The 144,179-nt window shown below is 42.2% G+C and overlaps 2 protein-coding genes across 2 annotated transcripts; one reads left to right on the top strand and one right to left on the bottom strand.

Moving 5' to 3' along the window:
* Positions 1 to 48,274: 48,274 nt before the first annotated feature.
* Positions 48,275 to 50,323, top strand: LOC111747783 (zinc finger protein 37 homolog). Its single transcript, XM_064290934.1, has 2 exons — positions 48,275 to 49,716; positions 49,801 to 50,323. The coding sequence occupies exons 1-2, from the start codon at positions 49,334 to 49,336 to the stop codon at positions 50,321 to 50,323; spliced, it is 906 nt and encodes a 301-aa protein (XP_064147004.1). The 5' UTR covers positions 48,275 to 49,333.
* Positions 50,324 to 62,172: 11,849 nt separating this feature from the next.
* Positions 62,173 to 139,044, bottom strand: LOC104846919 (zinc finger protein 699-like). Its single transcript, XM_064290933.1, has 6 exons — positions 138,976 to 139,044; positions 136,816 to 136,977; positions 104,786 to 104,986; positions 71,274 to 71,400; positions 70,100 to 70,247; positions 62,173 to 68,388 (listed from the first exon to the last, which is right to left on the bottom strand). Exons 1-6 carry the CDS (start codon positions 139,042 to 139,044, stop codon positions 67,968 to 67,970), a joined length of 1,128 nt encoding a protein of 375 aa, XP_064147003.1. The 3' UTR covers positions 62,173 to 67,967.
* Positions 139,045 to 144,179: the final 5,135 nt, after the last annotated feature.

The following is a 144,179-nucleotide window of genomic DNA, read 5'->3' as shown; positions in this document are numbered from 1 at the left end:
GGAGGAACTCCAGAAGATATGGCCCCTGGACTCTCTGTTAACCCAGAACTGAAACCATTCTAGAAGCCAACTCTTCAGACAAAGAATGGACTATAAGATATAAAATGATACTCGTGGAGAGTGTGCTTCTTAGTTCAGGTAGATACAGGAGACTAAATGGGCAGCTCCTGTCTGGAGGCCACATGAGAAGGCAGAAAGGCATAGAAGCTGGTTGAATGGACATGGGAAGTCTGGGGTGGAAATGAGGAATGTGCAGTTACGTTATAGTGATAGCAACTAGGGTCACATAACAATGTATAAATTTTCATATGAGAAACTAACTTGAGCTGTAAACTTTGATCTAAAGCACAATAAAAATATAAATATGTGTAATTATCACTCTACATATAATGAACACTAATTTTTTAATGTAATCTAACACACAAATAGAATGTGCTCCCGTTTGTATGTTATCTTTGTTAGCTGCTTTTCAGTTGCCCTGACTCGTGGTTACCCAATGCACTGTGGAATGAAACAAACCATTGTCTTTCATAGGATTTTCATTGGCTGATTTTCAGAAGTAGATCCGCAGGCCTTTCTTCCTTGTCTGTCTTTGTCTGAAAGCTCTGCTGAAACCAGTGTCATATGTGCATGCCTCCACTGACTGGCATAATGAGGTGCGTAGGCTGGAAATCAAAGCCAGGTCTCCCAGATGGAATGTGAGAATCCTACCACTGAACTTCGAATGCCACCAAACTTTTTGAGTAATCTCCAGAACGTTTTCCACAGAGGCAGCACCATTTTAAGTTGCTGACGTAAATAATAGCCACCACAGTGGTAGTGAAGTCGTCTCTCATTTTTCTTGTGATTTTCTTTTCCCTAAACACTAATGATTTTGAACATCGTCTCATGTGCTTATTGGCATTTTTGTATCTTCTTTGAAGAAATGTCTATTCAGGTTCTTTGCCCATTTTTTATTGGGTAGTTTATCTTTTTGTTGTTGAGTTGTAGGAATTATATATCCCAGATATTAAACCCTGTTATATGATTCTTAAATATTTTCTGCAGTCTGTAGGTTGTGTCTTCACTTTCTTGGTAAAGTCTTTGATACACAAAAGTTTTTAATTTTGATGCAGTCCAATTTATCTATTTTATCTTTTTTTGTTGCTCATGATTTTGCTGTCACGTCTAAGTATCTGTTGTCAAAAACTAATTCCTGAAGCACTATCCGTATGTCTTTTACTGTAAAAGTTTTATAGTTTTGGTTTATATGTGGTTGTTAATCCATTTTGCATTAATATTCATATATGGTGTGATGTAGGGGTCCAACTTCATTCTTTTCCAGTTGGAGACCCAGGGTTCCCAGCCCCATTTGTTGAGGAGACTTTTTTTTTTTTTTTTACCTTGAATGGCTTTTTCATCTTTGTGGAAAATCGTTTTATCATAAATGATTTATTCTGAGCTCTCAACTTTATTCCATTCATCTGTAAGTGTATCCTTGTACCAGAACCAGACTATTTGCATCATTATAGCTTTATAAAAAAAAGTACATTTAATATGGATGTGTGAGTTGTCCTAATTTATTCCTCTTTTTAAGATTGCTGAATTGATTTGTGTTTTGTTGCAATTTCATATGAATTTCCGAATTTGCTTTTCCATTTCTCTAAAAATGGCTGTTAGAATTTTGATAGGGATTGTAATGAATCAATAAGTCACTTTGGTTACTGTTGACACCTTAACAATATTAAGTCTTGTAATCCGTTGTTATGGATTGAATTATGTCCCCCCAAAAATATGTGCATCAACTTGGTTAGGCCATGATTCCCAGTATTGTATTGTTGTCCTCCATTTTGTGATTGTAATTTTATGTTGTGAGGATTAGGGTGGGATTGTAATATCACCCCCACTCAGGTCACCTCCCTGATCCAAGGTAAAGGCAGTTTCCCAGGGGTGTGGCCTACATCACCTTTTATCCCTCAAGAGATGAAAGGGAAACAAGCAGAGAACTGAGGAACTCATACCACCAAGAAAGCAGCACCAGGAGCAGAGCGCGTCCAAAGGACCCGGGGTCCCTGCCCCTGAGAAGTTACTCAACAAGGAGAAGATTCAGGACAAAGACCTTCCTCCAGAGCCAACACAGAGAGAAAGCCTTTCCCCTGGAGCCGTCGCCCTGAATTTGGACTTGTAACCCACTAGAGTGTGAGAAACCCTGGTGGCATAGTAGTTAAGAGCTATGGCTGCTAATCAAAAGGTCGGCAGTTCAAATCCACCAGGCGCCCCTTGGAAACCCTATGGGGCAGTTCTGCTCTGTCCTGTAGGGTTGCTATGAGTTAGAATTGACTCAACAGCAATGGGCAGTGGAGTAGAGTGTGAGAAAATAAATTTCTTTTTGTGAAGCCATCCACTTGTGGTATTTCTGTTATGGCAGCACTAGATGATTAAGATATCCGTGAACACAGAATGTTTTCCCATTTATTTAAACTAAAAAAGCCAGTTTCCTTTGAGGCGATTCCAACCCATGGCGACACCATGTGTTTCACAGAAGAACTGTACTTTACAGGGCTTTCAATAGCTGGGACCTTTTGGAAGTAGATCTCCAGGCCTTTCTTCCAAGGTGTCTTCCATTTATTTAGGTCTTTTTAATTTGTTTCCATAATGTTTTGTAGTTTTCCACGTATGGGTCTTTCACCTCTCTGGTTAAATTTATTCCTAGGTGCTTTTTTCTTCTAGACACTGTTGTAAATAGAAGAGCTTTCTTAAGTTCCTGTTGAAATTGTTCATTGCTGCTTTATAGAACTGCAAGTGTTTTTTGTGTGTTGAACTGTATCCTAAAACATTGCTGGATTCATTTATTAGCTCTAGTAATTGTGGATTCTTTGGAATCTTCTACACAGGATCATATCATTTATGAACACAGATAGTTTTACTTCTTTCTTTCCTGTTTGGATAGCATTTATTTCCATTTCTTACCGAAATGCTCTGGCTGAAACTTCAAGTACAATATTGAATAACAGTGGTGAAAGTGGACATACTGGTCTGTCCTGTTCTTTACCCAACCTAGTACCATTGAGTCAATTCCAACTCATAGTGACCCTATAGGACAGAGTAGAACTGCCCCATAGAGTTTCCAAGAAGCGCCTGGCGGATTTGAACCGCCAACCCCTTGGTTAGCAGCCGTAGCACTTAACCACTATGCCGCCAGAGTTTCCTTCCTGTTCTTTATGGGAAATGAGTCAGTCTTTCTCCATGGAGTATGACCTTAGCTGTGGGTTTTTCATGAATGTGTTTTAGCACATGGAGGAATTTCCCTTCTTTCTGTAGTTTATTGAGTGTTTTTCATCATGGAAGGGTCCTGGATTTTGTCACATGCCTTTTCTGTGTTGATTTAGATAATGATATGTTTCTCTCTGTTTCATCAGTGTGGTGTATTACATCATTAATTCTCTTACTTTGAATGATACCTGGAATAAATCCCACATCCTCATGGTGTATAATACTTTTAATACGCTATTGGACTCAGTTTTCTAGTATTTTGTTGAGGAGTTTTTCATCTAGGGATATTGGTCTGCAGTCTTCTTTTCTTGTGGTATCTTTACCTGGCTTTGTTTATCAGGGTACTGCTGGCCTTATAAAAAGAGTTAGTAAGTGTTCCCTCACAATCATTGCTATGTTTGAGCCCATAGGCTTGAAGTTAAAATGATAACAACAATAAAAAAATGCATTTATTTCTACCACCTGGCTTCTCTGGCATCCAGCTTTCTGAATCTTCAGCTGTAGGTATACTTATAGTTTGGCTGGAAGTGCCCCATGGAGTCTAACCGTTGGTTCCATTGGTTTTAGCCTCCCTAGCAGCCTGGAGGAAACCCTGGTGGTGTAGTGGTTAAGTGCTACGGCTGCTAACCGAAGGGTCGGCGGTTCGAATCCGCCAGGTACTCCTTGGAAACTCTATGGGGCAGTACTACTCTGTCCTATAGGGTCGCTATGAGTCGGAATCGACACGATGGCACTGGGTTTGGTTTTTTGGTTTAGCAGCCTGGAATCCACGCAGCTCCTTAGCCCTCGCCGCCCCCCCCCCCCAGGCTGGATCATGGAGACTGGAGGGCTGTCCCCTTCAGATTAGAGCCCTGCCTGTCTGCTGTCCCCCTGCCTGACAGAGGGTCTCTCACCCCCACACTGAGACACTGGCCTCAGACTAGGGCACAACATTAGCAGAGGGTCTGCCAGATGGGATGCTGGGGGAGCTTGCACAGTTTCCTCTACCTCTACCTCCCCTCCAAGAGAGCTGTGGAAGTTCATGAGGAGTTGGGATCCTTGTGTGCTGTTGAAGTCTTCTGGTTTGTTCCAAGTTTACAAACAATGGGAAGTCACTCATTCTTTTTAAAAACTGTGTTTAAGTTCCAGCATATTTCAGTTAAGGGGTTTGCCATTTGATTCACTTGGGAATCATTTCTGTAAATACCATTGTCTTGGGTAATAAGACGTGGCTTCCATGGCTACTACCAACTGTTTGTTGCTCTGGAATTTTCCTTAGGACTGCACTTTTCTGGAAGGAGTTAAAAATGAATCAGTTTTCAGAGAAAGAGCCGACCGAAGCTGGGCCTGGAGGTCGAGCTCCCTCTGCACCCTGCCTGCCTCAGAGCCCTGGGACTGAAGCCTGGCCTTGGGGGTAGGGGGGCGGTGAGCTTCACAAGGTGAACATGCATGACAGCGATGCAAGGGAAGGGGTCTAAAAGACGTCGTGCACTTCTCTAGTAGCCTGGCCTTTAGAGATTAGTTTATGATGGGCCCTCGCCGCCCCCCAGTCCTGTCACTGACACCTCAGGTTTCCCAGCCTTCCCTATGTCCCTGAGGGGAGAGAAGGGCAGCAGAGCAGAACTTCAGCAAGCCCTACCTGCCCTGTGACCCTTTCCTGTCCTCCAGCACAGTCTTTCACCACACAGCCTTTGTCCACGCCCTCTCTCCAGGCTCCTGGTAGGGCATGATGATCCAGTCTCTAGCCTGGGCATGAGAGCTGGGCACTGGTCTCCTCCCCTCCCCCTAGGAGAAGGAGACCATCACAGAGACACTCCGAAGCCCTGGTCAATCACCTCGCCTTCCCCAGCTTGAGCCATCTGCCACCTGTCAGCCTCTCTTCACAGACTTTAATCCCTGGCTCTGGCCATGGTGGGGGAGCGGCTGATTCGGCCTCTCTTTCCTGGATCATTTCCAGACACCTCATGGCCATTGCCCTTGCCTTGGCCTTTGGCATCCCCTCTCCACATAGCTGTGGCCATCCCTGGGTTGCTGGGGGCAGCTCCCCATCTTTCCAGGGCAGCCAAGATACTGGAAACCCTCAGACTCACAGCTGAGAGGGTAGGGAGAAGGCTGTCCTTAGAGCCTGTGTCCCAGTTATGGGATGGTTCTATTCTGGCCCAGGCTTCTCCAGGGATCTTCACTCTCTTTCTCCTGGTGGTCTGGGTGTCAACCTCTATGACAGGTTTCACTGGTAGCCCGCACTCTACTTCAGAGATGGCTGTGGGTGTGTGCCTGGGCTTCCCCCCAGGCCTTTTTCTGCACACTTCAGCCAGCATGGTCTTACCCAGGTAGTAGGGGATCATTGCAGTGGTATCTGGCTTTGGTGATAAACCCAGCACAGCCTGGAGGCTGGAAGAGGTGAGCAGGGCCTGACTGGACCACTGAAGGCAGCCAAGGCATGGGGAGTGTGTACTGGGCTGGTGGGGGGGCTAAGAAAGGGCACCCATGATAGAATGCTCCTTCCTTCAGTTACAGGCTCTAAACCAGGGAGTGCTTAGATGTGGATACCCCAGGGGCCTTGTGAAAATGCAGATTTTTATCTAGGGTTGGGCTTGAGATTTTCTATATCAAACAAGCTCCCAGTTTATGCTGAAAATAACTATTATAGAAGTAGGATGTGAATTAAAAGTAGAAAGTGCTATTAGAGGAATTAATAAAAAGGATAATGCTTAAAACGGAGATCATGAGAGAGAGAGAGAGAGAGAGGGGAAAAAACATTTACACTGAGACCAAGAAATAAAAGGTAGGAGTCAGCTAGATGGGGTAGAAGGGAGGAAAGAATCAGGAACAGATGGGGGAGATTGCTCCTTAATGAAAATTTAATAATTTCTAATTTATTTGGTTGATTGGTTATTATAAAGTTGAAAGACAATGTGTTCAGGAAATGTCCCAGATTTCTGGGAAACTTGGGGACTTGGTGGTGTCATGGCCCCAGAGTGAAGGGAAAAAAAAAAAAAAACTGATGGGGAAGAAAGGTTAGTTGCAAAATCAACAGGAAGAATACTGATCACATATTACCATGCTAAAAATGAAAATGTTTTAGAAAACAAACCACAACAGAAGACTTTCAGCTTCACATAATTAAAAATCAGTGACATGTGATGAAGTCATTGATTTGAACTTGAAAAATATCTTCTGTCAGAATATTCACCCATGTTGATATTAAAGTGTGTGTGTTTTTCTACGAAGGTGAACCCTTAACCTCATAGGTGAACCTTCAACCTAAACCTTGGACCTCTGATGCCATGGAGGAAGCCAGGTTCACGTTTTCCAGCCCGGGCAGGCCTGGATGCCTTTCATGCTCTGGGATGAGGAAGCCCCTCCTGTGACAGCGTGGCCTGAGGAAGAGGCCTGTGGAGCTGCGTGAAGAATGCAAGTGTGTGCTCTGGACGGCTGGAGCGGAATCTGCAGATGCCCTCAGAGTGGAGCATGGCCTTGAGCCTGGGAGGAAGCCCTGTCTAGGGAAAGAGCTGAAGGCCAAGAACCTTTCACTTCTTCCTTACTGAACACTGTCTCCTTCCATTTCAGGTCCCAGGTGTGGTGCAGGGAGAGCTAGTCCAGCGTAGGCAGCTGGGGACTGAGGGCAACCTTCTTGCACATCCATGCAATCAAAAGTAAGAATTTTAACTGCTCTGCATGGCTGTGTGGATGAGACGTCACTGATCTGGCTCCAAACTTCCACTGCCATCCCTCTTCCTGAAGTGACTTCTTGGGCTTAGAGAGCACATTCACTTAGACTTTCTGAAGCTGGAGCCAGGAGATGGTGAGTACTACAGAGAACTGGGGTATTGTTACCGTAAGGGGTGAGGCTAGGTATGAATTGTTAGAGTACCATATGCTCTAGGCCCTGAAGTTCCTCAGTGAGGTAAAAAGGTGGGAGATGAGGCTGTAGGACTGAGGTATACGAGGCATCCTGAGGCCTTGCTTCTGTGTCACTGGGCCCTTCCTGTACACATATGTGAATTTTCAAGCCTTGGATACCTGGGGTCACCTTCCTATATTAGCCTTAGGGCTGGAATCATGGGGCATTGACATCCTGTCCTGGGCCTTGGTTCTCTGTGTCGAATGACAGAGTCTCCTGACCAGAGTCTGAAGATGGAGCAACATTGGACTCTGAGGAGACCAAGCCCCAGGTTCTCCAGAGCCATCCTTGTCCCATCCCTGCACACACTTTTCTTGGCCTCCCTCAGGTACTGGAGCATTTTTGCACAGTTTTAACTGCAGCTGTACCTCTCATACTGTGTGATTTGGTCGAAAACGGGGAAGAGTTAGTAGCGGATAGCACTGACTGTTAATGGGGCCCTAGCTGAGGCTTGGTCCTCTCATGGATTCACCATTGGAATGAGGAAGGGGACAGTGAGTCTATTTGGATGATGTGTGAGATATCAAGACCCATCCTTTTTGGAGGTAAGGTTTTTCTTTGAGGTTTTGAGGTGTGCAAAAAGCATATATCAGCAGTGTAAGTCTTTGTTTTTCCACCCTTCTCTGCCTGTTCTTGTTTGGTGCTATTACATTGGTTCCAACCCACAGTAACCATGTGTACAACATGACAAAAAACTGCCCCATCCTATGCCACCCTCAGCCTTGAGACCTTTGTAGCCACTGTATCAATCCATCTCCTTGAGTGTCTTCCTCTTTTGTCTGACCCCAACCCTCACTCTCACCCTAACCAGCATGATGTTCTTCTCCAGGTACCGGTCCCTCCTGATAACTTGTCCAAAGGACGTGAGACGTAGTGTCACCATTCTTGCTTCTCAGGTCCATTCTGGACGTACTTCTTCCAGTACAAATTTGTTTGTTCTTCTGGCAGCCCACGGTATATTCAGTATTCTTCCCCAACGCCATAATTCAAAGATGTCAATTCTTCTTTGGTCTTCCTTATTCGTTGTCCAGGTTTTGCATGCATGTATGGCAACTGAAAACACCATGCCTTGGTTAAGGCGCACATTAGTCCTCAAAGTGATGTCTTTGCTTTTTTTTAACACTTTGAAGAGATCTTTTATAGAAGATTTGTCCAATGCAATATGTCATTTGATTTCTTGATTGCTGCTTCCATGGACGTTCATTGTGAATCCAGGTAAAATGAAATCCTTGACAACTGCAATCTTTTCTCCATTTTTCATGATGTAGCTTATTGGTCCAGTTGTGAGGATTTTTGTTTCTTTTATGTTGAGGTATGATCCATACTGAAGGCTGTAGTCTTTGACCTTCATCAGTAAGTGCTTTAAGTCCTCTTCACTTTCATCAAGCAAGGTTGTATTATCAGCATGCCACAGGTTGTTAATGAGACTTCCTCCAAACCTGAAGCCATATTCTTCTTCCTTTAGTCCACCTTCTCAGATTATTTGCTCAGGGTTCAGACTGAATAGTTATGGTGAAAGGATACAATCTTGACACACGTGTTTCCTGATTTTAAAGCAGGCAGTATCCCCTTGTTCTGTTTGAATGAGTGCCTCTTCGTCGTTATACTGTTCCTGGGTGAACACTATTAAGTGTTCTGGAATTCCCATTCTTCATAATGTTATCCATAGTTTGTTATGATCCACTCAGTTGAATGCCTTTGCATAGTGAATAAAACACAGGTAACCATCTTTCTGTATTCTCTGCTTTCAACTACGATCTGACATCAGCAATGATACTCCTCAATCCATATCTTCTCCTAAATTTTGCTTGAATTTCTGATGGTTTCCTATTGATGTACTTTTTTGAATTATCTTCAGCAAAACTTTACCTGTGTGTGATATTGGGGATATTGTTCCATAATGTCTGCATTCTTTTGTCTAGCTTTTCTTGGGAATTGGCATATATGTGAGTATCTTCCAGTCTTTTGACCAGGTAGCTATCTTCCAAATATCTTGGCATAGACGAGTGTGTTCTTCCAGCGTTACATTTGTTTGTTCTAATGTTTTAATTGGTATTCTGTCAATTCTTGGTGCCTTTTTTTCCAGCAATGCCTTTAGTGCACTTTGGACCTCTTCTTTCAATACTATCACTTCTTGACCATGTGCTACCTTCTGAAATGGTTGAATGTCAACCAGTCTGGTACAGTGACTCTGTATTCCTTCCATAGTCTTTTCACGCTTCCTGCATTGTTCAATATTTTGCTTACAGCAACCTTCATTACTGCAACTTGCTGCTTGAATTTTTTCTTCTGTTCTTTCAGATTGATAAATGCTGAGTGTTTTCTTCCCTTTTGGGTTTCTAACTCCAAGTCTTTGCAGATTTCATTATATTTTTGTCTTCTTGAGCCACCCTTTGAAACTTTCCATTTAGCTCCTTTACTTTATCATTTCTTCCATTCACTTTAGATTCTCTACGTTCAAGAGCAAGTTTCAGAGTCTCTTCTGACATTCATTTTAGTCTTTTCTTTCTTGTCTTTTTAAGGACCTTTTTCTTTCTGCACGTATGATATCCTTGATATCATTGCACAACTCAGTGTGATCATTGATCATCAGCATTTAATGTATGAAATATTTTCTTGAGATGATTTGTGAATTCTGGTGGAATATACTTGTGATGGTGAAGGATGTTTCAACTTGGCTGGGCCATGATTCTCAGTGGTTTGGCAGTTATGATGTAGTTTGGTAGCTATGTAATGATGTAATAACGTCCATAATGAGATCTGATATGACGTAATTACATCCATGTTGAGATATATTTTGAGCAGCCAGTCAGTTGAAAGGAGTTTCCTTGAGGGGTACAGCCTGCATCCAATATAGGTGGACTTTCTGGCAAAGCTCTCTGGTTTTGCTTGTTCTGGATCCTGCATCTGGTTCCTGTTAATCTGGCCTCTGGTTCTTGGGACTTGAGATAGCAGCTTACCCACCAATCTTGGGATTCGTCAGCTTCCATAACCTGTGATCCAGTGGCCTGCCGTCTTGCCTGCTGATCTTGATATTCATTGGCCTCCCGAGCCTGTGAGTCAGAGGCCTGCTGTCTGATATGCCAGTCTTGAGTTCACTGTCTCCTGCAGCTACATGAGTCCAAGCTCACCCATGAACTTGGGAATTTTCAGCCTCTACAATCCTGTGAGCCATTTCCTTGATATAAATCTCTTTACATTTATACACGTCACTGTTTTTTCTTCTCTAGAGAACCCAGCGTAAGACATTTGGTACCAAGAGTGGTTTTAGAGAAACAAAATTATAAGAGTGAGTTTTCACAATTGGTGGTCAAGTCTGGTTAGTCTTAAAGATGTTGATAGTTCTACTTCCAGTAGTAAGAAGAGCACTGCTAATACATCGTGAGAGGTGGCAATAGAGATATGCCGAATATCACCACAAATACATCAGGTATTGGTAAGAGGCAAAGCTCTGGGTGATGGCATGTTCGATATGTTCGTACAAGTTTGTCAGAATGAGAGGTATAAAAAGCTGGTTGGTTTGGTCTCCTTTCACTAGAAAAAGTGGTAAAAGAAAGAGATGAGCTCAGGGCTTCACAGTTACAGTTCAAGGGTCACATAAATGACCTGAAAGTTTCCATGTGAGCCTTGAAAGAAAGGCTTATTTCTTGTAGTAATACAGCTGATATTGCTGAATATGAAGCCCAGAGTCTTACAGTAAGAGTGCCTGAATTACAATGCCAGTTGAATTCCCAACCTTGAATGGTATCTGAAGTTAAAGTGAGGGCATTGATTGAGAAGAAATGGGATTCTGAAACTTTGGATGGAGACATATGGGCAGATAATTGGGAAGCTGGGAACACTAAGCCCCTAAATTCTGTTAAATCAGTCTTGCCAACAGAACCAGCCCTTTCACACCCATCTGAAGAGAGTACTCCATCTTTTTGTGCTAAGCCGCCCTCCCCACTTAAACATTAGCCCCTTCATCTCCATCTAATGAGATTAACCCAGCTGTGGCTGAAGAGCCTTTATCTCAGTCATCCCTTGGAGAGGCATTTGAGTCATTGCCCCATCACTTGATGCAGATGCCTTACAAGGCATTTCCGAATGTTCTCAGAATAAATCCCCACCACCAATTTTGACTTCTAGACGTATAACTAGTTTTAAGGGCCAGTGAGCCCCAAAAGGTGAAGTACAAAGTGTGACACAGGAGGAAGGATGCCACACTCCAAAAGAACTGCTTGAATTTTCTAATATATACAAACATAGACCTGAAGAATATGTGTGAGAATGGCTATTAAGGGATATGGTGCAAGGAATGTAAAGTTGGATCAATATGAATTTATGGATGTGGGCCCACTAAGCACAGATCCTTCATTCTGTGCTTCAGTTCAGTAGGTTAGGAAAGAATCTAATAGTTTATTTGGTTGGTTCATTGAAGCAAGGATTATGCAGTAGCCCATGGTAAATCAAATTGAATTGGCAGACCTGCCTTAGTATATTGTAGAAGAACATACTAATTGGTGTGTTAGAGTGGATTTATCAGGTTAGACCCAGAGACCCACACAAGTAGTCCCCAGAAGACACAGCTTTTACCACAACAGTGATGAACAGATTTGTGAAGGAAGCCCCAAAATCCTTGAAGACTGCCGTGATTGCTATTTTACATAAGTCAAATTTGACATTGGAACAGCCGTAATTGAATTAAGACACCTATCTACATTGAGGCTGGTTGGACACCGTGGTGGAAGGGGCCAAGTGGCAACAAAGACAAGTTGGTGTGATTTCAATAATGGACAGCAGAGTCAAAGCATTAATCAGAATGGTCTGACTTATGTGGATTTATGGTGTTGACTACTTAGTTACGGTATCCCTTAGGAGTGAAACAAATCAGAAATATTTCAGACCTGTACAAGCCCGAGTTCTAGTTCAAGTGAACTGGCAGTCCTACTTGAAACTCTAGACTAGAGAATCACAGTCACTCAGTCAAATCCCAGATTCGAGCCAGTTTACAGACCCAGAAGCCATTGAATGAAGGGGTAGACAGGTTCCCTTGAGGAAGGACCCTAATGCACTGATCAAAATTTGTATTGTCTTTCTCCCAGCCTCTCACGATAGTGACTGTTCACTGGGAAAAAAATTAATCAGACTTTTCAGGGATTACTGGATATTGCCTCTCAACTGGCACTAATTCCAGAAAACCAAAAATGTCACTGTGGCCCACCAGTCAGAGTCGGGGTGTATGGAGATAAGGCTATTAAGGAAGTGTTAGTTAGCTCAGATTTTGCTCCCAGTGGGTCTAGGGGGCCTCAAACGGATCTTGTAGAGATTTCCCCAGATCCAGAATGCACAGTTGGGATAGATATATTCCACAACTGGCAGAACCTCCAGATTAGATTCCTGACAGGGGGAGTAAGGGCTATTATGATAGGAAAAGTCAAGTGGAGGCCATTAGATTAGAAGTGCCTCTCCCTAGGAAAATAGAAAAGGAAAAACAATACTGCATTCCTGGAGGGACTGCGGAGATTAATGCCACCATCAAGGACTTGAAGGATGCAGGGGTGGTGAACCAACTGCTGACTCTGATTGTAGCTGGTGTTCCAGATGTGATTTCATTGCTTGAGCAAATTACTAGATCTCCTGGTACCTGGTATGCAGATATTAATCTGGCTAATGCTTTTCTCCATACCTGTTTGAAGGACCACCAGAAGCAGTTTGCCTTCAGCTTGCAAGGCCAGCAGTGCACCGTCACCGTCCTACCTCAGCGGTATATTACCTCTCCAGCCGTATGTTCTAATGTAGTCTGCATGGACCTTGTTAACTTTTCCCTTACATAAGACATTCTACTGGTCTATTACATTGATGTCAATATGCTGATTTGACCCAGTAAGGAAGAAATGTCAATGACTGTGGACTTATTGATAAAACATTTGCATGCTAAAGGGTGGAAAATTCCACCAAAATTCTGGCTCCTTCCACCTCAGTGAAATTTCTAAGGGTCCAGTGGTGTGGGGCATGTTGAGATATTTCTTCTAAAGTGAAGGATAAATTATTTCTTCTGAACCCAGCCACAATTAAAATGGAGATACAGTGTCTGGTGGGTCTCTGGAATTTCTAGGCAACATATCCTTCATTTGGGCGTGGTAATCTGGCCTGTTTATCAAGTGCCTAGAAAACCTTCTAGTTTTGGGTTGGGCCCAGGCTAAGAGAAGGTTCTGCAAGAGTTTCAGGCTGCTGTGCAAGTCACTCTGCCACTTGGGACATATGAGCTGGCGGATCTACTGGTGCTTGAAGTGTCAATGGCAGATGGAGATGGTGTTTGGAGTCTTTGGCGGGCCTCTATTGATGAATAAAAGCAAGAACCTAAGAATTCTGGAGCAAAGCTCTGCTATCCTCTGTAGATAACTACTCTCCTTTTCAGAAACAGCTTTTGGCTTGTTACTGGGCCACGGTAGAGACTGAACACTTAATCATGGGCCACCAAGTCACCATGTGGTCTGAGTTGCTTTTCATGATCTGGATGTTATCTGACCCATGGAATCATAAGGTCAGATGTGCATTACAGCTCTCCGTCATCAAGTGGAAGTGGTATATATAAGATCGGGTCCTAGCAGAACCAGAAGGCCAAGTAAGCTGCATAAGGAAGTAGTCCAAATGCCCATGGTCTCAACTCTTGTCACATTTTCTGCCCTCTCCCAGTGTACACCTGTGTCCTCATGGGGGGGTTCTTTCTGTAGGCACTGCCCAAAAGTGGACCTCAGCAGCACTACATCCCTTTTTTTGAAACCCTGGTAGCATAGTGGGTAAGAGCTATGGCAGCTAATCAAAAGAGCAGCAGATTGAATCCATCAGGCACACCTTGGAAACTATGGGGCAGTTCTACTCTGACATATAGGGTCGCTATGATTTGTAATAGACTCGACGGCAACCCATTATCACCAGGAAAGAAGACTCGTGCTCCCTGTGCTGAGAACCTCCTACACCAGGAGAAGATTGATGACAAGGTCCTTCCCTCATAGAAGACAGAAGGAGAAAGCCTTTCGCTGGAGCTGGCACCCTGAATTTAGACTTCTAGCCTCCTAAATTGTGGGAGAATAAAGCCATCCACTTGTGGTATTTCTGTTATAGCTGCACTGGATAACAATTCTTAACATTGTACTTTTGCTCTCGTGGAATTGTTTTAGTATTCTTCAGCTTCAAGTTGAACCTACATATGAACAATTGATGATCTGTTCCAATTGGCCCCTGCCCTTGTTCTGATGGATGATATTGAGCTTCTTATGTAGTTGATTTGATTCCCGTATATTCCATTTGGCAATGTCCACGTGTATTGTCTTCATTTACGTTGTTGAAAAAGAGATCTTTGTAATGAATAAGTCGTCGTTGTTGTGAGGTGCCGTTGAGTCGGTTCCGACTCATAGTGACCCTGTGCACAACAGAATGAAACACTGCCTGGTCCTGCGCCATCCTTACACTCGTTAATGCTTGAGCTCATTGTTGCAGCCACTGTGTCAGTCCACCTCGTTGAGGGTCTTCCTCTTTTCCGCTGACCCTGTATTTTGCAAAGTATGATGTCCTTCGCCAGGGACTCATCCCTTCTGACATGTCCAGAGTATGTAAGACGCAGTCCCACAATCCTTGCTTCTAAGGAGCATTCTGGTTGCACTTCTCCCAAGACAGATTTGTCCCCTCTTTTGGCAGTCTATGGTATATTCAATATTCTTGACCAACACCACAATTCAAAGACATCAATTCTTCTTCGGTCTTCCTTATTCATTCTCCAGCTTTCAGATGCATACGATGTGATTGAAAATGCCATGACTTGGGTCAGGTGCACCTTAGTCTTCAAGGAGACATCTTTGCTTTTTAACACTTCAAAGAGGTCCTTTCCAACAGATTTACCCAATGTGATGCATCCTTTGATTTCTTGATTGCTTCTTCCATGGTTGTTGACTGTGAATCCAAGTAAAATGAAATCCTTGACAACTTCAATCTTTTCTCCGTTTATCATGATGTTGCTTATTGGTCCAGTTGTGAGGATCTTTGTTTTCTTTATGTTGAGGTGCAATCCCTACTGAAGGCTGTGGTTTTTGATCTTCATTAGTAAGTGCTTCAAGACCTCTTCACTTTCAGCGAGCAAGGTTGTGTCATCTGCATAACGCAGGTTGTTAATGAGTCTTCCTCAAGTCCTAATGACCTATTCTTCTTCATATAGTCCAGCTTCTTGGTTCATTTGCTCAGCATACAGATTGAATAGGTATGGTGAAAGGATACAACCCTGACACACACCTTTCCTGACTTTAAACCAATGAGTATTCCCTTGTTCTATCTGAACAACTGCCTCTTGATCTGTGTAAGGGTTCCTCATGAGCACAATTAAGTGTTCTGGAATTCCCATTCTTCGCAGTGTTATCCATAATTTGTTATGATCCACAAGGTCGAATGCCTTTGCATACTCAATAAAACACAGGAAAACATCCTTCTGGTATTCTCTGCTTTCAGCCAGGATCCATCTGACATCAGCAATATCTTTGGTTCCACATTCTCTTCTGACACCAGCTTGAATTTCTGGCAGTTCCCTGTTGATATACTGCTGCAGCCGTTTTTGAAGGATCTTCAGCAAAATTTTGCTTGCGTGTGATATTAATGCTATTGTTGTATAATTTCTTCATTTAGTTGGATCATCTTGAGAATAGGCATAAATATGGATCTCTTCCAGTCAGTTGGCCAGGAATCTGTCTTCCATATTTCCTGACATAGATGAGTGAGCACTTTCAGAGCTGCATCCGTTTGTTGTAACATCTCAATTGATATTCCATCAATTCCTGGAGCTTTTTTTTCGCCAATGCCTTCAGAGCAGCTTGGACTTCTTTTTTTCGTACCATCGGTTCCTGATCATATGCTTCCTCTTGAAATGGTTGAACATCGACTAATTCTTTTTGGTATAATGACTGTGTGTATTCCTTCCATCTTCTTTTGATGCTTCCTGCGTCGTTTAATATTTTCCCCATAGAATCTTTCACTTTTGCAACTTGAGGCTTCAATTTTTTCCTCAGTTCCTTCAATTTTAGAAATGCCGAGCATGTTCTTCCCTTTTGGTTTTCTATCTCCAGCTCTTTGCACATGTCATTATAATACTTTACTTTGTCTTATCGAGCCACCCTTTGAAATCTTGTGTTCAGTTCTTTTACATCATCATTTCTTCCTTTTGCTTTAGCTGCTCAACATTCGTGAGCAAGTTTCAGGGTCTCCTCTGACATCCATCTTGGCCTTTTCTTTCACTCCTGTCTTTTCAATGACCTCTTTCTTCATATATGATGTCCTTGATGTCATTCTACAACTCATCTGGTCATGAGTCACTAGTGGTGTTCAGTGCGTCAAATCTATTCTTGAAATGGTCTCTAAATTCAGGTGGGATATACTCAAGGTCATATTTTGGCTCTTGTGGACTCGCTCTGATTTTCTTCAGTTTCAGCTTGAACGTGCATATGAGTAATTGATGGTCTGTCCCACAGTTGGCCCCTGGCCTTGTTCTGACTGATGATATTGGGCTTTTCTATCATCTCTTTCTGCGGATGTTGTCAGTTTGACTCCTGTGTGTTCCATCTGGTGAGGTCCATGTGTATAGTTGCCATTTACGTTGGTGAAAAAAGGTAATTATAATGAAGAATTTGTTGGTCTTGTGAAATTCTATCATTTGATCTCTGGCATTGTTTTTGTCACCAAGGCCATGCTTTCCAACTACCGATCCTTCTTCATTTCCAACTTTTGCATTCCAATCACCAGGAATTATCAATGCCTCCTGATTGCACATTCAACCAATTTCAGACTGCAGCAGCTGATAAAAATCTTCTATTTCTTCATCTTTGGCCCTAATGGTGGTGCGTAAATTTGAATAATAGTCCTATTAACTGGTCTTCCTTGTAGGCGTGTGTATATTTTCCTATCAGTGGCAGTGTTGTACTGCAGGATAGATCTTGAAATGTTCTTTTTGATGATGAATGCAACACCATTCCTCTTCAAGTTGTCATTCCCAGCATAGTAGACTATATGATTGTCCAGTTCAAAGTGGCCAGTTCAACTCCATTTCAGCTCACTAATGCCTAGGATATCGATGTTTATGCATTCCATTACAATTTTTTAAAAATAATTTTTATTGTGCTTTAAGTGAAAGTTTACAAATCGAGTCAGTCTCTCACACAAAAACCCATATACACCTTGCTACACACGCCCAATTACTCTCCCCCTAATGAGACAGCCCGCTCTCTCCCTCCATTGTCTCTTTTTGTGTCCTTTGCGCCAGCTTCTAACCCCCTCCACCCTCTGAGGTCCCCTCCAGGCAGGAGATGCCCACATAGTCTCAAGTGTCCACCTGATCTAAGAAGCTCACGCCTGACCAGCACCCCTCTCCAACCCATTGTCCAGTCCAATCCATGTCTGAAGAGTTGGCTTCGGGAATGGTTCCTGTCCTGGGCCAACATAAGGTCGGGGCCATGACCACTGGGGTCCTTACAGTCTCAGTCAGACCATTAAGTCTGGTCTTATGAGAATTTGGGGTCTGCATCCCACTGCTCTCCTGCTCCCTCAGGGGTTCTCTGTTGTGTTCCCTGTCAGGGCAGTCATTGGTTGTAGTCGGGCACCATCTAGTTCTTCTGGTCTCAGGACGATGTAGTCTCTGGTTCATGTGGCCCATTCTGTCCCTTGGGCTCATAATCACCTTGTGTCCTTGGTGTTCTTCATTCTCCTTTGATCCAGGTGGGTTGAGACCAATTGATGCATCTTAGATGGCTGCTTGCTAGCGTTTAAGACCCCAGACGCCATTCTTCAAAGTGGGATGCAGAATGTTTACTTAAGAGATTTCATTATACCAATTGACTTAGATGTCCCCTGAAACCATGGTCCCCAGACCCCTGCTACTGCTATGCTGGCCTTCAAAGCATTCAGTTTATTCAGGAAACTTCTTTGCATTTGGTTTAGTCCAATTGTGCTGCCCTCCTCTGTATTGTGTGCTTTCTTTCCCTTCACCTAAAGTAGCTCTTATCTACTGTCTAATTAGTGAATGCCCCTCTCCCACCCTCCCTCGCTCCCCCCTCTTGTAACCACAAAAGAATGTTTTCTTCTCAGTTTAAACTATTTCTCAGGTTCTTATAATAGTGGTCTTATACAATATTTGTCCTTTTGCAACTAATTTCACTCAGCATAATGCCTTCCAGGTTCCTCCATGTTATGAAATGTTTCATAGATTCCTCACTGTTTTTATCGATGTGTAGTATTCCATTGTGTGAACATACCATAATTTATACATTCATCCGTTGATGGGCACCTTGGTTGCTTCCATGTTTTTGCTATTTTAAACAGTGCTGCAAAAACATGGGTGTGCGTATATATGTTCGTGTAAAGGCTCTTATTTCTCTAGGATATATTCCAAGGAGTGGGATTGCTGGATCATATGGAAGGTGTATGATTACATTTCTTAGTCCCTCTTTATTATTTTAATGTTGTCTTCTTGTATATAATAACATCACCATTACCCTGTGTTGGGCTTTTTTTTTTTTTTTATTTCCCTGTCTGAGTTGACTTCTGGTTCCTCTGCCCAGTGTTCTAGTCTTGGACTGATACCTGATATTGATTTTCTAACCAAAGAACTCCCTTTAGTATTTCTTGTAGTTTTAGTTTGGTTTTTTCGAATTCCCTCAACTTATGTTTATCTGGAAATGTCTTAATTTCAGCTTCACAGAGACAGTTTTGATGGATATATGATTCTTGGCAGGCAATTTTTTTCCTTCAGTTTTTAAAACATGTCATCCCATTGCCTTCTTGCCTGCATGGTTTCTGCCGAGTAGTCCGAGCTTATTCTTATTGGCTGTCCCTCGTAGGTGACTTTTCTTTTATCCCTCGCTGCTCTTATAATTGTCTCTTTATCTTTGGTTTTAGCAAGCTTGATTATAATATGTCTTGGTGACTTTCTTTTAAGATCTACCTTATGTGGAGTTTGATGAGCATCTTGGATAGATACCTTCTCATCTTTCACAATATCAGGGAAGTTTTCTGCCGGCAATCCTCAACAATTCTCTCTGTATTTTCTGTTATCCCTCCCTGTTCTGGTACTCCAATCACTCGTAGGTTATTTCTCTTAATAGAGTCCCACATGATTCTTAAGGTTTCATTTTTTTCAATTGTTTTATCTGATTTTTCTTCAAACATATTAGTGCCAAGTGATTTATCTTCAAGTTCAGAAATTCTAGCTTCTACTTGCTCAATTCTGCTCCTCTTTCTCTTGAGTTATCTAATTCTGTAATTTTATTGTTAATCTTCTGAATTTCTGATTGCTGTCTGTCTATGGATTTTTCCAGCTTATTAAACTTTTCATTATGTTCCTGAATAATCTTTCTGATTTCTTCAGTTGCTTTATCTGTGTGTTCCTTGGCTTTTCTGTGTATTGCCTCATTTCCTTCCTGATGTCTCAAAGGGTTCTGTATATTAAACTTTTGTAATCTGCATCTGGTAATTCCAGGAATGCCCTTTCATCTAAAAGATCCCTGGATTCTTTGTTTTCAGAGCCTGTTGAGGTGATCATGGTTTATTTCTTTACGTGTCTTGATATTGACTGTTGTCTTCGAGCCATCTATAAGTTATTGTATTAGTTTATGCTTGCTTACTGTGTCATAGCTGCTTGCTTTGTTTTGTTTTGGTATACCCCTATGGGTTTCTTGAGTGAGCTAGCTTGATTATTTTCGCCTTTGGAGCTCTTGTGTCCTGTCCCCAGCTGGCTAGAGCTGTTATCAGGTATATCAGTCTAGGAGTCCATTCAGTTTTCTTGTACGAATTCGCACAGGTTTCCAGGTAGCTGATATCAAGTGTGTGGTACAGGCTCTGTCCTACAGCCTTAGAGGGGCAGGGCTGATTGGCTTATATACCTGTATCTGATTGCAGCAGGGGGTCACGCTCTGAACAAGGCAGGAGGCTGAGAACTGACCCCCAAGTGTCTCTGAGGAAAACGCATCTCTGTTCCCTAGAGCGTGCTGGTGGGTGGACTCTGCAGAGGGACTGTGGTCACCCAAAGTTTTTGTTGTAAGGAATGGGAGGTACCAGTTACCCCTGTACCCCTCTTGCAGGTGGTTGGGCGACCCAAGTGGAGCCACCAGTCCTTAGGTCCCTGTTGTGGGTAGGTGAGGACCTTGTTTAACAGGCAAAGTAATGTCAAATGTCAAACACCCACCTCTCCACCGCACCACTGCAGTGGTTGGAGTTTGCCAACAAGGGCCTATTCTCCTGAAATAGGCCCACACAAGTCCATGCAGAAGGGAAAGGTGCTCATGGTCCACGGACGGTTTATGCCTGGACAGGAGCCACTTCTGTCCTGAGCTCTCCCAGTTAATGGAGCTAGCAAATTATCTTTTCCCCCCAGTTGCAAATGTTTTCCTTCCCCAAGGCCGGGAGGATGGCTCCAGGTGCTCACTAGGGACTATCTCAGGCCTAGGGATTCAGCCGCTGAAGCTGGCTTGGGTGAGGGGGGTGTGCGGTAGAATATACGCAAATACTTAGCTTTTGCTGAGAGCGCCCTTCTCCTCAGGTTCCAGAGGTGGGAGTGGGCTGTGTGGCTGGCTGCTTCTCCCTGAGGAAACTGTGGTAGAACGCTAGTACCAGCCCGCAGCTGCCACCACTTCGGGAATGGTGCCTGATGGCTCCCTGCAATTCAGGTCCGGTAACTCCTCTCTGCTTCTGAACAGTCTCTTCCTTCCCCTGCCCCTCAGTTCATTGTCTAAGCTTGCCTTTGATGCTCAGGGCTCCCAGCTTGACACAAATATACTCGTTTCACTTGTTTTTTCGGGTCTTTGTTGTAAAGAGGGCTCGATGGAAGCGTCTGTCTATTCCGCCATCTTGGCTCCACCTCCCCAAGGACATATTTTCCTCATTCTTTATTTCCAACTTTCGTATTCCAATCAGCAGTAAATATCAATGCCTCTTGAGTACATGTTTGATCAATTTCTGGCTGCCAAATTTGGTAAAATCTTCAATTTGTTTGTCTTTGACATCAGTGGTTGGTGGGTAAATTTGAACAATAATTGTATTAATTGGTCTTCCTTGTGACGTATGGATATCATCCTATCACTGACAGCGTTGTACTTCAGGATAGGTCTTGAATTGTCTTTTTGGCCAGTGCGACGCCATTCCTCTTCTATTTGTCTTTCCTGGTATAGTAGAATTCAGAGTGGCCAGTAGCAGTCCATTTCAACTCACCATTGAAAATGAAGAGGACTTGAAGCACTTACCGATGAAGGTCAAAGACCACAGCGTTTAGTATAGATTACCTCTCAACATAAAGAAAACAAAGTTCTTACAACAGGACCAATAAGCAACATCATGATAAATAAAGAAAAGACTGAAGTTATCAAAGATTTCATTTTACTTGGATCTGCAGTCAATACCCATGGAAGCAGTAGTCAAATCAAATGGCATATTGCATTGGGCAAATCTGCTGCAGAAGACTTCTTTAAAGTGTTAAAAAGTAAAGGTGTCACTTTGAAGATTAAGGTGTGCCTGACCTCAGCCATGGTGTTTTCAGTTGCCTCACATACATACGAAAGCTAGTCAGTGAATAAAGAGGACCGAAGAGGAATTGATGCCTTTCAATTATGGTGTTGGTGAAAAATATTGAATATACCATAGACTGCCAAAAGAATGAAGAAATCTGCTTAATTATAGCCACAATGCTCCTTAGAAGCAAGTATGTCAAGACTACATCTCACATACTTTGGATATGTTTTAAGGAGAGATCAGTCCCCGAAGAAAGACATCATGCTTGGTAAAGTAGAGGGCAACAAAAAAGAGGAAGACCCTCAGTGAGAAGGGTTGGCAGAGTGGCTGTAACAATGGACTTAAGCATAATAATCATGAGGGTGGCTTAGTTCTGGGAAGCGTTTTGTTCTGTTGTACGTAGGATCGCTATGGGTCAGAATCGACTTGAGGTCACCTAGCAACAACAATCCCTAGGATATTGATCTTTATGTGTTCCCTTTCATTTTTTTCCTAAATTTTCTTGTTATTGTTGAGTATATATGCTGCAAAACATCCACCAATTCAGCAGTCTCTACATGTACAATTCAGTGACGTCAGTTACATTCTTTGAGTTGTGCAAGTGTTCTCACTCTTTTTTTCTAAGTTATTCTTTCCTAATTAGCAGAAAGTCACTGCCTCCTATGGTTCCTTTCTAACCTTTTGAGTTGCTATCGTCACTTTGATCCCATATAGATTGTTCTTAAAAAAGTGAAATGCTCAAGGTGGGTGTTTTTTAGTAGTTAAGCTAAACTGTTGTTCAATTTTATAAATCCTTTAGGGGATATTTTTGGTTTAAGTTTTAAATATTATCTCAGGATAATAGTTTAAGTGGTTCATCAACCCTCTGTGACTCCAGAAAAGTCTAGAGTTCTGAGAATTTTTTGATTTAGTGGATATAATCTTCTCAAACACAGAAAAAAAAAATACCAATATTAACTGATGTTAAGGTAAAAATTCAGAAGTAAAACACATTATTTCTCCTACTTTGCTATACAAAATGTAGCTTGGAGTTTACACCTGATTTTCAATTAACAAATTTTCTTGGAGTTTTATAGCAATATGTAGAGACCTTAAATAGAAATTTTTAGGAAACTCTATAATACTGCTTACAGTTGATCTTTGTTGTTTTGGCCATACTGCCGTGGTTGAACACTTGGACTGTGTCGCCTTCTTTTCTCTTAACAAAACTTGCTATAGTGAATGTAAATGTGAGTTTCCAAGATCCCGATATCAAAAGCCCTTCTGAACTAAGACAAGTTAAATCAAAATGAAGAGTTTTCACAGGACTTTGTTAAATTATTAGGTGAAAATTACATTTCTTTCATGTGTTAAACTATTAAGTTTTTATTTTCAAGTATATCATAAACAAGGAGTGCATTAACTGTTCTTGTATAGTTTAAATAATAGGAATCTAAATCCTGGTAATAAATAGACCTTGTCAGTGTTTATCATGAGCCTTGGTGGTGCAGTGGTTAAGCACTTGGCTGCTATCCAAATGGTTGGAAGTTCAGACTCATCAGCCACACAGCAGGAGAAAGATGTGGCAGTGTACTTCCATAAAGATTAAAGCCTTGGAAACTCTCTGGGATATTTCTACTGTGTCCTGTAGGGTTGCCTTGAGTCAGAAGTTACTCAAAGGTAGTACGTTTTGTTGGCTTTTGGTCAGTTTTTATGACTTCACAATGTGTCCCACTCTGATGTCCTCTTCTTCCTGCCTGGAGATTATTGCTATCTACATTTGAGTTTTTTTTTAATTATTATAATTATGATTGCTATTTTATCACTTTTACAACCAAATCTTTTAGTTTTTATTATGCTTTAATTTAAAGTTTACAAATCAAGTCAATCTGTCATACAAAACCTTATATACACCTTGCTGTATACTCTTGGTTGCTTTCACCCTAATGAGACAGCACACTCCTCTCCACCCTTTACTTCCGTGTCCATTCAGCCAGGTTCTGTACCCCTTTGCCTTCTTAACTCCCCCCCAGACAGGAGCTGCCCCCAAAGTCTCATGTATCTACTTGTTCCAAGAAACTCACTCCTCACCAGTATCATTTTCTATCTTATTGTTCAGTCCAGTCTCTGTCTGAAGAGTTGGCTTTGGAAATGGTTCCTGTCTTGGGCTAATAGAAGGTCTGGGGACCATGGCCTCCAAAGTCCTTCTAGTCTCAGTCAGACCATTAAGTCCGCTCTTTTTACGAGAATTTGAGGTCTGTATCCCACTGCTCTTCTCCATCAGGGATTCTCTGTTGTGTTCCCTGTCAGGGCTGTCATCAGTTGTAGTCAGGCACCATCTAGTTCTTCTGGTCTCAGGCTGATGTAGTCTCTGATTTATGTGGCCCTTTCTGTCTCTTGGGCTCGTAATTACATTGTCTCTTTGGTGTTCTTCATTCTCCTTTGTTCCAGGCTTAGATGGCCGCATGCTAGCATTTAAGACCCCAGATGCCACTCTCCAAAGTGGGATGCAGAATGTTTTCTTAATAGATTTTATTATGCCAGTTGACCTAGATGTCCCCTGAAACCATTGACCCCAAATCCCTGCCCCTGCTCTGCTGGCCTTTGAAGCTTTTGGATTATTCAGGAAACTTCTCAGCTATTGGTTTAGTCCAGTTCTGTTGACCTCTTCTGTATTGTATGTTGTCTTTCCCTTCACCTAAAATAGTTCCTGTCTACTATCTTATTAGTGAATATACCTCTCCCTCCCTTCCTCCCCACTCTCTAACCATCAAAGACTATTTTCTTCTCTGTTTAAACTATTTCTTGAGTTCTTATAATAGTGGCTTCATACAATATGTATCCTTATGCAACTAATTTCACTCAGCATAATGCCTTCCAGATTCCTCCATGTTATGAAATGTTTCACAGATTCCTCACTGTTCTTTATCGATGCGTAGTAGTCCATTGTGTGAATAAACCTTAATTTACTTATCCATTCATCCATTGATGGGCACCTTGGTTGCATCCATCTTTTTGGGGTTGTAAACAGTGCTGCAATGAAATGGGTGTGCATATATCTGTTCATGTAAAAACTCTTATTTCTCTAGGATATATTCCAAGGAGTGGGATTGCTGGATCCTATGGTAGTTCTATTTCTTGTGTTTTAAGGAAGCGCCAAATCAATTTCCAAAGTGGTTTTACCATTTTACATTCACAGCAGCAGTGTGTAAGTGTTCCAATCTCTGCACAACCTGTCCAACATTTATTATTTAGTGTTTTTTGGATTAATGCCAGCCTTGTTGGAGTGAGATGGAATCTCGTTGTAGTTTTGATTTGCATTTCTCTGATGGCTAATGATGGTGACCATTTCCTCATGTTATCTGTTAGCTACCTGAATGTCATCTTTAGTGAAGTGCCTGTTCATATCTTTTGCCCATTGTCTAATTGGGTCAGTTGTCTTTTTGTTGTTGAGTTTTTGCAGTATGGTGTAGATTTTAGAGTCAGACACAGATCGGAAATGTCATAGCTAAAAACTTTTTCCCAGTTTGTAGATAATCTTTTTATTCTTTTGGTGAAGTCTTTGGATGAGCATAGGTGTTTGATTTTTAGGAGCTCCCAGTTATCTAGTTTCTCTGCTAGTGTTTGTGCATTGTTAGTAATGTTTTGTATATTGTTTATTCCATGTATTAGGGCTCCTATCGTTATCCCTATTTTTTCTTCCATGATCTTTATTGTTTTAGATTTTATATTTAGGTCTTTGATCCATTTTGAGTTTTGTGCATGGTGTGAGGTGTGGGTCTTGTTTAATTTTTTTGCAGATGGATATCCAGTTATGCCAGCACCATTTGTTAAAAAGACTGTCTTTTCCCCATTTAACTGTTTTGGGGCTTTTGTCAAATATCATCTGCTCTATGTGGATGGATTTATGTCTGGACTCTCAATTCTGTTTGAGTGGTCTGTGTATCTGTTTTTTTACCAGTACCAGGTTGTTTTGACTACTGAGGTGGTATAATAGTTTCTAAAATCAGGCATGTGAGGCCTCCCACTTTGTGTTTTTTTTTTTTTTCCCAGTAATGCTTTACTTATCCGGGGCCTCTTTCCCTTCCATATGAAGTTGGTGCTTTGTTTCTCCATCACATTAAAAAATGTCATTGGAATTTGGATCAGAAGTGCATTGTATGTATAGATGGCTTTCGGTAGAATAGACATTTTTACAATGTTGAGTCTTCCTGTCCGTGAACAAGGTATGTTTTTCAATTATGTAGGTCTCTCTTTGTTTCTTGCAGTAGTGTCTTGTAGTTTTCCTTGTAGAGGTCTTTTACATCTTTGGTAAAATTTATTCCTAAGTATTTTATCTTCTTCGGGGCTACTGTAAACGGTATTGATTTGGGGATTTCTTCGATGTTCTTTTTGTTAGTGTAGAGGAATCAAACTGAGTTTTGTATGTTTATCTTGTAACCTGATACTTTGCTGTACTCTGCTATTAGTTTCATTAGTTTTCTTGAGGATCATTTAGGGTTTTCTGTGTATAACATCATGTCATCTGCAAATACAGATACTTCTTCCTTACCAATCTGGATACTCTATTTCTTTTTCTAGTCCAATTGCTCTGCCTAGGACCACCAGCACAATGTTGAATAAGAGTGGTGATAAAGGGCATCCTTGTCTGGTACCTATTTTCAAGGGAAATGCTTTCAGACTCCCTCCATTTAGAATGATGTTGGCTGTTGGCTTTGTATAAATGCCCTTTATTATATTGAGGAATTTTATTTCCGTTCTTATTTTGCTGAGAGCTTTCATCATGAATGTGTGTTGGACTTTGTCAAATACCTTTTCTGCAGCAATTGATTAGATCATGAGGTTCTTGTCTTTTGTTTATATGATAAAAAAAAATTTTTTTTATAGATTTCATTAATTGTTTTTCTAATGTTGAACCATCCCTGCATACCTAGTATGAACCCCACTTTGTCATGATGAGTTATTTTTTTGATATGTTGTAGAATCCTATTGGCTAGAATTTTGTTGATGATTTTTGCATCTATGTTCATGAGGGATATAGGTCTGTAATTTTCTTTTTTGTGTTGTTTTTACCTGGTTTTGGTATCAGGGATATGCTGGCTTCATAGAATGAGTTTGGGAATATCCATCCTTTTCTATGCTCTGAAATACGTTTATTAATAGTGGTGTTAACTCTTTTCTGAAAGTTTGGTAGAACTCTGGAGTGAAGCCCTCTGGGCCAGGGATTTTTTTAATTGGGAGTTTTTAAATTATCTTTTCAATCTCTTCTTTTGTTATTGGTTTATGCAGTTGTTCTATCTCTGTTTGTGTTAGTTTAGGTACCTAGTGTGTTTCTAGGAAATTCATCCATTTCTTCTAGGTTTTCAAATTTGTTAGAGTACAATTTTTCATAGTAATTTGATATGTCTTTTAGTTTCAGTTGGGTCTGTTTTAATATCACCCATCTCATTTCTTACTTGGGTTATTTGCTTCCTCTCCTCTCTTTGTCAGTTTGACCAGTGGTTTATCAATTCTGTTAATTTTTTCCAAGAACCAGTTTTGGTCTTGTTAATAACTCTATTGTTTTTGTGTTTTCTGTTTCATTTAATTCTGCTCTAATTTTTTTTATTTGTTCTCTGCTGGTGCCTGAGGGTTTCTTCTGTTGCTCCCTTTCTGTTTATTTGGAGTTAAAGGGATAATTCTTTAATTTTGGCCCTTTCATCTTTTTGTATGTGTGCATTTATTGATATAAATTGACCTCTGAGCACTGCTTTTGCTGTGTCCCAAGAGGTTCTGATAGGAAATGTTTTCGTTCTCATTGGATTCTTTGAATTTCTTTATTCTATCCTTAATGTCTTCTATAACCCAGTTGTTTTTGCACAGGTTATTGTTCAGTTTCCAAGTGTTTGATTTCTTTTCCTTGCTTTTTCTCTTATTCTCTTTTTATACCCTTATGGTCAGAGAAGATGCTTTGTAATATTTCAATGTTTTGGATTCTGATAAGGCTTGCTTTATGACCTAATATGTGGACTATTCTAGAGAACGTTCCATGTGTGCTGGAAAGGAAAATATATTTGGCTGCAGTTCAATTGAGTGTTCTGTGTATGTCTATGAGGTTAAGATAGTTGATGATGGCATTTAGATCTTCCATGTCTTTATTGAGCTTCTTTCTGGATGTTCTGTCCTTCACCGAAAATGGTGTGTTGAAGTCTCCTACTATTATTGTGGAGCTATCTCACTTTTGAAAGGAATTGGAATTTATGTTATGTATCTTGAAGCCCTGTCACTGGGTGGATAAATATGTAATATGGTTATATCCTCCTGATATATTGTCCCTTTTTAATCATTATGTAGTGTCCTTCCTTATCCTTTGTGGTGGATTTAACTTTGAAGTCTATTTTGTCAGAAATTAATATTGCCATTCCTACTCTGTTTTGATTGTTGTTTGGTTGATACATTTTTTTCCATCATTTGAATTTTAATCTTTTTGTGTCTCTGAGTCTAAGGTGTGTCTCTTGTAGGCAGCATATAGATGGATCGTGTTTTTTTTTTTTTTTTCTCTAATTTTTATTATTTGTTTTCTTCTGGTGCCTGATGGGTTCTTTTGTTGCTCACTTTCTATTTGTTCAAGTTCTCGGGACAGTTCTCTGATTTTGGCTCTTTCTTCTTTTTGTATGTGTGCATTTATCGATATAAATTGGCCTCTGAGCACTGCTTTTGCTGTGTCCCAGAGGTTTTGATAGGAAGTATTTTCATTCTCATTGCTTTCTAAGAATTTCCTTATTCCCCTCTTGATATCTTCTATAACCCAGTCTTTTTTGAGCAGGGTATTGTTCATTTTCCAAGTATTTGATTTCTTTTCCCTAGTTTTTCTGTTATTGATTTCTAGCTTCATTGCCTTGTGGTCTGAGAAGATGCTTTGTAATATTTCGATGTTTTGGATTCTACCAAGATTTGTTTTGTGACCTAATATGTGGTCTGTTCTAGAGAATGTTCCATGTGCACTAGAAAAAAAAGTATATTTTGCAGCAGTTGGGTGGAGAGTTCTGTATAAGTCTATGAGGTCAAGTTGGTTGATTGTTGTAAGTAGGTCTTCCGTGTCTCTATTGAGCTTCTTACTGGATGTCCTGTCCTTCTCCGAAAGTGGTGTGTTGAAGTCCCCTACTATAAATGTGGAGGTGTCTATCTCGCTTTTCAATTCTGTTAAAATTTGATTTATGTATCTTGCAGCCCTGTCATTGGGTGCGTAAATATTTAATATGGTTATGTCTTCCTGATCAATTGTCCCTTTTATCATTATATAGTGTCCTTCTTTATCCTTTGTGGCGGATTTAAGTCTAAAGTCTATTTTGTCAGAAATTGATATTGCTACTCCTCTTCTTTTTTGCTTATTATTTGCTTGATATAGTTTTTTCCATCCTTTGAGTTTTAGTTTGTTTGTGTCTCTAAGTCTAAGGTGTGTCTCTTGTAGGCAGCATATAGATGGATCGTGTTTCTTTATCCAGTCCGTGACTCTCTGTCTCTTTATTGGTGCATTTAGTCCATTTACATTCAGCGTAATTATAGATAAATAAGTTTTTAGTGCTGTCATTTTGATGCCTTTGCATGTGTGTTGTTGGCCATTTCATTTTTCCACATACTTTTTTGTGCTGAGACGTTTTTCTTAGTAGATTGTGAGATCCTCATTTTCATAATGTTCAACTTTATGTTTGTTGAGTCGTTACATTTTTCTTGAGTTATGGAATTGTTATTCCTTTTTGTGGTTACCTTATTATTTACCCCTATTTTTTTAAGTAAAAACCTAACTTGTATCGTTCTATATCGCCTTGTATCACTCTGCATCTGGTAGTTCAATGCTTCCTATATTTAGTCCCTCTTTTTGATTATTGTGATCGTTTATCTATTGATTTCCAGGATTTCCTGTTATGTGTTTTATTTTGTTTATTTATTTATTTTTTAGAATTAATCTTACTTTGTTTGTTTTTGTGCTTTCCCTATTTGAGTTGCGTTGATATCAGGACGTTCTGTTTTGTGACCTTGTATTGTGCTGGTACCTGATATTATTGGTCATCAGGCCAAACAATCTCCTTAAGCATTTCTTGCAGTCTTGGTTTAGTTTTTGCAAATTCTCTAAACTTATGTTTATCTGTAAATATCTTAATTTCTCCTTCATATTTCAGAGAGAGTTTTGCTGGATATATGATCCTTGGTTGGCAGTTTTTCTCCTTCAGTGGTCTGTATACGTCGTCCCATTCCCTTCTTGCTTGCATGGTTTCTGCTGAGTAGTCTGAACTTATTGATTCTCCCTTGAAGGAAACCTTTCTTTTCTCCCTGGCTGCTTTTAAAATTTTCTGTTTGTCTTTGGTTTTGGCAAGTTTGATGATAATATGTCTTGGTGTTTTTCTTTTTGGATCAATCTTAAATGGGGTTCGATGAGCATCTTGGATAGATATCCTTTCGTCTTTCATGATGTCAGGGAAGTTTTGTGTCAGGAGTTCTTCAACTATTTTCTCTGTGTTTTCTGTCCCCCCTCCCTGTTCTGGGACTCCAATCACTCGCAAGTTATCCTTCTTGATAGAGTCCCACATGATTCTTAGGGTTTCTTCATTTTTTTTAATTCTTTTATCTGATTTTTTTTCAGCTATGTTGGAGTTGATTCCCTGGTCCTCCAGAAGTCCCAGTCTACATTCTAATTGCTCGAGTCTGCTCCTCTGACTTTCTGTTGCGTTGTCTAATTCTGTAATTTTATTGTTAATCTTTTGGATTTCTACATGCTGTCTCTCTATGGATTCTTGCAACTTATTAATTTTTCCGCTATGTTCTTGAATAACCTTTTTGAGTTCTTCAACAGTTTTATCAGTGTGTTCCTTGGCTTTTTCTGCAGTTATCCTAATTTCATTTGTGATATCTTTAAGCATTCTGTAAATTAGTTTTTTATATTCTGTATCTGATAATTCCAGGATCGTATCTTCATTTGGGAAAGATTTTGATTCTTTTGTTTGGGGGGTTGGAGAAGCTGTCATGGTCTGTTTCTTTATGTGGTTTGATATGGACTGCTGTCTCCGAGCCATCACTGGGAAGCTAGATTTTCCAGGTAATCAGCTGGTACGCTGGCTCTTAGTTCTGAAAACGATCGCTGTCTGCCCGTATTTGTTCGTTCTCCGTCTCTAAGTCTGTGTTTGTTGTTCGGAGTTCGTAGATTGTTATGTATGTGATCGATTCACTTGTTTTTCCGAGTCTTTGCTGCAAGAGGGATCCGCGGTAGCGTCCACCTAGTCCGCCATCTTGGCCCCGCCTAGGATCGTGTTTTTTTATACATTCTGCCATCCTCTGTCTCTTTATTGGTGCATTTAGTCCATTTACCTTCAGCGTAATCATGGATGCCTATGAGTTTAGTGCTTTCATTTGGATGTCTTTTTTGTGTGTGTTGCTAAGTTTCTTTTTCCCACTTAATTTTTTATGCCGAGTATTTAATATATTGTCTTTTCTACTTATTCATTGTTGCTCATTTTGTTTTTGCTGAGTTTTTTTTCTTGTATTTTATATTGATGAGTAGGATTTTTAGTCTCTGTTGTGGTTACCTTAATATTTACTCCTATTTTTCTAAGTTTAAACCAAACTTTTATTTGTTTATCTCGACTTGACTTCCTCTCCATATAAAAGATCTATGACTGTATTTCTTATCCCTCTTTATTGTTTTAATGTTGTCTTCTTTTACAGAATGACATTGCTGTTTCCGTGGTTTGAGTGCTTTTTTATCTTGATTTATTTTTGTGATTTCCCTTTCTGGGTTGACATCTGGTTGCTCTGTCCTGTGTTCTAGTCTTGGGTTGATATCTGATATTATTGATTTTCTAACCAGAGAACTCCCTTTACTATTTCTTGTAGTTTTGGTTTGGTTTTTAAGAATCCCCTAAATTGTGTTTCTCTGGAAATGTTCTAATTTCGCCTTCATATTTGAGAGACAGTTTTACTGGATATATGATTCTTGGCAGGCAATTTTTTTCCTTCAGTGCTTTGTATACGTGCTCCCATTGCCTTCCTGCCTGCATGGTTTCTGTGAAGTAGTCTGATCTTATTCTTATTGACTTTCCTTTGTAGGTGACTTTTCTTTTATGCCTTAGTGCTCTTAAAATTCTCTCTTTTTCTTTGGTTTTGGCAAGTTTGATTATGTCTTGGTGACTTATTTTGAGGTCTTCCTCATGTGGGGTTCGAGGAGCATCTTGGATAGATATCTTTTCATCTTTCACAATATCAGGGATGTTTGTATTTTCTTTATCCCTCCCTGTTCTGGTACAACAGTTACTCGTAGGTTATTTCCCCTGATGAAATCACACATGATTGTTAGGGTTTCTTCATTTTTTTAAATTCTTTTATCTGATTTTTGTTCTAATAAATTGGTGCCAAGTATTTTATCTTCAGTCTCACTAATTCTGCCTTCTACATCCTCAATTCTGCTTCTCTGACTTTCTGTTGAGTTGTCTAATTCTGTAATTTTTATTGTTAATCTTCTGAATTTCTGATTGCCGTCTCTCTATGGATTCTTGCAGCCTATCAATTTTTTCATTATGTTTTTGAATAACCTTTTTAATTTATTCAACTCCTTTATCTTTGTCTTCCTTGGCTTGTTCTGCATTTTGCTTGATTTCGTTCCTGATGTCTTCAAGAGTTCTTTATATTAATCTTTTGTATTTTCTATCTGGTAATTCCAGGAATACACTTACATCAGGAAGATTCCTTGATTCTTTCTTTTGAAAGCTTGTTGAGGTGATCATGGTCTGCTTCTTCATGTGACTTAATATTGACTGTTGTCTGCAAGCCAATCTGTAAGTTATTGGATTAGGTTATTTTATGTTTGCTTAATTTTACTGCATCCTAGCTTCTTGCTTTGTTTTGTTCTGATATGCCCAGATAGGCTGCTTGAGTGAGCTGGCTTGATTATTTTCGCCTTTGGAGCTATAACATCCTGTCACCAGATGGCTAGATCTGTTACCAGGTATATGAACCTAGGAGTCCATTCTCTATTCTTGTATGGATTCCACTCATGTGGCCAGGTGGTTGGTCATCAAGTGTGTGGTACAGGTTCTGTCCTACAGTCTTAGAGGGGCAGGGGTGATTGGTATAGGTACACATATCTGGTTGCAGCAGGGGGTCATGCTCTGAGCAAGGCATGGGCCTTGGTAACTGTCCCCTGAGTGCCTGTGAGGAAAGTGGGTCCCTGTTCCCTAGAGTGCACACGTGGGTGGGTTCTGTAGCCGGACCATGCACACCCAATGCTTTTCGCTATAAAGACTGGGAGGTACCACTTATCCTTGGACCCCTGTCATGGTTGGCTAGGTGACATGGGTGGAGCCACCAGTCCTTAGGCCCCTGATGTGGGTAAGTGAGGACCCTGTTTAATAGGCAAAGCAGTGTCAAACATCAAACACTTACCTCTCTACCGCAGAGTGAAACAGTTTCAGTCTGCCAACAAGGACTTATTCTCCTGAAATGGGCCCACACAAGACCATGAAGGGGTGAAAGGTATTCAATGTCTGCAGATCGTTTGTGCCTGGACAGGAGCTGCTTCTGTCCTGAGCTCCCCAGCTTAGTGGAGCTGGCAGATTATCTTTTCTCCCAGTTGATAATTTATTGCTTCTCCAAGGCCGGGAGAATGGCTCAGGGTGCAGTGCAGAACCTATCTCCCTGAGGAAACCGCATCCAGAACACTATTGCCAGCCACGCTGTGGTCACTCCAGGAAATGGTCCCTGAGGTTTCCCGGAAATTCAGTTCCGGCAGCTCCTCGCTGCTGCTGAGCAGTGTCTCCCTCCCCCTGCTGCTCTGTCTGTTTTCCAACTTTGCCTTTGACGTTCAGTGCTCTTAGCTTGTCAAATATATAATCATTTCACTTGTTTCTGTGGGTCTTTGTTGTAAGAGGGCTCACCAGAAGCGTCTGCCTATTTCACCATTTTGACCCTTTTTTTAAAAATAGTTTATTGTTTTATCAGTGAGGTTTTACACAATAGCTTAGATTCCAGTTCAACAATTTCTACACAGATTGTTTAGTGGGATTTGTTACAGTCTTCGCAACTCATGAACGTTGTCAGTATTTCTGTTCTGGCTTTTCTGTTTCCGTTAATCTAATTTTCCTGTCCCCTTACATTCTTACCTTCTCTTAAAAATAATTGTTGACCATTTCGTCTTATTTAGATGATTTTTTTAATAGACCACCGTAGTCTCAGATGGTATTCTTTATTTTGTGGGCCACTTTGTTATTTAGCTAAAAGGATGATGTCAGGGTCTAGGTTTTTTTTTTTTTTTTTAACTTTTGATGAGGGTTTACAGAACAGCCTAGTTTCTCATCAAACAGTAGACACATTGTTGTATGACACTGGTTAACAACCCCACCACATGTCAAAACTCACTTCTCAACCCTAGGTTCCCTATTACCAGCTGCCCTCTTTCCTCCTACCTTCCAGTCCCTGTCCCAGGGATAGTGCACTCCTTTATTCTTGTTTTGTTCCATGGGACTGTTCAATCTTTAGCTGAAGTGTGAACCTCAGGAGTGGCCTCATTACTGAGCTCAAAGGTATTTGGGGGCTATACTCTCAGGGTTTCTTCCTCCTCTGTCAGGCCAGCAAGTCTGGTCTTTCTTTTTGATTTGGAATTTTGTTCTACATTTTTTTCCAGCTCTGTCTGGGACTCTCTATTGTGATCCCTGTCAGAGCAGTCATTGGTGGTAGCCAGGCACCATCTAGTTGTACTGGGCTGTCTGGTGGAGGCTGTGGTAGATGTCGTCCATTAGTCCTTTGGACTAATCTTTCCCTTATATCTTTAATTTTCTTCATTCTTCCTTTTTTCCAAAGGGGTGAGACTGGTGGAGTATCCTAGATGGCTGCTCACAGGCTTTTAAGACACCAGACGCTACTGAGAAAAGTAGAATGTAGAACATATTCTTTTTAAACTCTGTATGCCAATTGAGCTAGAGGTTCCCTGAGACCATGGTCCCCACAGCCCTCAGCCCAGCAATTTGGTCCCTCAGGTCCATGTGTCTGTGGAGCTACCATGGTCTTGCCTTGTACAGGTTGTGCTGGCTTCCGCAATATTGTGTACTGTCTTAGCCTTCACCATATCTATTGTCTATTAAGTGTTTTTCCATCCCCACCCCTTTCCTGCCTTATAATCGTCAAGTATTCTTTCTTTTTGTATGTAAACCTTTTCATTAGTTTTTACAATAGTGGTCTCATACAATATTTTTCCTTTTGTGTCAGACTTATTTCACTCAGCATAATGTCCATCAGATGCATCCATGTTTACTTTACAGATTCATTGTTGTTCTTTAGCATTGTGTAATACTCCATTGTGTGTATGTACCACAGTTTGTTTATCCATTCATCTGTTGATGGGCATTTATGTTGTTTCCATCTTTTTGTTATTGTGAACAGTGCTTCAGTGAACATGGGTGTACATTCATCTATTCATGTAATGACTGTTATCTCTCAAGGATATATTCCTAGGGGTGGTATTGCTGGATCAAATGGTATTTCTATCTCTGGCTTTCTAAGGAAGTGCCATATCGTTTTCCAAAGAGGTTGTATTTTGCATTCCCACCAGCAGTGCATAAGAGTTCCGATCTCCCCACAGCCTCTCCAACATTTGTTATTTTCTGTTTTATTGATTCATGCCAGTAATGCCAGGGTGAGATGGTATCTCATTGTGGTTTGATTTGCATTTCTCTGATGGCTACAGATCCTGAGCATTTCCTCATGTGTCTGTTAGCTGCTTGAGTATCTTTGGTGAAGTGTCTGTTCATTTCCTTTGCCAATTTTTTAATTGGATTATTTGTCCTTTTGTTGTAGAGCTGTTGAATTTCTTTTATAGATTTTAGAGATTAGACCTTCGTCTGATTTGTAATAGCCAAAATTTTTTTTCCAGTCTATAGCTTCTCTTTTTACTGTTTTGGTGAAATCTTTTGATGAACATAAGTGTTTCATTTTTAGATGATCCCAGTTACCTAACTTATCCTCTGGAGCTTGTGTGTTGTTGGTTGTGATTTGTGTTCTCTTAATGCCTTGTATTAGGTCCTCTAGTGTTGATCCTATTTTTTCTGCTATGAACTTCATGGTTTTTGGCTTTATATTTAGGACTTTGAGCCACTTTGAGTTAGTTTTTGTATATAGTGTGAGGTATGGGTCCTGTTTCATTTTTTGCAGATGGACCAGCACCATTTGTTAAAAGGACTGTCTTTTCCACATTTGATGGACTTTGGGCCCTTGTCAAAGATCAAGTGATCACAGGTGGATAGATTTACATTTAGGTTCTCAATTCTGTTCCATTGGTCAATGTATCTGTAGCTGTATCAGTACCAGGCTGGTTTGACCACCATAGCTGTATAGTAAGTTCTGAGGTCAGGTAGTGCGATTCCTCCTACTTTATTATTATTCTTCAGTAATGCTTTACTTATCTGGGGCTTCTTCCCATTCCATGTAAAGTTAACGATAAGCTTTTCCATCTCTTTAAAGTACTTTGTTGGTATTTAGATCGGGATTGCATTGTATCTGTAAATTGCTTTGGGTAGAATTGTCATTTTCAGAATGTTGAGTCTACGTATCCATGAACATGGTATGTTTTTCCATTTATGTAGATCTCTTGGTTTCTTGCAATAGTGTTTTGTAGTTCTCTTTATATAGGTCTTTTAAATCCCTGGTTAGAGTTATTCCCAAGTATTTTATTGTATTAGGTGCTACTATAAATGGTATTGTTTTTCTGATTTCCTTTTCATCATTCTTTTTATTGGTGTATAGGAATCCAACCAGTTTTTGTAGTTTATCTTGTATCCTGCTCCTCTGCTGAACCTTTCTTTTAGTTCCAGTAGCTTTCTCATGGAGTCTTTTGGGTTTTTTATGTATAGTATCATATCATCCCCAAATAGGGACAGTTTAACTTTGTCAGTACCAATTTGGATGCCATTTATTTCTGTTTCTTGCCTTATTGCTCTAGATAGGACTTCCAACACAACATTAAATAGAAGTGGTGATAAAGAGCATCCTTGTCTTGTTCCTATTCTCAAGGGGAATATTTTCAGCCATTCTCCATTGAGAATGATGTTGGCTATTGGATAAAGGGCATCTATTGGTTTTGCATAGATGCCCTTTATTATGTTGAGAAATTTCCCTTTTGTATCTATTTTATTGAGAGTTTTTAACAGGAATGGGTGTTGGAGTTGGACTCTTTTGAATGCCTTTTCTGCATCGTTTGAGATGATCATGTGATTCCTTTTTTTCCTTTTATTTATGTGGTTGATTACATTTATTTTCTAATGTTGAACCATCCTTGCATAGCTGGTATGAATCCTACTTGGTCATGATGTATTATTTTTCTGATATGATGCTGAATTCTATTGGCTAGAATTTGTTGAGAATTTTTCCGTCTATATTCATGAGAGATATTGGTCTGTAATTTTCTTTTTTTTTTTTTTTGTGGTGTCTTTGCCTGGTTTTGGACTCAGGGTTATGCTGGCTTCATAGAATGAATTCAGAAGTATCGCTTTCGTTTCTACATCCTGAAATAATTTGAGTAGTACTGGTGTAAGCTCTTCTCTGAATGTTTGGTAGAATTCTCCAGTAAAGCCATCTCAGTCAGGATTTTTTTTGTTGGGAATTTTTTTTTATTACTTTGTCAGTCCTTCTCTTGTTATGGGTCTGTTTAGATTTTTAACATCATTTTGTGTTAGTTTGTGTAAGTTGTGTCTCTAGAAATTTGTCTATTTCCTCTAGGTTTTCCAATTTGTTGGAGTATAGTTTTTCATAATACTCTGGTATGATAATTTTTATTTCAGTTGGGTCTGTTGTAATGTCCCCCATTTTATTCCTTGGCCTGTGGTTCGTTGGTTTTGTTGATTGTTTCCAAGAACCAACTTTTGGTTTTGTTGGTTCTTTCTATTGTTTTTCTATTCTCTATTTCATTTATTTCTGCTCTAATCTTTATTATTTCCTTCTGGTGGCTGTGGGCTTTTGCTCTTCACTTTCTGTTTGTTCACATTATGTAACTAATGTTTCAATTTTGTCCCTTTGTTGATGTATGCATATACTGCTATAAATTGACCTCTTAGGACTGCCTTTGCTGTGCCCTAAAGCTTTTGGTATGATGTGTTTTCATTCTCGTTTGATTCTAGGAACTTTTTGATTCCATCTGTGATTTCTTGTATTAGCCAGTGGTTTTTAAGCAAGGTGTTATTTAGTTTCCATGTAATTGATTTTTTTCCTTTCTCTTCCTGTTAATTTCTACTTTGATGGCATTGTGGTCAGAGAAGATATTTTGTATTATGTCAGTGTTTTGGATTCTGTTGAAGGTTGCTCTGTGGCCTAAGATGTGGTCTGTTTTGGAGATGTTCCATGTGCGTTGGAAAAGAATATGCACTTTGCAGATGTTGGGTGGAGTGTTCTATATATGTCTATGAGATCAAGTTGGCTGATTGTGCTCTTTAGCTCTTCTGTATCTCTGTTGCGTTCCTTTCTAGATGTTCTATCCTTTACTGAGAGTGGTGTGTTGAATTCTCCCACTATTGTTTGGAACTGTTAATTTCTGTTTTTAGTGCTATTAGTTTTATGTATTTTGGAGCCCTGTCACTGGGTGCGTAGATTTTTTTATGGTTAAGTCTTCATGATGAATTGTCCCTTTAGTCAGTATATACTGCCCTTTTTTGTCTTTTATGCTGGATTTTGTTTTAAAGTCTACCTTATCTGAGATTAGTTTTGCCACTCTTGCTCTTTTTTGGTAGTTATTTGCTTGATATATTTTTTTCATCCTTTGATTTTTAATTTACGTCTTTGTTTCTAACTTGTATCTTTTGTAGACAGCATATTGATGGATTATGTTTTTTATCTGTTCTATCACCCTTTGTCTCTTTATGGGTGCATTTAAGCCATTTACATTCAGTGTAATTATTGATATTTGTGAGTTTACTGCTGTCATTTTGTAGTGGTTTTTTTTGTGGTGCCAAAATTTTCTTTGTTCCTCTTAATCTCTGTGCTGAGTTCCTTTTGTTTGTGGATTTCTTTTTCATTTCTGTTTTTGTAGATTTTGTTTTTATTGAGACTTTATGTTTTTCTTCTATATTTGGATGAGTAGGTTTGTTAACTTTCTTTGTGATTACCTTGAAATTTACCCTTAGCTTCCTGTATTTGAACCAGTATATTATTACTTGGTATTGCCTTGACTTCCTCTCCATATACCTATATCTGTACATACACCTATACCGTTCATTCCCTCTTTTATTGTTCTGACGTTTTTGTCATTTATGGATTAACCTCTCTGGTTCACTGTTGTAATTGTTTTGGTTTTGGATAATCTTTGAGAGTTCATTTCCTAGGTTGGTATCTTGCTGGTACAATCTTGCATCCTAGATTCAGGCTGTGGTCTGATGTTGTTTGTTTTCAGACTGAAGGACTCACTTTCATAATTCTTGTGAGTTTAGTTTTTTTACATATTCCATTAATTTGTCTTTATCTGAAAATGCCTTAATTTCACCTTCATATTTGAATGAAAGTTTTGCAGGATAAATGATTCTTGGTTGGTAGTTTTTTTCTTTCAATGTTTTATATATGTCATCCATTCATTTCTTGCATGCATGGTTTCTGCCAAATAATCAGAGCTTAGTCTATTGTTTCTCCTCTGTATGTGACTTTTTGTTTTTCTTGAGCTGCGCACAGGATTTTTTCTTTGTCTTTGGTTTTAGTGAGTGTGGTTATGATATGCCTTGGTGTTTTTGTTTTGGGGTCTATCCTATATGGAGTTCGCTGAGCTTCTCAGTTGGTTATGGTATTACAGAAGTTTTCTGTCAGCAGTTCTTCAGTGATCTCTTCCTATTCTGGAACTCTGATCACTCACAAATTTTTGCTTTTGATTGTTCCCACATAATTCTCAGTGTTTCTTCATTTTTTTTCATTCTTTTTTCTAATTTTTCCTCAGAGTTGTAGCGAAATGTTTGTCAATTTTGCTGATCCTGTGTTCAATCGTGTCAAACTTGCTCCTCAGCCTTTCTGTGACACTGTCCATTTCTGAAGACTCGTTTATTTTTCGGGTTTCTGATTGTTGTTTTTGAATGATTGCTAGTTGTGAATTTATTTTGGTGTTTTGTTCCTGTATTATTTTTCTGAATTGTTCCATTTTTTGGGTCTGTATTTTCCATGAATTTGTGAGCTTTTTCCATAAATTGTCTATTTTTTCCTCATTTTTGTCTGTTTTATGCTTCAACTCTTCGATTACTCTGAACATTAGAGATTTGAATTCCCTATCAGGTAATTCTAGTGCCTGTTCTTCTACTGGAACATCATCTCTTGTTTTATTTTGGATGCCTACTGAACCATCCTGTCGTTTTTTTATATGTTTTGATATTGTCTGCTGCCTTTGGGAGATCCAGTAGTTATTTTCTGTTTCTTGATTGTAGATTTGTTCGTTTCATCCTGCTTTTTTGTTCTATTTGGTTATGTCTGAGCAGGCAGGCTGTGCATTCTTTGTTAGCTCATCTGCAGTCGTGGTACTTTTCACCTCCTTGTCCAATGTGCAGGGCCAGTCATTCAGCTGTGGTGTAGCAGGGGAGATCCAGCTGAAGGGGAGGGGCTGAGATGGGTTGTTTGTGGCAGCACTAGGCCAACATGGTGGGCCAGGAATCAGTGCTGGGCATGTTCCAGTAGGCTGTGCCTGTACTGCTCGGACATGTGATGCTCAGTGCATGGTGAAGGTAGCCAAGAAAGGGGGGCGGTTGTGATGTGTGGAGCTAATAGGGGTATGGGAAAGAGGGAAGAGAGGAGAGGGAAACAGGAGCCAAAAACAAAGAAACAAATAATGAAAAAAGAGAAGAGTGCTAAGGGAGCTTCCCACTGGAGTGCATAGATGAGAAACCAAGAAATGGAGAATAGCAAAAGAGAAAGAAAAAGGGAAAAAGAAGAAAAAATAACTAGATAAAAATTTGGAAAAGACAAAACCCCAGGAGTCCCAGAGTCCCTCCGATGGGGCTGCTCTGACTGGGGAAGTGGCTCCCAGATTGCGTAGTTCATCCTGGCTAGAGCTCTAGGGGAATAGATATCACACAGCACCGGGTGTTCAGGAGACAGGAGAAGAAGATAAGTGTAGAGATACGAGAACTGAGAAATGGAGAAAGACCGAAAGGGAAAAAGAAAAATGAAAAAAAATGCCCCCAGGGATCCCACCGTCTGCACAGATTGGGGGAGTGGCTCCTTATCCTTGCAGGGCAGCCTCCCTAGAAAGGGCTCCCAAGCTGTGAAAAGAAAAAGAAAACAAACAAAACAAAATAGAACAAAGCAAAACAAGAGAAGAAAAAGTCCCAGAGCTCCCACTGGCGTGGTGTTGCAGGCCATGGAAGTGGTTCTCTAGTTCAGTGTGACTTCACAGCCTTTCAAGAAGAAGCAAAGATGGCACATGGTGGTAGGTATTCCTGATAGCAGAGGGGGAGTTGGTAGGAGGCACAGAAAAAACCAAAACAGATGGAAAGAAACAACACCAGCTCAGGGGCCTGGCCAGTGGGGGCAGGACGAATCCAAGCAGTCTGAGGCCAAAGCTGTTGCCTCCCGGTGAAGAGACTGCAGCTGGCGGGAAGCAGAGGATGCCGGTGGGAGCTGGGGGAAGAAGGGAGGGACTAGGTGTGGGTGGGACCAATCCATACAGCACGGACGCCGCACTTTTCAGATGCTGTACTTTTTGGCCGGCGGAGCCACCTCATCCAGCCAGGAAGGTTGGAGGTAGAGCAGTGGGGAGAGAATGGGGGTTGGAAGGCATGTATCGCGGGTTACCTGGCGCCCTGTCTCCTGCTGGGAGTTCTGTGAAGCTGCTTTCCCGTGCTCCCTGTCAGCCGATGTCTGACAGCAGTTCAAGATGGTGGATCAATGCTGTGTTAGCTGATGGGGCCTTCAGCACATATCTCACCTTGCTCTGTGACCTCTGTCAGTTTCTAATTCTACTCAGTGCTTGGCTGAGTTCTTCATCTCTTCATTTGACACTTCAGGTTCCAGGAATGACGTTTGTCTCTGTTTTACTTAGTTTTTTGGGTCTTTGCTATGGAGGGATGGTGTGGTGCTTCTATCTGTGGTGCCATGTTGGCCTGTCAAGGTCTAATTTTGGTTCAAGGATTAAAGAGTAACTCACAGCAACAGTCTTGGGGATTCCTCCAATCTCATCCAGTCTAGTAAATGCCCCCCCCCTTTTTTTTCTCTTTTGAGGAATTTGAGATCCTATTCCATATTCTTCTCTCATTCTGTCAGGGTGTATCTATCATGGCCATGATCAGAATGGTCAGTATTGCTAGCCAGGCACCATCTCACCTAGTTCTTCTGGTCTCAGAGTAGATGAGGCTGTGGTTCATGTAGACCGTTAGTCCTGTAGACTAGTTTCTTTGAGTCTTTGGTTTTCTTCTTATCTTTTGCTCCAGATGAGTAGAGACCAATAGTTGTATTTTAGTTGGTGCCTCACAAGCTTTTAAGACCCCAGACACTGCTCACAATACTTGGATGTAGAACATAAACTTTCTGAACTTTTTTATGCCAGTTGACTGTGATGTCCCAAAACCCTGTGGTCCTAATCCTTCAAACCCAGGAAACCAATTTTGTGGGGTATTTGATTACATCTAAGAAGTGTCTGTAAATGTGACACCCAAGTCTTAATCCATAATCTCTATATTGTTTCGTTTTGCCTCTTTTGAGCTTTCTATAAATTTAAATATAACTGTATCTAGGTTCTTCCATGACTTGTTTTTTTCAGGATGCTTTTGAGTTTCATACATGTTAGTGTCTGTAGCTCTAGTCGACTCCTGTTGCTGTATAAGCATGCTACCATTGTATGAATGGGCGAGAATTTACCTACTCATTGTAGAACTTACAGGATTTGGATGGATCAGGTGTAACTTTTGTTCTTGTGACTATTGCTGCTCTTATTCTCTTCCTTCTTTTTCTAAATTCCAAGTGCTCTTGCACAATCACTCTCTAGTGATTTGAAGATCATAACCAATTTCAAATTTACTGAAAGCTGATATATTTGGCAGAATTTCCCTTCCACACCATGTGATATGTATCTTATTCTATCTGCTTATGTAATGAAATAATTTCACTCTTATATTCAGTATATAAAATGATACCTTACTTTCATTTTATTGTTCAAGTCCCTTACACTACTCTACTACTGAAAAAGCTGTGCATATTTTCCCACTGTTAATTTATATCTCAGTTATTCAACCGAAAAATAGATTTTTTTTAATCTTTAGCATTCTTTACCTTTTTTTCTTTTTTGGTATGTATCAGTTACAGCCTCTAGGTAATGTTCAATAGGAATGGAATAGTGGGTATTCTTGTTTTTGTACTTGCTTTTACTAGAAAAGTGTCAACATTTTCAGTACATATGTTCTTTGATGTACCTTTTTTGTATATGCCCGTTTTCATCTTTTCCTACCTGACTATGGCCATAACCTTATGACATCTCCTGTTTTGGGGGCAGCTGATTGCCCTGTGACCTCAGTACTTTGAGTTCAGTATGTTCAGCTTTATTCTGGGATGGGAATGACTTCCAAGCTCTTTCCGTATTGGACCAACACCTTAAAATCTTCATTTGTGTTTTGTATCATTGCTATTGTATGTTTTCATTTACTTTCTTGATAATATTTATTCATGCTGCTGCTAGAAGTGCCCCAATTCACATGTTTTTCCTTTGCTGATGACTTTTCATTTTGTGAAGAACCAGTGCCTTCCCTTTCCTAGGAAACCCTGGTGGTATAGTGATTAAGAGCTATGTCTGCTAACCGAAAGGTTGGTAATTCAAATCCACCAGCCACTCCCTGGAAACTCTACGGGGCAGTTCTGCTCTGTCCTGTGGGGTACCACTGTGAATGAGAATCGACTCAACAGCAATGAGTTTGGTTTTTTGGTTTTCCCTTTCCCAGGTATGAAGGTCATTGATGCTCTTTACTCCTGTACCTATATGTTGGAACTTGTTGAAGTCAGTGAGCATCTGAAATCTATATGAGTGTTTGCAAAATCATCACAGAGCACTTCCTGATTTTTGGGATGGAAAGTAGAATTTCTTTTTTCTTAAAAAGCCAGATTTCACTGGGTAGTGTTCCCTTAAATGATTTTTTTGTCTTTCCCTGCATTAATTCACATAAATATACATAGCTTATTGCTTATCCCAACTATGGTGCCTTTTTTATAGAATTTACCATCACGTGACATTATGTTGTTGTTAGTTGCTATGAAGTCACTTCTGAGTCATAGCGACACTAGGTATGCAGAGTAGAACAGCTCCATGGGATTTTCAAGGCTGTGAGCCCTCAGAACAGATTTCCAGGCCTGTCTTCCAAGGAACCTCTGTGTGGCTTTGAACTGCCAGCCTTTTGTCTAGCAGTAAAGCACTTACTTCCTGCTCTAGCCAGGCAACTTGACACTATATTTTATTTACTCCCCACATTCAAAGAAGTTATGATCCATGTGCACCTGGATGTTACTGTTTTGTTCACTGCTTATGTGCTTTGTATGAAGTAGGCTCTTTGTCTATATTACCTAATTCAGGTTTAATACATGAAAGAGCCAGAGGTAAGGGCCTAAAGCAAAGCCGTCTCGCCTGCTACTCGGGGCTTTGCCAGGAGAAGGAGATCCAGGTTGTCCGAATTGAATAGGATGTTCTCCTTTATCTCCTGTCCCTACTGCCCAGAAGGGCTGTAGATCATCCCTATTGAGAATTAACAGCTAAAATAACAAGCACACTGTATGTAGGCCTATGTACCAAGAAACGTTATTGGCAGGAATTGAGTCTTAGGCACATTGACCTGCATTCCAACTCTTTCTCAACAACATACCATTTGGGCAATATTGAGCATGTGAGAAAGTGTAACTTTCCTTAGCTATAACCTATTTGAAGCAATATGTGCTTAGGAGAGGCATGAGGAATGATGAGCTAGTGTGCAGAAAACTTTTTGCCAATCCCTTCAAATATTGTAGTTGCACAATAAATGCAACATTTTATCATGAATATCTTGTAGGAATGCCAGTTAGGATTTTTCATGGCTTTAGAACATGTAACCTGGCTCACTGCAGTGGATAGTTTTGAATGTGGGACTGGATCAAGGTTTTGTGTGACAGGATTGATTAGGAATGACCTTGACAACTCACCTCTCCCCATAGCTTGTCTGTTCTACAGCTGCTCGCTGTTCAGTAAAATTGTAGCATCAGAAGTGCAGTGTAGCTGCCTTTTGTCTCCTCGCTGCATGTGGGAGCCAAAGAGTTGATGTTATTTCCCAGAGGCCAGTCCTATAGCCCAGAGGATGCCAGCGGTCAGGATTCAGGCGGTCATGCTTGTGTGCCTTCCCAGGGCTTCAAATGTGAGAAAATTCTGGAGTGGAGCGTCCACAGGGTTGGTGTGTCTCTGTTTCCTAGGATGCAAGAGTAGTGTAACAGTGAAATCCCCTGGACTTCAATGAATTTACTAGAAAATGTGAATCTTAACCTCTTGTTCATGGTCAGCAAACACAAAGGCATGCCGTTCTGGCTCTTCAGAGATTGGGCTCTTTGTCATTTTATAACATTAGCGTATGTTTGTGTGGGTGTGTGTTTGTTGAAGGAAGAGTTACTAATAATTGCTGAACAGTAGCTTTCGGTCTCAAAGTTTGAAAATTGTCATGATGTCTGGATTCTCATGTTTCCTGTCTCTCACCTGAGCTGCATTTACCTTTTTGATACCCTTGCTTGTCTCCATGAAGGGACAGAGTGCATAACAGGGCAACCGTATAGTTATTTAAAAGTAGGTGACAAACGTAAAAATTTGTAATTCCCCAAAATAATGTTCTCTTTTTAGCAGATGGTCCTGTCAGCCCCTGATCACCTGGAGTTCTCTCAGAAAATACCACATGCTCCAGTCAATGGTTTGCCACTTTGAGCAGGCCACAGGACCTCACGTGGCTGATGAGGGGCAAAAGGAAAAACTGCCAAGTCCTGCAGTGTTTCCAAGTTGTTAGTATCTCATCCTTCTTTCACACTGTGCTCCATGTTTTGTTCAATATTCTGATGGTTCCTGTGTAAGGAGGTGAACATTTTTGTTTTTTTTTATAAGGAAGAGATGATCTGAATGTGGAAATAAGACTGTCTTAGTTATCTAGTGCAGCCAGCACAGAAATACCACAAGTGAATAGCTTTAAAAAAAACAAATTAATTTTCTCACAGTTTAGAAAGCTAGAAGTCCAAATTCAGAGTACCAGCTCTAGGGGACGGCTTTCTCTCTCTGTCAGATCTGGAGGAAGGTCCTTGTCTCTTCAGTTTCTGCTTCTGATTCCTTGGAGATCTCCATGTGTCTTGGCATCTATCTTATCCCATCCCTGCTACTCCCTCATTTAATCTCTTTGATATCTGAAAAGAGATTGACTCAAGATACACCCTACATCAATCCTGTCTCATTAACATAACAATGACAGCCCATTCCCAAATGGAGTTATAACCACAGACATAGAGGTTAGGATTTACAACACGTATTTTGGGGGGACACAATTTAACCCATAACAAAGTCCTCCGTTGTAGAGTATTTCTGTAATTTTTGCTATGTGTTCTCACTGCTCTGGAACATAAAGATAGAGAGGAAGGAGACTGGAATTGGTCACAGTCAAACTGTGGAGAGAAGTTCATTGTGAAAAGTATTGTTAAGTCTATAAGACAGGATGCAATCCGTGAGGAAGTGAATGCAGACAGTGAAGGGATGAGGCTGATGGCTAAACCCCAGAGTAGGCCTTAGTAGAACACAGAACCCTGTGTCAAATCCCCATGAAATCTCAGTTCCCAGGACTGTCAGACTGACCCTTCCGTCCACACACATTGGAGTACATGGTACCTTCCTGAAACAGAATATGTGGGATGTTTTAGGACGCGGTGGCTGTTGAGGATGTGTCTGTGGACTTTACACAGGAAGAGTGGGCATTGCTGGATCTTTCTCAGAGGAAGCTCTACAGAGATGTGATGATGGAAATCTTCAGAAATCTGGTCTCAGCGGGTATGGATACCTTCATTTTTTTTTTTTTTTAACGTATTCTTTAGTGACCAAATATGTCATTCTCATCGATGTTACTCCAGTATGTGGCCTGAGGAATGGGAATACATTATTAAACAAGAGACGTACGGTCACTTACTGTCTAGAGCATGCATAACCCTAGCTTCCCCATGAATACAAAGCTGTTTTTTTTTTTTGGAGGGGTTTGGGATGTACTAAACTGACTTCTCATTTCAATTGTGGCTAAAAGCTTTAAGGCTCTTTAACTGTTGTTAAGTATGAAAGTTGACTTCAGGGGTTCCTTTGGTGCACAGAGAGGATATTTCTGGTCTGGGTCCTTGTAAAGTTTACTGTCTTTACTGCTAGTTTGACATGATTATTTTGTTATGAATAAATTCACACCTGCCAGTTTCCAAAGACCCTGAAGAACAAACTATTGCCTCAGTGTCAGAGAAGTGCTCATTGCTTATCCCTGTCTTCTCTCATGGTATACCTTTCTCCTTGGGCGCCATTTCAGCTACTTCCATTTGTTCTGCCAGAGTAGCAAGGGGAAGACCTGAGGAGATTGTAGAACACTCAGGGCCAGTGTATCGGGGGTGGCGCACCAGGAGGCAGGAATCCTTTTGAAGACCAGGCCTGCACAGAGGGAATGAGATTTGAATAAATCAGTTAGGAAAAGTCTCTTTTGGGTTAAGGGGTATGAACTTCACAGATACCTGAACTTCCTTTTCTGAGTTTCATCAGTCCTAACACACCTGTGTTCATGGAGAAAGACTGTCCCCTTTTCCTCTTTTAGTGTTCCATGTACATTGCGTCTGGTACTTTTCCACTTTGCTCTTTTAATTGCACCCTATTTATGTCACCATCATTCTCAATCTTCATGGAAGTATTTCATTGTAAGTGGCTTTTTGACCATTGCCAGAGTACTGAAACAGCAAAATGTGTTAAAGTGTTTCTTTGCTCACAGCTACCTTTTGCCTCTAATTATTTTCTTCTTTGTTTTATATTGTGAACATCACCTTAAAATCATTGGGTCAGTTTTTCAAAATCTTCATGATGAAGAAAAAGTGTCCACTGAAAGTATAATAATACAATTCATGAAAAATGACTCCTGGCCTTCAACGGTAGAAATCGATGAGTTACATGGCGTTCAAGATCAGGATAACAGCCAGAAAACACATGTCAGGTAAGCGTCATTGACTCGAGAGGCAGCAGTGCTTCTGGAGAGAGTTCTAAAATGGTATCACGGCCTTACACTATTTATATACATGAGGAGCCATGGTGGCACAAATAGTTAAGCATGTGACTGCTGACCGTGAGCTTGTTAGTTCGAAACTACGCAGTGCCTCTGTGGGAGAAATACCTGGCAATCTGTCTCCATAATAATTACAGCCAAGAGAGCCCTATGGGAGAGTTCTACTCTGTCCCTTGGGGTCACTATGAGCTGGAATTGATTTGACAGCACCTTCCAGCAAGAAAACAACTCTACAGACACAACACACACTCCACAGTTATGGACACAGGGTTAGTTCGCAAAGAACAGGTCCTTATGCAAAAATTGGCATTATGAGTGAAGGGTGGACTTTTTTCTCTTTTCAGACCATCCGTTTGTCTGATTTTTTTTTTTTTTAATTTATAAAATAACCATTATGGAAGTAATGACAGCTAAGGTTCAGTGATATGGTGAATGTGACAAGTGTAGTTATATGTGTGTATGTATATAGGTATATGTGTTTGTGTATATGTTTATACACGCATGCACACACACACCAGTCATGCATTGCTTAACGTCCATGATACGTTCTGTGAAATAGGACCTTATGTGGTTATGTCATTTGGATGTTGTGCAAACACGTTATATTCAAGCATTCCTCTGCTTATGAACGTCTGACTTACATACAACCTGTAATTATAAACCAACTCCCATAAAACCTATTATATTAAAATTTTGAGGTACATGCAGTTGTTCCTAGTACCAAACCGGTGCTACTTTGCAGAGCACGTCAAAACAGCATTATTATTACTACTGTATTATTATGATACAGATGTTTTAGTGTGTGTCTATAAAAAGCAGATGTGTTGCCATCAAGTTGATTCTGACTCATAGTGATCCTGAAGGACAGAGTAGAACTGCTCCATAAGGATTCCAGGGAGTAGTTGGTGGACTCAAACTGCCAGTCTTGTGGTTAGCAACCAAGGTCTAAACCAGTGGGCCACCAGGCCTCCTTTAGACTGTCGGGGTTTCTGAGCTCTATTATTACTTTGTGGGAGTACAGACATATAAGCCCTTGGACATTGCCTGAATGCACATTGTGCAACACTTGACTGTATATATATCTCAAATCCCTTGCCAAGTCTGTTCCAACTCGACAGTGCCATTGGTTAGATTCGAACCACCGACCTTAAGTTCTAGGCAAGTGCTAACCTTTTGTGCCATCCAGGTAACATATATGTATATAAAACTAGCTCTAATATTGCATGTTATGGAGAACTTTCTCCGTACAGTATTTTCATAACTGTGAGTCAGATAATTGAATATTTGCAACATATGTCACTTATATAGAATTCTTAGAATGACCCCTATTTTACGAACTCAGCGAAATAAACATAGCATCTCTGCTAGATTATTTAATCTGTGAAACATGAGACAATTTAGGGCAAAAGAAACGTGTTTACAGTAACGAAATGGTAACAAATTTATATCCAACAGCATGCTGCCTATTTTTAATAGAAGGCATATGGTAGAGAACCTCTGTGAAAGTAATGAAGACAGTCAGGGTGGACAGACCTTCAGCTGGATTCGCAATCTTCCTGTGCTCAAAGGAACTCGTATGGAAGCATATCCTTCTGGATGCCTTGAGTGTGGAAAATCCTTGAGGAATCATTCATCGCTTAAGCATCATATCAGGTCTCACTGTGGATGCAGTGCCTCTCGGTGTAAGGAATATGGAGAAGCCTGCAGTTGTCCTGCCTACCTCAGCACTCCAGTGAGAGCTCTTACTGGAGAGAAACCCTATGAATGTAAGGAATGTGGCAAAACCTTTTGTTATTCCTCAAACCTCACTGAACATATAAGAAGTCACAGTGGAGAGAGGCCTTATGAATGTAAGGAATTTGGGAAAGCCTTTGGTTGGTTATCAAACCTTACTACACACATGAGAACTCACAGTGGAGAGAGGCCTTATGAATATAAGGAATGTGGGAAAGCCTTTAGTTGCTTATCAAACCTCACTACACACATGAGAACTCACAGTGGAGAGAGGCCTTATGAATGTAAAGAATGTGGCAGAGCCTTTCAGCAGTTCTCACACCTCATTTCACATATGAAAACTCACAGTGGAGAGAGGCCTTATGTCTGTAAGGAATGTGGCAAAGCCTTTAGACATCCCTCAGTCCTCACTGCACATACAAGAACTCACAGTGGAGAGAAGCCTTATGAATGTAAGGAATGTGGCAAAGCTTTTAACTGGGTATCTTCCCTAGCTGCACATGTAAGAATTCACACTGGAGAGAAGTCTTATGAATGTAAGGAATGTGGCAAAGCCTTTGCTTGGTCATCAAACCTCACTGCACATAGGAGAATTCACACTGGCGAGAGGCCTTTTGCATGTAAGGAATGTAGCAAAGCCTTTAGTCATCTTTCAAGCCTCACTGCACATATGAGAACTCACAGTAGGGAGATGCCTTATGAATGTAAATAATGTGGCAAAGGCTTTAATCAGTTCTCACACCTCGTTGCACATTTGAAAAGTCACAGTGGAGAGAGGCCTTATGAGTGTAAGGAATTTGGCAAAGCCGTTAGTCACTCCTCAGATCTCACTGCACATAAAGGAACTCACATGGAGAAAGGCCTTATGAATGTAAGGAACGTGGGAAAGCCCTTAGTTGGTCATCAAACCTCACTGCACACATGAGAACTCACAGTAGAAGTTGTTGATGAGTTCAGCGAGTGTAGCTGATTCAGAATCATGTGGATCAGAAATTAACTGCATAAGACTGAGTAAAGGAATACTATGTGGGAATATTGCTGATGTTTTAAGGTCCTACTTTCTGGATGTAGGCAACCGTTTTCCTTTCTCCTAAATTATTTAACTAATGGGCGTAGATATTGTATCTCTTGGATTAGAAGTTTTCTCTCAGAACAGTTTTGTGACACTTCTGCTTTTGAGAAAGTGACCCATGACTGTTAATAGCTCATCCAAGGAGGGGCAGCTTGCCCTTGAGAGGAATGCTTAGTATGTTTTAAACAGATTAACTGAAGACCTCCACCAGGAGAGGTCCATCCTATATTACCTTGTTAATCATGTATTCTTTGATGAAAATCTGGTTGTCATGTGTGATTTTTCTATACCTTGTTTCCTCTAGACAAACTTTGTGTGCTCCTTATGGATATGTTTTTTATGTGATGGATCCAACTATACTAGTTTAATTGCTGCCTTTCCAAATGACAGTGAGTTTACGTGGGCAGTCCCTTGTTTAGATCCCTGGTGAATGCACGGGCAACACATTTTGAGAATTTAAAATTACCTCTAGATATTCATGGTAATGATGCTGGTAAATATCAAAAAGGTAATATTAAATTGTTACACAATATAAAACCAAACTTAAAAAGAAACAATGCTCAGGGTAGTGTTGGTAGCTTTCATTCCTGTTATGGTAGAGTTAAATTGGAAAAAAAAACTGTTTAAGAAATTTACCAATTATTATGGGACAAATGACAGTTGGAGTTGCTGATGAGATAAAAACAAAACAGGTGCCATGAGATAACAAAATAGCCTTAAATTTTTAGCCCAAGGGTAATCTGTACTGTGGTAAATACCTTTTGTTGTATTGAGAAAAATATCAAGAGAAACAGAATATACATAGAATTAGAAAACAAGCTACTTGAGTACACACTATAACATGCTTACAAACACCAGGTTTATGGGTTAGTTACCATCAAGAATAAATTTATTAGCTAAATCACTATTGCAAGAAATAATAATATTCTTGGTCTGCATCTTGATAGGATTAGACATAATAAAGCTTATCTTCTTTACACACTAAAATGTTGATGTACATTGAGTCTTCACTTCGGAAAGGGAATTGATGGGAACATTGCTGTTACTTAAGATCCTGATGAAGAACGAGATGGTATGTGGTGGAAAACCAGCGCCATGAATTTAAAGAGCCTCCCATGGCCACCATTTAAGGGCTGGACTAAGTCCAGGTATTAATCATCAATGCATTATCTCCAATCTGTGATCAACAGAAAAAAATGAATCAGGAGTTAATATTGGAGCCATTATTCCCTTTCCTTGAGATTAAAGAATGTGACCCAGCCAAGGCTTTGCTGAGACTGCTTAGGCTCAGTCCCTAGGCTAGAGTGGAGCCCTGCACTGAGGGCAGTCCAAGGCTGAGCCCTGGCTCCAGATGGAGCCCCAACCCCAGGATGAGCTTAGTCCCCAAGCCAAGACCTGACCCCAGGCCGAGACCTGACCCTAGACCGAGCCTCACCCGACCCCAGGCTGAGACCTGACCACAGGCTGAGACCCAACCCCAGGGTGAGCCCTGACTCTGATGCCAGACTTGGCAAGGAAACAACCAACAATACTCTTGTGGCTTTTGTCCAACCAGGGGCTGAAATCAGCTATGTCCCTGTTGTAGGGCCTGAGGTCAGCATTTGGACACCACTGGATGCCTTGAGGGACAGGGGCAAGGCCCCCTCCAGTTGTACTCTTTCCTGGTTTGTGCTGGTCCTGGCCTGGGCTCGTCACCCATCCTAACATTGATTCCAGTGGCATCTGGGAGGGGTGTCTTTGTCCCTGCCCAGGGGATCCTTGGATCTTGGGGGCCCCTCAGGGAGGGCCTAGCAGTGCTGGGCCGGTACGGGGACCAGCACCTTCTACGAGGGAATCGCATTCCAGGTTGCGGGGGTCTACAGAAGCCCCATGAGGCAGTTTCTCAAACTTTTCACACCGACAAGCCTGTGGAGTTGGGTGCCGTCAGTTTTAGAACAACGCCGTAAGTGACAGCCTCTGACACTGATAATGATGCTGACAGTGGCACTGCGGGAAGGAAGGTCTTTCCATCTTCCGGAGGTGCTGGGCTGAGGGCCGGACACAGGCTGGCTCCCCAGGGCTGCGGAACAAACAGTCCCAAGTTAGTGGCTGAAACACCTGCCCTTTATTATGTCTCGGGCTTTGTGGATCAGGAATCCAGCCATCAGCTGGGCTGCCGGGGGTCAAAAGTGCTCCCCCCAAGGCCTGGCATCTGGGGCCCTCCCTGCTGGGCACTGGCCAAGGGTCACTTTGGTCCATGGCTCCCTCCCCCGACTTTATTCCTTCACAGGGGGTTCCTTTTCATTGTCTGGGTGCTGCTAAGTTTAAAGCCCTCACTCACAGTGACCAGCCAAGAGGAATGGCCGTGTGTATCTGTCCATTTTGAGATGATTTAAATTTTTCAGAAACATTGCAAGGACAGTACAAAACTCCTAATCCTGTCGCCCAGTTTCCCCAGCTGTTACATTTTACGACATGTGCTCCCCATCTATACCTTGGTCTTGTCTGTGTTCGTGTCTGTTTCTGTATCATCTGTCTATAAACAAACAGTTGCCATGGAGTCACCCTGACTCATGGCAGCCCCATGAGTGTCAGAGTAGAGCTGTGCTCCATACGGTTTTCAGTGGCTGATTTTCTGGAAGGTGATCACAAGCCTTTCTTCTGAGGTGTCTCTGGTTGGACTCAAACCACTAATCTTCTGGTTAGCAGTGAGTGTTGGAACTGTTTGCCCTCCCAGGGACAATATCTACCTCTGTCTTTCTCTTGTAGCTTCTAGGCCCACTCAATGGACAGAGCTAGGAAATAGACGTATGCAAATACAAATGCTTCTAAGGAGCATTCTGGTTGTACTTTTTCTAAGACAGGTTTGTTTGTTCTTTTGGCAGTCCATGGCATATTCAATATTCTTTGCCAACACCACAGTTCAAAAGCGTCAGTTCCTTTCACATGCATATGATCCGATTGAAAATACCATGGCTTGGGTCAGGCACATCTTAGTCTTCAAGGTGACATCTTTGCTTTTCAACACTTTAAAGAGGTCTTTTGCAGCAGATTTGCCCAGTGCAACACGTCTTTTGATTTCTTGACTGCTGCATCCATGGGTGTTGATCGTTGGTCCAAGTAAAATAAAATCCATGACACATTCAATCTTTTCTCCATTTATCGTGATGTTTCTTATTGGTCCAGTTGTGAGGATTTTTGTTTTCTTTATGTTGAAGTGCAATCTATAATGAAGGCTGTGGTCTTTGATCTTCATTAGTTTTTCAAGTCCTTTTCACTTTCAGCAAGCAAGGTTGTGTCATCTGCATAATGCAGGTTAATGAGTCCATCACCAATCCTGATGACCCATTCTTCATATAGTCCAGCTTCTCAGATTATTTGCTCAGCATAAAGACTGAATAAGTATGGTGAAAGATACAACCCTGACCCACACCTTTCCTGACTTTAAACCACGCAGTGTCCCCTTGTTCTGTTCAAATGACTACCTTTTCATTTATGTACAGGTTCCTCATAAGCACATTTAAGTGTTCTGGAATTCCCATTGTTTTCAACACTATCCATAATTTGTTATGATCCACAGTCTAATACCTATGCGTAGTCAATAAAACACAGGTAAATATCTTTCTGGTCTCTGCTTTCAGCCAGGATCCATCTGACATCAGCAATGACATCTCTTGTTCCACATCCTCTTCTGACTCTGACTTGAATTTCTGGCAGCTCCCTGTCAATGTACTGCTGCAACCACTTTTGAATGATCTTCAGCAAATTTTACTTGCATGTGATATTAATGATATTGTTCAGTAATTTCCTCATTTGGTCGTTGACTCACCTTTCTTTGGAATAGGCATAAATGTGGTTCTCTTCCAGTCGGTTGGCCAGGTAGCTGTCTCCCAAATTTCTTGGCAGAGATGAGTGACCACTGCCAGTGCTACATCCATTTATTGAAACATCTCAATTGATATTCCATCAGTTCCTGGAGCCTTGTTTTTTGTCAACATCTTCAGTGCAGCTTGGACTTCTTCCTTCAATATCACTGGTTCTTGATCATATGCTACCTCCTGAAATGGTTGAACACTGACCAATTATTTCTGGTATAGTGACTCCGTGTATTCCTTCTGTCTTTTGATACTTCCTGCATCTTTCAGTATTTTGCTCATAGAATCCTTCACTATTGCGACTTGAGGCTCCAATTTTTTCTTCAGTTCTTTGAGCTTGACAGATGCTGAACATGTTCTTACCTTTTGGTTTTCTAATTCCAGGTCTTTGCGTGTGTCATTATAATATTTTATTTTGTCTTCTCGAGCTGTCCTTTGAAATCTTCTCTTCAGCTCTTTAATAATTTCTTGTGTTTGCTTTAGCTACTTGATATTCAAGAGCAAGTTTCGGAGTCTCTTCTGACATCCATTCTGGTCTTTTTTTCTTTCCTGTCTTTTTAATGCTCTCTTGCTTTCTTCATGTATGATGTCCTCGATGTCATTTCACAACTCGTCTGGTCTTCAGTCATTAGTGTCCGATGCTTCAAATCTATTCATGAGATGATCTGTAAACTCAGGTGGAATATGCTCAAGGTCGTACTTTGGCTCTCGTGGACTTGTTCTAATGTTCTTCAGCTTCGACTTGAACTTGTATATGAGTAATTGATGGTCTCTTCCGCAGTAGGCCCCGGCTTTGTTTTGACTGATAATATTGAGCTTTTCCATTGTCTATTTCCATAGATATAGTCGATTTGATTACTGCGTATTCCGTCTGCCTAGGTCAACATGTATAGTCACCGTTTATGTTGTTGAAAAAAATTTCCAATAATAAAAAACTGGAGCATACTAATAAATCATTGACACATTGTAATAAAGTAGATCCATAGGCAAATTGCAAAGACTGTATGTCAGCATGTAAAATTTGAGAAAAGTAAGTGGGAGATTCTATGAAACCCTAAAGGTTCACAGTCTAGGTATACCATTGGACTCCCTGACTAAAGGCAAACAAATATTTACCATCAGGTGCACAAGAATACAAAAAAAAAAAAAAAACACTACAAAGGTCGATACTGTAAACTTTGTGGCTTCAGGGGTAAATATTGAAAAGTAGCAAAGGAAAGTAGGCAGGACTTCGGCATGACATCCAAAGTGGACATCAAAAATTCATGGGCATTCATTGGTGTATATGGAAGCCTCTAACCAGCACATGTGAGGGCTTCATAACATCACCTGGATTATGGAGGGCTTGGGTGATGTGGGCCTGCACTGTACACAGCACGCAGTACCCCTGCTACCAACAGGTTGTGGAGTGCTCCTGGGACAGGATGTAGTTGGCTAGGGGCAGTGTGTACCTTAGACACTGCACTGCTGCATTCACCTAGGAGGTGTTCCCCAGGTTGTGAAGCCCTGCCCCAATCCAGCACGATCTGCTCCAAATCTCAGTTTCCAGTGGGAGTAAGCACATCGCCGCCCCAGGCGCATTGCTTCTGGGACTTCCACCAGTGTTCGTCAGCCAGACAGGGAGCACATTGCCTTTCAGCTCCCGCTGCTGGGAGGATGGAAAAGCTAAGTTTTGGAGAGACAATGAACTGATCCTTAACTCCACAGTGGAGGGACACCTCTATGGCTCTGGAACAAAGATGCTGAGGCCTCTCCTGCCTGGACCTCGATGTGCACAATGGTGCTCCTGCTTCAGAGGCAAGTCTCCAAATGGCTGGATTGGGCATCCGCTGCAATCACATCAGCCCTTTTCAGAGCCAGCCCTGCCCATTCCTCTACCTCCACACTCACCTCACCTAACAGAGCCCTTGCTACCCCCAAGCCCTGACCTGCTCTGCCACAGGCCTTGTTTCAGCCTGACCTTACCCCCTCCTTTACCCATCCCCTCCTTTTCCCACTAGGTCCAATATTCACCAATCCATTCCCGGCCATCAACTGCATCTGTGGGCTGAGAATTTAGCTGCCCCTATTTTTTTTTTTTTTTTTTTACTCACAGCTGGGAAACCCTGGTGGTGTGGTTAAGTGCTATGGGTGCTAACCAAAAGGTCAGTCGTTCGAATCCACCAGGCACTTCTTGGAAACTCTACAGGGCAGTTCTACTCTGTCCAATAGGGTCGCCGCTATGAGTAAGAATCAACTCGACGGCAACGGGTTTGGTTTTGGGTTTTACTCACAGCTGATTCCGATGAGCACCTCTCGGCCAACTATTTTCATTCCTAAACACCCAAAGTCTACACCTCTGTGTCTTGTATAAACCCACTGACAGAGGTACCGAGTTGGTGTTTTGGAGACATGGCAGTCTTGAGCCATCCCAAAAGGAAGACAAACAAGACACCTGGCATATGTTGAATGTATGAAAGTTTGCATGAATGTGTTTTTGTGTGAATGTGTGCTTACCTGGGTGACTGTGGACGTGTAGGTGTGTTTGTGTGTGGAGGTGTTTGCCCACGTTCACATGCATCCGCACACATGAATCTGTTTACACACCTCCATGAGTACCTCCGGGGCTGGACATTAGCCAAGTGTTCAAATTACTAAGATATTAAAGGTTGCATCTGTGAAAATAATTTCAGGCATTCAGATTACCCGCCAAAGAAGGCCAAACACATTCTCCATTCTTCCATTTTCCTGGATGGTCCTTTCCTGTCAGACTTTCTGGGGAGCTGTGCATTCTGATGGAAGCCAGTCAGGAATACATCCACTTTGCTTGGAAAGAAATATCAAGGAAGTCAGCGAGTGGGGGTTCTTTGTGCTTTTCCATTGCAATGGACATTTCCGTAAATTACTGTCTGACATGGACAGTACTCCTTACCCACATGCTTGGTGGTGGCACGGGAGCACACAAGCCAACATGTCCGTCCTGGGTATGTGCTTCTACCCTTCCATACCTCCCTCCTATTTTATTCTTCATTGTAAGGATGATGAAAGTGAATAGAAATGCATTTTTATAGCTGAGTGTGGGTGCCTGAATTCTGACCTATGTGCTCTGTGGGGTAGAATGTTGCTCATTTCTTCATGAGACCCTGGGTCTTCAGATGACACCTGGATACCAGGACATCCAAAGAACATGGTGGTGGTGTCCTCTTGCTCTCATCGTGACATGAGGGTTGTCTGCAACACTCTGTGAAGTGGTTAGAGCAGAAAAGATTTCTCACAATGCATAATGCTTCCCATTTATTCAGATGTTTTATAAAGGATACAAATTTCCTGCCCATACTTGGGAGAGATCTCCATTTCCTGATGGAGATGTGATGGATACTTTTGGAATGATGGGGGCTGCGATGCAGTCCAGCTTCACAAGCTACGAATTCTATGCTAGAAATACTACTGGAATCCATCAAGGAACCAGATACCCTTCCCTTTCTTCTTCTTGATAACTCTGACATCCCTCCTGAGGCCAAGGATATCATCAAAGGTGATGACCACCCATGCGGAGAGGTCCCTGGCTGGATCCTTCAGGTAGTGGCCTTCCTGCTCCTGATGATCTTTGGCACCCCACCCCTGAGTTTTGACTTGTGAATGACAACTGCTTTGGAGGGTAGGACAGTCTCTATTACCCTGAACTTGAACTTGGACTTCGGTCGGTCTTCTGCTTCGAGGATTTCTCTAAGGTCATTGCTTGGTGGATGTTTCTTCCAGGTGCTCCTCCACCACTGCAACACTGATGTTGGTGTCTCCTTTGGGCACCCCAGGCTCTTCCCCTGTGTCTGTGTCCTCCATTCCATAGCCTCTTGCTCCACCACCCGGTGGCACACTCCCTTTCTGTCTGACCAACTCACTTTGGTGGATGTAACATAGGACGTAGGCTTGCTGGCCCAGCACACAGGTCACATCACATGCTGATACCTTGGAATCATCCATTTGATAACACTCGTCTTTGTCAACTTTGATGTAAGAGAGGTAATGCCCCCTGTGGCAAATCCACCCAGCATGGACCAGAACAGCATAGAGTCCATAAACAGCCCGTCCTCCTTTCTGTCAAGACATGCACCTGCTTAAATCGATACTCTCAGGATAGAGCATGTGCTTAGCACTTTTGTCACTGGTCAAGTGTGAGAAGCATTTCAGTACAAGGATAAGGACCTTGAAGCAAGTGTGCAAAGTCAGTATCTTGGAAGCAGGCACCTTCCACTGATGAATGCTACAAAGATATGTGTTTTCACCATCCAGCGCTTCCGCCGTAACCAACTGTTCCAAAGCTTGGTTCACACTCTGAGCTGCCTGCATATCTACGGTACTGTCCAGGTAAGGGTTGAACATGTCTGAAACTCCCTGGCAGTAGAGACACTTTATTTGAGATCTCCAGTACCTGCCAAAGATTTGACAGATCACGGTGGTTTCTTCAGAGGAGCTGCAGAAGTTCTGCGGTTATGTAGGCACGCTTTTTTTTTTGGCATCCAGAGTGGATATGAGAAATTCATGGGTGACTTCCTGTTAGTGTCTAGAGAAGCTTCTAGCTGGCGCTTGTGAGGGCTTCATGACAGAGGGCTTGGGTGATGTGAGCCTGCCTTGTACACAGCACGAGTAGCCCTGCTGCCCACAGGTTGCAGAATGCTCTTGCATGTAGTCTGCAAATGGCATTGTGTACTTCAGACACTGCAGTACTGCATTCATGTAGCAGGTGTTCCCCCATGTTGTGGAGCCCTGCGCCGACCCAGTGAGATCAGTTACAAACCGGAGAGGCAAGTTTTTCAGCAGCAGCATGCACTCCATGGTTGCAGGTGAGCTGTTTTTCAGATTTCCACCAGTGTTTGTCAGCCAGAGAGGGCGTGCAATGCCTTCTAGCACAGGCTGCCAGGAGGCGGGAAGAGCTGTTTTGGAGAGAGAGCGAACGGACTACTTATCTCTACGGTGGAGAGAAGATGCCTCCATGGCTCTGGGAACAAAGGTGGCAAGACTTCCCCTACCTGGACCTCAATGTTCAGAATGGTGCTCCCGCTGCATAAGCAAGTCTCCAAATGGCTGTCTTAGGCAGCCACAGCATCCCATCAGCCCGGTTGGGGGCTGACCTCACCTATTCCTCCACCCTGACTTCCACCTCCATTGGCCCAAAGCCCTTACTACCCCCAAGCCCTGACCTGCTCTGTCACACCCCTTGCTACAGCCTGACCGTTCACTCTGCCTTCTCCCTCCCTCCCCATTCCCCACTGACTACCAGATTTAACAGTCATTCCCAGCCATCAACTGGGTCTGTGGGCAGAGAGTCTGGCCACCCCTCCTCACAGCTGACTCCAATGAACTGACAACCATTTTCATTCCTGAAACACCAAGTAGGTCTGCCCTTGTGTATCTTGCATAATCCCACCACCAAGGTTACTGAATTGGGGTTTTAGGGACATGGAAGTCTTGAGCCATTCCAACAGGAAGTCTAGCAAGACCCCTGCCATGTGTTGAATGTGTGTTAGGCGATGTTTTTGTGCATGAGTGTGTGCGTGGGTGAGGGGGTGGTTGTGTGTGTGTGGTGGTGTTTGCCCACATGCGCGTGCCTGGGCATGAGTGTGACTGTGTGTATGTACCTTCATGAGTACCTCCAGTGGGAGACTTTAGCCCGATGGTCAAATTACTCAAATATTAAGGCTTGCATCTGTAGAAATGATTTGCGGCATTCAGATACCTGCTAAAGGAGGAGCAAACCCATTACTCTTTTCCCTGATAGTCCTTTCTAGTCCGACTGTAGAGCTGTGAATTCCGATGGAAGCTGTTCAGGAATATATCCACCTTGCTTGGAGAGAAATATCGAGGAAATCAGCTAGTGGGGGTTCTTCTTGATTTTCCATATTTTTGAAGAGACTTTTCCATAAACTCCTCAGGTGCTAACATGGACAGGACTCCTTACCCACGTCTGGTGGTGGGATGGGAGCACACAAGCCAGCAGGTCTGTCCTAGGCAGGTGCTTCTACCCTTCCACCTCCCTTTCATTATTCACTGTAAAGATGATCAAGGGGATTAGAAATGCATTTTTATTGTTGAGTGTGGGTGCCCAAATTTGGACCTTACATGCCCTGTGGGGTACAATGTTGCTCGTTTGTGAGATCTTGGATCTTCGGGTGACACTGGGATGCCAGGACATGCAAAGAAATGGTGATGTCCTCTTGCCCTCGTTGTGACATGAAGGATCTCCGCAATGCTCTGCGAGGTGGAGTCAATAGAATTTCTCACAGTGTGTAATGCTTTCCATTTATTCAATTGTTTTCTAAAGGATAAACATTTCTGCCTTATTTGGGAGAGATCTACATTTACTAACTGCAACGTGATGGATACTTTTGGACTGATGGGGGCTGTGCTACAGTATGACTTTATAAGCTATGAATACTATGCTATGATTACTACTGGAATCCATTGAGTGACCAGGTACCTGTCCCTTTCTTCTTGCTGTCTGACATCCCTCCACAGACAAAGAATTTTGCCAAAGTTGATGGCCACTGGAGTGAGGATGGTCTTGGCCAGATCCTTCAGGCGGTCGTCTTCCTGCTCCCAGTGATCCATTCTTGCTCCACCCCTGTGTTTCAACTTGTGAATGATGACTGCATTGGAAGGCAGAACAGTCTCTATTTCCCTGAGCCTGAAGATGGGCTTCCATAGGTCTCGTGCTTGGAGGATTTTCCACTCTTCTAAGGTCATTTCCTCTGTGCCTATTTCTTACATGTGCTCCACCTCCAATGCTGGCACATTGATGGTGATGTCTCCTTCAGGCACATTGAAGTAGAGAGAATATATTTTCTAGTGTTTTAGTACAGCTGTATCAGCTGTAATTAATTTCTAGTCTTTGAAAAGTACTTGCTCTGGAATCTGTCTCACAATCGTTCCATTAAAGAAAAATAAGGTAATCAATTTTTTGTTGTTGATTAAACTATGTTCCTCTCCCGGGAGGGGGGGGCAAAACACACAGGACCAAGGTAACTGAACAAAACTCAGATCCATCTTGTGACCAAAACCAGGGTGGCGTGAAGAGACTTGCAAGACTTCAATAATAGGTCACTTTATCATTATGTCCACCTCAAAGAAGAATCAACATTCCTGGAAATCTCTAAACCCTGACCTTCTCCCTATAAAACCCTCTAGTTACCCCTTTAGAGTTAGACAGAATTTGAGAACTTAACCCCTCTGTCTTTTGGACATTGGTATTCAATAAAGCCCTCTTGCTGCTTACCTCCTCCTGTCTCACTATTGGCTTTGCAGCAGGTGGCTCAAATCCGCGATTTGCGGTAACAATGTCTTGGCTTGCCCTGGCATCTATGTTCTCAGTTTCGGGGCCTCTTGCTTCCCTACCCTGTGGTATATTCCAAGTGTTTCTGACCAATTCACTTTTTTGGGGGGGGTTAACTCAGGACAGTTGTCTTGTTACACACTGGTACCTTGGCATCATCCACTTTATACCACTTGCTGTTCCTAGCCTTGACCAAAGAGAGGTAATGCCCCTCCTCTGAAATATTGCTGGTTGGAATACAAAATGGCACAGCCCTTTCAAAAAATAGGTTGGCAGTTATAAACATACCCCTATTATATGACAGCAACCTCCCTCCCAGGATACTTGAGAAAAATAAAAAATTTATGGTCACACAAAAGCTTTGCAGAAATATTTATATCAGCTTTATTAATAGCAACTGGAAATCCACATGTCCTTAAGGTGAATACACAAACTATGGTATGTCTATAAAACTAAATGGTACACAGCAAGAAAAAGGAATAAACTATCCATATATTCATCAGCTTAGATGGCTCTCAGATGCATTATGCTAAGTGAAAGAAACCAGAAGAAAAAAGTTATATGTATAGACATATAGACATAGTTGCCGGGATTCATCGTCTGGGGAAGGTTTGACTTAAAAGGAAAAGCATGAGAGAAGTTTTTGGAGGGAAGGGAGGTACTATTCTGTACTTTCATTGTGCTTGCTACTGGTTATAAGATTTAGTTCCAAAAGTTAATTACTCTTGCAAAATTAAAAAAAAAAAGTCATTTGGTGGCAATTCAATATTTTAATGCATGGACAAGTGTTTAAATACTGTTTTCCTGGTGGATACTGACTTTTGTGGTTTCCACTATCACTACTATCAATAGATATCATCATGGTGCCTAGAGATTTCCATGGAACAATTCTACAAGGCAATTGCTGGGTCAAGGTACCATCTTATTGGATGGCTTCTGCTACCTGTAGCCACTATTTCCCAGGACCCTTACATAAGTAATCAGTGAAGCAGCTCCCAGCTCAGTGTAGGGAAGACTGACATTGGACAAACCTCTGGCCCAAAAGCCCCTTGCCTTGTCCCTTCTAATACAGGAACCCTATCTGGGCTCCCAGATTCTCCAGGCCCTGCTGCAGGGCAGCAGTTTTCCAGCTAAGTCCAGCAACTATAGCATCAATTCCTAGCCTGGTGCATACCCTTGAACTGTCAGAGTTACCAAAACAAGGACTCTGTAACTGAGCACAGGCTCTGTGCCAGTGCAGGACAGAAGTAACACTGCAGTGAGCTCAGGTTGTGGCTCTGTGTGTGTCTACCATCACCTTGAACGCCCAGAATGCACTGTCCTTCCATGCAAACTCTGCTTGTCACCAGATCATCTCTGGGATGATTTTGGATTAAAACTTTCTGTGTAGCTTCCTCACCATTAAACCGGGTGTCTTGGTTATCTAGTGTTGCCATAACAGAAATATCACAAGTGGATGTCTTTAACAAAGATAAATTATTTTCTCACAGTCTAGTAGGTTACAAGTCCGAATTCAGGGTGTTGGCTCCAAGGGAAGGCTTTCACTCTCTGTCAGCTCTGGAGGAAGGTCCTTGTCCTCAATCTTCCCCTGGTGGAGGAGCTTCTTAGGCGCAGGGACCCTGTGTCCAAAGAACGCACTCTGGTCCTGGTGCTGCTTTCTTGGGGGTATGAGGTCCCCAACTCTCTGCTTGCTTCCCTTTCATCTCTTGAGAGATAAAAGGTGGTGCAGGGCACACCCCAGGGAAACTACCTTGAATCAGGGAGGTGATCTGAGTGGGGATGGTGTTACAATCCCACCCTAATCCTCTCAACATAAAATTACAATCACAAAATGGAAGACAATACACAATACTGGGAATCATGGCCTAACCAAGTTGACACATATTTTGGGGGGGACATAATTCAATCCATGACATTCCACCCTTTGGCCCCCCCCCAAAATCACATCCTTGTAACATGCAAAACATATTCACCCCATCATATCATAGCAAAAGTCTTAACTCCAAGTCCAAAATCCAAAAATTCTTCTTCATCTGTGAAATCTAGAATATAAGTTATCTGCTTCCAATGGTACAATGGCAGAACAGGCACAAGCTAGACATTTCCATTACAAATGGGAGAAACTGAAGAGAAAGAAGCAAGTCAGCAGAACACATTACATTAGCCCTCAAAGCTCTGAAAATAATCCTCTGTTCTCTGAGACAATTTACACAATAACCCTGTCCTCCAGCCTCTAGGTATTGGCCACACTCTCCGGATTCTGAGTGGAGGCCCCTCAGCCCTGGGCTTCAGCTCCGCCTTCCAAGCCCACTGGGACAGCACTTCTGCTCTCTTGGTTTTAGGTGTACCATTCTCTGAGTCCATCTGAGTGGCAACTCCACCCTTAGAAACACCAGAGGCCATGGCTCCACTCTTTGAAATCCCTGAGGTCCTGGCCATACCTTTTGAGACTAAGGCAGCTCGGCTTCTTGTGTTGTCTTTTCAGCTTCTGCTTCCTTGTTTCTTGGCCTCTTGCCCACGTCTGCCCTGCTGGGGCAAGGGTTCCAAAGCTCTGAAGCTCCACCGATAAGTACCCAGAGGCACCCCACTCTGCCAGGAAGCCTCCTGCACACAGGCACTCAGCTTTCTTGCTCTGTGGGTCAACAAACCTAGCTCCACCAGTAAGTTCCTGGAGGCACCCCACCCCGGGTACCAAATTCTGTCTTAGTTATTTAGTGCTGCCATAACAGAAATACCACAAGTGGATGGCTTTAACAACGAGAAATTTATTTTCTCACAGTCTAGCAGGTTATGCCAAATTCAGGGCATCAGCTCCAGGGGAAGGCTTTCTTTCTCTGTTGGCTCTGGAGAAAGGTCTCTATCATCAATCTTCCCCGCTGGAGGAGCTTCTCAGCTGCAGGGACTCCGTGTCCAAAGGATGCGCTCTGTTCCTGGTGCTTTCTTGGTAGAATGAGGTCCCCAACTCTCTGCTTGCTTCCTTTTCCTTTTTTCTCTTGAGCGATAAAAGGTGGTGCAGGCCACACCCCAGGGAAACTCCCTTTACCTTGGATCAGGGAGGTGACCTGAGTAAGCGTGGTGTTATAATCCTATCCTAATCCTCTCAACATAAAACTACAATCAAAAAATGGAGGACAACCACACAATACTGGGGATCATGGCCTAACCAAGTTGACACATATTTTTGGGGGTACACAATTCAATCCATGACACCAGGTATTATGGTAGTTCTGAGGAAGAATATGTAATGCAAAATGCAATGCAAAAATATCCACTACTACACTAAACACACACTACAGTCCTTATTCTAATAAAAGCAAAACAACTTGGAAAAAACAAAAAACCCAAAACGCCAAGTGTGCTTTAGTGCAAGGGAATCGTGTAACTTACAAAGGGACAACAAGAACCAGGATCAGCACAAAAATTGTTCCTGTGGGGTAGAGGTCAAACATACCTCACCCTCCACCTTCTTCACCACTTCTGACTCCGGCCGTCCTCCCCCATGGCACCCTACACTTCTCGTCTGGGTTTGATAATTTGTTGAAGTGGACACACGGAACTCACAGACCATACTCACAGTTATGTGGTTTACTAGGGATCGACTCCATGGTAGCGGGTTTGGTTTTTGGCTTTTAACAGACTACAACTTGAGATCAACCTTCAAGTAACAGGAATGGCCAGGGATCTGGATCAATAAATACACAGGCAAGGTCTGGAAGGATTCTGAGAACCATTAAGCAAATCATTTTGTCCCTTCTTCACTGAAGGACCACTCTCTCAGCTCCTCTTAGCTGTGCAAGCAGGCAGGCCCTTCTCTTGGCCATGTATGCACCTGCTTGACTGTACCTGCCCACTTTTGAGCCCTCAGGCTTCTCTGCCTTTGTTAGCCTCTCTACTGCTAACTCATGCAGCACACAGCCAGTGTAGCAGCTTGCTCAGCTCTCTCAGCCGCTTGCCTAGCAGCAGCTTTCTGCACTCACTGCCAGCTCTGCTGAAGGGCTTCTTCCTGGATGCTTGTCAGTTTCACTGTTACAGACCCTGACTTGTGTTAAGCTCTTGTAGGAGGCTCCTTGCCTCCTTTCTCTCTCTTTCTTTCATTGTTCTTGTCTCTATAAAATCCTCTGTGGGTTGGATGCTTCAATAAGCAAACTCCCTGTCGATCTCAATGCATGGCCTTCCCTGCATGACCATAAAGTCACCAATCCCTTCTGTGGACTACAAGTTAGTCAATTTGCATAGTAAACTGACCAATCCCTGAAAAGTGTGTCAAATAGACCAATTACAGGGCAGACTGCAGCCCAGGGCAGGATAAAATATATCAAATCATCAAGTTGTTTACAGCTTATACAGGAAATATCAACGTGGATAAAAGTAACTATGGTAGAAAACCAGGGTGAAGTTCCCTCAAGGCTGAGGGAAGGAAAAAAATCTGTCAATGTGTTTTTCCAAAGAACCAAGTAAAAAGACCACATAAGGGAACTCATTTCACCACATCAAGAGTGGTGAGATTTTAAGTAATTTTTGCTTTTTTCATACACTTTCTACTTAAGTTTTCTACAATGAAAACATACTGCTTTATACTCTAAAAAAAAAATTAAAACTTAACATAGTTGATTAAAAAACAATACCCTTCAGAACACACATGTTGATGAGATTTTCTAATGAAGAGTCATTTTATATAAATGAAAAAAAGTGCAAACTCTACTTCTCAAAATTCATCTTCTAGAATTGAAAGGAGGCTTAATCATTTCTCACAAGATTTCTCCCCTGGTATGAATTTCCATCTGTACAAAAAGGGAAATGATGTGAGTGAAGGCTTTTGCACAATACTTACAGTCACAGGGTCACTGGAGGCTTCCATCATCTCTTACATTCATAGGATTTGTCCACAGCACAATATCACACATGTTGACTAAGAATTTAAAAAGACTTGTAGATGCTCCTAGGAACCTAACATTTACATGATGTCTCTTCAGTGTCACTACTCACGTGTCCTATGTGTGGGGGAGGCTTTCCCATATGTGTAAATTACAATATTTTTGAAAATATGGAGAGGAAAACAAAAACTTCCCCACATTCTTTACACTTACATGCTTTCTCTGCCATGTATCTTCTTCCATGTAGACAAAAAAAAAAAAAAGGGAAAGACTAAAGCTACCCAAGAGTACTTAAACGTATATCGTTTCCAATATCCTTCTCAGATGTGTTCCAAAGGATGAGGGACATCTGAAGACATTCCCACGTTCCTTGCATTTAAAAGCCTGTGTGCACTGCAAATTTTTACATGGTTACTGAGGTTTGAGGATTCACAAAAGAATTTTCTACATTCCGTATATTCAAAATGTTTATCTACAGGGTGATTTCCCATGAATTCTGTGAGGGATGAGGAAAAAATGAATGCTTTAGCACACTCCTTGCATTCGTAAGTTCACTCACATTGTGCGGTTATTTATGGTTAGTAAGCAGTGGAGACAAACGGCTTTCCACGTTCCTTACTCAAGGCCTCTCACCACTATGAGTTCTTATATTTATAGTGAGGTTTGAATCATGACAAAAGGCTCTGCCACTTTCCTAACGTTCAAAGGGCCTCTCACCACTGTGAGTTATCATTATGTGTAGTGAGGTTTCATGGCGAACTAAGGGCTTTCCCACGCTCCTTGCATTCCTAAGGCCTCTCTCCATGTGAGTTTCTGTATGTGCAGTGAGATCTGAGGAGTGACTAAAGGCTTTGCAAATTCCATAGAGTCATAAGGCCTCTCTCCACTGTAACTTTTCAAATGTGCCATGAGGTATGGGAACTGATGAAAAGCTTTGCCACATTCTTTACATTCATAAAGCCTCTCTCCACCGTGAGTTCTCATACGTATAGTGAGGCTTGAAAAATGACGAAAGGTTTTGCCACATTCCTTACATCCAAAAGGCCTCTCACTACTGTGAATTCTCATATATGTAGTGAGGTTTGATGACTGATTAAAGGCCTTCCCACATTGCTTACATTTGTAAGGCCTTTCTCCACTGTGACTTCTTTTATGTGCAGTGAGGTTTGAGGAATAACGAAAGGCTTTGCCGCATTCCTTACATCCATAAGGCCTATCTCCACTGTGAGTTCTCATATGTTCAGTGAGGTTTAATGCATGACTAAAGGCTTTGCCACATTCCTTACATTCATAAGGTTTCTCTCCCCTGTGGATTCAGTTAGGTGTGAAGACTGACTAAAGGCTTTCCCACATTCCTTACATTCATAGGGTTTCTCTCCAGTAAGAGCTCTCACTGGAGTGCTGAGGTAGGCAGGACAACTGCAGGCTTCTCCATATTCCTTACACCGAGAGGCACTGCATCCACAGTGAGACCTGATATGATGCTTAAGCGATGAATGATTCCTCAAGGATTTTCCACACTCAAGGCATCCAGAAGGATATGCTTCCATACGAGTTCCTTTGAGCACAGGAAGATTGCGAATCCAGCTGAAGGTCTGTCCACCCTGACTGTCTTCATTACTTTCACAGAGGTTCTCTACCATATGCCTTCTATTAAAAATAGGCAGCATGCTGTTGGATATAAATTTGTTACCATTTCATTACTGTAAACATGTTTCTTTTACTCTAAATTGTCTCATGTTTCATAGATTAAATAATCTAACAGAGATGCTACGTTTACTTCGCTGTGTTCGTGAAATAAGGGTCATTCTGAGAATTCTATATAAGTGACATATGTTGCAAATATTCAATTATCTGACTCACAGTTATGAAAATACTGTACGGAGAAAGTTCTCCATAACATGCAATATTAGAGCTAGTTTTATACACATATATGTTACCTGGATGGCACAAAAGGTTAGCACTTGCCTAGAACTTAAGGTCAGTGGTTCAAATCTAACCAATGGCACTGTCATGAGTTGGAACAGACTTGGCAAGGGATTTGAGATATATATACAGTCAAGTGTTGCACAATGTGCATTCAGGCAATGTCCAAGGGCTTATATGTCTGTACTCCCACAAAGTAATAATAGAGCTCAGAAACCCCGACAGTCTAAAGGAGGCCTGGTGGCCCACTGGTTTAGACCTTGGTTGCTAACCACAAGACTGGCAGTTTGAGTCCACCAACTACTCCCTGGAATCCTTATGGAGCAGTTCTACTCTGTCCTTCAGGATCACTATGAGTCAGAATCAACTTGATGGCAACACGTCTGCTTTTTATAGACACACACTAAAACATCTGTATCATAATAATACAGTAGTAATAATAATGCTGTTTTGACGTGCTCTGCAAAGTAGCACCGGTTTGGTACTAGGAACAACTGCATGTACCTCAAAATTTTAATATAATAGGTTTTATGGGAGTTGGTTTATAATTACAGGTTGTATGTAAGTCAGACGTTCATAAGCAGAGGAATGCTTGAATATAACGTGTTTGCACAACATCCAAATGACGTAACCACATAAGGTCCTATTTCACAGAACGTATCATGGACGTTAAGCAATGCATGACTGGTGTGTGTGTGCATGCGTGTATAAACATATACACAAACACATATACCTATATACATACACACATATAACTACACTTGTCACATTCACCATATCACTGAACCTTAGCTGTCATTACTTCCATAATGGTTATTTTATAAATTAAAAAAAAAAAAAAAAATCAGACAAACGGATGGTCTGAAAAGAGAAAAAAGTCCACCCTTCACTCATAATGCCAATTTTTGCATAAGGACCTGTTCTTTGCGAACTAACCCTGTGTCCATAACTGTGGAGTGTGTGTTGTGTCTGTAGAGTTGTTTTCTTGTTGATAACCAAAAAAAAACCAAACCCACTGCCGTCAAGTCGATTCCGACTCACAGCGACCATATAGGACAGAGTAGAACTGCCCCATAGAGTTTCCAAGGAGCGCCTGGCAGATTCAAACTGCCGACCCTTTGGTTAGCAGCCGTAGCACTTAACCACTAGGCCACCAGGGTTTCCTTCTTCTTGATATGTCCTGTCAAATCAATTCCAGCTCGTAGTGACCCCAAGGGACAGAGCAGAACTCTCCCATAGGACTCTCTTGGCTGTAATTATTATGGAGACGGATTGCCAGGTATTTCTCCCACCGAGGCAGTGTGTAGGTTCGAACTGACAAGCTCATGGTTATCAGTCATGTGCTTAACTATTTGTACCACCATGGCTCCTCATGTATATAAATAGCGTAAGGCCGTGATACCGTTTTAAAACTCTCTCCAGAAGCACTGCTGCCTCTCGAGTGAATGACACTTACCTGACGTGTGTTTTCTGGTGGTTATCCTGATCTTCAATGCCATGTAACTCGTGGATTTCTACAATCGAAGGCCAGGTGTCATTTTTCATGAATCGTACTATTATACTTTCAGTGGACACTTTCTCTTCATCATTAAGATTTTGAAAAACTGACCCAATGATTTTAAGGCGATGTTCACAATATAAAACAAAGAAGAAAATAATTGAGGCAAAAGGTAGCTGTGAGCAAAGAAACACTTTAACACATTTTGCTGTTTCAGTACTCTGGCAATGGTCAAAAAGCCACTTACAATGAAATACTTTTATGAAGACTGAGCATGATGGTGACATAAATAGGGTGCAATTAAAAGAGCAAAGTAGAAAAGTATTGGACACAATGCACATGGAACATTAAAGGAGGAAAAGGGGATAGTCTTTCTCCATGAACACAGGTGTGTTAGGACTGATAAAACTCAGAAAAGGAAGTTCAGGTATCTGTGAAGTTCATACCCCTTAACCCAAAAGAGACTTTTCCTAACTGATTTATTCAAATCTCATTCCCTCTGTGCAGGCCTGGTCTTCAAAAGGATTCCTGCCTCCTGGTGCGCCACCCCCGATACACTGGTCCTGAGTGTTCTACAATCTCCTCAGGTCTTCCCCTTGCTACTCTGGGAGAACAAATGGGAGTAGCTGACATGGCGCCCAAGGAGAAAGGTATATCATGAGAGAAGACAGGGATAAGCAATGAGCACTTCTCTGACACTGAGGCAATAGTTTGTTCTTCAGGGTCTTTGGAAACTGGCAGGTGTGAATTTACTCATAACAAAATAATCATGTCAAACTAGCAGTAAAGACAGTAAACTTTACAAGGACCCAGACCAGAAATATCCTCTCTGTGCACCAAAGGAACCCCTGAAGTCAACTTTCATACTTAAAACAGTTAAAGAGCCTTCAAGCTTTTAGCCACAATTGAAATGAGAAGTCAGTTTAGTACATCCCAACCCCCTCCAAAAAAAAACAGCTTTGTATTCATGGGGAAGCTAGGGTTATGCATGCTCTAGACAGTAAGTGACCGTACGTCTCTTGTTTAATAATGTATTCCCATTCCTCAGGCCACATACTGAGTAACATCGATGAGAATGACATATTTGGTCACCAAAGAATACATTAAAAAAAAAAAATGAAGGTATCCATACCCGCTGAGACCAGATTTCTGAAGGCTTCCATCATCACATCTCTGTAGAGCTTCCTCTGAGAAAGATCCAGCAATGCCCACTCTTCCTGTGTAAAGTCCACAGACACATCCTCAACAGCCACAGAGTCCTAAAACATATTCTGGTTCAGGAAAGTACCATGTAGCCCAATGTGTGTGAAAGGAAAGGTCAGTCTGACAGTCCTGGGAACTGAGATTTCATGGGGATTTGACACAGGGTTCTGTGTTCTACTAAGGCCTACTCTGGGGTTTAGCCATCAGCCTCATCCCTTCACTGTCTGCATTCACTTCCTCACGGATTGCATCCTGTCTTATAGACTTGACAATACTTTTCACAATGAACTTCTCTCCACAGTTTCTGTGACCAATTCCAGTCTCATTCCTCTCTATCTTTATGCTCCAGAGCAGTGAAAACACATAGCAAAAATTACAGAAATACTCTACAACGGAGGACTTTGTTATGGATTGAATTGTGTCCCCCCAGAATACATGTTGTAAATCCTAACCTCTATGTCTGTGGTTATAACTCCATTTGGGAATGGGCTGTCATTGTTATGTTAATGAGACAGGATTGATGTAGGGTGTATCTTGAGTCAATCTCTTTTCAGATATCAAAGAGATTAAACGAGGAAGTAGCAGGGATGGCAGAAGATAGATGCCAAGACACATGGAGATCTCCAAGGAATCAGGAAGCAGAAGCTGAAGAGACAAGGACCTTCCTCCAGACCTGACAGAGAGAGAAAGCCGTCCCCTAGAGCTGGTACTCTGAATTTGGACTTCTAGCTTTCTAAACTGTGAAAAAATAAATTTCTGTTTTTTTTTTTTTAGAAGCCATTCACTTGTGGTATTTCTGTGCTGGCTGCACTAGATAACTAAGACAGTCTTATTTCCACATCCAAATCATCTCTTCCTTGTGGGAAACAAAAATGTTCACCTCCTTGCACAGGAACCATCAGAATATTGAACAAAACATGAAGCACAGTGTGAAAGAAGGATGAGATACTAACAACTTGGAAACACTGCAGGACTTGGCAGTTTTTCCTTTTGCCCCTCATCAGCCACGTGAAGTCCTGTGGCCTGCTCAAAGTGGCAAACCATTGACCGGAGCATGTGGTATTTTCTGAAAGAACTCCAGGTGATCAGAGGCTGACAGGACCACCTGCTAAAAAGAGAACATTATTTTGGGGAATTACAAATTTTTATGTTTGTCACCTACTTTTAAATAACTATACGGTTGCCCTGTTATGCACTCTGTCCCTTCATGGAGACAAGCAAGGGTATCGAAAAGGTAAATGCAGCTCAGATGAGAGACAGGAAACGAGAATCCAGACATCATGACAATTTTCAAACTTTGAGACCGAAAGCAATTAATAGTGACTCTTCCTTTAACAAATACACACAAAGACACCCACACAAACACACGCTAATGTTATAAAATGACAAAGAGCCCAATCTCTGAAGAACCAGAATAGCATGCCCTTGTATTTGCTGACCGTGAACAAGAGGTTAAGATTCACATTTTCTAGTAAGTTCACTGAAGTCCAGGGAATTTCTCTGTTACACTACTCTTGCATCCTGGGAAACAGAGACACACCAACCCTGTGGACGCTCCACTCCAGAATTTTCTCACATTTCAAGCCCTGGGAAGGCACACAAGCATGACCACCTGAATCCTGACCGCTGGCATCCTCTGGGCTGTAGCACTGGCCTCTGGGAAATAACATCAACTCTTTGGCTCCCACATGCAGCGAGGAGACAAAAGGCAGCCACACTGCACTTCTGATGCTACAATTTTACTGAACAGAGAGCAGCTGTAGAACAGACAAGCTATGGAGAGAAGTGAGTTGTCAAGGTCATTTCTAATCAATCCTGGCATAACAGTGTCACAGAAAACCTTGATCCAGTGCCACATTCAAAACTCTCCACTGCAGTGAGCCAGGTTACATATTTTAAAGTCATGAGAAATCCTAACTGGCGTTCCTACAAGATATTCATAATAAAATGTTGCATTTATTCAGCAACTACGATATTTGAAGCGATTGGCAAAATGTTTTTGGCACGCTAGCTCATTTATTCCTCATGCCTCTCCTAAGGAGATACTGCTTCAAATGTGTTACAACTGAGGAGTTACAATCAATTTCTCACATGCTCAATATTATCCAAATGGCATGTTGTTGAGAAAGAGTTGGAATGCAGGTCAATGTGCCTAAGACTCAATTCCTGCCGACGACATTTCTTGTATGTATGCCTACAGTGTGCTTGTTATTTTGGCTGTTAATTCTCAATAAGGATGACCTACAGCCCTTCTGGGCAGTAGGGACAGGAGACAAAGGAGAACACCCTATTTAATTCAGAAAACCTGGACCTCCTTCTCCTGGCAAATAACTGTGTACCAGGCAAGATGGCTTTCCTTCAGGCCCTTATGCCTGGCTGTTTCATTTATTAAACCTAATTTAGGTAATACTGACACAGAGCCGACATCATATGGAGAAAGCAGATATAGCTGTGAACAAAACAGAAATACCCGGATGTAAATGGATCATAACTTCTTTGGGCACAAGCAGTAAATAAACAAAATATGTCAAGTTCCCTCGCTGGCACAAGAGGTAAGCACTTTACTGCTAGACAAAAGGCTGGTGGTTCAAAGCCACCCAGAGGTTCCTTGGAAGACAGGCCTGGCAATCTGCTCTGAGAGGTCATACCCTTGAAAACCCTATGGAGCTGTTCTATGCTGTACACATAGGGTCGCTATGACTCAGAACTGACTCCACAGCAACTAATAACAACATAATGTCACGGGATGGTAAATTCTACAAAAAAAATGCACCACAGTCAAGGGATAAGCAGTGACACAAGTATATTTATCTTTAGTGAATTAGTACAGGGAAAGGTAAAATAATCATCTTAGGAAAGACTACTCAGTGAAATCTGGCTTTGTAAGGAAGAAATTATACTTTCAATTCTAAAAACCTGGAAGCACCCTGTGATAATTTTGCAAACACTAGTATAGATTTCAGATCCTCATTCACTTCAACAACTTGAACATATATGCTCAGGAGTAAAGAGCATCACTGACCTTCATACCTGGGAAAAGGAAAACCAAAAAACCAAACCCAGTGCTGTTGAGTCAATTCCGATTAACAGTGGGACCCCATAGGAAAGAGGAGAACTGCCCCATAGAGTTTCCAAGGAGCACCTGGCGGATTTGAACTGCCAACCTTCCGGTTAGCAGACATAGCTCTTAATCACTACGCCACCAGGGCTTCCCGGGAAAGGGAAGGCACTGGTTCTTCACAAAATGAAAAGTCATCAGCAAAGGGTAAACAAGTGAATTGGGACACTAGAAGAGGAAAAGCAGCATGAATAAATAGTATCAAGAAAGTAAACAAAATCAGACAATAGCAATGATACAAAACACAAATGAAGACTTTCAGGTTTCGTCCAATATGTAAACAGCTTGGAAGTCATCACTCCCATCCTCAGTAATAAAGCTGAACATACTGAACTCAACGTACTGAGGTCACAGGGCAAATGGCTGCCCCCAAAATGGGAGATGTTATAAGGTTATGGCCATAATCAGTTAAGAAATGATGAAAATGGGCATATACAAAAAAGGTACATGAAAGAACACATGTACTGAAAATGTCAACACTTTTGTAGTAAAAACAGGTACAAAAACAAGGATACCCATTATTCCATTCCTATTGAACATTCTCCTAGAGGCTGTAGCCGATACATACCAAAAAAGAAAATGGAAGAAAAAAAGGTAAAGAATGTTAGGGATTTTAAAAAAGGAAACAAACAAAAAATAGGGTAAATAATTGAGATATAAATTAACAGTGGGAAAATATGCACAGTCTTTTCAGTAATGGAGCAGTGTAAGGGACTTGAACAATAAAATCGAAGTAAAATATTTTATATACTCGATATAAGAGCAAAAATTATTAGATAAGCCAATAGAACAACTGAGATACATAATGCACATTGTGTGGAAGGGAAATTTTGCAAAATGTAACAGCTCTTTCAGTAAAATTGAATTTGGCTATGATCCTCAACTCAGCAATTTCCCTTCACTAGAGAGTGATTGTGCAAGAGCACTTGGAATTTAGAAAAAGAAGGAAGAGAATAAGAGCAGTAATAGTCACAAGAGCAAAAGTTACACTTGATCCATCCAAATCCTGTAAGTTCTACGATGAGTAGGTGAATTCTGGCCCATTCATACAATGGTAGCATGCTTATACAGCAACAGGAGCCAATGAGATCTACAGACACTAACATGCATGAAACTCAAAGCATCCTGAGAAAAACAAGTCATGGAAGAACCTAGATACAGTTATATTTAAATTTATAGAGGCAAAACTAACCAATATAGAGATTACGGATTAAGACTTGAGTGTCACATTTAGAGATACTTCTTAAATGTAATGAAACACCCCGCAAAATTGGTTTCCTGGATTTGAAGGCTTAAGAACATAACGTTCTGGGAATTCATGGTCAACTGGCATAAAAAAGTTCATAAAGTTATGTTCTACATCCTAGTATAGTGAGCAATACTAGGATGTATCTGGGGTCTTAAAAGCTTGTTAGCCACCATCTAAGATACAACTATTGGTTTCTACTCGTCTGGAGCAAACAAAGAAGAAACTAGTCTACAGGACTAACAGTCTACATGAACCATAGCCTCGTCTACTCTGAGACCAGAAGAACTAGGTGAGATGGTGCCTGGCTAGCAATACTGACCATTCTGATCAGGGCCACAGTAGATGGACCCTGACAGAACGGGAGAAAAATATGGACTAGGATCTCAAATTCCTAAAAAGAAAAAAAAAAAAAAAAAGGACACTTACCAGACCGGATGAGATTGAAGGACTCCCTGAGACTGTTGTTCTAAGATACTCTTTAAACCTTGAACCGAAACTAGACCCTGATGTCACCCTTTTAGCTAAATAACAAACTGGCTCACAAAATAAAGAATATCATCTGAGACTGCTGTGGTCCATTAAAAAATCATCTATATGAGACGAAATGGTCAACAATTATTTTAAAGAAAAGATAAGAATGTAAGGGGGCAGGGAAAATAGATTAATGGAAAGGAAAAAACCAGAACAGAAATACTGAGAATGTTCATAAGTTGTTAAGAATGTAACGAATGTCACTGAACAATTTCTGTAGAAATTGTTGAATGGGAATCTAAGTTACTGTGTAAACCTTCACTGATAAAACGATAAAGTGTTATTAAGAAAAAAAAAGACTTGATTGTAAAGCGATAATAGCAGCAATAATAATTATAATGATAAAAAAAAAAACTTCTCAAATGTATATAGCGATAACCTCTAGGCAGGAAGTAGATGAGATCAGGGTGGGACACACTGGCAACTCAAAAACTGAACAAAAACCTACCAAACCTATTGCCCTTGAGTCACTTCGGACTCATGGCGACTCTAGAAACGTTCCACAGGGTCTCCAAGGCTGTAATCTTTAAAGAGGCACACTGCCACGTCTTTCTCCTGCCGAGTGGCTGGTGAGTTCAGACTTCCGACCGTTTGGTTAGCAGCTGCCTGCTTAACCACCGTAGCACTGATGCTCATGATAAACACTGACGAGGCCTATTCCTGTCATTTAAACTATACATGAACAGTGAATGCACTCCTCGTTTATGATATAGTTGACAATAAACACTTAAAAGCAATCGCTTAAAACATGAAAGAAATGTAATTTTCACATAATAATTTAACAAAGTCATGTGAAAACCTCTTCATTTTAATTTCATTCATCTTAGTTCAGAAGGGCTTATAAGTCTAAACTTTTGATTTCAGGATCTCAGAAACTTACATTTATATTCACTGCAGCAAGTTTTGTTAAGAGAAAAGGAGTGGACACAATCCAAGCGTTCAACCATTGCGATATGGTCAAAACAACAAAGATCAATTGTAAGCAGTATTATACAGTTTCATAAGAACTTCTATTTAAGGTCTAAGTATTGTTATAAAAACTCCAAGAAAATTTGTTAATTGCAAATCAAGTATAAACGCCAAGCTACCTTTTGTGGAACAAAGTAGGAGAAATAATATGTTTTACTTCTGAATTTTTACCTTAACATCAGTTAATATAGGTATATTTCTGTGTTTGAGAAATTTATATCCACTAAATTGAAAAATTCTCAGTAGAATCAGAACAGAATTTCAAATTCTCATGGACTCTAGACTTTTCTGGAGTCACAGAGGGTTGAAGAACCACTTAAACTATTGTCTTAAGGTAATCTTTAAAACTTAAACCAAAAATATTCCCTAAAAGAATCATAAAATTGAACAACAGTTTGGCTTAACTAGTAAAAAAACGGCTGCCTTGAGCACTTTGCTTTTTTTTAAAGAACTATCTACATTGGATCAAAGTGATGACAGCAACTCGAAAGGTTAGAAAGGAACCTTAGGAGGCAGTGAGTTTATGTTAATTAGGGAAGAATAACTCACACAAAAAAGGGTGAGAATAGCTGCACAACTCAAAGAATGTAATCAATGTAATTGAATTGTACACGCAGAAACTGCTGAATTGGTGGATGTTTTCCTGTGCATATACACAATAACAAAATAAAATTTAGAAAAAAAAAATGAAATGTTACATATGAAGATCAATATCCTATGCATTGTTGTTGTTAGGTGATCTCAAGTCAGTTCTGACCCATAGCAACCCTATGTACAACAGAACGAAACACTGCCAGGTCCTACACCATCCTCACGATCATTATGCTTGAGCCCATTCTCGCAGCCACTGTGCCAATCCATCTTGCCAAGGGTCTTCCTCTTTCTCGCTGACCCTCTACTTTACCAAGCATGATGCCTTTCTTCAGGGACTGATCCCTCCTTATAACATGTCCAAAGTATGTGAGACGTACTCTCGACACACTTGCTTCTAAGGAGCATTCTGGCTGTAATTTTTCCAAGACAGATTTCTTCGTTCTTTTGGCAGTCCATGGTATATTCAATATTCTTAGCCAAAAACATAATTCAAAGGTGTCAATTCTGGTCCTCCTTATTCATTGACTAGTCTTCACGTGTACGTGAGGCGACTGAAAACACCATGGCTGAGGTCAGGCGTACCTTAATCTTCAAAGTGACATCTTTGCTTGTCAACACTTTACAGAGGTCTTCTGCAGCAGTTTTGCCCAGTGCAATGTGTCCTTTGATTTCCCAACTACTGCTTCCATAGGTGCTGATTGTAGATCCAAGTAAAATGAAATCTTTGATAACTTCTGTCTTTTCTTCATTTATAATGATGTTTATTTCCAGTTGTGAGGACTTTTGTTTCCTTTACGTTGAGATGTAATCCATACTGGTCTTTGACCTTCATCGGTAAGTACTTCAAGTCCTCTTCATTTTCAATAGTGAGGTGAAATGGACTGGTATTGGTCACTATGAATTCGACAAGCATATGATTTACTATGCCAGGAATGACAAATTGAAGAGGCATGGCATCGCATTCATCAAAAAGAGCAATTCAAGATCTATCCTGAAGTACAGTGCTGTCAATGATAGGATAATATCCATATGTCCACAAGGAAGACCAATTAATACAATCATTGTTCAAATTCATCCAACAACCACTAATGTCAAAGACGAACAAACTGAAAATTTTTACCAACTTCAGCAGTCTGAAATTGATCAAACATGCACTCAAGAGGCATTGATATTTACTGCTGATTGAAATGTGAAAGTTGAAAATAAAGAAGATGGAAAATATGGCCTTGGTGATAGAAACAATGCATGATAGAATTCTGCAACACCAATGACTTATTCATTACAAATACTTTTTTTCAACAACGTAAGTGATGGAATGTAATCAAATCAACTACATATGTAGAAAGACGATGGAAAAGCTCAATATCATCAATCAGAACAAGGGTAGGGGCTAACTGTGTAACAGACCATCAATTGTTCATACGTAGGTTCAACTTGAAGCTGAAGAAAACTAAAACAAATCCACGAGGGCCAAAGTACAACTTTGAATATTGTCTTAGTTATCTAGTGCAGCTATAATAGAAATAGCACGAGTGGATGGCTTTAACACAGAGCAATTTATTCTCTCACAGTTTAGGAGGCTAGCAGTCCAAATTCAGGGTGCCAGCTCCAGGAAAAGGCTTTCTGTCTCTGTCCGCTCTGAGGGAAGGTCGATGTCATCAATCTTCCCCTGGTCTAGGAACTTCTCAGAACAGGGACCACAGCTCTCCTTTCATGGTGATAACCCATAGCTGTCGAGTTGATTCCAACTCAGTGACCTTATAGGTTAGAGTAGAACTGCCCCATAGAGTTTCCAAGGAGTACCTGGTGGATTCAAATTGCTGGCCTTTTGGTTAGCAGCCATAGCTGTTAACCACTACGCCACCAGGGTTTCAAAAAAAGGGATGGAGTGCTGCTACTGTCCACTTTTGAGTTGTGCCTGCATATTGCGCAGAACAACGTGTAAACCAGCACGAGTTTTCTCTTCCTCAGTCAACTGATTGTAAAGAACTCCCCATAAGGCCATAGCTGCAGACTGGGAGAGGGCAGAAAATGTGACAAGAGTGGAGACCATGGGCATGTGGACCACTTCCTCAAGCAACTCAGTTGGCCTTCAGGTTCTGCTAGGGCCCAATCTTGTATATACCACTTCCATTTAACGATGGAGAGCTGCTATACATGTCTGACCTTAAGATACTGTGGGTCAGACAACACCCAGATCACAATGGGCAGTTCAGGCCACGTGGTGACTTGGTGGCCCATGGTTAAGTGTTCAGTCTCTACTATGGCCCAGTAACAAGCCCAAAGCTGTTTCTCAGGAGAGTAGTTATCTACAGAGGATGGCAGGGCTTTGCTACAAAATTCTAAGGGTCTGTGCTTTTATTCACCAAAAAAAGGCTTGCCAGAGACTCCAAAAACCATCTCCATATGCCACTGACACTTATGTCCCAAGTGGCAGAGTGACCAGCACAGCAGCCTAAAACTGTTGCAGAACTTTATCTTACCCTGGGCCCAACTCAAAACTGGAATCTTTAAAAGTCATTTGATAAATAGGCCAGATTACCATGCCCAAATGAGGGATATGTTTACCTCCAATTCCCAAAGAGACCCACCAGGCATTGTACCTCCTTTTAAATTGTAGCAGGGGCCAGATGGAATAACTTATCCTTCACTTTAGAAGGAATATCTCAACATGCCCCACACCACTGGACTCTTAGAAATTTCACTGAGGTGGAAGGTGCCAGAATTTTTGTTGAATTTCCCACCCTTTACCATTAAAATGTTTTACAAATAAGTCAGGAGTCATTGACACTTCTTCGTCACTGGGTCAAATCACCATATTGTCATCAATGTAATGGACCAGTGTGATGTCTTGTGTAAAGTGAAAGGTGATCAAGGTTCCTGCTGACTAAATTATAACATAGGGCTGGAGAGTTGCTAGAGCTCTGAGGCAGGACTGTGAAGGTGCACTGCTGGGCTTGTAAGCTGAAGGCAAACTGCTTCTGGTGGTCCTTCAAAACAGGTATGGAGAAAAAGGCATTAGCCAGATCAATAGCTGCATACCAGGTACCAGGAGATGTATTAATATGCTCAAGCAATGAAACCACATCTGGAACACCAGCTGCAATTAGAGTCAACACTTGGTTCAGTTTTCGATGGGAATCACCACCCCTGCATCCTTCAAGTCCTTGGTGGGACATTAATCTCTACAATCCCTCCAGGAATACAATATTGTGCTTGGTTTACTATTTTCCTAGGTAGAGGCAGTTCCAATAGCTTCCACTTGACTTTTCCTACCATAATAGTCCTTACGCCACTTCTGAGGAATCTAATGTGGACGTTTTGCCAGTTGCTGAGTATATCTATTCCAATTATGCATCTGGATCTGGGGAAATCACTACAGGATCAGTTTGAGGACCCAATGGGAGCAGAATCTGAGCTAATTAAGGCTTCATTAATAACCGGATCTCCATATGCCCCCACTTTGACTGGTGGGCCACTGTCATTTTTGCTTTTCTTGAATCAGTGTCAGTTGAGAGGCAGTATCCAGTAATCCCTGAAAAGTCTGATTATTTCCTTTTTCCCGATGAACAGTCACTATTGTGAGAGGTCGTAGATCCCTTTGGAGAAGGCTGGGAGAAAGGTTAACATACAAATTTTTAGCAGTGCATGTAGGTCCTTCCTCAAGGAACTTGTCCACCCCTTCATTCAAGGGGTTATGGGTCTCTAAACTGGCTCACCTCTGGGATTTGATTGAGTGACTGTGACTCTCTATTCTAGAGATTCGAGGACTACCAGTTCTCTTGAACTAGAATTCTTCCACTTGTACAGATCTAGTAAATATTTAGTAGATTTCTGATCTATTTCACTCCTAAGGATACCATGACTAAGTAGTCAACATTGTAGACACAGATAAGTCAGACCATTCTGATTACTGCTTTGACTCTATTGTCCGTTACTAAAAGCATGTCCACTTGTCTTTGTTGATTGAGTGTTGCCACTTGGCTCCTGCCACCATGGGGTCCAATCAGCCTCATTGTAGTTAGGTATCTTAATTCAGTTATGCCAGTTCCTACTGTCAAATCTGACTTACAAATAGCAATCACAGTTGTCTTGAAGGATGCTGGGGCTCCCGTCACAAATCTGTTCCTCACCGTTGTGGTAAACGCTGTGTTTTCTGGGCACTCCTTGTGTGGGTCTGTAGATGTAACCTGATAAATCTACTCTAACATACCAATTTCCCTAAGCCTTTGGATTCATTCTTCTACAATATACTAAGGCAGGTCTGCCACTTCAACTTGATTTAGTATGGGCTACTGTGTAATCCGTGCTTCAAAAAACCAGCCAAATAAATATTAAAAACTTTCCTAACCTCTTAAATTGAAGCACAGAATGAAGGATCTGTGCTTAGTGAGCCCGTATCAATAAATTCAGATTGTTCCAACTTTATGTTCCTTGCACAATTATCCCATACCCTTAATAGCCATTCTCACATGTATTCCCCAGTTTCTGTGTACACATATTAGAAAAGTGAAGCAGTTCTTTTAGAGTGTGGCATACCTCCTCCTGAGTCGCATTTTGTACTACACCCTTTGGGGCTCACTGGCACTTAAATCTAGTTATATGTCTACAAGTCAAAATTGGTGGTGGGGATGTATTCTGAGATTATACAGCAATGTCATGTAAGGCATCTGCATCAGGTGATACCCCAGGCAATGACTCAAATGCCTCCCCAGGGGCTGACTGAGATAAAGGCTCTTCAGCCACAGGTGGGTTAATCTCATTAGAGGGAGATGAAGGGACTAACGATTTTACTGGGGAGGGTGGCTTAGCAGAAAATGATGGAGTACTCCCTTCAGATAAGTGTGAAAGGGCTGGTTCTGTTGACAGGACTGATTCAACAGAATTTCAGGGCTCAATGTCCCCAGCTTCCTGATTATCTGCCCATATGTCTATATCCAAAATTTCAGGATCCCATTTCTTCTCAATCATTGCCTGCCTTTAACTTTAGGCACCATTTGAGGTTGGGAATTCACTTGGCATTGTAATTCAGTCACTCTTAATATAAGACTCTGGGTTTTACATTCAGCAATATCAGCTGTCTTACTACAAGATTTAAGGCTTTCTTTCAAGGCTCACGTGGAAAATCTGAGGTCATTTACATGGCACTTGAACTATAACTCTGATGCCATTAGCTCATCTCTTTCACCACTTTGTCTAGCAAAAGTAGAACCAACCAACCACCTTTCTTATACCTCTCATTCTGACAAAACTGTAGGAAGGTATCAAACATGCAATCACCCAGAGCCTTGCCTCTTACCAATACCTGATCTATTGGTGGTATTATTTTGCATATTTCTATTGCCACCTCACACGATGGATCAGCAGTGCACTTCTTCCTACTGAAAGTGGAATTGTCAACATCTTTAAGACTAACCAGACTAGAGCACCAATAGTGAAAACTCATCCTTACAATTTTGTTTCTCTAGAACCACTCTCACTGCCAAATGCCACATGCAGGGTTCTCTAGAGAAAAAAAAAAGTGAATCATATAAAGAGCTTTATATCAAAGAAATGGCTCACAGGATTGTAGAGGCTGAAAACTCCCAACTTCATGGGTGAGGTGGACTCACGTAGCTGCAGGAGACGGTGAACCCAAGATTGGCATATCAGATAGCAAGCCTCTGACTCACAGGCTGCGGAGGCCCATGAATATCAAGATCAGCAGGCAAGACACCTGGCCACAGGCTCACAGGTTACGGAGGCTGACAAATCCCATGATCGGCAGGTAAGCTGCTATCTCAAGTCCCAAGAACCAGAGGTCAGATTAACAGGAGCCAGATGTAGGATCCAAGCAAAAGCCAGAGAGCTTTGTCAGAAACTCCATCTGTATTGGATGCAGGCTGTTCCCCTCAAGGAAACTCCCTTTCAACTGACTGGCTACTGAAAACATATCTCAACATGGATGTGATTACTTTATATCAGATGTCATTGTTGTCGTTGTTGTTAGGTGCCGTCGAGTTGGTTCCAAACCATAGCATCCCTATGCAGAATAGAACAAAATGCTGCCTGGTCCTGCGCCATCCTTACAATCGTTGTTATGCTTGAGCTCACTGTTGCAGCCACTGTGTCAATCTACCTCATTGAGGGTCTTCCTTTTTTCTGCTGACCCTGTACTTTGCCAAGCATGATGTCCTTCATCAGGGACTGATCCCTCCTGATAACATGTCTAAAGCATGTAAGATGCAGTCTCACCATCCTTGCTTCTAAGGATCATTCTGGCTGTACTTCTTCCAAGGCAGATTTGTTCGTTCTTTTGGCACTCCAGGGCATATTCAATATTCTTCACCAACACCACAATTCAAGGGCATCAATTCTTCTTCAGTCTTCCTTATTCATTATCCAGCTTTCACATGCATATGATGCGACTGAAAATACCACAGCTTGGGCCAGGCGCACCTTAGTCTTCAAGGTGACTTCTTTGCTCTTCAACACTTTAAAGAGGTCCTTTGCAGCAGATTTACCCAATGCAATGCGCCTCTTGATTTTTTGACTGCTGTTTCCATGGCTGTTGATTGTGGATCCAAGTAAAATAAAATCCTTGACAACTTCCATCTTTTCTCCGTTTATCATGATGTTGCTCAATGGTCCAACTGTGAGGATTTTTGTTTTCTTTATGTTGAGGTGCAATCCATACTGAAGGCTGTGGTCCTTGATCTTCATTAGTAAGTGCTTCAAGTCCTTTTCACTTTCAGCAAGCAAGGTTGTATCATCTGCATAATGCAGGTTGTTATTAAGTCTTCCTCCAATCCTGATGTCCCGTTCTTCTTCATATAGTCCAGCTTCTCGGATTATTTGCTCAGCATACAGGTTGAATAGGTATGGTGAAAGGATACAACCTGAAGCACACCTTTCCTGACATTAAAGCAATCAGTATCCCCTTGTTCTGTCTGAACAACTGCCTCTTGATCTATGTAAAGGTTCCTCATGAGCACAATTAAGTGTTCTGGAATTCCCATTCTTCGCAATGTTCTCTATAATTTGTTATGATCCACACAGTTGAATGCCTTTGCATAGTCAATGAAACAGGTAAACACCCTTCTGGTATTCTCTGCTTTCAGCCAGGATCCATCTGAAATCAGCAATGATATCCCTGGTTCCATGTCCTCTTCTGAAAGCGGCCTGAATTTCTGGCAGTTCCCTGTCAATATACTGCTGCAGCCATTGTTGATCTCATTATAGAAGTTATTACATCATTACATAGCTGCCAAACTACATCACGACCGCCAAACCACTGAGAATCATGGCCCAGCCAAGTTGACACATGCTTAACCATCACAAGTACATCCCACCATAATTTAGAGATCATCTCAAGAATAGATTTGATACATTAAACACTAATGATCAATGATAACATGAGTTGTGGGATGACATCAAGGGTATCATACATGCAGAAAGAAAAAGATCCTTAAAAACACAGGAAAGAATGAAAGGATGAAAATGAATGTGAGAAGAGACTCTGAAACCTTGCTCTTGAACATAGAATATCTAAAGTAAATAGATGAAATGATGAAGTAAAAGAGCTGAACAGAAAATTTCAAAGGGTGGCTAGACAAGACAAAATAAAATATAATGAAATCTGTAAAGACTTGAAGTTAGAAAACCAAAAGGGAAGAAAATGCTCAGCATTTCCCAACCTGAAAGAATGGAAGGAAAAATTCAAGCAGCGAGTTGCAATACTCAAGGTTGCTATAAGCAAAATATTGAACAACGCAGGAAGCACCAAAAGATTATGGAAGGAATACAGAGTCACTTTACCAAATAGACTGGTTGACATTCAACCATTTCAAAAGGTACCATAAGGTCAAGAATTGATGGCACTGAAGGAAGAGGTCCAAAAATGCACTGAAAAACAAGGCACCAGTAATTGATGGGAATAACAATTGAGATGTTTGAACAAACGGATGTAACGCTGGAAGCACTCACTCATCTATGCCAAGAAATTTGGAAGATAGCTACCTGGTCAAAGGACTGGAAGAGATCCATATATGTGCCAATTCCCAAGAAAGGTTAGACAACAGAATGCAGAAATTACACAACAATATCACTAATACCACACACAAGTAAAGTTTTCCTGAAGACAATTCAAAAATGGTTGTAGCAGTACATCAATAGGGAACCATCAGAAATTCAAGCCAAATTTACAAGAAGACGTGGATCAGGAGTATCATTGCTGATGTCAGATGGATCATGGCTGAAAGCAGAGAATACAGAAAGATGGTTACCTGTGTCTTATTGACTATGCAAAGGCATTTGACTGTGTGGATCGTAACAAATTATGGATAACATTGTGAAGAATGGGAATTCCAGAACACATAATAGTGTTCACACAGAAACTGTATAAAGATCAAGAGGCGCTCATTCAAACAGAACAAGGGGATACTGCGTGCTTTAAAATCTGGAAAGGTGTGCGTCAGGGTTGTATCCTTTCACCATACTTATTAAATCTGAATCCTGAATAAATAATCCGAGAAGCTTAACTATATGAAGAAGAATATGGCATCAGGTTTGGATGAAGGCTCATTAACAACCTATGGTATGCTGATGATAGAAACTTGCTTGCTAAAAGTGGAGAGGACTTGAAGCACTTACTGATGAAGATCAGACTATAGCCATCAGTATGGACTACACCTCAACATAAATAAATAAATAATGGAGACAAAAATCCTCACAACTGGACCAATAAGCTACATCATGAAAAATGGAGAAACGATTGAAGCTGTGAAGGATTTCATTTTACTTGGATTCAAAACGAACCTCCACGGAAGCAGCAGTCAAGAAATCAAATGACACGTTGCATTGGACAAATCTGATGCAAAAGATCTCTTTAAAGTGTTCAAAAAGCAAAGATGTCACTTTGAGGACTGAAGTGCACTTGACCCAAGCCATGGTGTTTTCAATCGCCTTATATGCATGCGAAAGCTGGACAATGAATAAGGAAGACTGAAGAACTGACGCCTTTGAATTATAGCGTTGGTGAAGAATATTGAATATACCACGGACTGCCAAAAGAAGAAACAAATTTGTCTTGGAATAAGTACATCCAGAATGCTCCTTAGAAGCAAGGGCAGTGACACTTCATTTTGCATACTTTGGACAAGTTATTACAAGTTATTTGAACCAGTCCCTGGAGAAGAACATCATGCTTGGTTAGGTAGAGGGTCAGCAAAAAAGAGGAAGACACTCAATGGGATGGATTGACAGAGTGGCTACAAGGGTCTCAACGCTGAGGATGGCATACGATCACGCAGTTTTTTGTTCTGATGTACACAGGGTTGCTATGGGTCGGAACCAACTTGATAGCACCAAACAACAAGAGGTAGAGAAGGGTGGTAGGAGAAAGTCTTAGACTGCAGATGCTTCTTGCACACCTGAAAGCCTCAAAGAAAATCCTTACCTCCAAAAAGGAGGGATCTGGAGATCTCACACGTCATCCAGCTAGACTCACTGTCCCCTGCCTCAATTCACTGATGAATCCATGAGAGGACCAAGCCTTAGCCAGGGCTCCATTAACAGTCAGGGCCTTCTGCTACTACCTCTCTTCCTTGTTTTCTACCACATCACATAGTGTGAGAGGTCCAGCTGCAATTAAAACTGTGCAGAAAATGCTCCAGTACCTGAGGGAGGCCAAGAAAAGAGTGTGCAGGGATTGGACAATGATTGCTCTGGAGGACCTAAGGCTCAGTCTCCTCAGCCAAAGCTGCCCCATCTTCAGACTGGTCAGGACAATCTGTATTCAACACAGACAACCAAGGCCCAGGACAAGGATGTTAATGCCCCATGGTGTCGGCCCTGAGACTCATGTAAGGAAGGTGACCCCAGGTATCCAAGGTTGAAAATTCATATACGTGTAGAGAAAGGGCCCAGTGATAGTGGAGCAGGGCCTCAGGATGCCTCGAATGGCTCAGTCCTACAGCCTCATCTGCCACCTTTTTACCTCACTGAGGAACCTCAGGGCCTAGAGGACATGGTACTCTAACAATTCATACCTAGCCTTATGGTAACAATACCCTAGTTTTCTGTAGTACTCACCATCTCCTGGTTCCAGGTTCAGAAAGTCTAAGTGAATGTGCTCTCTAAGCCCAAGAGCCACTTCAGGAAGTGGGATGGCAGTGGAAGCAGAACCACCAGGTAGCTGGAGGCAGATGAATGATGTTTTGTCCACACAGCCATGCACAGCAGTTAAAATCCTTACTTTTGATTGCATCAATGTGCTAGAAGGTTGCCCTCAGTCCCCAGCTGCCTACACTGGACTAGCTCTCCCTGCACCACACCTGGGACCTGAAATGGAAGGAGACAGTGTTGAGTAAGGAAGAAGTGAAAGGTTCTTGGCCTTCAGCTCTTTCCCTGGACAGGGCTTCCTCCCAGGCTCAAGGCCATGCTCCACTCTGAGGGCATCTGCAGATTCCGCTCCAGCCGTCCAGAGCACACACTTGCATTCTTCACGCAGCTCCACAGGCCTCTTCCTCTGGCCACGCTGTCACAGGAGGGGCTTCCTCATCCCAGAGCATGAAAGGTATCCAGGCCTGCCCGGGCTGGAAAACGTGAACCTGGTTTCTTCCATGGCATCAGAGGTCCAAGGTTTAGGCTGAGTGCTCACCTATGAGGTTAAGGGTTCACCTTCGTAGAACAACACTCACACCTGAATACCAACATGGGTGAATATTCAGAGAGAAAATATTTTTCAAGTTCAAATCAATAACTTCATCTCGTGTTACTGAGCTTTTATTATGTGCAGTTGAAACTCTTCTACTGTGGTTTCTAAAACTTTTTTCATTTTTAGCATGGTAGTATGTGATCTGTATTCTTCCTGTTGATTTTGCGACTAACATTTCTTTCTTCCCCTGGAGTCTTTTTTTTTTCCTTCACTCTGGGGCCATGACACCACCACCAGTCCCCAAGCTTTCCAGAACTCTGGGAGATTTCCTGAACACATTCTCTTTCAACTTTATAATAACAATCAACCAAATAAATTAGAAAATTATTAAATTTTCTTTAAGGAGCAATCTCCCCCATCTGTTCCTGATTCTTTCCTCCCTTCTATCCCACATAGCTGACTCCTACTTTTTTATTCTTGGTCTCAGGGTAAATGTTTTCTCTCTCTCTCTCTCTTTCTGTCTCTCACCTCTCATGATCTGTATACTGGTAGCTCCTCTTTAAGCATTATCCTTTTATTAATTCCTCTAATAGCATTCTCTAGTTTTACTTCACATAATGTTTGTATAATAGTTATTCTCTGCACAAACTGGGAGCTTGTTTGACATAGAGAATCTCAAGGGCAAGCCAAGATAAAAAATCTGCATTTTCACAAGACCCCTGGGGTATCCACATCCAAGCATTCCCTGGTCTAGAGCCTGTAACTGAAGGAAGAAGCACTCTATCATGAGTGCCTTTTCCCAGCCCGTCCACTAGCCCAGTCCACACTCCCCACACCTTGGCTGGCTTCAGTGGTCCAGCCAGGCCTTCCTCACCTCTCCCTGCCTCCAGCCTGTGCTGGGCTTATCACCTAAGGCAGATACCACCCCAGTGACCCCGCACCACCTGGGTTACAGCACACTGGCTGGTGTGTGCAGAGAAAGCCCTGGGGAGGAGCCCGTGCACAGCCCCACAGCTGTCTCCAAAGTAGGGTGCAGGCTACCAGCAAAACTTGTTGCAGAGATAGACACCCAGACCACCAGGAGAAAGAGAATCCCTGGAGGGGCCTGGGCCTGGGCCAAGACAGACCCATCCCATAACTGGGACACAGGGTCTGAGGGCTACCTCCTTTCCACCCTCAGTATTTCCGCTGTCTTGGAAAGACAGGGAGCTGCCCCCCCAGGCCAGGGATGGCCAGGGCTACCTGGAGAGGGGATGCCAAAGGACAAGGCAAGGGCAGAGGCTGTGAGGTATCTGGAAATGATCCAGGAAAGAGGGGCCGAATCAGCTGCTCCCCCATCATGGCCAGAGCCAGGGATTAAAGTCTGTAAAGAGAGGCTGACAAGTGGCAGATGGCTCAAGCTGGGGAAGGGGAGGTAATTGACCTGGGCATTGGAGTGCCTCAGTGATGGCCTCCCTCTCCTAGGGAGACTGTGGGTCATGCCCTACCAGGAGCCTGGAGAGAGGGGGTGGACAAAAGCAGTGTGTGGGGAAAGGCTGTGCTGGAGGACAGGAGGGGGTCACAGGGCAGGGAGAGCTCTTTGAAGTTCTGTTCTGCTGCCCTTCTCTACCCTCAGGGAGATAGGGAAGGCTGGGAGACCTGAGGTGTCAGTGACAGGATGCGGGGCAGTAAGGGCCCATCATAATCTGCAAAGGCCAGGCTACAACAGAAGTGTACAACATCTTTTAGACCCCTTCCCTTGCATCACTGTCGTGCATGTTCACCTTGTGAAGCTCACCGCTCCCCCACCCACAAGGCCAGGCTTCAGTCCCAGGGCTCTGAGGCAGGAAGGGTACAGAGGAAGCTCAACCTCCAGGCCCAGCCTTGGTCGGCTTTTTCTCTGAAAACTGATTCATTTTTAACTCCTTCCAGAAAAGTTCAGTCCTAAGGAAAATTCTAGAGCAACAAACAGCTGGTAGTAGCCATGGAAGCCACTGCTTATTATCCAAGACAATGGTATTTACAGAAATGATCCCCAGGTGTATCAAATGGCAAACCCCTTAACTGAAATATGCTGGAACTTAGAAATAGTTAAAAAAAAAAAATAAAATGAGTGACTTTTTCATTGTTCGTAAACTTGGAGCAAACAAGGTGACTTCAACAGCACCCAAGGATCCCAACTCCTCATGAACTTCCACAACTCTTGGAGGGGAGGTAGAGGTAGAGGAAACTGTGCAAGCCCCCCCAGGATCCCATTGGCAGACCTTCTGCTAATGCTGTGCCCTAGTCTGAGGGCAGTGTCTCAGTGTGGGGGTGAAAGATCCTCTGACAGGGGGATGGCAGACAGGCAGGGCTCTAATTTGAAGGGGACAGCCCTCCATTCTCCATGATCCAGCCTGGCGGCGGGGGTAAGGAGCTGGGTGGGTTCCAGGCTGCTAGGGAGGCCTAAAACTGGTGGAACCAATGTTAGACTCCATGGGGAACTTCCAGCCAAACTGTAAATATGCTCAAAGCTGAAGATTCAGACAGCTGGAGGCCAGAGAAGCCAGGTGGTAGAAATATATTTTTATTGTTGTTGTCATTTTAACTTCAAGCCTATGGGCTCAAACATAGCATGATTGTGAGGGAACACTTACTAACTCTTTTTATAAGGCCAGCAGTACCCTGATAAGCAAAGCCAGGTAAAGATACCACAAGAAAAGAAGACTGCAGACCAATATCCCTTACGAATCTAGATGAAAAACTCTTCAACAAAATACTAGTAACTGAGTCCAATAGCATATTAAAAGTATTATACACCATGAGGATGTGGGAATTATTCCAGGAATGGTTCAAGGTAAGAAAATTAATGATGTAATACACCACATGGATGAAAGAGAGAAAGAATCACATTATTCTATCGACACAGAAAAGGCATGTGACAAAACCGAAGGCCCTTTCATGATAAAAACACTCAACAAACCAGACATAGTAGGGAAATTTCTCAACATTGTTCAGTTTCCATGTATTTGATTTTTTTCTTTGTTTTTTCTGTATTTATTTCTACTTTTATGGCTTTATGGTCAGAAAAGACGCTTTGTAATATTTTGACATTTTGAATTCCGTAAAGGCTTGCTTTGTGACCTAATATGTGGTCTACCCTGGAGAATGTTCCATGTGCATTGGAAAAGAAAGTATATTTGGCTGCTCTTGGGTGGTGTGTTCTGATTATGTCTATGATGCCCAGTTGGTTGATTGTGGCATTAAATCTTCTGTGTGTTTATTGAGCTTCTTTCTGGATGTTCTGTCCTTCACCGAAAGTGGTGTGCTGAAGTCTCCTGCTATTATTGTGGAGCTCTCTCTTTTCAACGCTGTTAGAGTTAGTATTTTGGAGCCCTGTCTTTGGGTGAGTAAATATTTATTATGCGTATGTCCTCCTGGTGTATTGACCCTTTAATCGTTATACAGTGTCATTCCTTATCCTTTGTGGGGTTTTTTTTTTGTTTGTTTTAAAGTCTATTTTATCAGAGATTAATATTGCCACTCTTGCTCTTTTTTAAGTGCTGTTTGCTTAATATATTTTTTCCTATCCTTTGAATTTTACTTCATTTGTGTCGTCAAGTCTAAGGTGTGTCTTTTGGAGACACCATATAGATGGATTGTGTTTTTTTATCCATCCTGCCACTCTCTTTATTGGTGCATTTAGTCCATTCACAATGTAATTACTGATAGGTATGAGTTTAGTGCTGTCATTTTGACCTATTGTGTGTGTATGTGTGTTTTTGACAGTTTCTTTGTTCCACTTAATTTTCTGTGCTGAGTCATTTTTCTTTATGTATTTTCTACTCGTCTTTTTTTCTTGTTGTTGATTTTGTATTTGGTATGTTTTTCTTGTGTTTTATTTTGATGTATAGGATTGTTAGTTTCCATTGTGATTACCTTAATATTTATCCCTATTTTTCTTAGTTTAAACCAATCTTTTATTACTTTATATTGCCTTGACTTCCTCTCCATATGAAAGATATATAACCACATTTTATAGTCCTTTTTTTTTTAATGTTGTCATCTTTTACATATTGGCATCTCTGTTTCTCTATTTTCAGTGTTTCAGCTTTATTTTAGTGACTTCCCTGTCTGAGTTGGTATGTGGTTGCTCTCTCCTGTGATCTAGTCTTGGATTGTTATCTGATGGTTATTGATCTTCTAACCAGACGACTCCCTTCAGTATTTCTTGTAATTTTGGTTTGGTTTTTTACAAATTTCCTAAACTTCTGTTCATCTGGAAATGCCCTAATTTTGCCACTGTATTTGAGAAAGAGTTTTGTGGGATATATAATTCTTGGCTAACAATTTTTTTCCTTTAAGGCTTTATATATGTCATCCCATTACCTTCCTGCCTTCATGGTTTCTGCTGAGTAGTCACAGCTTAGTCTTATTGACCCTCCTTTGTAGGTGACGTTTTGTTTACTCCTAGTCACTCGTGATTGTTAAGTTTGTGTTTCAACTTGGCTGGGCCATGATTCTCAGCATTTATATGTAATCAGTCCCACGATCGAATCTGCTGTGAGTAGCCAATCAGTTGGAAAGGCGTTTCCTTGGGGGTGTGGCCTGCATCCAAACATAAGATGACATTCTGACTTTTTTGCTCACTCTGGATTCTGCGCTGCCTGCTATTCATCTGACCTACGGCTCTTGGGACTTGAGCTATTAGCTCATCTGCAGATATTGGAATTCATCGATCTTCACAGCCTGAGAGCGAGAGCCTTGCTCTCCGAGCTGTCGATCTTGGGTTTGCCAGCCCGAGGCTACGTGAATTGAGAGGAGCCTCTATCCTGATACACGGACTTGGGACATTTCAGCCTCTACAATCTCTCTACAGAATTATAAGCTTTACTGGTTTTGCTTCTCTAGAGAACCCAACCTAAGACATTTGGTACTGAGAGTGGTTCCAGAGAAACAAAATTGTAAGAATGAGTTTTCTAAACTGGTTCTCAAATCTGGTTAGTCTTATAGGTGTTGATGATTCTGCTTCCAGCAGTAAGAGGGCACTGCTAATCCATGGCGTGAGGTGGTGATACAATTATGCAAACATCACCACCAGTAGATATGGCACTGGGCGAGCCTCAGGGTGAAAACGTGTGACATCTTTCTACAGCTTTGTCAGAATGAGAAGTATAAGGAAGCAGGTTGGTTGGTCCTACTTTTGCTAGACAAAATGGTGAAAGAAAGATGTGCTCAGGGCTTCAAAGCTCAAGTGCCGCATAAATGACCTTAAGGCTTCCACTTGTGCTTTTAAAGGAAGCATTCTTTTTTGCAGTAACAGAGCTGAAATTGCTGAAAACCAAACCCAGAGCCTTCTTGTAAGAGTGGCTGAATTACAGTGACAGCTCAATTGACAACCTAGGAAGGTGTCTGAAGTTAAAGTAAGGGCATTGATTGGGAAGAAAATGGATCCTGAACCTGAGGATGGGGACATATGGCACATAATGAGGAAGCTGGAGACACTGAGCCCCTGAATTCCATTCAATCACTCCTGCCAGCAGAACCACTCCCATCTGAAGAGATTACTTCACATTTGTCTGCTAAACCACCCGTTGCTGTCAAGTTGATTCCAACTCATAGAGACCTTGTAGGACAGTACAACTGCCCCACAGAGTTTCCCAGGAGTGCCTGGTGGATTTGAACTGCTGACCTTTTGGTTAGCAGCCATAGCACTTAGCCACTACACCACCAGGGTTTCCTGATAAACCACAGTGACCAGAAAAACCATTAGCCCCTCCACTCCCATTCAGTGCAATTTGCCCTAGCCCAGCTGCCTCTAAACAGCCCTTGCCTGAGTCATTGCCTGGGCCATAGCCTGCTGAATGTTCTAGGCCTATAACTAGACTTAAGTCCCAGTGAGCCCCAAAAGGAAACCATGGTGGCGTAGTGATTAAAGCACAGAGAACCAAGTTTATTAGTTGCTACCGAGGATTTAGAGGAGAGGAGAACGGGGAGTTATTGCTTAAGGGGTGCTGAGGCTATGCGATCCAGTGCGGATTTTATATTTGTGAGATGGTAAAAGAAACATACAAATGAAAAAACAATTCAAAAAGTGGTTTTCTGTAACCAAGCACTAAATACAATGTTCTATCCACAAAGTGATGTATAATTTCTCAGATTATCTGCCATTATGGGCAACAAAACATCAATAAGAGGCTTTAAAGAAAGGTTAGGATCTAATCTCCTGATCGTAACAGAAAAGGTATGTTCTCACTTGAGAAAGAACAAAACTGTGTCAGACTCTAACTTGCCTTGGGTCAAACATCTTAATAAATTGCAGAATGCAGGTGTTGGGTTCCAGGATTGAATCCAAAGAATCAAAAAGGCAAGTAAAACATACACCACTGAAAGGACATTGGCAGAGGGTTTCCTAACTGAAAAAACCTGAAACAAGATAAAAACCAACAACAAAGAATTAGTTCAAAGGTCATTATATATACACACGCATATGTACATACACAATTAGTCACTGTTTTTACGACTATTAACGTGATGATGTTATTGTCAGGTACAGTCAAGTCCATTCCAACTCCTAGCAACCCCATGTGACAAGAGTACAACTGCCCCATAAGGTTTTCTAGGCTGTAATCTTTATTGAAGCAGATTGCCAGGTCTTTTTCCCACAGAGCTGCTGGGAGAGTTAACCTGCCAACCTTTCAGTTAGCAGCTGAGCACTTAACCATTCCACCACCAGGGATCCTTATTAACATGATAGCATAAAAATATTTAAGGCTGGCGGTGGGGCCAAGATGGTGGAATAGATAAACGCTTCCGGCGAGCGCTCTTACAACAAAGACCTGAAAAAACAAGTGAAATGAGTGTATTTATGACAAGCTAGGAGCCCTGAACATCAAAGGCAAAGTTAGAAAACAAACTGAGTGGCAGGGAGAGGAAGACACGGTTGAGAAGGAGAGAGGTTACTGCACCTGAATCACTGGGAGCCCTCAGGCAAGAGTTCTGGGAGCAGCTTTGGCAGGCTGATACTAGCCTTTGGCCGCCATTTCCTTAGGCAGAAGCAGCCAGCCACACAGCCTAATCACACCTCCAGAATCAGAGAAGCACGGTGCTCGCTCTCGGTGAAAGCTAAGTACTTGCATATATTTTACCATGCTCCCCCATCCTCAAGCCGGCTGCAGCAGCTGTTGATTTCCCTGGACCTGAGATAGGCCCTGTTGAGTGCCTACAACCATCGTCCCGGCCTTGGAGAAGGAATAAATTTGCAATTGGGGGGAAAAGATAATTTGCCAGCTCCACTAATCAGGGGAGCTCAGGACAGAAGCGGCTCCAGTCCAGACATAAGTGGTCCATGCACTTTGAGTACCTTTCCCCCTGCATGGACCTGTGTGGGCCTATTTTGGGAGAACAGGCCCTTGTTGGCAGACTACAATTGTTTCACTCTGCGGTGGAGAGGTGGGTGTTTGATGTTTGACACTGCTTTCCCCATTAAACAGGGTAGGATCCTCACCTACCCAGATCAGGGGCCTAAGGACTGGTGGCTCCACTCAGGTCACCCAGCCACCCATGACACGGGTCCAAGGATGACTGGTACCTCCCAGTCCTTACAACCAAAAGCACTGGGTGCCCATGGTCCGTCTGCAGAACCCACCCACCTGTACACTCTAGGGGGCAGGGATGTGCTTTTCTCAGAGACACTTGGGGGATGATTCTCACCCCCTGCCTTGTTCGGAGCATGACCCCTGCTGCAACTAGATACCGATACCTACACCAATCACCCCTGCTCTTCTAAGACTGTAGCATAGAGCCTGTACCACACACTGATGATCAGCCACCTGGACACCTGAGCTGAATTCATACAAGAAAATGAATGTACTCCTAGACTGATATACCTGATCACAGCTCTAGCCATCCAGGGACAGGACGTCAGAGCTCCAAAGGCAAAAATAATCAAGCTAGCTCACTCAAGCAACCCATTTAGGCATATCAAAACAAAACAAAGAAAGAAGCTACGATACAGTAAGCAAACATAAACTAACACAATAACTTATAGATGGCTCAGGGACAACAGTCAACATCGAGTCACATAATGAAACAGACCATGATCACCTCAATAAGTTCTCAAAACAAAGGATCAAGGGATCTTCTAGACCAAAGTGCCTTCCTGGAATTAGCGGAGGCAGAATATGAAAGATTAATATACAGAACCCTTCAAGACATCAGGAAGGAAATCAGGGAATATGCAGAACAAGCCAAGGAACACACAGATAAAGCAGCTGAAGAAATTAAAAGGTTATTCAGGAACATAATGAAAAATAAGCTAGAAAAATCCACAGAGAGACAGCAATCAGAAACTCAGAAGATTAACAATAAAATTACATAACTAGGCAATTCAGTAGAAAGTCAAAGGAGCAGAATTGAGCAACTGGAAGGCAGAATTGGTGAACTTGAAGACAAGGCACTTGGCACCAATATATTTGAAGAAAAATCAGACAAAAGAATTTTTAAAAATGAAGAATCATGTGGGACTCTATCAAGAGATATAACCTACGAGTGACTGGAGAACCAGAACAGGGAGGGAGAACAGAAAATACAGAGAGAATTGCTGAAGACTTCTTGGCAGAAAACTTCCCTGATATCGTGACAGATGAGAAGATATCTATCCAAGATGCTCATTGAACTCTACATGAGGTAGATATTAAAAGAAAGTCACCAAGACATATTATAACCAAACTTGCCAAAACCAAAAATAAGGAGAAAATTTTAAGAGCTGCTAGGGATAAACAAAAAGTCACCTACAAAGGAGAGTCAGTAAGAATAAGCTCAGACTACTCGGCAGAAACCACGTAGGCAAGAAAGCAATGGGATGACTAATATAAAGCATGGAAGGAAAAAAATTGCCAGCCAAAAATCACATAGCCAGCAAAACTGTCTCTCAAATATGAAGGTGAAATTAGGACATTTCCAGATAAACAGAAGTTTAAAGAATTCATAAAAACCAAACCAAAACTGTAAGAAATACAAAAGGGAGTTCTTCGGTTAGAAAATCAACAATATCAGGTATCGACCCAAGACTAGAACACTGGACAGAGCAATCAGATGTCAACCCAGACAGGGAAATCACAAAAATAAATCGAGATTAAAAAAATGCTCAAAACAGGGCAACAGTGATGTTATTATGTAAAAGAAAACAACATTAAAACAGTAAAGAGAGACTAAAAAATGTAGTCATAGATCTTCCATATGGAGAGGAAGACAAGGCGATACAAAGAAGTAAAAGTTAGGTTGAAATTTAGAAAAATAGTGGGAAATATTAAGGTAACCACAAAGAAGACAAACTATCCTACACATCAAAATAAAATAGAAAACTTGAAGCTCAATAAAAATTGAAAAAAAAGAGATTCAGCAGAAACAAAATCAACAACAACGAATAAGCAGAAAAGACAATATATAAACTACTCAGCACAAAAAAATAAGTAGGAAAAATAAACTGTCAACAACACACAAGAAAAGACATCAAAATGATAGCACTAAATTCATACCTATCCATAATTACGCTGAATGTAAATGGACTAAACGCACCAATAAAGAGACAGAAAGTGGCAGAATGGATTAAAAAACAAGATCTGTCTATATGCTGCCTACAAGAGACACACCTTAGACTCAGAGACACAAACAAACTCAAAGAATGGAAAAAAATATATCAAGCAAATAACGATCAAGAAACAGCAGGAGTGGCAATATTAATTTATGACAAAATAGACTTTAAAGTTAAATCCATCATAAAGGATAAGGAAGGACACTACATAATGATTAAAGGGACAATATTCCAGGAGGATATGACCATATTAAATATTTATGCACCCAATGACAGGGCTGCAAGATACATAAAACAAACTATCAGCACTGAAAAGCGAGATAGACAGCTCCACAGTAACAGTAGGAGACTTCAACACACCACTTTCGGTGAAGGACAGGACATCCAGAAAGAAGCTCAGTAAAGACACAGAAGATTTAAATGCCACAATCAACCAACTTAACCTCACAAGACATATACAGAACACTCCACCCAAAAGCAGCCAAGTATACTTTCTTTTCCAGTACACAAGGAACATTCTCCAGAATAGACCACATATTTGGTCATAAAGTAAGCCTTAGTAGAATCCAAAACACTGGTTAAGACTGACTAGGAAAAAGGACTTACTTCTCAAAAGAATTGGCCAGTGAAAACATCATGAATAACAGCAGAACCAGTGTTTGGTGTAGTGCCGGGAAATGAGCCCATCAAGTTTGGCAGGCTCTGAAAATATGACTGAGTGTGGTGGTTAAGGTTGTGTGTCAACTCGCCTGGGTCATGATTCTCAGTGGTTTGAGAGTTGTATGATGTTGTGTTCACTTCCACGATGAGATCTGATATGATGTGATCACTTCTATGACAAGATCTGATGTGAGTAGCCAACCCGTTGAAAGGGAGTTTTTCCTTGGGCGTGTGCCCTGCGTTGACTGTCAGAGGATATTCTGGCAGGGCCTGTAGGTTTTCGCTTGCTCTGGATCCTGCAGCTGGCACCTGTTCATCTGAACTCCCGTTCTTGGGACTGGAGACAGCAGCTTACCTACAGTCTTGCCTGCTGAACTTGGGATTCTTCAATCTGCACACCTGCGAGCAGCCACAGCTCTGCTCTCTGATCTTCTGATCTTGGGTTCACAGCTCCTGCAGCTAGGTGAATCAAGAGAAACCTTTATCCTTACCGACGGTCTTGGAAGTTTCAGCCTCTACAACTGCGTGAGGCATTTCCTTGATATAAATCTCTCTCTATATATATATTTAGATGCTTTGCTGGTTTTGTTTCTCTAGAGAACCAAGCCTAGGAAACTGGGGAAGGCCTGCCTCCTCAGAGGAGAGTCAACATTAATGACATAGATGGAGTAAAGCTTTCAGGACCTTCATTTGCTGAGGTTGCACAACTCAAAATGAGAAGAAACAGCTGCAAATGTCCATTTAATAATCGCAACATGGTACGTATGAAGTATGAATCTAGGAAAATTGGAAGTTGTGAAAAATGAATTGGACCACAAAAAGATCAATATCCTAGGCATCAGTGAGCTGAAATCGACTGGTCTTGGCTATTTTGAATCAGATAATCGTATGCTCTACTATGCCGAGTATGACAAATTGAAGAGGAATGGGGTCGCATTCATTGTCAAAAAGAACATTTCAAGATCTGAACTACACTGCTATCAGTGATAGGAAAATATCCACACACCTTCAAGGAAGACTTGTTAATATGACTATTTTTCAAATTTATGCATAAACCATTAAGGCCAAAGATGAGGAAACTGAAGATTTTTTACCAACTTCCACAGTCTAAAATTGATCAAACATGCAATCAAGAGGCACTGAGAATTACTGGCAATTGGAATGCAAAAACTGGAAACAAATAAGGATCAATATTTGGAAAATATGCAAGACCAAAGACTTTTTCATTGCAAATACCTTATTTCAACAATGCGAGCAGCAACTATACACATGGACATCACCATATGGAATACACAGGAATCAAATCAACTATATCTGTGGAAAGAAACGATAAGGAAGCTCAATATCATCAGTCAGAACAACACCAGGGGCCAACTGTAGAACAGACCATCAACTGTTCATCTGAAAGTTCAAGTTCAATCTAAAGAAAATTAGAGCAAGTCCATGTAAGCCAAAACACAACCTTGAGTATATCCTACCTGAATTTACAGACCACCTCAGGGACAGATTTGATGCAGTGAACACTAATGACCTAAGCCCAGATGAACTGTGGAGTGATATCATACATAAAGAAAGCAAAAAGTCATTAAAAAGACAGAAAACAAAGGAAAGACCAAAATGGATATCAGAAAAGACTCTAAAACTTCCTCTTGAATGTAGAGTAGCTAAAGCAAAAGGAAGAAATGATGAAGTAAACGAGACGAAGTATTATAACGAAATGTGCAAAGACTTGGAGTTAGAAAACTAAAAGGGAAGAATACGCTCGGATTTCTTAAGCTGAAAGAACAGAAGAAAAAATTTAAGCCTCGAGTTGCAATACGGAAGGATTCTACAAGGAAAACACTGAATGACACAGGCAGCATCAAAAGAAGATGGAAAGAATACAGTCACTGAACCAAAAAGAACTAATCAATGTTCAATCATTTCAGGAGGTAGCATATGATCAAGAACCGATGGGCTGAAGGAAGAAGTCCAACATGCACTGAAGGGAATGGCAAAAGACAAGGCTCCAGGAACTGATGGAATACCAACTGAGATGTTTCAATAAACAAATGCAGTGCCGGAAGTGTTCACTTTTCTGTGTCAAGAAATCTGGAAGACAGCTTTCTGGCCAACTGACTGGAAGAGATCCATATTTGTGCCCATTTCAAAGAATGGTGATCCAACAGAATAAGGAAGTTATCAAACTACATCATTAATACCACACACAAGTAAAATTTTGCTGAAGATTATTCAAAAGCCGTTGCAGCAGTATATTAACAGGGAACTGCCAGAAGTTCAGGCCAGACTCAGGGGAGGACGTGGAAGGAGGGATATCATGGCTGATGTCAGATGGATCTTGGCTGAAACCCGAGAATACCAGAAAGATGTTTACCTGTGTTTAACTGACGATGGAAGGCATTTGACTGTGTGGATCACAACAGATTATGAATAACATTCAGAAGAATGGGAAATTCAGAACACTTTGTGTTCACGAGGAATGTCTTAGTCATCTAGTGCTATTACAGAAATCCTACAAGTGTATGGCTTTAACAAGGAGAATTTTTTTTCCTCACAGTAAAGTAAAATAAAAGTCCAAATTCAGGGAGTCAGCTCCAGGGGAAGGCTTCTGTCAGCCTTCTCATCAATCTTCTCCCGGACTAGGAGCTTCTCAATGTAGGGACCTTGGCTCCAAAGGATGCACTCTGCTCCCAGGACTGCTTTCTTGGTGGTATGAGGTCCTCTGCTCCCCCACCCCCTCGCCCCCCAACTTCTCTCTTTTATATCTCAAGACATTGCCTCAGGACACAATCTAATCTTGTAGGCTGAGTCCTGCCTCACTAACACAACTGCTGCCCGTCCTCCCTCATTAATATCATAGAAGCAGGATTTACAGCATATAGAAAAATGAGACAATACCAGGAGCCATGGCCCAGCCCAACTGATATACACGTTTTGGCAGGACATAATTCAATCCATGACAAGGAACCTGTACAAAAACCAAGAAGTAGTTATTTGAATAGAACGAGGGGATACTGTGTAGTTTAAAGTCAGGAAAGGTGTGTGTCAGGGTTGTATGCGTTCACCATACTTATTCAATCTGTTTGCTGAGCAAATAATCCGAGAAGCTGGGCTATATGAAGAAAAGGGCATCAGAATTGGAGGAAGACTTATTAACAACCTGCAAAATGCAGATGACACAACCCTGCTTGCTGAAAGTGAAGAGGACTTGAAGCTCTTACTGATGAAAATCAAAGACTATATCCTTCAGTATGGATTGCACCTCAACATAAAGGAAAAAAAAATCCTCACAACTGGACCAATAAGCAACATCGTCATAAATGGAGAAAAGATTGAAGTTTTCAAGGATTTCATTTTACTTGGACCAATAGTCAACTTCCATGGAACCAGCAGTCAAGAGATCAAAGTACGTGTTTCATTGGGCAAATCTGCTGCAAAAAACCTCTTTAAAGTGTTAAAAAGCAAAGATGCCACTTTGAGGGCTAAGGTGCACCTAACCAAGGCAATGTATTTTCAATTACCACATATGCATGTGGAAGCTGGACAATGAATAAGGAAGAGCGAAGAAGAATTGATGCCTGAGAATTATGGTGCTGGTTAAGATTAAATATACAATGGACTGTCAGTTTTTGTTTTTTTGGGGGACTGTCAGAAGAATGAACAAATCTGTCTTGGAAGAGGGACAGCTAGAATGTTTCTTAGAAGCGAGAATGGCGAGACCTAGTCTCATGTACTTTGGACATGTTATCAGGTGGGACAAGTCACTGAAGAAGGACATCATGCTTGGTAAAGTACAGGGTCAGCGAAAAAGGGGAAGACCCTCAATGAGATGGAATGGCACAGTGGCTGCAACAATGGACTCAAGCGTAACAATGATCGTGAGGATGGCGCAGGGCTGGGCAGTGCTTTGTCCATTTTACGTAAGGTCACCAAGAGTCTGAACCTACTTGAAGGCACCTAACAACATATACGTGTATATATACATACATATATTCTTATGAATATAAAATATTCCTGTTTTACTCTTTAAAATTTCTTTTTATTCTCAGATGTTCCTGAGTCCCTGATGGGCCCAAGTGGTTAACACAGTCAGCTGCTAACCGAAAGGTTAGAAGTCTGAGTCTACTCAGAGGCTCCATGGAAGAAAGGTTTGGTCATCTACTTCAGAAAAACCAGTCACTGAAAACCCTATGGAGCACTGTGCTACTCTGACACACACAGGGCCACCACGAGTTGGAGTCGATTTGAAGGCAATTATTCATTCATTCATTCCTAGGGAAAATGAACATCCCTAGGTGGCACAAACGTTTGCACTGGACTGCTAACCTAAAAGTTGGCAGTTCAAACCCACCCAATGTTACTGCAGAAGAAAAGGCCTCGCAATTTGCTTCCATTAAGATTACAGCCAAGAAAACCCTATAGAGCAGTTCTATTCTGTAACACGTGAGGCTGCCACATGACAGAATCAATTCAACGGCAACTAACAACAGGGAAAAGTAAACTTGAACATAGGATATCATGTCTATGTATGCACATAAAAATGTATGTTGGAAACATGACTAAATGGAAATACACAAATTCAAAGAAAAATTGATTAGTTATTAAGCTTGAACGGAAAAATTAAAAACAATTTCCATTAAATCACCATAATTGAACGAAATGTAAACATATTGAAGACTTCGTACACCTGAATTATTGAATAAGGAGCCCTGGTGGTGCAGTGGTTAAATGCTCACTGCAAAATGAAAAGTTGGTGGTTCAAACTCAAAAGCTCGAGGTCTAACCCATAAAGACTGCAGCCCAGAAAACCCTATAGTGCAGTTCTACTCTACTACGCGGTATCACTGTCACTAGGAATCAACCTGATAGCACCTAACGATAACACATTAGTGAATCCAAACCGAACCCTTACCAAAGACACTCGGATACACTGATTGAATGTTCATCAAATATGACGACCATGTAGGGAGTCATTAAGAAAACGTCAGCTGATTTCAAATAAGACGATACATTACTGTATTTAACATTTCCCCTATTACTCGATATTGTCTCTAATTAGAAATAAAGCTGTAAAACTATCCAAAAAAAAAAAAAAAAGAGGGTGGTGCAGACATCAGGGAAGCCACGGTTCTTGCACAGTGAAATCGGGATGAAAGTAAACACAAATCAGACAGTGGAAGCAAAACTAAAGAAACCAAAAAGCAAAAGATAGCTTATATACTTAGAATCTGATTACAGGAAAAGTTTCTATACCTATGTGACAATTGGTAATGGACCAATTTAGAATCATTGTCACCATAAAGAATTGAACTCAAAACCAGGAAATCTGGTCAAAGCAGTAATCCTGAAGTAAATGTATCTTATAACATAATATTAAAAGTGAAAAAAAAAAAAAGAATCCCATTGACTTGAAGTCCATTCCGACTCGTGGAAACCCCAAGAGTTACAGCCTAGAGCTGTTCCATAGGGTTTTCTTGGCTATAATCTTTACAAAAGCACACGCCTCTCTCCCGCGGTGCCACTGAGTGGATTTAAGCCACCTTTTTCTAGACTCCTACACCTGACCAAACTGTTTGGGCCACCCAGGAACCTTCAAAACAAACGGGGGTGCGGCGGGGCAGGGGAGTTACATAAATAAATCGGTTGTTCAAATCTGCAAACCAGGGAGGGAAAAAGAAAACCCAGATTGCACATTAAAATTAACACCAATAGAACGTTAAAGGAATGATAGCTTCAGGAATGAAAGGCAGAAAGAGATTTCCTGACTGAAAATGACAGAATGAACACAGCTTTCTGGCTCCGTCCAGGGGCCACGGGGCGCGGTCGGGGCCGCCCGACGAGCCCAGGGGACCGGGCGAGGGGCGCAGGCGACCAGCCCCCGCGGGGCCTTGCTGGGCGCGAGGTGGGAAGGGGTCGGCGGAGGGCTCCGACAGGAAAGGGGGCGGGCGGGTCCACTGGCCCGAGGCGGGAAGGCCGGACAGAGCCGCTCGGAGCTGCTTTAACCGGGACGGCAGCCGGGCGGGTGTGGAGCCCTGACCGTCCGCAGCGACCCCCAGGCCCCGAGCGGGGAGAACGCGGCGCTGTGGGGGGACACGATCGCGCCTTTGAAAAGAAAGACGACACGCACGCACCTTCGTGAGATTGTCGCTCCGAGCGAGCCTCTCCGCGTCGACAGGAAATGACGCAAGAAACGAGGGTGTGTAAGGGGGCGGGGCTGTACTGTGCAGGGGGCGGGGCGAGACTGTGCAGTGGGCGGAGCGAGCGGGACACGTCTGTGTAGGGGCGGGGCAGGACTGTGTGCTGGCGCGGGTTGGCCGTGCAGGTGGCAGGGCCTATGTGGGCGGGGCTTTCAGGTAAATGGGCGTGGCTTTCAGAAAGTGGGTGGGGCCACGCAGGGGCGGGCGGACTGCGCAGGGGGCGGGGCTGTTTAGTAGGCGGGGAGGGATTGTGACGGGAGTAGGGGGCGGTGCAGGGGGTGGGACGGGGCTTTGCAGAGATCGGGGCGGGGTTTCGAGGGGCGAGGGGCGGGGCAGGGAGTGGACCAGGCAGCGCTTGAGCTTCCCACTCTCGCAATCCCTGTACATGGAGTTTCAGTTTCTTTCATTCCAACAGAACTTGATTCTCCTCCTTTTGAACCATTTCAAAGTCTTTGGGGGTCCTCAGGACCATGCTTCCTTTCGTCAATGTTTCAAGCAATTTAAAAGAGAAGAGTTGTATAGGTCATACATGTTGGAAGCTGAGCCGTTTTCCTCTTCTTACGTGGTGGTTGTGTTTGAGTGCCCTGTAATCCATTGCAGTCATAAACCAAAAAAGAAGCAAACCTGTTGCCGTCAAGTCAATTTGGACTGGCAGCGACCCTATAGGGCAGAGTAGAACTGCAGTAAAACAGTAAGGTTCCAAATAGCTTTCCTATACTATAAGCCCTGGTGGGAGATCCTGGCGTCCTAGTGGTTAAGAGTTAAGGCTGCTAACCAAAAGGTCTTCAGTTTGAAGCCACCAGGCGCTCCTTGGAAACCCTGTGGGGCAATTCTACTCTGTCCTATAGGGTCGCTGTGAGTCCGAATTGTGCTCGACCTCGATGGGTTAACTGGAAGCATTGGTGGCACAGTGGTTAAGAACTTGGCTGCTAACCAAAGGTTGCAGTTCAAATCCACCACCCACTCCTTGGAAACTCTATAGGGCAGTTCTACCCTGCCCTGTAGGGTCGCTATGAGTTTGAATTTGAATATGAGTTTACAGGGCAAATTAGTTTCCCATTCAATAGTTTGTACATAAAGTGTTTCACGACCTTGGTTTTATTCCCCACAGTGTGTCAGCATTCTTCCTACTTCCACCCTGGTTTCCCCATTTTCTTTCACCCTGATTATCTACCCCTTCCTGCCTTCTCGTCTTATAATTGATATGTTCCTCTCAGATGTTATTGTATATCTTATGTGCTTGTCTATTCTTTGGCTGAGAGGTGTTCTCTGGGAATGGCTTCAGTTCTAGGTCAGAGGGTGTCTTAGGGCCATAGTCTCGGGGGTTCCTTCAGTCTCTGTCAGATCAGCAACCCCAATCTGTTTTGTGAGTTTGATTTTTTTGTTCTACAATTTTCTTCTGCTCTGCCCAGGATCCTCTGTTGTGATCCCAGTCAGAGCAGTTGATAGTGGTAGTCGGGCACCATCTAGTTCTTTTGGTCTTGGGGTTGTGTAGGCTGTGGTTCATGTGGTCCATTAGTCCTTTGGAGTAATTGCTCCCTGGAGTCTTTGGTCTCCTTCACTCTCCCTCACTCTTAGATGACCGCTTGCAAACTTTTAAGACCCCAGATGCTACTCTCCAAAGTAGGATGTAGAACACTGACTTTATGTAGTATGTTGTGCCGACTGAAGTAGATGTCTCCCGGGTTTATGGTCCTTTGTCTTCTAGCCTACGAACTTCATCCCGTGAGGTGTTTGGTTATGTCTAAAAGGATTCCTGACTTGACTTCTTGTGTGTTCTATATGGGCTGCACCTACACTCATGTATGTAGAAATATCTAACACCAAACCTGTATTTGCCGGTGAGTGTGTTGCCTTACATCCTCCCACACCAAAGAGGGATAGTTTTACTTCTTCCTTTCCAACATAGATACCTTTTATTTCTTGGCTTATTGCTCTGGCTAAAAACAAAAACAAAAAACAAACCTGTTGCCGTCAAGTCAATTCTGACTCACAGTGACCCTATAGGACAGAATAGAACTGCTCCATATAGTTTCTAAGGAGTGCCTGATGGATTCAAACTGCTGATCTTTTGGCTAGCAGCTGTAGCACGTAACCACTATGGCACCAGTGTTTCCACTGCTCTGGCTGGTACTTCCAATACAGTATTGAAGAGGAGTGGTGAGAGTGTGCATCCTTGTCTTGTTCCTATTTTCAAGGGGAAAGCTCTCAATCTTTCTGCATTGAGAAGAATGTTGGCTGTTGGTTTTTCATAAATGCCCTTATTCATGTTGAGGAACTTGTCTTTTATTCCTATCTTTTTAAGAGTTTATCAAGAAAAGATGCTGAATTTTATCCAATACCTTTTCTGCATTGATTGAGATGTCCGTGTTATTCTTTTCCTGTGTTTTGTTAATGCAATGTATTACACTGACTAACTTTCTAATATTGAACCATCTGTTTTCATCATTTTTTCTTTTCTCCTCATTACTTATTGCACCTCCAGGTTTTCTTCCGGAAAATTTTTCTTGTTTCTGAAACACATCCTTTTGAAGTTCTTCTAGTGGGTTTTGCTGATGTTAAATTTGCTTACTTTTTGTTTGTATGAAAATGTGCTTCTGTTCTGGTTCTTGAAAGGTAATTTTTCTGGGTGTAAATTTTAAGTAGATGGTTATTTTTTTCTTGGCACCTTGAGGCTACTGTTGCACATCTTATGACTTCTGCTGTTGCTCTTGAAAAGTCGCCTGTGAAGCCACCTGTCACTGTCTCTGGTGCTTTTAAGATTTTATCTTCAGTACTGGCGGGTTTTGCAGGTTCACATAAAAAAACGACAAAATGTGAATTTTGTTATTATTTATCCTGCTTGGAGACTGAATCTGGTGAGCACTGTCTTTCATTGCTCTGGAAAATTCTTAGCCATGGCCTTCCCCTGTCTGTAACCCCCATGTCTCTTAACTTCAGTGTATTATTTTCTGTCCTGGGCTCACTGTACTACATCACCAGTTGTATCTTTACCTTTTTGTCCATTTCACCAATTCTCTCATCAGCTGTCTCATGTGCTGTTTATCTCATCTATTTTGATTCTAGCGTCAAGTCTCACACTTTTCAATTCTAGAACTCCTTTTAAATCTATCAGATTTGTGACAATATTTTCTTATTTACAACTTATACTTTAGACAATTTATATTAAAAAATCTTAAACTCATGATTTATATTGTGTATCAGGTAATTACGATACTTGGGTGTTTTATTTTGGTGGGTCTTATAGTTTATTATCAACGATTCTGTTAGTGCTGCCCCCCCCCCCTTTTTTTTTGCTTTGCTATGGTTTTTGGTTGTGAGCTCCTATCTGTCAGACCTTTATCTCTCAGAATTCTCTGAGGCCTGCTTTAAATTCCTGTCCTCCAGCTTGCTACTTACCAGGACTGTGCTAAACCAAATTGCTGCCTAGGCATTTAGGGTCACCTGAATCATCCCTGAAACACTTTGGGTCACCATGAGTCAGAATCGACTCAATGGCAACTAGTTTGGTTTGGAGTGATGCAAATAGTTAATGTGCTTGCTGTTAACCAAAAGGTTGGGAGTTTGAGCCCACCCAGAGGCACCTTGGAAGAAAGACCTGATGATCTATTCTCAAAAATTTACCCATTGAAAACCCTATTGAACACTCTTCTGCTCTGACGCACGTGGCGTCACCATAAGACAAAATCAACTCCATGGCAACTGGTTTTGGTGGGATCATGTGAAGCCCAGACCCCAACATGCAGGAGGGCTGTTGAGAATGAGGAAGGGATTTCCCTCTGTCCAGAGCCAGGTCTGAGATAGACCTGGCCACAACTGTCCTTGTTGCCCCCTCTGGGTTTTTTTTGTTTGTTTGTTTCATTTTGTTTTTTAGTTCACTCCCTGTATGTGTAGCCTTTGGGCACCTGACTCCCCCTCTGAGTAGCCCTGGCCCACCATTGCTGCCTGATCTGCAGACCACTGCCATCTGGGGAGGCATCCTTTCAGCATTCATGCCTTCTCCAGTTGGGCCTCTGAGGATTTCCTTTCCTTCCAGACTCCTTGCAGACTGGTCCAGACCCTGGAGCCAGATTGACCCTGACCATTAACCTGGTCCTGCCAGTCACAGACAAGCTCAGTCACTGCAGTACCGCTCAGTGGCTATGGGGGCAGATAGCTGGAGTATCCACCTTATCCCAGCAGGACAACTTGGTGAGTCTCTGAGGGCTGTGGATGAACCTGATCACCTGGGCCAGAACTGAGTCTGGACATCTATTCCTGACTGAGTCCCAGGTTGAACCCTGAACCTGGCCCCAAAGGGAGCCCCAGTATTGCCGGAAGCCCCCAGATGGACCTTGCCCCAGCCACAGACACTGTGAAGCTGCTCGCTTTTTCGGCGGCCCATATGGCAGGAGCTGGCTGTGTCCCTGGGACCCTGGGTCTGGTAGACATGTAATGGCACAGGATGGCCACAGTGGGTCTCCAGAGCATCAGGCCTACCCAGGGTAAGCCTACAGGGGTCATTGTTGGAACTGAGGCAGTCTGTGAGGGGCATCTGACTCCAACCCTGACTGGACACCAGGTGGCACCATGGACTGAGCCTCACCCTGGTCCGGTAGGGGCATTCTGCTCATCGAAGTCTTATCTGCTCCAGCAACTCGCCACCATTGCAGTAAGGTGCTGACCCGTGGGCCAGGAGCAAACTGAGGGTGTCAATCCTGGGCTGAAGCATAGGTGAGCCAGCACACGGCCCCTCAGGTGTCTTTCCCCCTACTGTGGGAGTGTCAAGGCTGCAAATCCTGGGGTCAGCTGAGGAAGGCGGAGCCTCCTGGTTCTAGGGCCCCGAGTAACATGTGGAGCAGACGTTGGACATGCAGCCAGGGCCGGAAACAAACACTTGTTGCTTAAGCTGCTGAGTTTTGGGTGTTGTTTGTTACTGTAGCTGTAGCTTTGCTTTCCCTGACTAGCCCATCAGACCATAGCCTGTGCCCTGAGCACAGCTCCATCCTGAACCTTGATGCTAATCAGACTGAGCTCTGACCCTGACCCCAGACCCCAGACCAGGCTCTAGCTGATGCCCGAAAAGCCTGGCCCCTGTCAAAGATGGTTGGGAGAAGTTGTTGTAAGTTGCTGTCATGATGACCTTATGAACAAGAGAATGAAACATTGCCCAGTCTTATGCCATCTTCATGATACTTGGTGTGTGTTTGAGTACATTGTTGTGGCTGTTGTGGGTTTCCCTCATTTTTGCTAACCCCCTACTTTACCAAAAATGATGTCCTTTTCTAGCAATTGGTCTTTCCTGAAGGAACTCTGGTGGTGCAGTGGTTAAAGTGATCAACCGTTAACCAAAAGATAAGCGGTTCAAAACCACAAGGGGCTCCACACCAGGAGAAAGATGTGGCAGTCTGCTTTCGTAGAGACTTACAGCCTGGGAAACCATATAGGATCGGTATGAGTCAGAATTGGCTTGATAGAAGTGTTTTTGGGGTTCTTTCCTGGTGATGTGTCCAACTGAAGTGATCTGAAGTCTTGGCATTCTCATTTCTAAGGAGCATGCTGGTTCTATTGCTCCGGAGACTGACTTGTTTGTTCCTCTGGCAGTCCACAGTACATTCCCTGTTCTTCACCAATATCACAGTTCAAGTCCATTAATTCTTCTGTGGTCTTCCTTATTCATTGTCCAGCTTTCACACACATGTGAGGGAATTCAAGATTGTGGTTTGGGTCAAGCACACCTTAGTCATCAAAGTGGCCTCTTTGTTTTTAAAAAGTTTGAAGAGGTCTTTTGCAGCATGTTTACTGCAATACATCATTTGATTTCTTGAATGCTGCTTCCATGGACACTGTTCATATAGGTAAATTGAAATTATTGACAACTTAAATTTCTTCACTGTTTGTAATGATGTTGTTTATCAGCCCATTTATGAATATTTTTGTTTTCTTTGTATTCAGGTGTAATTCGTACAGGAGGCTTTGACCTTCATCAGTAAGTGCTCCAAGTCATCTTCATTTTCGGCAGCCAAGGTTGGCTCATCTCCATATAGCAGGCATCCAATCCTGATTGTGTGTTCTTCTTCATAAAGTCCAGCTTCTCAGATTATTTGCTCAGCATAGACTGAATAAGCGAGGTGAAAGGATACAAGCCCGCAGGACACCTTTTCGAATTCTGAATCATTGGGAGAAGAGATGGGGACGTTTCTTCGTGGCAGATGGAACTGCCCACAGAATTCCACTGCCCAGGGCCCATGTGGTGAGGACAGGACTGAATCTTTGGGACTCTGGGTCTCGCAGATGTACAATGTCACAGGTGGGCCACAAGGGGGCTCCAGAGCCTCAGCTCTGGCAGAGGACATTGTGGGGTCCTAGGCAGTCTTTGAGGGTCTGTAGCTGGCACAGGACACCTGAGACAGAGCCACTACAGTTAAACATCATGTTTTTTTTTTGCTTGGTTTCCTCCCCGACAGTGTTGTATTAAAAATCCTGTTTCTTTTCTGGGCCCCCTCCCACCCCCCAGCTTTGCATTTGAATCCTGCTTTTGCTTGGAGGTTATATGTAAGCCCTATCGCACCTGGTAGTATGATTAAGAATGTTGCTGACGTAGCTTGTATGAACTCCCTACTTGTAAACCCCTTAAAAGTAACCTGCCTGCCCTCCCTTGGGGTGCAGTCTTGGCAGCACCCCTGACTGACTCCTTTTCCTTGTACGATGAAATAAAGATGCCTTCCCTGTTCTCCTACCTTGGTCTCCCATTTATTGACCAATAAGGGTCATGCCAAGTAAGAACCTAGGGTTTCCACCCAGTAAAGTTTTTGGCGAGCCAGCCGAGGGCCATCTGCTCAATTCCTGAGGTGGATCAGAAAACAGACTGGCCCTGATGTCTGGAGCCACCAGGAGATTTCTTTTGGAGACTTTGGAGCAGCTCTGAAAAGCTGATCCACCTGGAACCCAAAGATGGCTCTGTGGGAGAACTGAAAGGTGCTTGGGTTGTTTGGTAAGTACCTAGGTAAGCCTTAGAAGAGTCCCAAGAAGCAGGAGAAATTGACCACTGAGGGAGTTAGAAGTCTGAGGTTATTTGGTAAATAACAGGATAATTCCTAGGTAAGGCCTTAGAAGAGCCCCAAAAAACAGGAGGAATTGACCTCTGAGCGCATGAAAGTTGGTGCACTGGATTAGGTTGTGTGAGTGTGTAAGTGTGTGTATCCAGAGAACAGGGAATGTTCAAGGGATCCCAGAATGCAGCCCACTGAGGTGTACCTTTAAGAACTGGAAACAGACTCAGACAAACATGGATGTGGCGGCATGCTTGTCCCTTTCCTGCTTTTGCCTCTTCAAATATATGCCGAATAAAACCTTTCTTTTTGCTTTACTGAACTTTGTGGTGTTTTCACCGTGCAAGTTAAAGGCGCAGTTGTTGCAGAGATTCTAAAACCACAAACCCAGTCGACCTTGAGGAGACCTGGACTGCAGAGCAGAGCCGGCAAAAAAAGAGATTCTATCTCCTGGACTCCACGTCCCTTCAACACGGACGGGGCGAGTGCCCTTGGAAAACAAGCCTCTGTTTATTCTTTTTGCTTTCTTACGTTTTGTTTGGCATATTTGTTTGAAAAACTAGTTGTTTGATTAGGGAGAATCTTTCTTGGATTTTTGCTTGGTTGTTTGGTTAAGAGTGATAGTAACTCTTTTGGTCAACTGCAGTTTAGGTCTGCATTCAGGCATTTGAAACATTAAAGAGGTGATTCTGTTTTCAATGAGCTCTGAGCCACTATAAGCCACAAAAATTCGAGCACAAGTCAACCAGTAAAAGCCATCAGGCCAGCCATCAGGACTCATGACGAGCATTACAGACTCCCATGACAGGATAAGTTGGTCGCACGGCATTCCCTTTTAGAGTTCTTTCTGTGACTCAGAAAACCTGGAAAATAATGCCCTGTTTTGCCATATTCGCAGGGGAATGTGTCAGCTCCTGACATCTTTTGCCAAATTTTCCAGGAGAAGCGGTAGCCTCTGACCTGTGTTATGAAATTTGAAGGAAGAAATGGTAACTCCATAGCCTTTTTTATAACATAGTTTCTCAATAAAGAATCACAATATTAAAATTAAAATCATCAGTAGCTACCTTAAGTACTTTCCGAATCTGATGAACTAGTATACTTAAGGTCTAAAATAAGAGACTAGGTCTCTAGCCAGCTGAACAAGTTCAAAATGAAGGAAACCGAAAGCATGAGCCTTAGAGCTTAACATCTTTGATAAATAAGCCTAGACTTCCATCCCCCTGCTACGGAAACACTGATTTGGGGCTGATATTTGCAAAGACTATAAACTGAACATACTAGAAGTAATTTGGAATTTCAGTGACTACTTTGGGAAAATGAGCTTTCATTTGTTGTCTTTTCCTTTTGGAGGAACTTTTGCTTGATGCTCAGTTTTTGTCAAAAGTTCAAATATTGGGGGCCAAGATGGCTGACTAGGTAGAAGCTACCTCGGATCCCTCTTGCAATGAAGACTCGGAAAAACAAGTGAATCGATCACATACATGACAATCTATGAACCCTGACCATCAAACACAGATCTAAAGCGTTGCCCTGAGTGACAGAGACTGAGAAAGAACAACTACGGGGAAGCAATGACTGCTTTCGGAGCCTGGAGCCAGCGTCCCAGTCAGAAAACCTTGGTGTCGGGCTTTGGACTGGGTGCAGGGGAGCTGAGCACGGCCTCCTGAGACGGCGCAAACACGGGATGCAGCCTTAGCCCCCAGAAGTGACCTTGAGGGAAGACCAGCCAGTGCACGCAGGCAGCACAGCGACGCTGCTGACAGGAGAAGAATTCACCGGGAGGCAGCGACTGATTTTGGAGCTGCAAGTGCGGCGTCCCACCCCAAAAAATCTTAGTGCTGGACTTTGGTCTGGGAGGAGAGGAACTGACCACGGCTTCTCAGACAGCACAAGCGCAAGACGCAGGCCTGACCCTCAGGGGCAATCTCGACCCAGACGACGCACACAGGCTACACGCCCCTCCGGAATCTCAGATAAAACAGTCATCACCAAACAAGATTGAGTAACTTTGTCTATATTCCGGGGTGCTACTCTCTCCTATTTATCTGATCCCTCCCCTCCCCTTCCCAGGCGGCTTCATTAACATTGGAATTTCCTGAGCCAGAGAGTTAAGTGCTCTGTAGTTTTTCTTTGTTTTTTGGTCTTTTCCTAACCCATTCTCCTGGCCTGAGAGAAGCAGCTACAAAAAACCCGGGGACCAAAAATCCTTCCCTAATTGGACTAAAAATACAGAGCCAGCTCCAGCCAACCATATGAGATCCACACTCTTGGGCTTTCATTCCTACAAGGAACAAGAAGGCTATTATAATGCAAAGGCAATTCTAAAAGGGATCTGACTGTAATTGTTTTAGCAGATTACTGGAAAGACAAGTTTCCCAGATCTGATATCTCTGCTTATTCAACAGAGCCCTCGCTGACCCACAACAGGGAACTGAAGGCTGAAGCTCCCACCAGACCACCTAGCCTCCTGCCTTAGGGATCTAAGGACGGTGACACCTACCAATCTGTAGAGGTACTTGCATTGGGTGCCTAAGGTACAACTACAGAGCCCACCCACCAAAATGCTTTAGGAATAGAGACACACCTACCTTACTGGCACTTGGGGGAAGCCTGTCAGCATTCTGCCCCCCCTGGTGTGTGAACCCCTGCTGCTACTAGAATCTGGTGCATGCAACTATCACCACTACTCCTCTAGGTGGATAGGTGACAGTCTGCACCACGCACTTGATGACCCAAAATCAGATTCTACTCAAGAATAGTGAATGGACTCTTAGGCTTATATATCTGGTAACAGCCCAAACCAGCTGGTAATAGAACATAAGTGATTCAAGGGCTACAACAATCAAGACAGTGGAATCTAGTAGCCCATCTATGTATATTGAAAGAAAACAAAACAAGATAAGACTCAGTGAGCAAATATAAAATATATCACTACAATATCTTATAGATGGCTCAGAGACAGCAGTTGATATCAAACCACATGAAGAAGCAGACCATGATTGCTTCTACAACTCCCCAAACTAAAGAATCAAAATCTTTCCCAAATGAAGATACAATCCTGGAATTGCCAGATGCAGAATATAAAAAACTAATTAATACAGGAGGCATAGAACTGCCATATGGAGAGGGAAACAAGGCGATATAGGATAATACAAGTTAGGTTTTTACTTAGAAAAATAGGGGTAAATATTAAGGGAACCACAAAGAGGTATAACAACTCCATAACTCAAAATAACAACCAAGAAAAACATAACAACTCAGCAAACATAAATTCAACTACTATGAAAATGAGGAACACACAATTTACAAAGAAAAACATCTCAGCACAAAAAAGTAAGTGGAAAAATGAAGTTGTCGACAACACACACAAAAAGGCATCAAAATGACAGCACTAAACACATACTTATCTATAATTACGCTGAATGTAAATGGACTAAATGCACCAATAAAGAGACAGAGAGTCTCGGACTGGATAAAGAAACACGATCCGTCTATATGCTGCCTACAAGAGACACACCTTAGACTTAGAGATGCAAACAAACTAAAACTCAAAGGATAGAAAAAATATATCAAGCAAACAACAAGCAAAAAAGAGCAGGAGTAGCAATATTAATTTCTGACAAAATAGACTTTAAAGTTAAATCCATCAGAAAGGATAAAGAAGGACACTACATAATGATTAAAGGGACAATAGACCAGAAAGATATAACCATATTAAATATTTATGCACCCAATGACAGGGCCGCAAGATACATAAAACAAACTTTAACAGAACTGAAAAGTGAGATAGACGCCTCCACAATTATAGTAGGAGATTTCAACACACCACCTTCGGAGAAGGACAGGACTTCCAGTAAGAAGCTCAATAGAGACACGGAAGCCCTAATTGCTATAATCAACCAACTTGACCTCATAGACTTATGTAGAACACTCCACCCAACAGCTGCGAAGTATACTTTTTTTTCTAGCACACATGGAACATTCTCTAGAATAGACCACATATTAGGTCATAAAACAAACCTTCGCAGAATCCAAAACATCGAAATATTACGAAGCATCTTCTCAGAACACAAGGCCATGAAAGTGGAAATCAATAACAGAAAAATTAGGGAAAAGAAATCAAATACTTGGAAAATGAACAATATCCTTCTGGAAAAAGACTGGGTTATAGAACACATTAAGGAGGGAATAAAGAAATTCATAGAACGCAACGAGAATGAAAACACTTCCTATCAAAACCTCTGGGACACAGCAAAAGCAGTGCTCAGAGGTCAGTTTATATCAATAAATGCACACATACGTAAAGAAGAAAGAGCCAAAATCAGAGAACTGTCCCTACAACTTGAACAAATAGAAACTGAGCAACAAAAGAATCCATCAGGCACCAGAAGAAAACAAATAATAAAAATTAGAGCTGAACTAAATGAATTGGAGAACAGAAAAACAATTGAAAGAATTAACAAAGCCAAAAGCTGGTTCTTTGAAAAACTTAACAAAATTGATAAACCATTGGCCAGACTGACTAAAGAAATACAGGAAAGGAAACAAATAACCTGAATAAGAAACGAGATGGGCCACATCACAACAGACCCAACTGAAATTAAAAGAATCATATCAGATTATTTTTACCTAAACTAACACAATCAGAAGTAGAACAACTAAATAGACCCATAACAAAAAAAAGAGAATGAAAAGGTAATCAAAAAGCTCCCAACAAAAAAAAGCTGCGGCCAGGAAGGCTTCACCGCAGAGTTCTACCAAACTTTCAAAAAAGCGTTAACACCACTACTACTAAAGGTATTTCAAAGCATAGAAAATGATGGAATACTTCCTAACTCATTCTATGAAGCCACCATATCCCTGATACCAAAACCAGGTAAAGACACCACAAAAAAAGAAAATTACAGACCTATATCCCTCATGAACATAGATGCAAAAATCCTCAACAAAATTCTAGCCAATAGAACTCAACAACATATCAAAATAATAATAATAATAATAATCCACCACGACCAAGTGGGATTTATACCAGGTATGCAAGGCTGGTTTAATATCAGAAAAACCATGAATGTAATCCACCACATAAATAAAACAAAAGACAAAAACCACATGATCTTATCAATTAATGCAGAAAAGGCATTAGACAAAGTCCAACACCCATTTATGATAAAAACTCTCAGCAAAATAGGAATTGAAGGAAAATTCCTCAACATAATAAAGGGCACCTATACAAAGCAACAGCCAACATCACCCTAAATGGAGAGAGCCTGAAAGCATTTCCCTGAGAACAGAAACCAGACAACAATGCCCTTTATCACCGCTCTTATTCAACATTGTGCTAGAGGTCCTAGCCAGAGCAATTAGGCTAGACAAAGAAATAAAGGGCATCCTGACTGGCAAGGAAGAAGTAAAATCTCTATTTGCAGATGACATGATCTTATACACAGAAAACCCTAAGGAATCCTCCAGAAAACTACTGAAACTAATAGAAGAGTTTGGCAGAGTCTCAGGTTATAAGAGAAACATACAAAAATCACTTGGATTCCTCTACATCAACAAAAAGAACATGGAAGAGGAAATCACCAAATCAATACCATTCACAGTAGCCACCAAGAAGATAAAATACTTAGGAGTAAATCTTACCAAAGATGTAAAAGACCTATACAAAGAAAACTACAAAGTACTACTGCAAGAAACTAAAAAGGACCTACATAAGTGGAAAAACATACCTTGGTCATGGATAGAAAGACTTAACATAGTAAAAATGTCTATTCTACCAAAAGCCATCTATACATACAATGCACTTCCGATCCAAATTCCAATGACATTTTTTAATGTGATGGAGAAACAAATCACTAACTTCATATGGAAGGGAAAGAAGCCTCGGATAAGGAAAACATTACTGAAAAAGAAGAAGTAAGTGGGAGGCCTCACTCTACCTGATTTTAGAACCTATTATACAGCCACAGTAGTCAAAACAGTCTGGTACTGGTACAACAGGCACATAGACCAGTGGAACAGAATTGAGAACCCAGATATAATTCCATCCACACACAAGCAGCTGATATTTGACAAAGGGCCAGTGTCAGTTAACTGGGGAAAAGATAGTCTTTTTAACAAATGGTGCTGGCATAACTGGATATCCATTTGCAAAAAAATGAAACAGGACCTATACCTCACACCATGCACAAAAACTAACTCCAAGTGGATCAAAGACCTAAACATAAAGACTAAAACGATAAAAATCATGGAAGAAAAAATAGGGACAACCTTAGGAGCCCTAATACAAGGCATAAACAGAATACAAAACGTTACCAAAAATGACGAAGAGAAACCGGATAACTGGGAGCTCCTGAAAATCAAACACCTATGCTCATCTAAAGACTTCACCAAAACAGTAAAAAGACCACCTACAAACTGGGAAAGAATTTTCAGCTATGACATCTCTGACCAGCGCCTGATCTCTAAAATCTATATGATTCTGTCAAAACTCAACCACAAAAAGACAAACAACCCAATCAAAAAGTGGGCAAAGGATGTGAAAACGCACTTCACTAAAGAAGATATTCAGGCAGCTAACAGATACATGAGAAAATGCTCTTGATCATTAGCCATTAGAGAAATGCAAATTAAAACTGCGTTGAGATTCCATCTCACTCCAACAAGGCTGGCATTAATCCAAAAAACACAAAACAATAAATGTTGGAGAGGCTGCGGAGAGATTGGAACTCTTATACACTGCTGGTGGGAAAGTAAAATGGTACAACCACTTTGGAAATCTATCTGGCGTTTTCTTAAAAAGTTAGAAATAGAACTACCACACAACCCAGAAATCCCACTCCTCAGAATATACCCTAGAGAAAGAAGAGCCTTTACATGAATAGATATATGCACACCCAGGTTTATTGCAGCTCTGTTTACAATAGCAAAAAGATGGAAGCAACCAAGGTGTCCATCAATGGATGAATGGTTAAATAAATTACGGTATATTCACACAATGGAATACTACACATCGATAAAGAACAGTGACGAATCTGTGAAACATTTCATAACATGGAGGAACCTGGAAGGCATTATGCTGAGCGAAATTAGTCAGAGGCAAAAGGACAAATACTATATAAGACCACTATTATAAGATCTTGAGAAATAGTGTAAACTGAGAAGAACACATACTTTTGTGGTTACGACGGGGGGGAGGGAAGGAGGATGGGAGAGGGTTATTTACTGATTAGTTAGTAGATAAGGACTACTTTAGGTGAAGGGAAGGACGATTTTGTGGTTACGAGGAGGGGAGGGAGGGAGGAAGGGAGGGTGGGAGAGTGTTTTTTACTGTAGTTAGTAGATAAGAACTGCTTTAGGTGAAGGGAAGGACAATACTCAATACACGGAAGGTTAGCTCAACTGGACTGGACCAAAAGCAAAGAAGTTTCCAGGATAAACTGAATGCTTTAAAGGTCAGTGGAGCAAGGGCGGGGGTTTGGGGACTATGGCTTAAGGGGACTTCTAAGTCAATTGGCAAAATCTATTATGAAAACATTCTGCATCCCACTTTGAAATGTGGCGTCTGGGGTCTTAAATGCTAACAAGTGGCCATCTAAGATGCATCAATTGGTCTCAACCCACCTGGATCAAAGGAGAATGAAGAACACCAAGGTCACATGATAACTATGAGCCTAAGAGACAGGAAAGGCCACATGAACCAGAGACTTACATCATCCTGTGACCAGAAGAACTAGATGGTCCCCGGCCACAACCGATGACTGCCCTGACAGGGAGCACAACAAAGAAGCCCTGAGGGTGTAGGAGAACAGTGGGATGCAGACCCCAAATTCTCATAAAAAGACCAGACTTAATGGTCTGACTGAGACTAGAAGAATCCCGGCGGTCATGGTCCCCAAACCTTCTGTTAGCCCAGGACAGGAACCATTCCTGAAGACAACTTATCAGACATGGAAGGGACTGGACAATGGGTTGGAGAGAGATGCTGATGAAGAGTGAGATACTTGTATCAGGTGGGCACTTGAGACTGTGTTGGCATCTCCTGTCTGGAGGGGAGATGGGAGGGTATAGAGGGTTAGAAACTGGCAAAATCGTCACGAAAGGAGAGACTGGAAGGAGTGAGCGGGCTGACTCATTAGGGGGCGAGGAAGTGGGAGTATGGAGTAAGGTGTATATAAGCTTATATGTGACGGACTGACTTGATTTGGAAACTTTCACTTGAAGCACAATAAAAATTATTAAAAAAAAAAAGTTCAAATATTCCTGCATCTTTCTGACAAATTAGTAAGTTTAATCCTTTTTTTTTTTTTTTCTTTGAGTTGAGCCTAGAGAGTGACGGCATGGCAAGATCAGTCCTCCCAGCCCCCAGTTTCCCTAGCCAAGAATCGATGGATTCATTTGTAAAATTCCTGAAGAGTTTGGGTATTTACTGGGTAGATAGCCTTTCAAAATGCCTAGGCCAAGTTTAAGATGTGTAAATGAATTGGGATGACCCAATCTTGTCTTCCATGAGTCAAGAGAGTAAGGGATCAAGTCTCCCCAGTCCCCAGTCTCTGCAGTCATAGAGCTCCAGGGAAACTTTTGAAAGAGGCCTTCCAACTGAGTGGGGATTTTTTTAAGACAAAGAAAATAAGAAGATGTTTCTGCTTTACTATAGTTCCCAAAATTAGAGAGAGCTCAATCATAAAAGAACTTGTTTAAGTTCTATCATAACAGAACTCTAAAAAGCAAAAATATAAAAATCTCAGTGAGACACAAGTAAAATCGCCCAACAAAATGTTTCCACCCTTAGCCAGAGATAAGGTTATATCCATCTCAATGAACTGGCCAGTTGAACAGAAACTTTTTGATTTCCAAAGCTGGTTGATAAAATCTTTAAGGGCTAAAATTAGATTGAGAAAAATAAGAAAAACTGTAAAAATTAAATAAAAACTGGAATGCTTGAACAAACTTTATTTTAACAATTATGTTTTATGGTATAAACTCTTAAAATAATTTCCAAGACCTTTTGTGTATTTTTCAGATATTAAGTTGAGTAAATAGGTACTCGTCATTGTTTGTTTATATATTTTTTCTTTTTGTAGCACACACACAAAAAGATTTATACATATATGTAAAATTGGGTCTGCTAATAATGTGTTCATTTTTGCCATTTTAAAAGGATGTACTACAAGAGATATAGATCAAAGACAACTTTTAGGTGGTTTATTAAAAAGAAATGTATTTAATATGGTCCAAAGTTTTATCTTTCTGACTAAAGTGTAATGGTTTAATTTATGAGATTTTTAGAAGCTTTAATGTTAAATAATATATAAAACAAAGAACTGGATTTCTCACTGCTAAAATAACAAAAGTTTTCTTTGATTTCTGAGTTAAAGGGTTAATTTATTCTTTGTCTAATCTACCTCAAAGACAAAGGTTCAGCGTCTTATTAAAATAACCCAGCTGCATGGCTTGAGAAAAAAATATATATAAAGGAAAGATTTATTTAATATGTTATAAATTACATGGAATGTGTAGTCAAAATCAAAAGAGAGTCCTTTGGGTCAAAATTTATATGTTAGTATTTCCTCTTATGTTTTTGCCTAATATTAGAAAGCAAATGCATAATATTTTACCATAATTTCATTATTATTTCTTTATTGCTAACTTGGCCGCCCCTTTATTTTTTTGAATCTAGCATCAAATCCAATGATTTTACTGTGGCATTCACATTGTTTACCTATGAAGTCTTTTTATCACTATTTGGGTATTTAGAAACTTGATGATCTTGGCATATCCTGACTATATGGTATTATGTTGCAAAATCATTATATACTGTATTGTATCTGAAGCTCTTTAAAAATAAGGTTAATCATTATATTTAAAAATGTTTTTGTTGAAGCAGGGCTAAGATGGCAGAGTAGTCAGACACTTCCAGTGGTCCATCTTACAAGAAAGACCCCCCCAAAACAAGTGAATCAATTATATATGACAATCTAAGAGCCCTGAACGTAAAAGAGAAAGTTGAGGAATGGGATGGACTGAGTGGCAGGGGAAGGGAAGGACTGTTCAGAAGCAGTGAGCAGTTACTAGGTCTGACCTGGCTGGCACTGGCACCCTGCAGGCTGGATCAGCTGACCAGCACAGTGAGCCAAGCAGTGGTGTTTGGGATGGATTTTCCACATTGGGAGAGATCGAGTAGCGAAGAGTCTGCTCAATCCTCCAGAACCAGCGAGAAGCAGCCCTCAATCAGCAAAAGGTAAGTGCATGTGTCTAACCTACTGCATGGATCAAAAACCAAAAATCACCCCATTTGGGGAAGAACCTCTATCTCTCCTCCCTCCCTGCTCTGCACCAGATCCTGAGCTGGCTTCAATGATTGCTGATTGCTGTTTTCCCTGGGCTGGAAGTAGGCGCTGTCACACTCCCTGAGTCATTCTCCCATCCTGGAAGAGGGAACAAATTAACAAACAGGAAATGATAATCTGCCAGCTCCCCTAAGCTGAGAATTCAGGGGAGGCACAGCTCCTTTGCCTAGAAACAGCATTAAGGGGTCCATGGACTTTGAATGTCTTTTACCCCTGCATGGGCCCATTTCAGTGGCATAGGCCCTCATTAGCACAGTACAACAGGTATATACCTGAAGCCTAACTTCACTGTATCACCTATATGGTGGAGTGGCAGGTTCATGATATTTGACACCACACTGCACATTAAACAGGGTCCTTACCTACCCACACCAGGGACCTGAGGACTGGTGGATTCACCCATGCCACCTTGCCACCTGCAACAGGGGTCCAAGAATAAGTGGTGCCTCCCAGTCCTTACAGCCAACAGTACTCAGTGCCCATAGTCCAGCTGCAAAACTCACCGACCTGTTTACTTTAGGCAACACAGACATGCTTTCCTCCTAGACACTCAGGGGCAGCTGTCAGCCCCCTGCCTTGCTCAGTGCGTGACCCCCTACTGCAGCCAGCTATCTGTGCCTAAGCCAATCACCCCTGCCCATCAAGGACTGTAGGTAAAAGCCCTGCACCACATACTTGGTGACCGACTATCTGGACACCTTAGCTGAATCCATACAAAAAAGTAAACGGACTTCTGGGCTCACATACCTAGTAACAGATCTAACTACCTGGTGGCAGGACTTTAGAGCTTCAAAGGCCCCAATAATCAAATCAGCTCACACGAACAGCCTATTTGGACATACCAAAACAAAACAACACAATAAGCTAGGACACACTAAGCAAACATAAAATAAATAAACATAAAAACTTATTGATGGCCCGGATACAGCAGTCAATATCAAATCACATAAAGAGTCAGACCATGGTGGCTTCAGCAAGCTCCCAAAACAACAAATCAAAAAATCTTCCAGAGGAAGAGAACTTCCCGGAATTACCGGCAGTAGAATACAAAAGATTAATATACAGAGCTCTTCAGGAGATCACGCAAAATGTAAAACAAGCCAAGGCACACAGAGACAAAACAACAGAGGAACTTAAGAAGATTATAGAAGACCACAATGACAAATTTAACAGGCTACAAGAATCCATAGAGAGACAGCAAAGAGAAATACAGAAGATTAACGACAAAATTTCAGATTAGGCAACTCAGTAGAAAGTCATAGGAGCAGAATTGAGGCAATGGAAGTCAAAATTAGTGAGACTGAAGATAATGTACTTCACACCAACTTATTTGATGGAAAATCAGATAAAAGAATTTAAAAAATGAAGAAAACCTAAAAATTATGTGGGGTTCTATCAAGAGGAATAACCTATGAGTAATTGGAGTACCAGAACAGGGAGGGATAACAAAAAATACAGAGAGAATTGTTGAAGATTTCTTGGCAGAAAACTTCCCTGATATCATGGAAGATAAGAACATGTCTATCCAAGATGCTCATTGAAACCCACATAAGGTAGATCTCAAAAGAAAGTCACCAAGATGTGTTATAATCAAACTGACCAAAACCAAAGATAAAGAGAGAATTTTAAGAGTGAGTAGGGATAAAAGTCGTCTACAAAGGAGAGTCAGTAAGACTAAACTCTGACTACTTATCAGAAACCATGCAGGCAAGAAGGCAATGGGATGACATATAAAGCCTCAAAAGAAAAAAATTGCCAACCAAGAATTATATATCCAGCCAAACTGCCTCTCAAATACGATGGGTAAATTAGGACGTTTCCAGATAAATAGAAGTTTAGGGAACCTGTAAAAACCAAACCAATTTACAAGAAATACTAAAGAGAATCCTCTGGTTAGAATATCAGTAACATCAGATATCAACCTAACACTAGAACACTGGACAGAGCAACCAGATACCAACCCAGATAGAAAAGACACAAAAATAAATCAAAGCTAAAACACTGAAAATAGGGAAACAGAGACTCCAATATGTAAAAGATGACAACAGTAAAACAAAAACGAGGGACTAAAAAATGCCGTTGTACATGTTTCATTTGGAGAGGAAATTAGGAAATTAAGGTGATATAAAGAAATAAAGGATTGGTTTAAATTTAGAAAAATAGGGGTAAATGATAAGGTAACCACAAAGGAGACTAATAATCCTACGCATCAAAATAAAACACAAGAAAAAAAAATAAAGACTCAGCAAATACAAAATTGACAACAATGAAAAAGATAAGAAGAAAATACCTCAAGAAAAATGACTCAGCTCAGAAAATTAAGTGGAACAACGAAACTGTCAACAACACACACAAAAAAAACATCAAAATGACAGCATTTAACTTATACCTGTCAGTAATTACAATGACTGTAAATGAACTAAATGTACAAATAAGGAGACAGAGAGTGGCAGAATGGATAAAAAAAAAAATGATCCATCTATATGCTGCCTGCAAAAGACACACCTTAGACTTAAAGACAAAAACAAACTAAAACTCAAAGAATGGGAAAAAATATATCAAGCAAACAACAATCAATAAAGAGCAGGAGTGGCAATATTAATCTCTGACAAAAGAGACTTCAAAGTAAAACCCACCACAAAGGATAAGGAAGGACACTATATAATGATTAAAGGGTCAATACACCAGAAGGACATAAACATAATAAGTATTTATGCATCCAACGACAGGGCTCCAAAATACATTAAAAAACAAACAAAAAACTCTAACAGCATTGGAAAGAGAAATAGACAGCTCCATAATAATAGAAGGAGACTTAAACACACCACTTTTGGTGAAAGAATATCCAGAAAGAAGCTCAATAAAGACATGGAAGATTTAAATGCCACAATCAACCAACTTGACCTCCTAAACATATACAGAACACTCCACCCAACAGCAGCCAAGTGTACATTCTTTTCCAATGCACATGGAACATTCTCCAGAATAGACCACATGTTGGGCCATAAACCAAGCCATAACAGAATTCAAAACATCAAAATACTACAAAGCATCTTTTCTGACCATGAAGCCATAAAAGTAGAAATCAGTAACAGAGAAAGCAAGGGGAAAAAAATTAAACACCTTGAAACTGAACAACACCTTTCTCAAAAATGGCTGGGTTAGAGGAGAAATTAAGGATGGAATAAAGAAATTCACAAAATCAAATGAGAATGAAAACACATCCTACCAGAACCTTCAGGGCACCGCAAAACAGTTCTCGGAAGTCAATTCATAGCAATAAATGTACACATCCCAAAACAAGAAAGGGCCAAAATCAAAACATTAACCCTGCAATTCAATCAAATAGAAAGAGAGCAGCAAAAGAAGCCCTTAGGGACCAGAAGAAAGCAAATAATAAAAATTAGAGCAGAATTGAATGAAATAGAAAAACAATTGAAAGAGTTAACAAGACCAAAAGCTGGCTCTTTGAAAAGTTCAACAAAATCAACAAACTATTGGCCAAACTGACAAAAGAAAAACAGAAGAGGAAGTAAATAACCTGAATAAGAAATGAGATGGGCGATATCACAACAGACCCAAATGAAATTAAAAGAATAACAGGATACTAAGAAAAATTGTACTCTAACAAATTTGAGAACCCAGAGGAAATGGACAAATTTCTAGAAACACATTAAAAAAAAAATATTACCTACCTAAAATAACTCAGAGGTAAAACAACTAAATAAACCCATAACAAAAGAAGAGATTGAAAAGGGAATTTAAAAACTTCCAACAACAACAACAACAACAACAAAAGCCTGGGACCTGATGATTTCACTGGAGAATTCTACCGCTCTTTCAGAGAAGAGTTAATACCACTACTACTAAAGGTATTTCAGAGCATAGAAAAGGATGGAATACCCCCAAACTCATTCTATGAAGCCAGTATATCCCTGATACCAAAGCCAGGTAAAGACAGCACAAAAAAAGAGAAAATTACAGACCAGCATCCCTCATGAACATAGACACAAAAATCCTTAACAAAATTCTAGCCAATAGGTCGTAGACATAAGCACCACGATGTCACTCCATAGCAAAGACCCAATGAACTAAGTAAAACAGAGACAAACATTCCTGGAACCCGAAGTGTCAAATGAAGAGATGAAGTACTCAGCCAAACACCTAATGAAATAAGAAACTGACAGAGGACAGAGAGCAAGGAGAGAGAGATGCGGAGGTCCCCTATCGGCTAATGCAGCACGGATTCACCATCTTGGACTTCTGTCGGTAATCAGCACGGGAAAGCAGCTTCATGGAGCTCCCAGCAGGAGACAGAGCCCCCGGTAATTAGCGATACACACTTTCTTATCACCGCCCTCTGCCCGCTGCTCTACATCCGTGCTTCCTGACTAGCAGCAGTGGCTCCACGGGCAGGCGGGAAGTGCAGCATTTGTGCCACTTGGATTCACCCTGCCCACAGTGGAGATCGGCAGACAATGAGTACAGGCAAGCAGCTTCACGAAGTTACCAGCAGGAGACAGAGCACCTGCTAAGGAGTGATATATGCTTTCTTAGGCCCCACTCTTCTCCCCCACCTCCTGGCCTCCTCTGCTTCCCACTAGCTGTAGTCTCTTGGCCGGGAGGTAACTGCTTTGGCTCCAGGGTGCTTGGATTTGCTCTGCCCATACTGGCTGGGTCCCTGAGCTGATGTTGCTTCTTTCCATTTCTTTTGGTTTCTTCTGTACCTCCCACCACCTCCCCCTCCCTTCTCTCGAACACCTGGTTCCGTGTGCCACCTTTGCTTCTTCTCGAAAGGCTGTGAAGCCCCGCTCAGCTATGGAACCACTCCCCTGGCCCGCAACACCATGCTAGAGGGATCCCTTGGGCTTTTTTTTTTTTTTTTTTTTTACTTGTTTTCTTTTTCTTTTCACATCTTTGAGCCCCTTCTAGCCAGGCTGCACTGCATTGCTTAGAAGCCACTCCCCCAATCTGCACAGCTGAGTAGGTGGAATCCCTAGGGGTATTTCTCTTTCTCTCTCTCTCTTTTTTTTCTTTTCTCTCTTTTTCCCTTTCTGTCTGTCTTCATTTCTCAGTTCTCATTTTTCTAAACTTACCTTCTTTTCCTGTCTTCTTCATACATGGTGCTGTGTGACATCTATACCCCCTCTAGCCAGGCTATACTGCGTGGCCTAGGAGCCACTTTCTCAGTCTTTGTGGTTACACTGGTGGGACACCTAGGGGCTTTTCTTTTCTTCTTTTCCAAATTTTAATCTATTTTTTTCCTATTTGCTTTTCTCCATGTCTTGGTTTCTCACCTCTCCATTCCAATAGCAAGCTCCCTTAGCACTTTTTTTCCCTTTGTTTGTTTGTTTGTGGGTCCTGTTCCTCTCTCCTCTTTCCCATAACCATATTAACTTCACACATCACAACCTTTCCCCTCTTTTCTGCCTACCTGCACTGTGTACTGAACATCATACCCCCGAGGAGCACAGGCATTACCTATTGGAACCTGTTCAGCGCTAATTCCTGGCCCACCTGTCAGCCCTAATATGTGCCACAAACAACCCATTCCAGCCCCTTGCCTTCAGCTGGACCTGCCCTGCTGCACCATAGCTGATAGGACAAAGAGGTGCAAAATATCATACCCAGAGACAAGCAAACAACAAAGAACATGCAGCCCACCTGCTCAGACATAACCAAATAAACAAAAAAGCAGGATGAAACAAACACAGCTACAGTCAAGACATGAAGACACTAACTACTGAATGTCCCAAAGACAGCATACAATATCAAAACATATATATAAAAAATAAAAAAGGTCAAGATGTTTCCAGTAGGCATCCAAAATAAAACACTAGATGACTTTTCAGTAGAAGAAAAGGCACTAGAACTACCTGACAGGGAATTCAAATTTCTAATATTCAGAGCAATCCAAGAGTTGAAGCAAAAAGCAGACAAATATGAGGAAAAAATAGGCACATTTATGGAAAAGGTGGACAAATTCATGGAAAATACAAAGAAATGGAACAATTCAGGAAAGTAATACAGGAACAAAATGCCAAAATAAATTCACAGCCAGAGACCATACAAAAACAACAAGTAGAAATTCAAAAGATAAACAACAAGATTTCAGAAATGGACAGTGTCATAGAAGGGCTGAGGAGCAGCTTTGAAATGATGGAAGACAAGATTAGCGAAACTGAGGACAAACACTTGGTTACACCTCTGAGGAAAAATCAGAAAAAAGAACAAATGAAGAAACCTTGAGAATTATGTGGGATACAACGAAAAACAAAATTTTTTGAGTGTTCACAGTTCCTGAACAGGGAGAGAAAATGGAAAACAAGAGAGGATCATTGAAGAATTGCTGACAGAAAACTTCCCTAATATCATGAATGATGAAAATCTGACCATCCAAGAAGTTCAACGAACCCCATATAGGATAGACCCCAAAAGAAAAACACCAAGGCATATCATAATCACACTTGCTAAAAGCAAAGACAAAGAAAAAATCCTGCAAGCAGCTTGAGGATAACAAAAAGTTACATACAGAGAAGGAAACAAAAAGACTAAGCTCTGATCATTTGGCAGAAACCATGCAGGCAAGAAGGCAGTGGGATGACATACATAAAATCTTGAAAGAAAAAAATTGCCAACCAAGAATCTTTTGTACTGCAAAACTTTCATTCAAATGTGATGGTGAAATTAGGACCTTTCCAGATAAACAGAAATTAAGGAAATATGTAAAAACCAAACCAAACTTACAAGAATTATTAAAGGTAGTGCTTCAGTCTGAGAACAGACAACGTCAGACCACAGCCTGAATCTAGAATGCGAGATTGTACCATCCAGATACCAACCTAGGAAATGAACTCTCAAGAACTATCCAAAACCAAAATGATTGCGACAGGGAACCAGAGAGGTTAATCTGTAAATGACAACAATGTCAGAACAATAAAAGAGGGAATGAATGGTATAGGTATAGAACTTTCTAATAGAGAGGAAAGCAAGTTCAAGTAATAATGGACTGGTTCAAACCTAGGAAAATAAGGGTAAATTTCAAGGTAACCACAAAGAAAGTTAACAAACCTACTCATCAAAATAAAGAAAAACATAAAGTCTCAACAAAAACAAAGCCTACAAAAACAAAAGAAATAAAAAAGAAATCCACAAACAAAAGGAACTCAGCACAGGAGAGTAAGGTGAACAAAGAAAATGTTAGCACTACAAAAAAAAAAAAAAAAAAAAACCCACTACAAAATGACAGCAATAAACTCACACCTATCAATAACTATACTGAATGTAAATGGCCTAAATGCACATATAAAGAGACACAGACTAACAGAATGGTGAAAAAAACAGGATCCCCCAATGTGCTGCCTACAAGAGACACATCTTAGAAACAAAGACGTAAATTTATTAAAAAATCAAACAATGGAAAAAATATATCAAGCAAATAACTACCAAAAAAGAGCAGGAGTAGCAATACTGATCTCAGATATGATAGACTTTAAAACAAAATCCACCATAAAAGACAAAAAAGGGCACTATATAAGGATTAAAGGGATGATCTACCATGAAGACTTAACCATAATAAACATCTACGCACCCAATGACAGGGCTCCAAAATGCATAAAACAAACCCTAACAGCACTGAAAACAGAAACTGACAGTTCCACAATAATAGTAGGAGACTTCAACACACCACTGTCAGTAAAGGACAGAACATCTAGAAAGAAACCCAGCAAAGATACAGAAGAGCTAAAGAGCACAATCAGCCAATTTGACCTCATAGACATATATAGAACACTCCACCCAACAGCTGCAAAGTACACATTCTTTTCCAGCTCACACGGAATGTTCTCTAGAATGGACCACATCTTAGACCACAAAGAAACCCTCAAAAAAATCCAAAACATTGAGACAATACAAAGTATCTTCTCTGACCACAATGCCATCAGAGTAGAAATTAACAACAGGAAGAGTAAGAAAAAAAAAAAAAAATCAATTACTTGGAAACTGAATCACACCCTGCTTAAAAACCACAGGGTAATAGAAGAAATCAGAGACGGAATCAAGAAGTTCCTAGAATCAAACAGGAATGAAAATGCATCATACCAAAACCTTTGGGACACAGCAAAGGCAATCCTCAGAGGTCAATTTATAGCACTAGATGCACACATTTAAAAAGAAGAAAGGGACAAAATCAAAACATTAGTTACATAGCTAGAACAAATAGAAAGAGAACAGCAAAAGAAGCCCACAGCCACCAGAAGACAGGAAGTAATAAAGATCAGAGCAGAAATAAATGAAATAGAGAATAGAAAAACAATAGAAAGAATAAACAAAGCCAAAAGCTGGTTCTTGGAAAGGATCAACAAAATCGACAAACCACTGGCCAACTTAACAAAAGAAAAACAGGAGAGAAAGCAAATAACCCAAATAAGAAATGAAATGGGTGACATTATAACAGACCCAACTAAACATTATGAAAAACTATACTCCAACAAATTTGAAAACCTAGAGGAAATGGACAAATTTCTAGAGACATACTACCTACCCAAACTAGCACAAAATGACTTTGAAATCTGAACACACCCATAACAAGAGAAGAGATTGAAAAGGTAATAAAAAAACTCCCAACCAAAACAAACAAACCAAAAAAAGCCCTGGCCCAGATGGCTTCACCAGAGAATTCTACCAAACGTTCAGAGAAGAGCTTACATCAGTATTACTCGAACTATTTCAGAATATAGAAAAGGAAGCCATACTTCCAAATTCATTGTATGAAGCCATCATAACCCTGATACCAAAACCAGGCAAAGATACCACAAAAAAAGAAAATTACAGACCAGTATCTCTCATGAACATAGATGCAAAAATCCTCAACAAAATTCTAGCCAATAGAATTCAGCATCATGGAAAAAAAAAACAAAAAAAACCCACCATGACCAAGTAGGATTCATACCAGGTATGTAAGGATAGTTCAACATTAGAAAATGGATCAATGTAATCCACCATATAAATAAAAGGAAAGAAAAGAATCACATGATCATCTCAATCGACACAGAAAAGGCATTCGACAAAGTCCAACACCCATTCCTGATAAAAACTCTCATAATAAAGGGCATCTACGTAAAACCAACAGCCAACACTGTTCTTAATGGAGAGAGGCTGAAAACATTCCCCTTGAGTACAGGAACAAGACAAGGATGCCTTTTATCACCAGTTCTATTGTGTTGGAAGTCCAAGCTAGAGCAATAAGGCAAGAAACAGAAATAAAGGGCATCCAAATTGGTAATGAAGAAGTTAAACTGTCCCTATTTGCGAATGATATGATACCGTACTTAGAAAATCCAAAAGACTCCACAAGAAAACTGCTGGAACTAATAGAAAGATTCAGCAGAGGAGCAGGATGCAACATAAACTTACAAAAACCAGTTGGATTCCTATACGCCAACAAAGAGAATGATGAAAAGGAAATCAGGAAAACAATACCATTTATAATAGCCCCTAAAAAAAATAAAATACTTGGGAACGAATCTAATCAGGGATGTAAAAGACCTATACAAAGAAAACTACAAAGCACTACTGCAAGAAACCAAACGAGATTTACACAAATGTAAAAACATATCATGCTCATGGATAGGTAGACTCAGCACTGTGAAAATGACAATTCTACCCAAAGCAATTTACAAATACAATGCAATCCCGATCCAAATACCAAAAAAATTATTTAAAGAGATGGAAAAACTTGTCATTAACTGTGTATGGAAAGGGAAGAGGCCCTGGATAAGTGAAGCACTACTGAAGAAGAAGAATAAAGTAGGAGGATTTGCACTACCCATCCTCAGAACCTACTATGCAGCTACAGTAATCAAAACAGCCTGGTACTGGTAAAATGAGAGATATATTGACCAACGGAACAGAATTCAGAACTCAGATGTAAATCCATCCATATATCATCACCTGATCTTCTGCAAGGGTCCAAAGCCCATCAAATGGGGAAAAGACAGTCTTCGTAATAAACGGTGCTGGCAAAACTGGATGTCCATCTGCAAAAAAATGAAAGAGGACCCATATCTCACACCATATGCAAAAACTAACTCAAAATGGGTCAAAGACCTAAATATAAAGCCAAAAAACTATGAAGTTCAAAGAAGAAAAAATAGGGTCAACACTAGAGGCCCTAATACACGGCATTAATGGGATACAAATCGCTACCAAGAACACACAGGCTCCAGAGGATATGCTAAATAACTGGGCTCGTCTAAAAACTAAACACATATGCTCATCAAAAACTTCACCAAAAGAGTAAAAAGAGAACATACAGACTAGGAAAAAAAAATGGCTATTACAAATCAGACAAAGGTCTAATCTCTGAAATCTACAGGAAAATCCAACACCTCTATAATAAAAAGACACATAATCCAATTACAAAGTGGGCAAAGGAAATGAACAGACACTTCACCAAAGAAGACATTCAAGCGGCCAGCAGACACGAGAAAATGCTCACAATCTCTAGCTATTAAAAAAAAAAGCTATTAGAGAAAGGAAAATCAAAACAACAATGAGATACCATCTCGCCCTGGCGTTACTGGCACAAATCAATAAAGCAGAAGATAACAAATGCTGGAGAGGCTGCGGGGAGATGGGAACTCTTATGCACTCCTGGTGGGAATGCAAAATGATACATCCATTTTGGAAAATGATATGGCACTTCCTTAGGAAGCTAGACATAGAAATACCATATGATCCAGCAATCCCACTCCTGGGAATATATCCTAGAGAAATGAGTCATCACACGGACAGACATACGCACACCCATGTTCAATGCAGCATTGTTCACAATATCAAAAAGATGGAAACAACCTAGATGCCCACCAACAGATGAATGGATAGACAAACCATGGTACGTACACACAATGGAGTATTACACAATGCTAAAGAACAACGATGAATCTGTGAAGCATCACATAACATGGATACATCTGGAGGACATTACGCTGAGTGAAATAAGTCAAGCACAAAAGGACAAATATTGCATGACGTCACTACTGTGAAAACTCATGAAAAGGTTTACATACAAAAAGCAACAATCCCTGAGGGTTACGAGGGAGGGGAGGGGTGGGGATGGAAAAACACTTAATAGTCAATAGTTAAGCGGTAACTTTGGTGAAGCGTAAGACAGTGCACAATACTGGGGAAGCCAGCATAGCCTGTACAAGGCAGGGCCATGGTAGCTCCATAGTCACATTGAAACTCCCTGAGGACCGAATTGCTGGGCTGAGGGCTGTGGGGACCATGGTCTCAGGGAACACCTAGCTCAATTGGCATAACAGAGTTTATAAAGAAAATTTTTACATTCTACTTTGGTGACGTCTTAAAAGCCTGTGAGCGGCCATCTATGATACTCTACTAGTCCCACCCCTTCAGGAGCAAGGAAGAATGAAGAAAACTAAAGACACAAGGGGAAGATTAGTCCAAAGGACTAATGGATCACATCTACCATGGCTTCGACCAGACTGAGTCCAGTACAACTAAATGGTGCCCGGCTACCACCGACTGCTCTGACAGGGATCACAATAGACAGTCCTGGACAGAGCTGGAGAAGAATGTAGAACAAAATTCTAACTCAAAAAGAAAGACCACACTTGCTGGCCTGACAGGGACTGCAGAAACCCTGAGAATATGGCCCCCAAACACCCTTTCAGCTCAATAATGAGGCCACTCCTGGGGTTCACCCTTCAGCCAAAGATTGAACAGGCCCATGGAACAAAACAAGACTAAAGGGGTGCACCAGCCCTGGGGCAGGAACTGAAAGGCAGGAGGGTAATAGGGAACCCAGGATTGAGAAGGGAGAGTGTTGCCATGTTGTGGGGTTGTTAACCAATGTCATACAACAATGTGTGTACTAACTGTTTGATGAGAAACTAGTTCGTTCTGTAAACTTTCATCTCAAGTTCAATTTAAAAAAAAGAAAAAAGAATCATGTTTCCTTTGCTGGGATTCCCCTCCACCCCCCACCCCCAGCTTTGCATTTGAATCCTGCTTTTGCTTGGAGGTTATATGTAAACCCAATTGTGCCTGCGTATTAAGATTCAGAATGTTGCTGACATAACTCCTATGAACTCCCTACTCGTAAACCCCTTGAAAGTAACTTGCCTGCCTTCCCTTGGGGGGCAGTCTTGGCAGCAGCAGCTTCAACTGGCTCCTTTTCCTTGTACAATGAAATAAAGATTGTTCTCCCACCTCAGTCCCTTGTTTATTAGCCAATAAACAAGTCATGCAGAGTAAGAACCTGGGGTTTCCACCAGGTAACAACCTGCCAGGTTGACCCCCGCCCCCCGAATGAGCCCTGAGCAGCACCATGGACTGAGCCTGAGCCCTGGCCCTGTTGGTACCCAGACACTGGCCTTGACCAGGTTGCTGAACCATGGTCTTTTACTTGTCATGGCCCTAAGGTCAGGGCAGGGCCTGGAGTTGGGTCAGGGCTTTACTTCAGGCTTCTGCAGACCAGGAAGCTCCTCACTCCTACCCAGGTCTCAGGCTTAGTCCCTCCCATGGCCACACCTTAGTCCCACCATCTCAAGGGTCAGAGGTTCAACAGGGAAAGGATGAACCTGCTGTCCTGGGAAACTTCCCCCTTTATCCTGCGAGGGCCACCTGCCCAGTGTGTTCTTCCTGTATGTGTTCCTGGCGTCACAGGTCTTCAGCCTTTTCCTATATGTCTTCCAGAATTTTGGATTTCCCGGCATTGCAGCCCTGCTCCAGGTCCAGAGGATCCCCACATTCCATACAAAAGTGGTGGGAGGCAGTGGGGGTGTAGGCTCGGGGAGGCCGGAGACAAGCATTTATCCCCGAGCACCTTGGCGCTGGCCCTGGGCACATAAGTGCAGAAGCCAAATCCTCCCTCCTTCTGCTGAAATCACTCTAATACTCCCTCACTTTTGTTATCGGAAACATGTCTTTTCTCTCCAGTATTTTCCAATGTCCTCCGTGTGGAAGATCCAGAAATTTCCACCTGCCCCAGTGCAGACTTCACTGAGATTTATTTGTGGACAAGAATCCTTGGGTGGAACCTGGGTGCGTTACTATGTGGGGGCAGCAATGCCCTTCCTAAAACTCTAATTATCAATATAGCCAGCAACCACCTCCACCCAACCACAGGAGATGGGAGCTCCCAACAGCACCCCCCACAACCTCAAGAGATGGGAGGTCTTACCACCCAAACAACCAGGGGAGGTGGGAGTTCCCACCATCCCTACAAGTCAGGAAGACAAAGCTCCCACCACCACCCACCCAGTCAGGGGAGACAGGAACTTCCACTGCAGGCATCACTCCCTGGGATATGGCCTGGGAGCCTGGAGCAGAGCCATCACCATCTAGGCTGACACCCCTGCATTGCACACCCATAACACACAAAACACAGCTGCACAGGACACAGTGCAGCTCACCCTCAGCGTGGTGCCTCAGGTGGAAGATTTGGTACACGGCTGTGACCTTCCTTCGGGGTTGTCTAAGGACCCCAAGGAAGCTTGCTGGTGCAGAGGTTAAGAGCTCAGGCTGCTGACCAAAAGGTCAGCAGTTCAAATCCAACAGCCACTTCTTGGAAACACTATGGGGTCATTCTACTCTATCCTATAGGGTTGTTATGAGTTGGAATTGACTCGATGGCACACAAGAAGGAGCCCAAACACCACCTTCACTAAAAGGATGTGGGATGAGAGGTGATTTCACTCCTGGCTACAGTGACCTGGGCCCCAGCCAGAGCCCAAGGGGAGCCCTGGGACCAGGACCAGCTGCAGGTGGTGCCTGGCTCTGCCTCCACCCTTGCCCAAGGGTCTGGGGAAGAGCCTCTTGCTTGAGGTGTGTCTGCAATGCTGCTGGTGACCACATGGGGCACCAGAGCCATGGCTTTGCCCAGGGCTGTACTCAGAACTGCTCAGACTTACCAAGATCCTAGGCCCTAGTGGTGCCCTGCACTGAGGGTGGTCCAAGTCTGAGCCCTGGCTCCATATGGGGCCTCAACCCAGGCTCAGCCTAAACCCCAAGCCAAGACCTGACCCCAGGCCGAGGCCTGACCCCTGTTAGAGCCTCACCTGGCCCCAGGCTGAGACCTGACCCCAGGCTAAGATCCCATCCCAGGCTGAGATTCAGCCACAGTCTGAGTCCTAACCCCAGGTTGTACCCTGACTCCGACACCAGACTTGGCAAGGAAACAACCAACAATACACTTGTGGCTCTTGGCCAACCAGGGGCTGAATCAGCTATGTCCCTGTTGTAGGGCCTGAGGTCAGCATTTGGACACCACTGGATGCCTTGAGGGACAGGGGCAAGGCCCCCTCCAGTTGTACTCTTTCCTGGTTTGTGCTGGTCCTGGCCTGGGCTCGTCACCCATCCTAACATTGATTCCAGTGGCATCTGGGAGGGGTGTCTTTGTCCCTGCCCAGGGGATCCTTGGATCTTGGGGGCCCCTCAGGGAGGGCCTAGCAGTGCTGGGCCGGTACGGGGACCAGCACCTTCTACGAGGGAATCGCATTCCAGGTTGCGGGGGTCTACAGAAGCCCCATGAGGCAGTTTCTCAAACTTTTCACACCGACAAGCCTGTGGAGTTGGGTGCCGTCAGTTTTAGAACAACGCCGTAAGTGACAGCCTCTGACACTGATAATGATGCTGACAGTGGCACTGCGGGAAGGAAGGTCTTTCCATCTTCCGGAGGTGCTGGGCTGAGGGCCGGACACAGGCTGGCTCCCCAGGGCTGCGGAACAAACAGTCCCAAGTTAGTGGCTGAAACACCTGCCCTTTATTATGTCTCGGGCTTTGTGGATCAGGAATCCAGCCATCAGCTGGGCTGCCGGGGGTCAAAAGTGCTCCCCCCAAGGCCTGGCATCTGGGGCCCTCCCTGCTGGGCACTGGCCAAGGGTCACTTTGGTCCATGGCTCCCTCCCCCGACTTTATTCCTTCACAGGGGGTTCCTTTTCATTGTCTGGGTGCTGCTAAGTTTAAAGCCCTCACTCACAGTGACCAGCCAAGAGGAATGGCCGTGTGTATCTGTCCATTTTGAGATGATTTAAATTTTTCAGAAACATTGCAAGGACAGTACAAAACTCCTAATCCTGTCGCCCAGTTTCCCCAGCTGTTACATTTTACGACATGTGCTCCCCATCTATACCTTGGTCTTGTCTGTGTTCGTGTCTGTTTCTGTATCATCTGTCTATAAACAAACAGTTGCCATGGAGTCACCCTGACTCATGGCAGCCCCATGAGTGTCAGAGTAGAGCTGTGCTCCATACGGTTTTCAGTGGCTGATTTTCTGGAAGGTGATCACAAGCCTTTCTTCCGAGGTGTCTCTGGTTGGACTCAAACCACTAATCTTCTGGTTAGCAGTGAGTGTTGGAACTGTTTGCCCTCCCAGGGACAATATCTACCTCTGCCTGTGTCTTGTTGTTTCTAGACCTACTCAACGGACAAAGCTAAGAAATAACCCAAACCAAACCCAGTGCCGTTGAGTCGATTCCGACTCATAGCGACCCTATAGGACAGAGTAGAACTGCCCCATAGAGATTCCAAGGAGTGCCTGGTGGATTCGAACTGCCGACCTTTTGGTTAGCAACCGTAGCACTTAACTACTATGCCACCAGGGTTTCCAAGCTAAGAAATAGATGTATGTAAATACACAGGTGTACACAGGCATGCGCGCACGCGCTCACGCGCACACACACACACACACTTAATGTCTACTTGTGTGTCTCTCTAGGAGTCTGTATTTAAAATCCTGCGAGTTCTCACTGGTAAGTCCAGTTCCAACCAGTCCGCTCAGGGCACCCCCCAGCCTTCTCCCGCTACTATTTGTGGCCCCTCGGACAGTGAAAAGCCAGCCCCATGAGCCTCCAGATACTCACTCACTAGAAATCTGCTGACCTGATGCTTCCTAGGCCCCTGGCCTGCTGTCACCTCCAGGAGAAGGAGAAGGAAGGGATCATAAGTAATCTCGGCAGGGTAAAAACTACAGGGAAAAAAAGCACATGGGGATTTTGTTTCCAGCATCAGGGCAGAGCAGGTACCTTGAATTTCTCTCCTGGTGAAAAACACTAAAAATCCTGAGGGGAAAGTCCTTCAAACCTCACCCACCGCCTTAGGGCAGGCAAACCTGCCAAGGAAGAATACAGAAGCACCAGTACGGTGCACTGCAGAGAAGGGAGGCCACTTATCTGGAGCATTCTGTGGTGTCCTATCCTTGAGTGCTGTCCACAGAAGGGTGCAGGACAATAGGAGGGGTCTACCCAGGGGGTGAGTTGGGGCCCAGGGTGACAAGACCCCTGATCCCAGTGTGTAGTGCCTGCATGGGCTTGCCTGAAAGCAGTCCTGAGTTGGCCTGTCCCTGCCCATCCTTTCTGGAAGATTCTCCCAGGGCTCAGCGGCCAGAATGTACAATTACACGAAAGAACGGAAACCAGGCCTTGGAGGCCTGAGAAGCCTGGAGCATTGAGTCCTCAGATGTTGGGCTGTGAAGGCAGGGGTCGGTGGGCGGGTTTGGCCTGTGAGGGTCCTGAAGGGGTGCACCCCAAGGGCAGGGATATGGGGCCTGGGCCCCACAGGGGTACAGCAGAGACTATGGGTTGGTGGACTTCCCTTGTCTCCATATCATCACGCTAGTCCCCTTTGCTCATCCCCCCATCTCCCTCTCACCTCCCTGCTCTTCCTGAGGGGGCCGTCACTTTGGTGCCACCCTGCCAAGGAGGACACCCTTAGCTACCTGGCCACTTGTCGCAGCCCAGGCGGTGCCTCCAGCCCACGGAGTGGCCCAGTGGCCCCCAGGGGGCATTGCTGCCCCTTGCATGGGATTTGTCATCTTTGGTTTTATTATTGCTTTACCCCGTACCCGGAAACCCTGGTGGTGTAGTGGTTAAGTGCCACAGCTGCTAACCTAAAGGTTGGCAGTTCAAATCCACCAGGCGCTCCTTGGAAACTCTATGGGGCAGTTCTACTCTGTCCTATAGTGTCGCTATGAGTCGGAATCCACTTGATGGCAACGGGCTACCCTGTACCCGCTGGTGCAGTGGTTAAGTGTTAGGCTGCTAACTAAAAGGCCGGCAGTTTGAATCCACCAGCTACTCCTTGGAAACCCTATGGGGCAGTTCTACTCTGTCCCATAAGGTCACTAAGAGCCGGGATCGACTCAGTGCCAATGGGTTTGGTTTTTTTGGTGGGTTTTCACCCCCCAGCATGTACACTGCTTCACATTCCGTGGAAGTGATATCAGGGGTTAATGCCTGTAATGCAGAAAACTGTGAAGCATGTAACTGTCTGGCCGAGGGCGAAGAGCAGGACCATGGGGTAGGGGGTAGGGGGCGCCTGGGGCAGTTGGGAAGGACTAGTGGAAAGCAGGGACTAAGGCCCCTTTGCTCCCTCCTTTCCTGGAGGTTTCCCTGTGTCCGGCATCCTCAAGCGTCCTCATGGTTCTTCTGACCAGACCCCAACTGGGACTCCGCTGAGTGGAGATGACTTTGGTGAGTCCTCCTTCTGGAACCCAAGGGCTCCATCTGCTGCTGAGGGGAGGGAGAAGAGAAGGTGGTGAATAGTGGTGAAGTTGTCATTAATTTAAAATTGAAATATATAACCCTGTCATAAAAGTGCACAGCCCAGGTGAGAGTAGAGGCAACTTCCATGTATGACTCTCTACCCCAACTTCTCAAGAAACAGCAGGGAAATAAAGCAAGAAAAGCAGCAGCCACCACAAGTCAAGTGCCCATCACCACCCCCTTCAACACCAAGCAGGAGGATGTTAGCAAGCTGAAGAACTATAGTGTCAGGAAGGGAAGGAAAGGAAGACCAAGAGATCATAGCCTGGGTGGGGGTGGGAGGAAGTCACTGCTGTGCAAGGGTGCCCAGATCAATGCCAAGGACGGGCAAGCAGTGGGGAGAGGAATGGAGGGGGGTGAGGGCTTTCAAACAAAGGCTCTCCTAAAACAGAGAACGCAACTGTCCCTGTCACTGTGGAGTGCAGTAGCCCAATCGGCCTCCTGGGAGCTGGAAGAGCCATTAGGCTCCGGAGTCCCCTCCCCACTGCCACCCATGCATCAGGCCCCTCTTCTACCTGGGAGGACTATGGGGAGACAACGGCAGAAACTATTGAGGAGGGGACAAATAAACCTTGCACAACAACTTGTGGACGAAAATGTCCAGCTCTGGGGATGGAGAGAAGGCAGAGGTTTCAGTGTGGAGGGAGTTCAGAGCTCCTCCCCCTCATGAGCAGCCCCAGAACTGCCAGTAACCCCACCTGCTGAGGGCTGTACCTCACCCAGTCCACAGCTACCCAGGCTCCAAGTCTATGAACTTAAGATCAGGGGAAGGCCACCTTGGTGGTTTGCTTGGAAGGAAAGAGAGGAAGAGAAGGTAGAAGCTGACAGAAATGTGTGTCAGCTTGGCTAGACAATGATTGTTTGTTAAAGACACCCACTTGTGTTGCTTCTGTTGTGCCAGCACTAGATGACTAAGACAGCCACCTTTGGTGGTTTGCTTGGAAGGAAAGACCAAGAGAATGTAGAAGCTGACGTCTTCTTGGGGAGGGACTGACTGGGAGCACCACCACTGTGGACTGAGTGTTCCAGCTCTGAGCCACCCTACTGGGAAACCACAGAGATTCTTCTCCATTATCTCCATGGAGCAGGGAGGAAAGATGGCGAGAGCACACCTGAAGCCTTCCCATTCTTTTACTACAAAGCTTTCCCAGTCCCTGCTGGACTTGGAGTCTCTGCCAAATACAAGCAATGGTGGCTGATGCCCTTGCTGTAGAAAGCTTTGAATAAATAGCTTCTATTTGTGCTCATTGAGATTGTCTTTGCTTATTTCTATGAAACCATCTCCCCTTCCCTACGGTCAAGTTAGAAAAGACAGAGAAGGGAAAGGAGTGAAGAAGTTCCCCCGGAGGAATCACACCTGCCCAGTCTGAGCAGTTTTGTCCAGGTGGAGGCCAAGTGGCTGGTTGGCAGCAAGGGCCAGCTGGCCTCTGATGTATTCTCCCAGGTGACTTCTGGTAGCTTTTAAAGCTTAAGTTCCTTGGTTGTTTTGGAGGCACTGATGTTGAAAGCCATGGAGGTGCCAGGTATCCTCTTTGGTTGAACCCCACTGAGAGACTGCCCAGGGAGCTTGTACATCTCTGCCCTCCACCACATGAAGTCCTCCTGGCCGACTTGCCAGGTATGCACAGCAGCGGGGACTGGGAGCTGATCTTCACCCTCACATGAAGTTTAGGCTTGGCCTCTAGAGGTCTGAGCAACTCCACTCAGTCCTTACGTTCAAGTCCATTCAGGTTATTTCTGGCACACCTGAAGATAGATTTCTTCTTATAACTTTAAGAACCTCCTGTGGCCCCTTGCTGGCCCTGGGTCATTCCAGAGGGAGAGGTTGGGGTCACACCATAGAGAAAATTCTGCTGATCACATACCTGCCAAGGTGCCCAGTGTGGATGAAGTTTCTATTGGACGCATCCTGGGGGAAACTGGTTCTTCCTGGGGCTCCTTCCAGCAGTGCAGCTGATGTGATGGGCTGAGGAGGAAGCCATAGAGACATGCTGGACTAGAGAGCTTCACCTTACAGATATTCTTTGGAGTGCAGCCCAGAGGCCTGGGTGAGCTGCACTGGAGCCAAGTTGGATTCCTGATGCAGGAAAAGCAGGGCTGCGGAGACTGAGGCAGAAGCCCTGGAGGTCTTGAACTCTCTCACAGTTACATGGTATTTGCTGTTCTAGATGGATGTCTGGCCAAGGCTGGCCTCCAAATAAGGGCATCCTTCCTTTGGTTTGTGCTGGCTGTGAACTCTCGCTGTTCACAGGGCTGGTCTTCTCCTCTGGGCTAGATAGGGAGATAGCAGTTTGAGCTCTGGTCCATCAGTAATTCCCAGATCTCTTCCCATGTGTAACCCACGGACGCCATTAACTCAGTGTGCCAAGGTCCTCATAGTCAGTGAGTGGCTCCACATAAGGCTTCAGTTCATCATCTTTATGGCCCACATTCATCTGTGGAGCTTTTGTGATTTGCTTTGAAGTACCTCTCTTACTAGGATTGAGGATGAGACATTTCTCGAGCAGACATTCACACTCCATGAACATATATATATACCAAAAAAAACCCAAACCCAGTGCCGTCGAGTCGATTCTGACTTAAGGGAACATATTTTCCATTCAGCATCTGCTCCTGCAGCTACTTGAAGTTCCGTCCATCAAAAGACAGGTGTCCGCTGACAATTGTATATACAATGACTCTCACACTCCACATATCCAATGTGGTTTCAATGTACTTTTGGCCCTGAAAGAGTTCTGGGCAGAATAATGGCTAGTACTACAAAAGGTATCAAGCTTTTTGCCAAAGGTGAACTCCTTGCTGAAGACAGCATCTGCAACCTTGATGTCACAACAGCATGGATCCAAGAGCAGGTTTTCTGCTTTTAACTCTCTATGCACACTAAACTTCTGGTGACCGTGCTGCACAGCAGGCACTGGCAGAATTTAGATTGGGTCACTTTTTCTTTGACATTTCCAGGTGCCACTAGGTAATCAAGTCCTGGGCCCCATTCGGTATGCCGTAAAAAGGTAGAGTCGTTTCGTTCTGGATCTCTTCAAATAACTATGTTAGGATGATTCAGAATCTTCATTGTCCTTACTTCATGGGAGATTTTCAAAAGGCTGGAGAAGTTCTGTTCAGAGTTGATCTTGACCCTGATCTGAGCTACAGCCTCTAACCTCAGGGTCCCTATCAATGAGTAAATTTTAATGAAAAAAAACAAAATTTCAAGGGTGAACCCAGATCCTGGGCCAAGCTTGAAGTCTGACCGATCCTACCCTCTACCTCCAGGGTCCCTACAAAGGAATGCGCTAGAGCAGATCCTGACCCTGCGCCAAGCTTAGATTACGTCCAGCCTGAGCTACAGCCACTAGCCTAAGAGCTACTTCCAAATACCGAAACAACAGATAAGACAGGAGCCTGGAATGATTTAGAAAAGAATGGGCAAAACCAGTGGAAAGGGAAAAGGAAGAGAGGAATTCATTCCGGCAGGGGGGAGATCTTTAACCAGTTATTAAGAAATGAGAATAAAATGATCATTGATGGGGTCAAACAAGTCTTTCTTAGTGCAGTACCCCCACAAGTTGGTTGGTTGCTTCTCATCAGTGGGAGAACCTAAACAACTCTGCTTTATTCTTCCCAGTTTGGAAGGATTTAGGAACGTGCAGGACCAATATGACAATGAGAAGCCTGACCTCCTATTGGCGCGATGGTCTCAAATCCTATTTTGTGAATTAGTATCACCATATTTTTGAGGAACCTTAGTAAAATGGGTTATGGCAGTGGCTAAATTATGATCATTCTCGTTGGTTTTGAAAATAGGGAATCCCCTGCCCAAATGATGTATTCAAGTGACAGTGAACCACATTTATGATCATCTGGGGTTTTTTTTTGTACATGTTAGTCATATGTACTACATACAGTGTTGCATGTAATTTACTGGTATTATTCTCACATGTTCACTTGCAGATGTTCAATATTACTATTTAATGATCAAAACACTGCCGTACATCGGGCTATGGCCTGGTCTACAATGAAGTCTGTGTCGGTGCTGCTGTTGGTGTGGGGAGTCAGAATGGATGGCAAGTTGGGCACTGTTCAACTCGGATGACATATGGCAGTTGAACTGCGTGTGCACCTGACAGCTGTTAGGGCTCCGACTTCATTGTTGCGACGCTAATGCCTGCAAATAATGATTGAATTTATAAAGATACTGACAGTAAAAGGCAATGTTAATGAAAACTAGAGAAAAAAGGTATTAAACTTATCTCAGAACTGACTTATGACAGAGACATCAGAATGTAACCCAGTTGTAAGGGGTGGACTATCTGTACTATGAAATGGAGGAACATGTTTTGGTTGACACGGGATCCACAGCTCACCCTTGAACAATCATACA

Source organism: Loxodonta africana, chromosome 9 (assembly GCF_030014295.1).
Source record: "Loxodonta africana isolate mLoxAfr1 chromosome 9, mLoxAfr1.hap2, whole genome shotgun sequence".
In the NCBI taxonomy this organism is placed as follows: domain Eukaryota; kingdom Metazoa; phylum Chordata; class Mammalia; order Proboscidea; family Elephantidae; genus Loxodonta; species Loxodonta africana.
Note: the sequence above shows the minus strand (reverse complement) of the source record. Positions and strands in the feature narration are given on the sequence as shown.

Excerpts from the sequence above, each read along its gene's own strand:
- LOC111747783 (XM_064290934.1), top strand. The coding sequence starts at position 49,334 with ATGCTGCCTATTTTTAATAGAAGGCATATGGTAGAGAACCTCTGTGAA. Across the intron at positions 49,717-49,800 it reads AGAAGTCACAGTGGAGAGAG|GCCTTATGAATATAAGGAAT; the intron begins GCCTTATGAATG and ends CAGTGGAGAGAG.
- LOC104846919 (XM_064290933.1), bottom strand. The coding sequence starts at position 139,044 with ATGCCCCCTGGGGGCCACTGGGCCACTCCGTGGGCTGGAGGCACCGCC. Across the intron at positions 136,978-138,975 it reads GGGCTGCGACAAGTGGCCAG|CCCTGGGGAGCCAGCCTGTG; the intron begins GTAGCTAAGGGT and ends TTTGTTCCGCAG. Across the intron at positions 68,389-70,099 it reads CACCAGAAAACACACGTCAG|CATGCTGCCTATTTTTAATA; the intron begins GTAAGTGTCATT and ends TATATCCAACAG.